Source organism: Dermacentor silvarum, chromosome 9 (genome assembly GCF_013339745.2).
Source record: "Dermacentor silvarum isolate Dsil-2018 chromosome 9, BIME_Dsil_1.4, whole genome shotgun sequence".
NCBI lineage: Eukaryota > Metazoa > Arthropoda > Arachnida > Ixodida > Ixodidae > Dermacentor > Dermacentor silvarum.
Genome location: NC_051162.1, coordinates 11768433 through 11912611, shown reverse-complemented (window position 1 = coordinate 11912611; position 144179 = coordinate 11768433). Strand labels below are relative to the sequence as shown.

The 144179-nt window shown below is 48.1% G+C and overlaps 2 protein-coding genes and 1 pseudogene across 2 annotated transcripts in view; 1 reads left to right on the top strand and 2 right to left on the bottom strand.

Annotated features, from left to right (window-relative positions):
• The window catches only part of LOC119465134 (uncharacterized), a 41129-nt gene extending 6698 nt beyond the window's left edge, over positions 1–34431 (bottom strand). Inside the window, exons 1-2 of the mRNA XM_037725933.2 lie at positions 34284–34431; positions 20977–21756 (exon numbers count right to left, since the gene is read on the bottom strand). Of these exons, the coding sequence (XP_037581861.1) occupies positions 20977–21756; positions 34284–34335 (832 nt within the window). The 5' untranslated portion in view covers positions 34336–34431. The remainder of the gene's footprint in view (positions 1–20976; positions 21757–34283) is intronic.
• Positions 34432–57827: 23396 nt separating this feature from the next.
• Positions 57828–129717, bottom strand: LOC119465133 (putative phospholipase B-like 2). The gene is made up of 7 exons (XM_049655955.1): positions 129616–129717; positions 108939–109099; positions 90150–90245; positions 69766–69840; positions 69016–69168; positions 63076–63238; positions 57828–58134 (listed from the first exon to the last, which is right to left on the bottom strand). The coding sequence occupies exons 3-7, from the start codon at positions 90194–90196 to the stop codon at positions 57925–57927; spliced, it is 648 nt and encodes a 215-aa protein (XP_049511912.1). The 5' UTR covers positions 90197–90245; positions 108939–109099; positions 129616–129717; the 3' UTR covers positions 57828–57924.
• LOC119465132 (uncharacterized) lies at positions 125123–126404 on the top strand (annotated as a pseudogene).
• Positions 129718–144179: the final 14462 nt, after the last annotated feature.

The window sequence follows — 144179 nt, the reverse complement described above, 5'->3', positions numbered from 1 at the left end:
ACTTAAATAAGAGGCGCCTAACGCAGTTAGTGGACTCCACGCTTCCGGTTTCTTTCATCTTCATAGTGCCACTCTACTGCAATACCCCGGGTGCAGCCTAAATTGAGAAGAGAATGGTCACAGCTGAATAGCCAGAACACTAGAGCTGTTACATTCCAGGTTAAGGTGAACCCACTACGAACGTGTTACTGAAATTTACAACCAAGGGAACACCCGAGGCATCGGACACAGCGCTCCTTGTGAAATCAAACATTTTGTAGGAATAATCGTAACTAATTGCAAGATTTCATCGCTTGATCATGGATACTAGCGCCTCGGTCAGTCTGATTAATGATATAGTAGACAAAGAGGACAATTATGCCAAGATTGATGTCAAAGTCTAACGTTACAACAAACATGTCGATCGCTAGCTAAATGAACGGTCGTAAAATATATTTCAGATACCATAAACACACCACGAGGTGCTTTGTCGAGTCAGGAGTTGAAATTGATTATCTGTTATCTAGGCCTGAAGAACATTCTTTGGAATTGTGTTATCGCAACCGACCATTCCAAAGTCATACGCTCCTATGAAGTTTCGTTGAAGTTCCCTGGGCATTGTATATCGGCGCCTATCTACCAGCAACCACAGCAATAGAAGTGTCTTTTGAATTTCGATATAAACGTTCATGTGAAAGAAAGCCTATGGACTCTGGCACGGAAAGAAAATTGACTTAAGAGCTTCTTATTCTTTCTAGGGTTTTACGTGCCAAAACCTCGTAAAACCCTAGAAAGAACAACGTAAAACCATATATAAGAGAGCTAAATGAAGGTTTGATTCAGGCATAAACAAACTGTCGATGCAACTCCCCTCTCCTCCCCCTTCATTTATTAAACCACACATCACCAGTCTGGGCAAAGAAAACCAATTATGTCGCTCACGCATGGAATATAGAATTTTTAAGAGGCAAACCGACTCGTTCCCAATTACAATGCCCTGAATTGACGAAATAAATGTCGAGACCGGTAAATGCAAATGGTTTTCGGGGATAGATTTATGTAAAGAATGTTGGCAGGTAGATTAGTGTCAAAAGATGAGCTGCAGCACCAGTGCCCATGGTTGAACAGGCTCCATTACTGGAGGCAACGACATATACGTCACAGTTTCGCCCGACACGCGAAGCTAATATTAGACAGCTATACGAAGTAAGGTTAGTCGTTTTATGTGCTGCATGAACTGCTGTAATCATTCGCTTACTAACTAAACTGACAAGCACGTTGCTGATTGCTGCTGATTGTTCCTGTAGTTTTCCAATTGCGGCCGCAGGACTTAAAAATTTGGCAGCGAGCGACTGGCCCAGAATTGTCGCTTTTCGAGAAAGGCGACCATTTGCGACTATTAGCGACCAACTTGGCTGCGCGGCCGCTGTGATTCGCCGGTGTGAGTGAGCCTGATTTGCTCCTTAAGGCTGTAATGAAACAGCGACGTAACACATCGGAGAGCTCCCTTGGAGTCATGGGTTTTGAACTATGAATTCCAGAGCCGCATGAAGGGCAGCGAGTTTTGCAGCCAGCAGAGGAAACAGAACCACACGTGTAGACGTGGAGGCGTCCACTGTGTTTCCCACACAGGAAAAGCAGTGTGGGTTGTTGCAGCACCAGAGATGACAACTCGGTTTTATTTTAATGCGTGAACATTAGGAGTGTCGAAGTGGAAAGAAGTTCCATGTGTGTGAAGTGTGTAAAGCAGGTCACGTGGTAGCGATAGAGAGGGCATGGGAGAGCTTAGAAGAGCGTGTACGCATGTGTACGCGTATATATATTTTGCCACATACAAAATACGGCATCTAGAGAAAGACGAAGGTCTCACGCATTGCAGAAGAAAAGATGAGTTCCATGCCTAATGGTTTTTCAGTTTACCCAATTAAAGTTACCTGTCCTGTTTTCCCAGTTCCTGCTGCTGGTGCATCGTGTGGATGTATAAATATACAGGGCGTCCCAACTATCATGCACCAAGATTTAAATATATGCAAAAGCTACGTAGCTGGACCGAACCAAGGTAATGTGTTTGCCATCGCTTGGAGAAACAAAGATTATTTTTTCAATTTCGCGTAATTACATAATTAGTTTCAATTCTTTATTCAATTACGCCTCAAATATTATAATTTGGTGAAAATTGGCAGTGAGAAAATTGTAGAGCCATATGAAATACTCCCGATACAGCTTTCTATGGCTCAATACGTGCTGCATAAAAATTTATTTATTTTTATTTATTTATTTTATTTTACAATACTGCAGGCCCTCCTCGGGCCCATGCAGGAGTGGTTACAAAATGAGATACAGTACAAAAAAAAGGAGAAAAAGAGAAAAGTGAAACCATTGTATCCAAACAAAGAACATAAGCACGCCCAAAAGTGAACATACTCAATAAAAACACACACTTTGCTTAAAGGAGCGGTTCGCGTACAAGCAGGAATAGCAACGTTTTACGATAAGTATGCAGCCACAAGAGGCTGCATATGGAATACAGATAACATCAGTCACTTTATTACCACTCGAATTGCAAATTCTGAATACTGTCAATAAATGCATTGACAGATGAGCAGTTAACAGCCTCAGAGGGTAGCATGTTCCAATGGGAAATGGCGTGTGGGAATAAAGAGTACTTGTGAGTGTTGTTATGACTCGGATGGGGCCGTATTGATTTATTATGATTATTTCGGGCGGAAAGTCTGAATGGTGCTTGAATGTATATTGCTTGTGGTATATGATAGCAACCGTGATAAACTAAGTATAGAAATTTTAACCTAGAAATCATTCTACGTTGAGCTAGTGGTTGAATGTTAGCCTTGATGCGCAGGTTCGCAGTGCTTGCTTGACGCGAATATTGCGAATATATGAATCTTAATGCTAATTTCTGTATGCGTTCTAGCTTGTCGGTTAAATACTTCTGGTGCGGAGCCCAAATTGAGTCAGCACATCCTAAAGCGGGTCTGATGAGGGTTCTGTATGCATTTAATTTAACACTGGGAGGTGTGTTTCTGAGTTTTCTTCTCAAGAAATGCAGCTTACCTAGCGCCTTGTTATGTATGTTATTTATATGAGGTTCCCAATTTAATTTCGTTGTAAGAGTGACCCCAAGATATGTGACTTCATCGCATTTTCTGAGTGGTATGTTATTTATTGTGTACGTAAACTGAAGCGCATTTTTCTTGTGTGTGAAGGAGATACAGGTAGTTCTTGTTGCATTCAGTTTCATCCCCCATATGTCGCACCAATTTTGTATTGCGGCTAACGAATCGTTCAGTTTTACCTGATCCTCCCTGGTATTTACTGTTGTGTAAACTACGCAATCATCGGCGAATAAGCGCATTTGAATATGTGGCTGAACACATGATTGAATATCATTGATGTAGATCAGAAATAGGAGGGGTGCAAGAACCGAGCCTTGTGGTACACCAGAAAAAACGTTGAGGTAATCAGCCATAATATCATTCACAACTACGCATTGCCTTCTGTTTTCGAGATAGTTCTTTATCCATGAAACTGTTTTCCCGTGTATACCAATGGCACTTAGTTTAGTAATAAGAGCTGGATGGGGAACAACATCAAAGGCCTTTGAAAAATCTAAGAAAATGGCATCTATTTGACTTCTGTTATTTATTGCGGTAGCTATGTCATGGGTTATCTCAGCTAACTGAGTAATAGTAGATAAACCTGAACGGTTTACGGAAAAGGGTTTACACAAATTGGAGGATGCTTGAGCTTTGTCTTTGAGAGTAGAACGCGATGGCGTTATCGGGACCCGTTCGCATCGCATCGTTCGCATACGGCAAGTAGGCTTCATTCACTGTAACATTTAACGTGGGAAAGCCAGCTTACAAAGACCAAGCTTACGCCTATGCCCTTAAAGTCGGCTTCACATTTAAGCAGAAATGCATTGCTGGAAAGACGTTTTTCTGGGGGCAAATAAGTAGTCTTATATTAAAGTGTGAAGGCCATAGAACCTTTTTTATTATTTTATTAATTGTTTGCTATTGCCCCGACGCGCGCAGGTCTGGTAGAAATGCTAGAAAATGGGATTGTGTTTGAGTTTCCTCGTAGCGGAATTAGGTTTTCTCCTACATTCAATTACAATCCAACGCCGATTGGCAAGCAATCCCACGGCGAATCCGACACGGAATGGTAAAGTCGTAGTTCACCATTTTTCTGACGGATTTCATTGTGAGAAATTCAATTGTTGTTCACCAAAACTTTGCACCATGTAGAGGGCCTGCGCGGTCGTGGTGGTTGGGGTGGTTGGCGATGATTTTCTCCGCCACCCGCGTCGCACGCCGACGCCAGTTGCCGACGCCGGATTTTCTGCGACACGGGGCCCTTAACGCTTTCAGCGTTATAAAGTGTCTTTCCGAGCGTGAAAGAAGCCGGCGTGTACACGCAAAGTGCCTCGAGTGGCCAGTCGCGCGGCAAATTTTTTTTTATTGCGGGCTTCTTTCAGGCTCGGAAAAACAACTTTGCAAAACTTGACGCTCTTAGCTCTCTACCGCAGCATCAAAAGTGGGTGGAAGTGCTCTCTGGAAGCAGCTGTTCGTCGCCATAACCGACTGCGCACTGCAGCTTCAGGGCATTGCCCTTACTTCGCCCCTCTCAAGAAATCCTGTTGTCTAACTGCGTACAAACAACAACAGATGAATAGATGATAGCTTATTTGTGATAGCATACAGTATGAAAATATCGATGGCTGTATCTACACCTTTCTTGGATATTAGTGGTGCATTTCACAAAGCAGACACAGATCTTGTGGAATGCTATAAAAGAGGAGGGTGTGAATGAAGGTAACAGAGAACCACTAAATGAAATAGACAGGGACTATTAATAAAGTTCAGTTTTCGCGGCAATGTTAAAGTATAAAATTAACAGTAGATATCAACAACAGGCTGGGACAGGGCTGCTCATTGCCCTACCTTTAGTTATTATGTAATTAAAGGAATGCAAAATAACTGTATGTAGAACAATTAGGTTGAAGGACCATTGGTAGAGCAAATCTACGAAGCTTAGTGTATACAGGCGACCCTGACTTATCAGAGAGCAAGAGAGATACTGAACAATTTGCTAATATCTCTGACCTGCATGAGTGAAGTGCTGGGATGTACATTTAATGCAGGAAAACTAGGTCTCATCGTTTTCCATAGCAATATCCGGACACCTCAATATAGAGTAGAGAATTGGCAATTACCTGCAGTAAACAGATATAAACATTTGGGAATGTGGATAAATGAGGGAACAATGTATCGGATAAACCCCAAAAATGTACCTAAATAAAAATTAAAGGATAAGCAGGTATATTAAGCCACAGATCGTTATGGGGGTAAATTAGTACATAGTAAGGGTGACTGTCCAAGGACGTAGAAGTCTCGGTGCTTGTATGATGAAGGGTTCTGACAGACGCAGTAGCGCACCCAGGATGTCTGCCAGGGGGTGTTGACAGTTTGCCAATACCATCTAAACAGCACTAATTTCAATTTATTCGCGGGAAATTGTCAAAGAATGCGCTTTTTGCGATTGTGCAGACGATTGCGCGTCTTACATCTTAGTTGCAGTACTCAAATGATCAAGGAAAAAAAGGGTTTACACAAAAAGGGGAGGGGCTTACGACCCCCCCCCCCCCCCCCGTCGGCGCGCACTGGTCAGACGCTAGCCGCGTCTTTTACATTGGGCGGCCCGCCCGAGCCTGATCAAAACTTTTATGGCGAGACCCGGGCCCGGCCCGGGCCCGGAAATACTCTACGTTACCTGCCCGGCCCGACCCGCCACCCCTTTCCCTTAGGCCCGAGCCCGGCCCGAGCCCGGCTCGAAACCGGCCCGAACCCGACCCGAGACCGAAAAATACATGTTTTTCAGAGTTGAGACGCCCGAGAATAACTCGCTGCACGTTACATGCGCACCACCAGAAAGCCCGAGCCCGGCCCGGGCCCGCGTCAAAAAACCTGAGCCCGGTCCGGGCCCGGGACAAAAGCACACGCCGTGCCCGAGCCCGGCCCGAGCCCGTGAAAAAACTGCTCTACCCGGCCAGGCCCACGGGCCGGGCCGGGCCCGGGCTTTCGGGTAAGCCCGAGCCTGTGCAATGCTCTAATGTATCCTATTACGCACAAGCACCACGTTGGGTGTTTCCACGATGTACGAGCGGGGCTTGGAGGCTGTGCTAAGAACACACGCCGTATCCTTGATGTCTCGGGCCCGCACCATATCTCCTGGCTGCAGCGGAGGAAGTACAGTCGCGGCATGGCGGAGATCGAAGTATTTTTTCTGCTACCCTCTGACCTCTTCGTCTTGGCAGTTGACATCTTCTGGCGCCGGCCGCTTGGGTTCCAGGTGGTCCACTGTCTTGGGAAGCCTGGTTCGCAGGCTGCGACCTAACAGAAGCTGCGCTGGGCTGAACCCTGTGACGCCTGCAGTGTCTCTGTACGACATAATAGCGAGAAAATGATCGTCTGCTTTTGCCAACAATTTTTTGATCCTACGCACCATCCTTTCCACTTCGCCATTTGACTGCGGGTAATTTGGACTTGAGGTGATGTGTTGGAAGCCATAGCGCTTCGCAAAAGCTGCAAAGGCATGTGAAGCAAACTGCGGTCCGTTATCGCTTCGTACTACTGCGGGAATGCTAAAAAGAGCAAAAATGCTTTTGACTGCATTGATGACCGCCTCAGTGTTCGTTCTTCGCATGTAGATGACTTCAGGGTAGCGAGAACGATAATCAACTACTAGTAGGTAGTTGTGTTGCTTGTAACTAAACAAGTCCATTCCTACTTCTTCCCACGGTTGCGCTGGAGTCTTCGTTACCACAAATGGCTCACTTCTTTGCGCTCGTGTGACTGCACACTGTTTGCAGCGAGTGACTCTGTCCCGTGTCTTCTGCGAAAGTCCGTACCACCACAAAGAATCCTGCGCCCTTAGGCGGCATCGGTTAATTCCTTGGTGGCCTTCATGGATAAGTTCGAGTGTATCCTTCTGAAGCGAAGCCGGGATGACAAAGCGATTACCTTTTAACAAGACGCCGTTGCATAAAGAGAGAGCATCTCGATGGCTCCAGTACTTCTTGATATGCTCCGGAAGCCTGTCTCGACGAGGCCAGCCCTGAGTGCAGTATTTGACGAGCTGGTTGCACTCCCAATCCAAATCTTGGTGCCTGCGAACATCATCTACAGTAACCAGCTTCGTGTCTGTGACCTTAGCAACTTGAAAGTCCACAAACTCCTCTACCACATCCACCGGACGGATCGACGGCTTCTCATCCGGAGCCCTTGAAAGAGTATCCGCAGTGGCTAGCTGTTTGCCAGTTACGTAGACCACGCTAAATTGGTAGCGCATAAGTTTGATGCGAAATCTTTGAATACGTGGGGGCATCGTGTCCACGTCAGCGCTACCAAGTAGTGTTACCTGCGGCTGGTGATCACTTTCTACCGTGGAATTTAAGCCACGCACGTATTGGTCAAAACGGTACATGGCCCACGCTACCGCCAGCGTCTCTTTCTCTGTTTGGCTGTAGCGCTGTTCCGCTTCGGTAAGCGACCTGGTTGCGAACGCTACCGCGCGTCGCTCGCCCGATGGTTGTTCCTGCAGAAGAATGGTTCCCAATCCAAATGAGCTCGCGTCGCATGAGCCAATGGTATTACGACTGGGATGATACTTTGCAACGCACAGGTCTGAGGTGAGCATCGCCTTTACTCGATTAAAAGCAGTCTCTTGAAGCGGTCCCCATTGCCATGCATTTTGCTCGCCTAGAAATGCGCGAATAGGAGCGGTTGCCTGCGAAATGTTGGGCAGGAAGCGACCAATATTATTAGCCATGCCGAGGAATCGCCTTACCCCAGCAACGTCCTTGGGTGGTTCCAAGTTGCGCAGCGCTTCGAGTTTGCTCGGACTTGGCGTGATACCGTTGGCGTCGATAATCACACCAAGAAACTGTACCTTATCTTGACCGAAGCAGCATTTTGACTAGTTGAGTTTAACTCTGGCTCTCCTCATACGTTCATGAACCTCCACAAGTCGCTTGTCGTGCTCTTCTCGATCTTTGCCAAAAACCAGCATGTCGTCTATCATATTGACGACGTTCGGTTGCCCCTCCAGAACTCGAGCCTTTTCTCTCTGAAAATACTCCGGTGCTGAAGTCAGGCCAAAAGGTAGACGACAGTAACAGTAGCGTCCAAATGGCGTAATGGATGTTGTATACTCTTGGCATTCTTGGGACAATCGCACTTGGTGAAATCCTGCTGTCGCGTCCAGCTTCGAGAACACTTTGGCGTCGCCCAGTTTCCCGAGCACCCATTCGACCGTTGGAAGCACGTGCCTTTCACGAAGAACTGCTTTGTTGAGCTTTGTTAAGTCCACAGATATTCGGATGCCGCCCGATGCCTTCGGTACTGCAACCAGACCCGCACACCATGTCATCGGCTTCGTAATGCGCCTGATGACACCTTGTTTTCCCCTCTGGTCCATCTCCTGCTTTGCCTGGTTGTACACAGGAATACCAAAATCAAAAAAGGTGGCTGACTAATGCAGTAGCACACGAGGAATAAGGATTATAAACAGGGATAAGGTGCCTCAGAGAGGCTGGCCAACGTTTCGATAGGAGGACCAATCTTCGTCAAAGGCGGCCTCGTCATCCTCGGCGGGTTAGTTTTAAAGGGTTAGTGGAGTGACATCACGTCGATGTCGGCTGTGGCTGGCTGTAAAGGGAGAGACTGAAAAGAAAATGAGTGCTGGCGCTTGGCTCGCTAGGCGCGGTTTCTAAGACGAGGGGACTGGAGCGGGAGAGCCAGAAAGCGGCAAAAAAATTAAAAATACGAAAAAGAAAAAAAAGAAAAAAGATAAGAGGGGGTTGGGGGAGCGAGAGGTGAGTGAGCGTTCCGATGTGTCGTGGGCGGCGTGCGTTTGGGGGCCCTGAAGAGCCGGTAAGTGTGCAAGTAACAATACGAGTTGAAAGCATTACTTGTGTAGCGTAGCATCAAGGCATCGGGTAATTTTGTGGTTGGCAGGTAGCAGCTTGGTCCGTCAAGGGACGTTAGCCTCACTAGTTCGCCGTAGGCGGGACTGTCTCGGTGTGGATCTTGTGTGTGAAAAAAAAAACCCGGCACAGGAGGGTGGCAGTGGAGAAAATATATAATTAGAAATATAAACATGGGGGGGGGGGGGGGAGCCAGTGCGCTCATGTGGTTTATCAATGCGTAAAAGCATGGAGGAGGATAATAAATTGGTTGGTAGGGGATATGCAGGGAAGACCTGGAAATGGAAGAATAGGTGAGGTTGAGAGAGAGAGAAAAAAAACCTGCACAGGAGAGACAGCGGAAGAAATATGATTTGAAACATAAACACGGAGGGAACAGGTGTACCTGGAAAAGCGTTCGTATGGTTGATCAATGAGTAAAAGCATGGAGGAGGATAATAAATTGATTGGTAGGGGAGATGCAGGGAAGAACTGGAAATGGAAGAATAGGTGAGGTTGAGCATCGAGATTAGCTGGAGGTATAACTTGTTTTGCGCTTTTGTTAATGGTGTAACAATTTAAGGTTTATGTTACTGCTTTTAGCGATTCTAAGTTGCCACGTGATAAATTGATCACCATCGGGTGCAGGCATTTAAACTTGTGTATGATGTATGATTCTGTATATTTTCTCTCGCGAGGTGAACGAAAATTTGTTTGTAGTATATAGAGTCTTGCTTCATCAAATATATGGCCGTGCTCATTGAAGTGGCTGGCTACTGCTTTAGGTAAATTGTGTTTTGTATCTGCGCGATGGCCGTTGAGTCTCGTGTGCATTTCTTGTCCAGTCTCGCCTATGTATTGCTTGTTACAAGCGCCACATTCTAGACAGTAGACTACGTTGCTTGACGTGCAGGTGAAACTCGAAGTTACCTTGTCAATGTAACCTGACGCTGTACTTTTTACTGTATAGTAGTAGATTGAATATGTTTGCATGTGGAACACCTGGAGCGGCCACAGGGACCGGATGTTGGCTTCGTCTTTGTCCTTCCTTAGTTTGGCGTGTACAAGAATGTCCTTGAAATTACTGTTCCGTCTGTAGGCTACTCTGGGCGGGTCGGGAAAGATCTTATTAAGTTTCTGGTTGCTGGTGAGAATTCGGTGGTATTTACTGAGGATATTGTACACGTTGGGGAGTGCGTTTGAGAATTTAGTAGTAAGAAGAGGCGTTGTTGTCCTTGTGATCTTAGGGCGGGGTTTGAGGACCTCGGCTCGATCAAGCTTGGTTGCAGTGGTGTAGGCTTTCTGAAGGGCAGTGTTCGGGTAGTTCCTGCTTGATAGGGTTTCCTTAAGGTGATCGAGTCTGTCTATGTAGTCATGGTTTTCAGCACAAATTCGACGAAGTCGTGTGGCTTGGCCTTTAAAGATACCTTGTTTGCAATGTCTGGGATGGTGGCTTGTATATTCTAGGTACTGTTGTTTATCAAAAGGTTTTCTATACAGCGTTGTCTTTAGTGTCCCATTATCAATATATATTGTTGTGTCCAGAAAGTTTATGCGCTCATTTGAAGATTCCGATGTGAATTTTATTGTTGTTTGAAAAGAATTTAGGAAAGTTACAAGTTTATCTAAGCTTTCCTGACCATGTTCCCATATTATGAATATGTCGTCTATGTATCGTAGGTATGTGTGGGGCTTGTGGGTGCAACGAGATAGGAAATCCGTTTCTAAAGTACCCATAAATATGTTCGCGTAGGTTGGTGCAAAAGGTGTGCCCATACTTGTCCCATGTATTTGTAGATAGTAGTTTTCCTCAAATTCGAAGTAATGATATGTCAGAACTAGTTCAAGAAGAGACAAGTATACTTCAATAGAGTGTTGTGCATTGTGTTTGGACAGCGTTTCTTTTATCGAGTTTAAACCATCAGGGATTGGAATGTTGGTGTACAGGGCCGTGACGTCTAGTGGTGCGAGAATTATGTTTTGCGCTAGTGCGCCTTTTGTATTAATGTAATCCCTGTTTATAATCCTTATTCCTCGTGTGCTACTCCATTAGTCAGCCACCTTTTTTGATTTTGGATTTCCAGACGAGCTGCCAATGACGGAACAGGGTAAGTGCCCCTTGTTATCCTTTGCACATGTAGCGATCCTTGCAGATAGCCAGTACAAGTACCTGAAGGAACACTTTCCACCCGGACCACCCGCGCCGTACATAAGACATTTGAGCTGGGCGCAAACATCAGATATTCTTCCATTAGTTTGTGACACGCCAGTGGACACCACACACTTCATCATCAATGTAGGCACTAACAACCTCAACACGCACAACGCCACGGAAACGATCGAGTCCATGAACGACGTAATACGCACCATACAAACAGCTCGCCCAAACGCACACATAACCGTGACAACGGTTGCTCCCCGCCTACAAAAGAAACACCGACCACTAATCCACCAAACTAACAGGCTCATGAAACACAATGAGGAAATCAACAAACTCAACTCGTTAATCTTTAACTTGAAACGCGTCCACAAGAACGTCGACACAATGCACCACGCAGAAATACACGAAGCACCGCATGAACACTTAGCTTGGGATGGCTTCCATCTAAACTGCAGAGGAATACATCTAGCTTCCGAACACATCAAATTCTTTATTAAGGACAAATACAGAAAAACACTCTGTAAATCTAACCCAGAAACCACATCCACCGACTCTACCGACAGTGCCACCCCGCACAACATAACTGCAACAGTCACCTCGGGCACACAGACAACTCATTGTGAAACGAGCCACCGGGCACACGTTATTCCAAAGACGAAATCAACGGCAGTGCAAACAGACACAACTGTTACAGACAACACAAAATCCATAACCGAAGCATTCACGCAGACACCGACACGCTCGCCTGCACACGCAACGGCAGTACAAACAGACACAACTGTCACAGACAACACAAAATCCATAACCGAAGCATTCACACAGACACCGGCACGCTCGCCTGCACACGCAACGGCAGTACAAACAGACACAACTGTCACATACAACACAAAATCCATAACCGAAGCGTTCACACAGATACCGGCACGCTCGCCTGCACACGCAACGGCAGTACAAACAGACACAACTGTCACAGACAACACAAAATCTATAACCGAAGCATTCACGCAGACACCGACACGCTCGCCTGCACACGCGCGGCAGTACAAACAGACACAACTGTCACAGACAACACAAAATCCATAACCGAAGCATTCACACAGACACCGGCACGCTCGCCTGCACACGCAACGGCAGTACAAACAGACACAACTGTCACATACAACACAAAATCCATAACCGAAACATTCACAAAGACTAGAGCACTGCACGGGCTCGGGCTTACCCGAAAGCCCGGGCCCGGCCCGGCCCATGGGCCGGGCCGGGCCGGGTAGAGCAGTTTTTTTCACGGGCTCGGGCCGGGCTCGGGCACGGCGTGTGCTTTTGTCCCGGGCTCGGGCCGGGCTCAGGTTTTTTGACGCGGGCCAGGGCCGGGCTCGGGCTTTCTGGTGGTGCGCATGTAACGTGCAGCGAGTTATTCTCGGGCGTCTCAACTCTGAAAAACATGTATTTTTCGGTCTCGGGTCACGTTCGGACCGGTTTCGAGCCGGGCTCGGGCCGGGCTCGGGCCTAAGGTAAAGGAGTGGTGGGTCGGGCCGGGCGGGTAACGTAGATTATTTCCGGGCCCGGGCCGGGCCCGGGTCTCGCCATAAAAGTTTTGATCGGGCTCGGGCGGGCCGCCCAATGTAAAAACGGGCCCGGGCCGGGCCCGGGCCGCAAAAATCGGCCCGTGCAGTGCTCTAACACAGACACCCACACGTTCGCCTGCACACGCAAAGACTCAAACAGAAACAGAGGTGGAACTAAGTGAGGCATGCGGAAACAAACCTGCCAAACAGAAGAAAACGACACGCAGATCTACCCGCCAAAAGGCAAATAAATGACAGTCATTGCAAGTTAATAACCACTCTCAACGACGCAGTACAGAATTTCTGCAGGCTAGAAAATTTACCAAGAAACGTGTGAGTTACACTATCCATCTGAAAACGTACACAGACTGCACACAGAGCAATATAATCCCCAAAGGACTAACCCTGAAGGCTATACCAGCTCTAGGAACAATCCCACCCCATCATCGTGCAAATTGGCAGACAACATTAAACAATGCCTCCTTCTCACTTTTGAATATACTCACGGAACACTGCGAAGAACAACTGGAAAGTTTTAGCCATAGGCTTCAGAACATAGCTCTGACACCGGATGAGACGAAATATTGAGAACAGTACCACGAAGCACAGTCTCGAAAACTGGTTCAAAAACAGAGGAAGAAAGCGAACTTCAACCAGAAAACAACCTTCCAGGCAAACGGCTACCTCACGCCAACAAAAGGGAGCTCGAATCTACAAATACCAGACGTGGCGGAAGTCTCCCCAAAATGAAATCAGTCTAATGTTGTAGAGATTTCAAAAACATTAAGTAGGGAAGAAATAGGCGTACCTAGCAAGGGCCTAAACTTTTGTCCCACGAACAACACAATAAATGAATTTGAGTTTCACAAAGGGGATCTTCCGGAATTTTCCCGACGAATGCGGATAAAACAATTTTTCGCCGACAACGCACCAGACACCGGGACGACCCCACTTAGAGCCCAATCTACTTGGACTCCTGAACCAGAACAAGCCGTAGAACTCGACCTATACCTTAAAACTGTCACTACAGAAATTATAAGCCAATCCAAGACAGCTAAGCGACCTAAAAACATAACTTTATCAGATAGTCTTATCATTTCAAATCTTAGTTGGCGGAACGACATTGTCATTAAGGAAGCAGATAAGGGTGGAGGTATAGTTCTTTGGCCGATAGATAAGTACAAGCATGAGGCTTACAGACAGCTAAACAACCCTGAACATTACCGTAAGCTAGACAACGATCCGACGTTACCATACACACTGAAAATTACTGACAGGCTGAAATCACTTTTGGATGATGAATTGATAACACCGTCAGAATTCAAATTTCTTAAACCAAGCAACAATGCTGCAGGACGCTTCTACCTCCTTCCGAAAATTCATAAAATTCCACCCACTGAACCCACACCGCTAATATCCCAGGGCGTCCGATAGTATCGAACAACAACACCCCGACAGAAAGCTTCTCCACATTTCTTAACTACTTCCTTGGTGACTTTCCGAAAACACTTGCGTCATTTTTACAAGATACCCCCCCCCCCATCTACTCAGAATTATAGAGGACATTAATACAAAAGGCGCACTAGCGCAAAACATAATTCTCGCAACACGAGAGGTCACGGCCCTGTACACCAACATTCCAATCCCTGATGGTTTAAACTCGATAAAAGAAACGCTGTCCAAACACAATGCACAACAATCTATTGAAGTATACTTGTCTCTTCTTGAACTAGTTCTGACATATAATGACTTCGAATTTCAGGAAAATTACTATCTACAAATACATGGGACAAGTATGGGCACACCTTTTGCACCAACCTACGCGAACATATTTATGGGTACTCTAGAAACGGATTTCCTATCTCGTTGCACCCACAAGCCCCACACATACCTACGATACATAGACAACATATTCATAATATGGGAACATGGTCAGGAAAGCTTAGATAAACTTGTAACTTTCCTAAATTCTTTTCAAACAACAATAAAATTCACATCGGAATTTTCAAATGAGCGCATAAACTTTCTGGACACAACAATATATATTGATAATGGGACACTAAAGACAACGCTGTATAGAAAACCTTTTGATAAACAACAGTACCTAGAATATACAAGCCACCATCCCAGACATAGCAAACAAGGTATCTTTAAAGGCCAAGCCACAAGACTTCGTCGCATTTGCGTTGAAAACCATGACTACATAGACAGACTCGATCACCTTTAGGAAACCCTATCAAGCAGGAACTACCCGAACACTTCAGAAAGCCTACACCGCTGCAACCAAGCTTGATCGAGCCGAGGTCCTCAAACCCCGCCCTAAGATCACAAGGACAACAACCCCTCTTCTTACTACTAAATTCTCAAACGCACTCCCCAACGTGAACAATATCCTCAGTAAATACCACCGAATTCTCACCAGCAACCAGAAACTTAATAAGATCTTTCCCGACCCGCCCAGAGTAGCCTACAGACGGAACAGTAATTTCAAGGACATTCCTGTACACGCCAAACTAAAGACAAAGACGAAGCCAACATCCGGTCCCTGTGGCCGCTCCAGGTGTTCCACATGCAAACATATTCAATCTACTACTATACAGTAAAAAGTACAGTGTCAGATTACATTCACAAGGTAACTTCGAGTTTCACCTGCACGTCAAGCAACGTAGTCTACTGTCTAGAATGTGGCGCTTGTAACAAGCAATACATAGGCGAGACTGGACAAGAAATGCACACGAGACTCAACGGCCATCGCGCAGATACAAAACACAATTTACCTAAAGCAGTAGCCAGCCACTTCAATGAGCACAGCCATATATTTGATGAAGCAAGACTATATATACTACAAACAAATTTTCGTTCACCTGGCGAGAGCAAATATACAGAATCATACATCATACACAAGTTTAAATGCCTGCACCCGACGGGGATCAATTTATCACGTGGTAACTTAGAATCGCTAAAAGCAATAACATAAACCTTAAACTGTTATAGCATTCACAAAGGCGCAAAACAAGTTAAACCTCCAGCTAATCTCGATGCTCAACCTCACCTATTCTTCCATTTCCAGTTCTTCCCTGCATCTCCCCTACCAATCAATTTAATATCCTCCTCCATGCTTTTACTCATTGATCAACCATACGAACGCTTTTCCAGGTACACCTGTTCCCTCCGTGTTTATGTTTCAAATCATATTTCTTCCGCTGTCACTCTCCTGTGCCGTTTTTTTTTCTTTCTCTCTCTCTCAACCTCACCTATTCTTCCATTTCCAGTTCTTCCCTGCATCTCCGCTACCAACCAATTTATTATCCTCTTCCATGATTTTACACATTGATAAACCATACGAGCGCTTTTCCTGGTACACCTGTCTCTCCCCCCCCCCCCCCCCGATGTTTATATTTCTAATTATATTTTTGTCCCCTGCCACCCTCCTGTGCTGGTTTTTTTTTCACCACACAAGATCCACACCGAGACAGTCCAAAATCCCAGACGCCAGGATACCTTTTTCGGCACCTTGACCACACAGGGTCTCGCCAATTCTGTATACCGCCGCGTCGACGCCTATGGCGAACTAGTGAGGCTAACGTCCCTTGACGGACCAAGCTGCTCCCTGTCAACTACAAAATTACCCGATGCCTTGATGCTACGCTACTCAAGTCATGCTTTCAACTCGTATTGTTACTTGTACACTGAGCGGCTCTTCAGGGACCCCAAACGCACGCCGCCCACGACACCTCGGAACGTTCTCTCGCCTCTCGCTCCCCCAACCCCCTCTTATGTTTTTCCTTTTATTGCGATAGCAATTATATGGACACTTCAACCGGATTTCTGCCGTCGGCGTCGCCGTCGCCGTGAGGTTCCGTATAGGTAAAATCTTCGCCGCGCGCCGTATGCCCGAGCGGAAGCGTGCGGGGACGCGCGCTATCACGCAGAGCGAACGCACTCAATCTCCCACGCGCAAGCAAGGAAGCGGGAAGCCAGCGCCGGAGGGAGCGGGGCTCTTCTACTCTGCCAACAACCGTGCTCGTCGCTCGCCCGCACCGTATCTTATCTCTCCCACGCGCAAGCAAGGAAGCGGGAAGCCAGCACCGGGAGGGAGGGGGGGGGGCGCACTTCTACTCTGCCAACAACCGCGCTCGTCGCTCGCCCGCACCGTCTCTTATCTCCACACGGCTCTGACCTTTATGCACTGTGCATTCGCCGCTCAGTTTCTGTTGAAGCGATAGACCGCACGTACCTTCGCCCGCTGCAGCGTATGCGCTTGCTGCCAGCGTTTTGACAGTCGTTGTCTGCAGTCATTCAGTGTGATCTATTCATGTTTGTGCGCGCTCACACCACGCTTGTTCATTCAGTTAGTAATAGTCGGGCCACATTTTCCAACCCACGCTACACATGTAATGCTGCCCGGATCGGCAATGCAGCGCTACAAGTGTGTCCCTTCGCACGCGCTGACCACGGGAAGCGCTTCTCATCAACACCACCGTTTCACACGCGCCTTCTCGTGGTCATCGAGTCTCTCTTCATGTCGGTCTACTTACGCCGCAGCACACCTGCTTACTTAATCAGCTCATGTTTACTGCAATTCATATTGCTACCAAAGCCGCTCACCTTACTTCGTATGACATTGCTGTGTTGCTATCGCATTCATTGCTTCGCCCTTAGGGCGAAACTGTGACTTTTTTTCTTTTTATTATTTTTATTTTTTTTTTCGTTTTCTGGCTCTCCCACTCTTGTTCCCTCGTCTTAGAAACCGCGCCTAGCCAGCCAAGCGCTAGCGCTAATTTTCTTTTCAGTCTCTCCCTTTACAGCCAGCCACAGCCGACATCGACGTGACGTCACTCCACTAACTCTTTAAAACTAACCCGCCGAGGTTGACGAGGCCGCCTTTGACGAAGATAGGTACTCCTATCGAAACGTTGGCCAGCCTTTCTGAGGCACCTTATCCCTGTTTATAATCCTTATTAGTCGTGTACAGAGGAATAGGAATTCTGCGAGGTACACTGAGAGCAAATGGCCTGGCATTTGGCTTGACTCAAATAGTGTACTCCTCCCATACGGTACTGTGACGGAGTAGCATATTTTCGAGAGTTCGAGTGGTTTTTGAGGCCAATTAACGGCCGCCAAAAACGTGGTGCACTCACTATGCGGCGTATAAATTCGATTAGCGACTGTCACGAAGCGACATATTTTTGAGAGTGGTTTTGACGCTGCTTAGCGACACGCCGAATTACGGGCGTCAAAAACGTGGGGTCTTCACTATGCGGCGCATAATTTCGATTATCGACACGCCGAATTAAGGGCGTGAAAAGCGTCGTGGCCTCACGGGGTGACATCTCGATTCGAGACGCGACACGCGGATTACGTACCCAGAAGTGTGCGTGTACGTCCGCATGGTATGCCGGGCTCGACCTTGGCCCTTGACCTTGGGAGAGAGGAGAATCGGCCGTTTTTCGTCCATGGTGAAAAGGGCGCGGCCAAGACTTTTGGGAGCTAGGAGCCGTGAATTAATTAGGAGAACTCTGCATACCGGCAGTTTCCCTACATAGGAAACTAGGGAAAGGAGAGGCTATTTAAGCGCAGGTTTCGGGCCCTGCTGATGAGTCTAGAAGCTGAACCCATGCGCTGCTGAGAAACCGTCGGGGGGGGGGGGGGGGGGGGCTAGTGCCTTCCAGTATCGCCTGGGCTGCGTGGCCACGTCGGAGCTCCGAGGAACTTGTTGACGTACGAGACGACAAACCAGCGTCTGCAACGAAGCTCGCGGTAGTTCACCTCAAGTTAGCTCAACCTGCTTGAGGGAAGTCGTCAGATCTAGACTCCCTGGAAACCCAGCTCAGCAATTCGCATCCACCTCGACAAGATCGGACCGCCAGCGTTCTTCGGGAAAGCTTTGTGCACCGACTTCACGGTTTATGGACTTGCTGCTGCTGCCCGGCCATGCGTATGACACCATTTGTTTCATTGGAACTTCGATTCCTTTTGAACTTTGTTTTAGTGAAATGCTGTTAAGTGTATTATTGTGTATTTGATCCTCGCACCATCTCATTTGTATATCTACTGTTAATTGCTCGTATTTATTTGTCTTCGTCATTGTGTTAGATTAAGTTCAGGTGTGTTAGTCTGTCTTGTGTTTTTTATTATTGTATTTTATTATTCTGTGTGTATTTATCAGCCGATAAATACCTTGTTTTTTGTTTACTCCCGACTCTGACTCTTTTCACTGTGCTCGCTTGCGTACGGAATGACGAACCGGCTTGTCTACCCCGTTGATCGACTTCGCGCCGCCGACAAATCGGGGACAGCTGTGACAAGTACCAAGCCCTTCGAAGATGTCTTGGCCAGGTGTTGCGTCACTTGCAGAGCTGGCATGCTTTTCAGGTCGCTGTGCGGCGTCCATGAACTTCACGCCTCCCAATGCGAGGATAGCAGGGTAGCCTAGTAGAGGTGTAGACTACGAAGGCATGACGTACTGACTGTACGCAGGTGCGGCTCTTCCACTCCAACGTAGCTGTGAATTGACCTGTTACTTTAAAAGGATAATTTCCTGGACCGGTGAGATGACTCTCTGGTTTGTGGAGTCGCGACGGTACTCCCGAAAAAGTGCTTGGAACGACGGTAACTTCCGCTCCTGAGTCAACCTTGAACTTGAGTGGGACTCCATTCACGTGGACCAAAACAAACTTAGCTTTTGCCTCATTGGTCTTGACTGCATTCATCTCAATTGTATCTGACGGTCGGCTTTGCGAGCGTTGTTTAGCTAAACAAATGGCTTCGAAGTGTTCTTTCTTTTTGCAAAACTTCCAAACAGCTTTGTTTTGCAGGACAAAATTTCCGCTCATGCTCTTCTCGTCCGCAGAAGTGACGCGATCTGTGCACGCCGGCGAGGAGCGTTTCTCGTGACCCCGACGCTTGATTACGCGACTGCATTCTCGCCGTCGATGGCCTGCGTTTCGCTGCATCAACAGCGACTGGCCCAGATAACTGGCTTTCTCGTTCACGTTTTTCTCGATCGACATCTTCGTGCAGCCTGCGTGCAGGAGCGCTTTCTCAAGCGTCAAGTCGGAAGTACGGCAGAGTTGTTCCGATAACGTGCTGTCCAACAAACCAACGATAAATCGGTCTCGAACGAGCCTGTCCTCGACGGACGCTGAGCCGTAGTTGCATCTTTTAAACATGTTTCGCAACGCAGAATAAAAAGCATCGACGCTTTCGTCTCCTTGCTGCGTCCGCTTGTGAAAACGATAACTCTCGTGAACTTGCCACGTAATGCGAGGTGAACTTGCTTTTAACAACGCTATATGACTGAATTTATTCGGCCGACAAGTTGAAAGGCGCCAGCACGCGTCGAGCTTGAACACCCATGCAATAAAGAAGCGTTCGGACCCGAACCTCGTCGGTAGCTTGGTGCAATCCTGTAGCGTACGCATAGTCTTCGAACTGCTCAATCCAGGTAGACCATGTACTACTTGCGTCGGCGAAGTCGAAGCTCGATGGCTGTTGGAGTCCAGGTACTCCGGCAAACGTAGCGTCCGACTTGTTCGCCATTAGAGATAGCGAACGGCGGCCACTTATGACACCATGTACGATGAAGGGTTCTGACAGACGCTAGCCGCGTCTACCCAAGTGACTCGGAGCCTAGTTGACCGAACGAATGCAACACCTTTATTCGGGAATACCATATATATAGAACGCATGGCGCGTAGCGCCCTCTATAGTGCTTAGGCTCGAAAATGCGCTGCTATTTTTAGGTTAGGCTCAGTAATAGAATCAAAGCTCTGGAAGAAAAATTACGAGATAGCAGTAACTATATTAAAATAAGGAACCCATGCAAGAAATGCAAATGAAGCATTGCAAATTATAAATAGGCCACTATCTTAACGTGACGTTGCACGAACACGTATTAGCAATTAAAGACGTTGAATATTCAGGCTTTTCCGCACATTGCCGACATCAAAAGGGGAGAAACATGACTGTGCGATATTCTTTTTAGTATTTATCTTCGAATTTAGATCATTTTTGGCAGCTGCAATAGAGGGGGAGAGAGAGAGGGAAATCACGGACTTCGAAAGTAGAAAAAAATGAGAACAGCAGAACATTTTGGCTTAGGTAGACAAAAATAAGGTGCAATCAGTTCTGGCCAACTACAAGCCACAAAAGCCGGTTCGCGAGGACACCCGGAATATTCACAATGGTCCCGGTGGTTGAAGCGCAGCTGCTGTTTAAAGCAAATTCAAATCCACATAGCTATCATCCGCAGTTTGTAATTGCAAGAAATATACTTTGCCTACCTGCTCTGTCCACCGTGATGTCGATGGTCTGCATGTAACCATCTTCCCACCAGAAAAACTTCGCGATGTACACCGTCTGCAGCAGAGCCGTGGATGCCACACACCAGTTCCAGCCGGTCGCCTCGATTTGAGCCTTCCAGCCGACCAACACCAGCAGCTGCCACATCATCATCCCGAAGCGGCAGTTCGTCCACTGTTTGATGTCCAGTCGCTCTCCGATGCGAGGATAGAGCTCCAGGCCCCAGTAGAAGTCGAATACTACACTTCCCGTTGTGCCGTGCTCTCCTGGCGAGGGACACACTCTCCCCTTCACGTACAGAAGCAGCGGAATCGCGAAGGCGAACAGTGCTAGAGCAGCGGCCAATCCGGGCATACACCTGTACGCGGCCTGGCAAGGAGCGTCGGCAACTATCAGAACGTAAGCGGCTATACTCATGGTGATGACATAATAGGTGAAGCCACTCTTCCGGTACACAGGCCTGTGCCCCGACGACGTTGGTGGGCCGTGATAAGTACTACCAGGGATCAGTACTAGAGAGAGACCACTGTAAGCAGTAAATGCGACAATAAACGCCCACGTTTCCAGAGTTGCAACGCCCTGGCTTATCCACGATCCGAGCCAGAACTTCATGAGCCCGAAATCGAGGGCCTTGGCCGTGGACGAGCTGTGAGAAACTACGAAGGAGACGGTGCACACGACGACGTTTGGTACGAGCAGCATGATAAGCAAAGGAAACAGCGTGTGCGAGAGAAAAGGAGGGGCCTCCTGTCCTGGCATGCCTGCGTCGAGAGAAGAAATTGATTAAATTGTTGTGCGAGAGCACAAAAGGAAAACATGATCAAGACGCTGAATAACATGGTGCCTGCTTCTGATGCAAGTCGGCATGCGCACCGTATGAAGCAGAGAAATCACACAAACGCGTTCACAAATGAGCGTAATTGTCGCGACACAGTAGATTTGCAATTCCCCCCCCCCCCCCCCCCCCCCCACGTTCTCAGAAATGAAAAAAAAATGAAGCAAAAATTAGTTTGCACCAACCTATTAGGCACATAAATTACGCTCAATATCTTGGATTATGAAGTAGAACTGCAGCAGGAGTAAAGGAAAGAAATCTGTAAAGTGCGGCAGACTTTCTGCACAGCTTCGTCAAACGAACCGAAGGCTGTTCGCGATTAAAAACTACCTGTGCATCTGATTTTGAATCGGTGCTCGCCTATTTTCAACGATAATGTCATGGCAATTGGAGGTAGGAAGTTGCAACTATTCATTAATGTTTCGTCATTGAGTAATGAAGCAAGATGCCCTTTTAAGTGTTACAATTGTGTTACAAGGGACACGTATACTGACGGGTAGTGCTGATAATGCATGTCAGCCAAAATTACCATAGCAATAAAAACAAGTGCCGCCGTTTCGCAGACGGTACGCGTTTGAGGCGGAAAAAACACGGCATACAGCGTATGCCATCGCGATGCGCCTAAAGCCACGTCGATCGTTACAGCAGCATCTAGCACCAATGTCGCAACAATATAGAGGGCCAGACTAAGTGGCCCGTACTCAGAAATGAAAAAAAAAATGAAGCAAAAATTAGTTTGCACTAATCTTTAGGCACATAAAGATACGATATAAACCACATCAATGAATACAGTGAGCACAAACGTGTTTCGGGGATGTAGAGGATGTTCTGTACTTCATTTGTGAAGCCCAGTTTACAATTTTATGTCGAGCAAAGTAAAACAGGGCTTTAAGTGCCCTTTATAAAAAATGTAAACCATGACAACGGTGCATCGAAATCGCCATTGGAAATAATCGAACAAATAGAATCAGGTAACCCTGTTTGCCCATTGCAAATCAGCAGTAAATACTTTTCTCTCACGCTGTTTAATTGAAGTTCCCACAGGTCAAGCTTCTGATGACACAAGTACGCATATTGAGCTTGCCCTTTATTTGCAACTTGCTAACTTCATCAGCAGGTGCAGATTCTGGACATAAGGCGTAAGTTATTTCCCCAACTTTTTGCGCTAATTATAACGTATGCTGTAAATTTCACTTGCAAAAACACGGCAAACAGAAACCCTTGCAACCATAACTTTAGCTGTCTTCATCGGACATCGCCAATCCCAAATGCAAGCAGAAAACACGAGGACCAGACAAGAATACGGCTGGTTCTTCAGGTAGTTTCTTGTGCACGATTTCTGCCTATTTTATTATTGGAATGAAAACAAAATCGGAGTATTATTAAACCTAAATGGATGATGATAGTGCTGATACTTCTGACGATTCATTTGATTACATTAAATGAAAGTCCTAAAACTCTAAACGCCAGAAAATATAGTGACGAGCCTCAGATCACCGTTATTATTATATTAGCTTTCCGACAGCTAGCCCTACTTTGTTTTCCCAGGAGGATACTGTGTCGGTAGGTCACGACACAGTATCCTCCTGGGGAAATCTTGAGGTGTTTGTTCGCTAAGGTACATCGATATCAACATCGCAGATTTCTGGAGTCTTGCACGCACCTGAGGATGTGTCACGCAAGATGCCCAGACACAGATGTTATCGTTATAGATTGACAACTTCACCAAAAGTACATTTTCACTGAACATAGCCTATACTAAGTAAGTATTATATTGAACTGTGGAGAACGCAGTGCAAGAAGACATGGAAAAAAGACACCGCACACTTAGATTCCTTCGTTTTAGGGTTTTATATATTTTGAAATTCGGGGGGTAAAAATCGGGTGCTATTTTTGAAGATCACCCGGCAGAAATCGGGGGTTTTGGTGCTGGGTGCCGAGCAGTCAAAAGGTTGGGATTTTCTAGCGTTAGCTACACTGGCCTAGCCAAGCCCGTTTCGCGCGGCAGATCAAGAGCCGTGCTGCGCATGCGCAAGGATCAGTGATGTCACACGGCTTGCGCACCGGAGCCACCGGAGCCGGCACCTCTCGCGCACTCCGCCGCCGCCGCGCGCGACTCACCGCCGCCGGTCTGCGCATTCCAGAGGAGTGACGTCGTAGCCGTGGTAGACGCACTGGCGCCGGCGCGCGGTCACTGTGCACTCGCCGTCTGACACTGCGCTGGAGCCGCTGCGCTTCTGACTGGCGTTTGCCAGTGTGGTATAGCCATGGAGAAGGAGAGCGCAAATGCTGCTCAACAGCGCAGAAGAACGGAGAAGCTTGACTCATAAGAATAATCTTATCTTAAGAATAATCTTAAGAATAAGCTAAGAATAATCAGCTGAACCTTTGCTAACGCTACGTATATCCTGGCATAGCCGAGCTAAGCCACTGCAACTTTTTTTACATTAAGCTTTAAAAATAATTAGCACAAGCAATGGTGTCCTTTTGGACACACGTTCTATTTAAATGAGCGAAATCACTCAAACGAAGATGTAATGGCAATGAGAGCTGCTCCCTAAATCTATGACGAATCATTTCTACAAATCCTGCTTGTCTGGCATTATTAAGCTTATTAAAGCAGCCACATTGACAGAAACATCAAAGAGACATGGGATTGGGGATCCGTGATTTACATTGGTGTCTGCACGTTTTTACCAGAGAAAGACACTACAAAAATAGTGCACGATGGCATGATTCACATAAAGTGTTATACCTTCCCTTATATTACAAGCGTTTGTTGAGATGGATATATCAAATGCATGGGGTGCATTTCTGTGTCCATCCTAGAGGACCTGACGAGCTTTTTGTCATCTGTTGTCGTCCAGTTTCATCATCATCATCATCATTAGCAGCTGCAGCAGCATATTATTGCGATAGCAATTATATGGACACTTCTACCGAATTTCTGCCGTCGCCGTCGTCGTCGCCGTCTCCGTGAGGTTCCCTATAGATAAAATCTTCGCCGCTCGCCGTATGCCCGAGCGGAAGCGTGCGGGGGCGCGCGCTATCACGGAGAGCGAACGCACTCAATCACCCACGCGCAAGCAAGGAAGCGGGAAGCCAGCGCCCGAGGGAGCGCGGGGGGGGGGGGGGGGCGCACTTCTACGCTGCTAACAACCGTGCTCGTCGCTCGTCCGCACCGTCTCTTATCTCCACACGGCTCTGACCTTTATGCGCCGTGCATTCGCCGCTCAGTTTCCGTTGAAGCGATAGACCGCACGTACCTTCGCCCGCTGCTTGCTGCCAGCGTTTTGACAGTCGTTGTCTGCAGTCATTCAGTGTGATCTATTCATGTTTGTTTGTGCGCGCTCACACCACGCTTGTTCAATCAGTTAGTAATAGTCGGGCCACATTTTCCAACGCACGCTACACATGCAATGCTGCCCGGGTCGGCAGTGCAGCGCTACAGGTGTGTCCCTTCGCACGCGCTGCCCACGGGAAGCGCTTCTCATCAACACCACCGTTTCACACGCGCCTCCTCGTGGTCATCGAGTCTCTCTTCAAGTCGGTCTACTTACGCCGCAGCACACCTGCTTACTTAATCAGCTCATGTTTACTACAATTCATATTGCTACCAAAGCCGCTCACCTTACTTCGTATGACATTGCTGTGTTGCTATCGCATTCATTGCCTCGCCCTTAGGGCGAAACTGTGACATTTTTTTTATGTCTACTACAGGACGAAGGCCTCTCCCTGCGATCTACAATTGGCCCTGTCTTGCGGTAGTTGATTCCAATTTCCACCTGCAAATTTCTTCATTTCATCACCCAACCTAGTTTTCTGCCGTCCTCGACTGCGCTTCCCTTCTCTTGGCACCCATTCTGTAACTAATGGTTCATCTGTTATCTACCCTACGCATTACATGGTCTGCCCAGCTCCATTTTTTTATTGCGATAGCAATTGTATGGACACTCCAAAGCAGATTTCTGCCGTCGGCGTCGCCGTCGTCGTCGCCGTGAGGTTCCGTATGACGTCAATGGAGATGAAATCGTCGCCGCGCGCTGCCGAACGCTGTATGTGCGAGTGAAAGGGCGCGAGGGACGCGCGCTTTCACGGGGAGTGAACGCACGGCGGAGAACAAACGCGCGTTCTGCGCCGTCCTCCCTTGAGGGCTGCAGAAGTAGGCGTCTCTTTCCTCCTTTACAATCACCATATATGTAGAGCAAACGCGCCTTCTTCTGACGCACGAAAGGCCGTGGGGGGGGGGGGGGGGAGGGAAGGGAGGGGACGTTTAGCTGCGGCACCAAGTGCCTATTTATATGAGAGGCTCCGGCAACAGTCACCAACGCCGCACGCATTTTGTGCGAACGCGGGCAAAACGCCGACGGCGTCGACAACAGTTGTGCGTGTGGCCGGTGCTGCTGCATGTCCAAGTTTATACAGCTGATAAAGCTACTATCATTACTCCGCATAGCTCTCTACAAATTTGCTATCGCAATTGATGCTTCGCCTTTCAGGTGAAACTGCGACAACTTTTTTCTTTTGATGTCAGTTAGAATATCGGCTATCCTCGTTTGCTCTCTGATCCACACCGCTCTGTTCCTGTCTTTCAAAGTTAGGCCTAACATGTTCCATTCCATCGCTCTTTGTGCGGTCCTTTATTTGTTCTTGAGCTTCTTTGTTGACCATCAAGTTTCTGCCCCATATGTTAGCACCGGTAGAATGCAATGATTGTACACTTTTCATTTCAACATCAGTGGTAAGCGTCTAGTCAGAATTTGGCAATGTCATTTTTATTCTTCTGTAAATTTCCTTCTTATGATCAAGGTCTCATGTGAATAATTCACCTACATAAATGTACTGCTTTATAGACTCTAGAGGCTGACTGGCGATCCTGAATTCTTGTTCTCTTGCCAGGCAGTTGAACATTATCTTTGTCTTCTCCATATTAATGTTCAGCCCCACTCTTCCACTTTCTTAGGGTCCTCAATATTTGTTGTAAGTCATCCCCAATCTTGCTGAATGAGACAATGTCATCAGCAAACCGAAGGTTGCTGAGATATTCATCCGTTGATCCTCACTCCTAAGCCTTCTTAGTCTAACAGCTTGAATACTTCTTCTAAGCATGCAGTGAATAGCGTGAGAGAGATTGTGTCTCCTTGCCTGACCCCTTTCTTGATAGGTCATTTTCTACTTTTCTTGTGGAGAACCAAGGTAGCTGTGGAATCTTTGTAGATATTTGCCAAGATATTCACGTATGCCACCTGTACTCCTTCATTGTACAATGACTCTATGACTGCTGGTATCTCTACTGAATCAAATGACCTTTCATAATCTATGAAAGCCATATAGAGAGGTTTATTGTACTCCGCAGATTTCTCGATTACCTGATTCATGACATGAATGTGATCCATCGTAGAATATCCCTTCCTGAAGCCAGCTTGTTCTCTTGGTTGGCTGAAGTGTTGCCCTGATTCCATTGGTAATTATCTTGATGAGTCTTTTACATAATGCTGAAAGCAAGCTAATGGGTCTATAATTCTTCAATTCTTTCATTTCTCGCTTCTTATGGATTAGCTCTACCTGACCTTGGTTCAGAAAGGCTCTTTCTGCAATTTGCTCTCTCTCAGAAAGCATCTCTCTGCAATTTGCTGAGCTTCAATTATCTCGGCTATTGTGCTGTGGAGCCCTAGCTTCATTAATTTATCATCCGGTGTGTTAACCGGCAATCCCACTGTTGTTTTGACAAACCTTTTAATTAATCTGTTCAATCGTGGTGGTGAGAATATAACAGGTGCTTTTTTTACTGCCCTAAATTTTTAAATATTGCCTATGACAGAACGCACAATTGAATGCCGGCATGCTTTCAACTATTCCTTGACCATTCTCGATGAAGCAGCCATTACTTCAACGAGAAATAAAAATGTTTATTTGAATAATTAACATATTTACACTATTTGCCTTTCTAATTATTTACTTTACGGCACATATTTCAATTTACAAGTTGTAGCCGGTTTGTTCGCAAGGCCTTGGAACAACTTCTGAGGAGCATACCACTTTAGAGATATGTTTCAAAGTGTCGAACGAAATGCATGACGTTGAAGTTACTTTTATCCTTCAGTGCGTTTGCTTGTTTGCTTAAAAAAGTAAGTGAGACAACAGTGCACCCCCCGCGGTGGCTCAGTCAGCTAAGGCGCTGCGCTGCTGAGCCCGAGGTCGCGGGATCGAATCCCGGCCGCGGCGGCCGCATTTCGATGGAGGCGAAATGCAAAAACGTCCGTATGTATGCGTTGTAGTGCAGGTTAAAAAAACGTCAGTTGGTCAAAATTTGTTCGGAGCCCTCCACGACGGCGTGCCTCATTATCAGAACTGGTTTTGGCACGTAAAACCTCAGAAAGAAGACGAAACAACAGTGCATTATTCTGGCCGCAAGTTTGACGACACGTATCTCCAAAATAGTGCCATGCTCAGAATTTCTTCCAAATCAAAACGCCTTGCATAGTCACTAGAGACAATTTCATAAATTTAAATATGTGCCTTAACATAATTAACGTATAACTTAAAGTTATACGTTAATTAGTGAATTTAAGTAATTATTCAACTAATCATTTTGATTTCTCATAGAAGTAATGGACGTCTCCGAGTAATTCAGCTCAAGGATTAGAATTGTGCTATCTGCCACAGGTTGTTTTAAAAATATTAGTGAAGCTAAGAAAGAACACCCTATAATCTATACCTTTATACCATATATGCAAGTTTCTGCTTGAGTGTTTACCGAGAACTAGGATACCATATCCATTTGTTAATAATAATGAATCAATCAATCATTTATCAATCAATGAATAATTTATTTATCGTGCCCAGGAACAACCGTGAGGTCTAGGTACTGGCACACGTATACATAGAAAAAAATACAGCAGGGGAATATCAGGAAAAAAATTAATAAAAAATAACCTTGAAAAGAAAAGTGTACATACATGTAACCGAAGGCGCAAAATGCATACATAATAAAAAGGAGGAGAAGGGAAGTTGAAGAATATGTGAAACTAAGACACAACAGCGGAAAGCTCAGAGCAGAACAAAGACAGGGAGTTGTGAAAAATATCAAGGTCATGAAAGTGAGCGTTATAAAGACTCTGTATTCTGTGGACGGTTGAGTGTTGGTTGTGACAGGCAGCAACATGGAAAGGTCTGTGTTATCTGGTGATCCTGCGCGGAATACGAAACTTCATACAACTGAAAATCGAGTTCGGGGCACATGAGGATACCGTGAAGGAGTTTGAAAAGGAAAAGCTAGTCAGCGCGAATACGTCGGCAGCGAAGTAAGGGCAATGGCAATAATCCAACACTGCTAGAGCAGGGCCCAGAGTCCTGTGTTAGCAAAGCGGTGATGATATATGCTTAGTAACTTTTTCTGGACCCGATCTATAATGTCACTGTTGGATCTAGAAATGCCGTTCCAGACGACCGACGCGTATTCAAGTTGAGGAAGACGTATTGTTGTGTATACCTTGCGGAACGGTGTAAGATAATTGAATTCTCTCAACAGTCTGCAAACAGAGCCAAGAGTGCGCATGCGCCGCATTGTAACACGTTAACTGTGAGCTGAAAAGCGTAAAATTGTATCAAAAAGTACACCGAGAGCATTGATCTCGCGGACCTTACACAATGGTACAGAATCTACTGAATAAGAAAACGAAATGCTTGCTGTATTGCGGGTGAAAGTCACGACTTTGGTCTTAGCAACATTCAAGGTGAGGTTATTACCTGTGCACCATTTAGAAAAAGGAATCAGGTCAGACTGCCGGATGCGGCAGTCATCAACAGTGTGAATTGCCTTAAAAATCTTTATGTCATCGGTATATAAAAGGAATGAAGAATGTCGAATGGCGGAAAGAATGTCTTTAATAAAAATTAGAAAAGGAGTGGTCCTAACACTGATCCTTGAGGAACGCCGCTGGTTACCATGTACGAAGAAGATGTTTGGCCGTTGACGTTAACAAAACATGATCTACCAATAAGATAACTCCGCAAGAGATTTACAATTGACGAGTCAACACCAAAGTGCGGAAGCTTGATGAGAAACAGTGAGTGGCTTACCACATCAAAAGCTTTACTGAGGTCGCAATATATGGCGTCTACTTGCCTCCTTTGAAGTACCGGCGCGGAGATATCTGTCATGAAGCTTGCGAGATTTGTGATAGTGGAGTGGCCGGTGAGGAATCCAAGTTGATTCGGAATCAATGTGTTCTTCACAGTACAAGACAATACGTTGTGAAGAGCACGCTCAAAAACCTTAGACGTGGTACAGAGAAGAGAAATCGGGTGATAATTTGAGACATCGGTTTTACAGCCAGACTTAAATACAGGAAAAACACGAGCAGTTTTCCACATGCGAGGGAAAGTTGAAGTATTCAGGGAGCAATTAAATATCGATGTTAATACTGGGGCAAATATACCGCCGTACGCTTTTAAGATTGCGGAAGGGATGCCATCAGGACCGCAAGAAAGGGAAAGCTTCAAGCGCTTAAGGCATTGGATGATCAGCTCTGCATCAAACAAAACAGGACTAGATGTAGGAGCCGTTGTGTGCTGCTGACTGACACCAGCGTTGAAACCTGAAGGTTTATATAAGGAGGAGAAATGGGCAGCAAAACAATCCGCGACTGCTTGAGCTTCTACTCCACTAGAGTCGAGCAGGCGAAAACACTCTCCGCATTACTAGTACGCTTGCGAATATACTTCCAAAATTCCAACGGCCGGTCGGAGGCGCTCTTCTCCAAGAATGCGACATATGAGTCATGATCCTGCTTATAGAGGCGTTCGTAGATAGTTCGAAAAAGGCGGAATTCTTCTCTCCACTCATTAGGCCAAGGACCTAAGACAATCTCGTCAGACATTGGTATTTTAGTCACTCGCTGAATAGTTGAAATGAGGCTCTGCCGTTCTCGCGCGTACGCTGGGCATGAGCAAAATATGTGCTCAAGTGTTTCTGGCACTGGGCAGTGATCGCAGTTGGGACCAGTGTCATTGCAGCCGATGATATGTGTATAACGCCTCGTGAGTGCAACACCAAGACGAATCCGGTGTAGCAGACTTGTTATGCTCCTCTTCAGTTTATGAGGCATGCGGAACTTCATTTCTGGGTCCCATTTGTGCAGTATCTTGTGTCGTCGATCAGGATTGGTCCAGTACTCAAGTGTAGAGTTCCGCATAACGCACCGAAGCAGGACATTCGTGTCTGTTCGTGAGAACGCGATGCTTACTTCTGGCGCATTATTTACAGCTATTTTAGCTTCAGCGTCTGCTTGTTCATTTCCTATCACGCCACAGTGTGCAGGTATCCACTGAAAGATGACGTGGTGGCCGCATTTGGTCGCAATGTCGAGAAGCTCTGCGATTTCTAGAGCTAAAATATAATAAGGGCCTTGTCTCATAACGCACTCAATGGCTTGAAGAGCGGGTTTGGCGTCGCAAATAAAGTCCATATGCGAGGAGGCTGCTCTTGCAAGGAATCGTATTGCCTCGCGGATAGCAACAAGTTCTGCAGCAGTTGAAGTGGACTTGTGGTCTAATTTAAACCGTCGAGCGATGGACATTTGCGGGATGACAAAGGCTGCGGCGGAGGCACATGGGGTAACAGAGCCATCGGTATACACGTGAGAAGTAACACTGTATGCTGTAAAAATGTGCGATAGGGTACGTTGCTTAAGGCCAATGGATGGAACACAGGACTTCCTCGTAATCCCAGGGATTTGAAGTTTAACAAGCGGTGTAGGTAGGACCCACGGAGGTGCACTAGGAACGCATGGGGAAGAGAATCTAAACGGCAGAGTGTTCTCATGACGCAATATAGTTCTTGAAAAACTGCAGTTTGGGTGTGTGGCAGGGAGTGCTGATAGGGGATGTTGCCTATGTCGGGTCAACAAGCGTAGGTGCACTCGAAGAGGTTCGCAGAGCATATATACGTTTATGGGACAAGCCCGAGCTTCCGCAATGGTTCCATTCGTTGAGGTGCAGCGTGGTAGGCCCAAGCACGTGCGCAAACCTTGAGCTTGTATGCTCTCTAACGTCCGCACACAGCTGGGTCTCATGTTCGAGAGCACCGGCATGCTGTATCTTATATAGCCTACGAACAGGGCTTGGTACAATTGAAGAAGAGATGATTCCGACGGGCCCCATCTTGCTCCTGCCACAACCCGAAGCACAAGGACAAAACTCTTCCGTTTTGACTTCAGTGCAGTGGCGTGCCTTGACCAGGATAGTTCACGGTCGATGGTTACACCAAGGAACTTGTGGTGTGTTACGTAAGGTATCGATGTTCCTTTAACGACTATCGGATATTTAGTCATTTGTTTGCGCGTGAAGGCAAGCACTGCACATTTTTCAGTTGAAAGTGTGAGGCCTTGACGTCGTAAGTACGTGGCTGTAATAGTCACTGCACGTTGCAAACGCGCACGCAGTTGCGGACGCGTAGCTCCAGATGCCCATATGCATATGTCGTCGGCATACGCGCTAATCTTTACTGTGTTGGGAAGCTCAGACGCAAGTCCAATCAATGTCACATTGAAGAGAGTCAGACTGAAAACTCCTCCTTGGGGAACACCGCGGTGAATATTATAGTGACCGGTGTCTCCATCGCTTGTCGACATATATACGGTACGGTCATTGAGATAACTAACGATCCAATTATATAGTCGGCCACCAATGCTTAAATCGTCAAGCGCATCAAGGATCGCGTAATGCAGAACATTGTCATAGGCGCCCTTAATGTCAAGGAATACTGCCCCGACTAATCTGCGTCGACTTCTTTCTTGTTCAACATCGGAGATCAAGTTGACCACACCGTCAATGGCAGATCGGCCTCTTCTGAATCCATGCATAAATTGGGGAAAGCAGTTATTGCTTTCTAAGAACCACTCTAATCTAGACAGTACCATCCTTTCCATTACTTTGCCGACGCAGCTGGCTAAGGCGATCGGCCTGTAGGATGAAAGTTCATTAGGGCACTTCCCTGGTTTGAGCAGTGCAATGATGCAGCTGCATTTCCAATTGGCAGGAACATTTCCTGATTCCCACGAGATGTTATAATAGGACAACAGGATTTGTCGTGCTTCTGTGCCAAGATGACGGAGTGCAGCGTACGTGATTCCGTCTGGACCTGGAGCCGATGAGCGTCGGGAGACTGAAATTGCAGCGTCAAGTTCTTGCATCGTAAAAGGCACCTCGAGACGCTCATCAGGTGACGGGGGCGTTATGGTGGTAAGAGCTTCAATTTCGGTATTAGAGGTAGCCACCACAAGTTTACAGTAGTCATTGGCCACCTCCAGTTCGCTCCGGCCTTGATGTAGAGCCAACATAATCATACAAGGCAACATAATCACCCCGCTTGTAAGCAAAGCGAGAAGATTCATTAATGCCAGTGGAGAAGCTCTGCCTCAAGGCTGACACAGAGGCAGTTGTCTTAAGTGGGGGCTGAAACTTATCGGGACGGACAAGGGAAATGTCAGAACGGGAGACATCTATAGCTTGAGCATTCGAGAGGCAAATGTCTAAAACGTTGCCACAGGAATTGGCGATCAAGTTGTGCTGCTGAAGAGAACAGAAGGACAGAAAGTCTAACAACAGGCAGCATTTGTTCTCTATGTAGTGATTACAATGAGAATATGAGGATATGCAAGCGTGTTCCAATAATAATAATAATAATATTAATAAGAAGAAGAAGAACAACAACAACAATAATAATAATAATAATAATAATATAATAATAATAATAATAATAATAATAATAATATGATACATCTTGACCACCCCTATTAGTTTTGTAACACCTCCGTGTATTAGGTTTTACAAAAAGGCAAAGCTAGGGGAGAAATCGGGTCTTCCCCGATTTTTATGAATTTTGTTTTGGGTTCAAAATTGAGAATTATTGAAGAACCGAGCATTCGGTGCGCAATGCGAAGGTCCCTAAGTACACTGGACAAGCGCTGTTTTTGTCTTCATTGTCCCTGTCTTTATAGCGCTGCGTTCTCTTTAGTTCACTACGAACCAACCTGCCCAGATCAAAGTCTTGCTTGAGAACATTGTATTCACTCTTCGTAGTATCCACGTGTAATTGCTCATTCTAACCGCCGTTCCTCAACGCGTGACCTTTCAAAATTAGGCGTCGAGTTAACAGTTGTCTTACCATACACTCGAGAGGAAGATCTTACGGAAGAGATAATAAACTGCCTTGGTTCACTTACGTGTTCAGTAACTAATAAATGGTTCACAAATCCGCTCTCCGAAACTCATCTTAGCGTTGTGAATAAAGCAAAAATATTTGCCATATCGCCTTTCGTTTGAGCCAGAAAGGAGCGGCTTGGCTGTCCTTCAGTTAGACTGCACCTTATATTTCATAGCCCCCCCCCCCCCCCCCCCCCCCCTCCGCCGAGCACCAAAATATGCAATGAGAAATATAGCGGCACTTACCTGATGACTGCTGAAACTTTGCTCTCTCGACATTTTTGGTATCCGTAGGCATATTGCGGTGTGGTGCCCTATTCCTGCGCGCACTGCGTGATCACCACTCCATTTGACGTTGTGTTGAGGAATGCCAACCAACTGAATTAGAAAGCAGCGAACGCACGATGCACGCGGAATTCCGTGCAGTCAAGTGCTGCCAGCGGTGAGCGGGAAAGTCGGCAGCGCCCGGTTCTGGGACCTTGGAAGCACGTGCGCTGTTTTTCCAAGATAAGAGCCGCCGATAACACGTACACGAGAGAAACGGGCCGCCGCTCTTGCTGCTTCTGAAGCACGCAGAGCTTCTAATAGAATGAATTCTGTTTTCGTAATTCTCACTATATATATTTTTTTAACTTGTGGTCTCTGCTTTATCTTTTCCGCCTTTTCACTTCCTTACATTTACCCTCGTGTAGGGTGTAGCAAATTAGCTGCTCATCTTCCGGTTGACGTCCCCGTAATTTCTGTCTCATCGCTTATTCGCTTTTTCTCCTTTTTGTTTGCATAGCATTCCATTTTATAATTCGATGGACCGGCTTCTCTCTATCAGAAATCCTGCTTTAGAAATTTTTTTTCTGAAGGCCCCTTTCAGATGCTTTGGTTCTGTGTACGAAAAACAGGATAGTCCAAATATAAGTGCTAACAGTATGCTCCTCGAGAGATAACTAAAAAAAATACGCACATACAACGTACACGTTGGAATCTATCTGAAATCAATCTTAGCTAAAGCGAGCTCTCTATATTAGCTCTGAAGCTAGCTCTCTACATTAAATGCTTCACAAGAAACTTCTATGCGTGCACTTAAAAATAAGTGTAAAGAACAAAGCAGAAGGGAAATTTCTTTTTACTACACAAAATTTCTTAACTGGAAGAAATGGACAAATTTTATTTTAAAAATGACCTTTTTCTGTTTATGATCAAATACAAAATTCCTTGATTTTATGAGAATTGGTTCTCATACGGTAAAGTGAAAAATTTCTCAGCAACAGCGTGCGCGAATTCAGATTTGTTCGCCAGCTTTACTGTCCTCAATTCAAATTTCTGTGCAGCTTCACCAGCCACGCAAATATATGGGCAAACAAATACCTTATGCGCGAGCCGATTGGTTTAACTTTCTGGTTAAGTCAGAATTGCAATCAGGACCTTATAAAGCCAACAGATAATGAAGACAAGGAAAGCACAGGGGACGAGCTTTGTATTTTTATTTCAAGTGTACAAATGACCAATTCAAGGGAAATAAAAGTGGACAAAAAAACAACTTGCCGGTGGGGGTCGAACGCACAACCAAATGGGTAAGTCAGTCAGTCAGTCAGTCATGCAGTCATGGCTATGTGAACTTGTAGAGTGGAAATTTGGATGGTGTCGCGTAAGCCGGGTGTTTTGGCGCCAAATGTCTTGTCAATGGTCCCATCTCATGTTCTACGTAGCGCGCTTATCTGTACATGTATGATTTGTTCTGTTACAACCACACCCCACCATATGACTCTTTCGCACTGCATGGAAGCTGCAGTAAAGGGGAGATGATAAGTTACTTCCTTAATGGAATAAACTATATATTATTTTTTCTGTCACAATATGGAAAAAACAATTATGATGTTTTACGTGCCCGAACCACATTCTGATAATGAGGCACGCCGTAGGGGGGGACTTTGAAATAATGTAGACCACCTGGGATTTTTTAACGTGCACCTAAATCTAAGTAGACGGGTGTTTTCTCATTTCACCCAAAGCGAAATGCGGCCACCGTGGCCGGGATTTGATCCCGCGACCTTGTACTTAGCAGCCCAACACCATAGCCCCTAAGCAACCACGGTGGGTCAAAATATGCAAATGCAATAACGAGATTATTTGGGGGAAACCACCTAAAAGCAAGCTAATAGAAAACAGAAAAGATCAGAAAAAATATGTTATAAAAATTGTCATACTTTTCAGTTTTCTTTTCATAAGAACAATTTAAAAGTGTACAAACTTGTTTGCTTACATCCTATGCAACGTCTGATTTCATGAAATGGTTTTATTTATCCACCAGAAAGGTAACAACTTTATTGTCATGTAATTTTTATGCTTATGGACTGCATCGTTTCATAAGCTATGCCGAAATGCAAATTCCACTCAGCTGCATGTAAATTGTGAGACGTATGTGCGCAGCCATCTCACATGGACTAAGGCGATGTAGGCGGGAAGAATTATTACAACAGGAATACGCGCAGGGAAGTAAGACAAGTAAGAAGCCCAATTTAAGGATTCTGTACCCCTTGTGTCACTGTAGGACATACCGATTCTGGAAGACCGGCCAAGTACGCGAACTCCCCCAGTGGCACGCCCTGTATGGCTGCATTGAAGGAAGTAAAGCAAATAAGCTGTCAAATGTAAATCACCATTACATTAGCAAATCAGTGCGATTTTATAGATATCTGTAAGCTGGCATTATATGTTCAAATTGTATCTAGGAATCGTAATGGAACATGCCCATTTTGGAGAATTGGACAAGAACAGACACACACCCAGTGGCACACACTTTAAGGCTACATGAAAAAAAAGCAAAAATAAATTAAATTATCTGTAAAATAGAATTAACCATTCCGTTAACAGACCGGTGTTCCTTATAGGTGCCTGTGAGCCGACATTATATGTTCAGATTTTACGTACGAAGGTATTTTTTTTCTTACGCAGAAGAGAGGCACGAACACTTCGCCAGCATATAAGCAGACAGGTCACTTCAGGCGCACTTTCATATAAGGTTTTTATATATATCTACAAATATATCAGTCGTGATAGCTACCGACCAAACAGCCAGACAGCCGAGTGAGCCCGGGAAAGCAGGCAAAGGAAGCATCACTTTAAAACGACGCAAACACAAATAACTCGGCCGTGTGAGCTCGATGACAGAAGCAAAATGACAGACATTATTGCTTGTATAAAAGGTCGCACGACCCGCTGGACAAAGAGATGACTTCTATGGAAGCTAGGTGAAAGCTTCAATGTCTGTGGTGATAAATCTTCCTTTGCTTTTGCCTGCTCCACTGGTTCACATGATTCCCACCGACGCTAATGACCTCTCACCCAATCGAACACCTGCCAGATTTGCCACCTGTTGTGCGCGCCTATGCTTCACCAGGAAAGTGGAACAGAGAAGACATTCAACTAAAACCCTGATTTGTAGTAGTTAGTTTAGTTCATACTTGGTCAGAAGTGAGTGTGACTGAGACAGAGACAAAGGTTCGTGTGTTTTCGTGTTATTTACGTGTTACACCACGTAAAACTTAACCAAGATAGGCATTCTGAACTATACGCTTACTTAGTGCACTCACTGCTACTTAAGGGGGAATGTCATGAACCGTCCCTGATACATGAGCAAAAAAAGGTAAATTAAATGGAAGGCTTCAGACGAAGTGCCTCCAGAGTCCAGTTCAACCATTTTGTCTAATGGTGCTAGCGAGACTACAACGCAATTCATTTTGTATTTTGAAATCACGTTAACCTTTTGCTGTTGCACTTAGTTGAAACCTCGTGAAAATTATTTTCTGTGCAAAAATATTACGAATACATCATTATACTCCGCATTACTCGGTAAATTTACGATTAGAACAGATGTGCGGACACCATTAACATGCTTTACGAAGACTACATTGCAAGCCGTCACCATATCAATGATTGCCGTGGGGGTTTCTCTTGCGCCATTTTCTTGCGATTTCTCGTTTTTATTATTGCGATAGCAATTATATGGACACTTCAACCGGATTACCGCTGTCGTCGTCGCCGTCGTCGTCGCCGTCGCCATGAGGTTCCGTATAAAGCCCAAGGGCGATAAAATCACCGCCGTGCGCTGTATGCGCGAGCGAAAGCGCGCGGGGGACGCGCGCTATCACGGAGAGCGAACGCACGGCGGAAAGTAAACGCTACCGTCGCGCGGATGCCTCTAGCGGCGGGGGAAATGCTGCGAGCGCGGAGCAAGCGGACGCGCCTCACACCGGCTCCGGCAATTTCCCTCCGGTTTACCGAAAATTCCAAGGGACCCCGTGAAATTTTGCGTCTACTAGACGGATAACATCACCCGGCGCCTGAAGATACCACTCTGGACCAGGTGGGCCAATTTTCGGGCCTTTTAGGCCCATTTTTGTCTTCGCCACTTCACCCAGCTGGGCCTAACACCCCGGAGCCGGTCTCCATCGTTCTCCGCGGCCGCCATGGCGGCCTCTGCTTGGCGCGGGTACGATCCCGAGACGATGAAATGGTCAGAAATCGTCGCAGAAACCCCGTCTTCGCTTGAAACTTCCACTCCGAAAGAGGAGATAGTGGATGAAGGCCTTTTCTCGTTGGTGGCACTTCGTAAACGCCAGCAACGCCCGAACGCCTCAGCGGTCAACGGACTCTCCATAAGTGCCGGTGTTTCTGTGCCTCCGAATACTCCAAGGTCCAACCCTCAGCTCTCGCAAGCAGCTGGGTCGAAGAAATGGCGGCCCACCGCTATGCCTCGACTCCGCAAAGAAGATTTCACGATCGTCATCAAGCCCAGAGTGACGATCTCCCTCAAGACGGCCCTGCAGAACGGTGAGCTTCGTGCTTTGCTCTCTGCCTATGTAAATCCATCTTCGGCGGACATTCTTAGTGTCTGGCCCATCTGGGACCAGAATATCTTCATTGCCACCACTCAAGACGTCAGCGCGGCGAACGCGCTCGCTCGTGAATTTACACTTAATGCTTCCAAAGGCCCCATCCCGGCGGTCGGACACGCCAGTCAACGGTGAAGTCTGCAGGGGGATTATTACGGTCCATGAGCAGGAAACTTCTACCACCTTGAAATCTAAAGTCCAGTGGCGCGGAGGAGAGATAGCCTTCATCCGCAAGCTGGGGAAGTCGACGATTGCCCTGCTCACCTTCGTGGGGCACAGAGTACCGCGTTACGTGCACTATAATAGTGTGGTGACTGTGGTGCGCGAATATAAGCGGACTATTCCCGCGTGTTTCCGATGCGGCACCATCGGTGACCGTCCGGACTTATGCCCGAATCCTCAAGACAATCGCTGTGGACACTGCGGCGAAACAGTCGCAGTCCTCGAAGACAGCAACATGGCGCCCCACGAGTGCACTCCTTCCTGCATTGTGTGCGGTGGCGGTCATCTTACGGGCTTGCAAGACTGCAAAGCCAAATTCCGACGGTTGCAACAACCGGGCAACCCGACCGGTCAACGAACCCAACCTCGGACTGCAGTGCCCTCGGGTCCTGTCACCACTTCAAAAGCTCCCACGCCTAGCAACAAGACGACGAAAGGCACAACCGGACCAGCGCCACTAGCGAGCACCTTGCCTGGACGTGCCCCCAAGTCTCCTCGGTCAACTAACCCGAAAGCGTCACGGGATCCAGACGTCCCTACATTCCAAGACGGGGATTCCCGGCTCTCCAGGGCCCTCCGTCTGGCGCACCAAAGAATACGTCTCAGCAAAAGGTAGGCAGCCGAGACGGGCCTCCTCCGCCTCCCCGCACTCCTCTACCTTCTCCCCCACCAAAGCTTCCTCCTCATCCACCCCTGAATTCTGACGTCGCGGACCTCCGCCGCGAGCTCGAGACTCTCCGGGCACAAAATGCTCAACTTAACGCCAAAATTCACGCGCTAGAAACGGCTCGGTCCTCCCCGCCCCCTGCACAGGTAGCTCCGGAACCGATGCAAGTGGTGCCGGCGGACCCGACACCCTCTAGCTCCGACTTGCGTTTCACCGCCCTCGAAAACGCCCTTGCCGAGTTGACGACTCAGATATCAAATTTTGGCCAAATCCAAGACAGCCTTCTCAAGGCAGTCACAGCCACGGTTACGGCTGCCGTGACGACCAACATTAAGACATGGCTAGAGTCAAACCCCCGGCTTCTACGCCGAACGGGACGCCTCAAAGACGCGAGCCGCCCATCAAAATTCACCCGACCCATCGATCTAGCCGAACTCTCGGAGAAGCCGGAATCGCTCCCGCTGCAGGTGATGGAACCTGGTCCGGCTCTCCAAGGCAATCTCCCTTCAAATCAACATGGCTGCGCCCCCTCCCAACTAACCCCCTAGAGGGCGGCGCCCCCCGCAAAGACAGCAAGCTCTCTCTCTTGTACAGTGGAATTGTCGGGGTTTCAAAGACAGGACGAAACGCGCCCACTTAAGGGCGTACATTGACAATCTCGAACACCCCGCCGCATTCCTTGCGCTGCAAGAAACCGGAGCTGCGGTTAAGCTCTCGGGCTTTAACGCTTTTCAGCGAGACCCGTCCACCTGTCTCCTATTCAATAAAGGCTACACAGCGCAGGAGGTAGATCTCGACCTAAATCTGGAATATTCGTACGTGATGGTCTCTGTCCTTCCCTGCGGCGAACAGATAGTCCCGTACACATACTTAATATATACTGCCCCCCGAAACTAAAAAAACGTCACTTTTTCTAACATCTTTAGCGCAGCGCTAAGGATCGCGGGGCGCGATCCCCTGATGATAGTGGGTGATTTTAACGCCCCCTGTCCCATGTGGGGCTATGGCAAGGAAGAGCCGCGTGGACGTAAGTTGGCGGGACTTATATCTACGCTGGGCATCACTCTTCTAACCGACCCGGTCCACCCAACACGTGTAGGGAATTCCGTCACTCGGGACACCTGCCCCGACCTTACCCTCACGAAACACATCCGACACGCAGACTGGATCAACACCGAGGACACCCTCGGTAGCGACCACTGCATATACTGAACACTGTCATTTACACTCGACCCTTACATCGCGCCTTTGCACAAGCCAAACTTCCCGACTGGAATGATTTCCGCCAGGCCCTCCCCGTAACTTCTCTCTTGGAACAAGACTACTCCATTTGGGCACACGGACTCGTGCAAACACTCCGTTCACACGAAAAGCCGATACGGCTTACGGAACGTGCACCGGACGTAGATAACCACCTGATGCACCTCTGGGAAGCTCGCCGCAGCCTAACAAAACGATGGCTGCGGCAGAAACACAATCGTAAACTCCGCGCTCGCATCTCTGACCTTACTCAGCAAGCAGCCGAGTACGCTGCCCAGCTCGCAGACACTAACTGGGTAGATAGATGTAACAGCGCAGCAAGACAGATGTCGAGCCGCAACACTTGGCGGCTCTTCAGGAGTCTCACAGACCCTACACAAACACGATCGGAAACCCAGAAACACCTCACTCGCGCACTACACAACTTTCAAGGAAACACGGAGCAGCTAGCGAACGCTTTGCGCTCACAATACCTCAATCAGGATCGAGACCCGCGAGGGATGGATTATTCGTATGCAGGCTGCGATAATCCGGAAATGGATAAGCCTTTCCAGCTTCACGACCTTCGCGCGGCTCTTGCACAAATGCGCAGGGGGACGGCGCCTGGGAGAGATAATGTAACAGTCAAACTATTGGCAAACCTTTCAGATCGGGCATACGGAACCCTACTCGAATACATCAACGCCATTTGGACCGGGGACACTTCGTTGCCAGCCGATTGGAAGACATGATTGGCAACCTTTATCCCGAAGGCGGGGAAATCGGTAAACATAGACAACCTCCAGCCCATTTCCCTCCCTTCATGTGTAGGGAAACTCGTGGAAACGATGGTCCGTGACCGCCTCTCGGAATATCTCGAGAGCAAGAACACCTTCGCCGACACCATGTTCGGTTTCCGACCTCAAAAGTCGGCACAAGACATCCTTTTACAGCTTCATCACGAGATCCTCGAACCCACCGACCACCCACATAACGACAAGATAGTCCTGGCACTCGATCTCAAGGGTGCTTTTGATAATGTTAAGCACGCCGTCATACTAAAGCACCTTAGCGAGGCCAACTGCGGCGCTCGTACGTTCAACTATATCAAACATTTCTTAACGGACCGCTTGGCCTTTATACGCCTACAAGAGACCGAGTACGGCCCGTTTGAGATGGGAACACGGGGCACACCACAAGGCGCTGTGTTGTCCCCGCTTCTCTTTAACATTGCCATGACACATCTCCCGGCACAGTTGGCGGGTGTCGATGGTGTTCAGCATGCGCTGTACGCCGATGACATCTCCATCTGGGCCACTACGGGAAACATAGGAGTGATGGAGGAATGCCTGCAAGCAGCGGCGAGCATAGTAGACCACTATGCTACGTACTGCGGCCTCAAATGCTCCCCGTCCAAGTCTCAATTTGTGCATATTCGACCTTCCCCGAAATGCAAAATCTCAGTTCAGCTTTCTCTCGCCAGTGGCCCCATCCGAGAAGTGGAGGAGATTCGAATACTCGGTCCCTTCATTAATCAACATCGCAAGGCAGACACAACTCTTGCCAAACTCCGCAAGGTCGGCGACCAGGTGGGCCGGATGGTTCGCCGCGTTTCCAACAAGCGAGGAGGGTTGCGAAGTAAGGATGCAGTACATGCCTTCGTGACTAGTAGAGTACTGTACTCGACTCCATACCTACGCTTACGGAAACATGACGAAGATTGCTTGGAGGTTGTACTCCGCAAAATGCTCAAGAGAGCCCTCGACCTCCCGATCTCCACTTCCAACGCGCGTCTTCTCGCGTTGGGGGTGTTGAACACCTATCGGGAACTTCGCGAGGCGCATCTTGTTAACCAATACACGCGTCTCGCCCAGACCGTGTCCGGTCGCCGCCTCTTGGACCGGTTACGTATTAAACATGACCACCATACGATGGAAAGGGTTCGAGTGCCCGAACTGTGGAGACGCGCCCTCTACGTTCGACCCCTTCCAACTAAGATGAACAAGGAGGACCACAATGGCCGGCGCCAGGCGCGGGCGGATGCCCTGCACCGCCACTATGGCTCTAAGAAACACGTATTCTACGTCGATATTGCAGGCCCAAACCACACCAGGGGGGGATGGTACACGGCTGCAATCATACACGAGGAAAGACAAGTGGACGGCATCTCGTTCAAAGCACCCAGCTCAACACACGCGGAGGAGGTGGCGATCGCCCTCGCAGCCTCCCATCCCGACTCTAAATTCATCCTCACAGACTCCCGCGGAGCCTGTCGTAACTTTCAATTCGGATGGATCGCTCCTCTCGCTGACAAAATCTTTCGCCGCAGTATTCGCGAATGCGACCCAACTCATCACTCAATCATATGGGTCCCCGGCCACCAAAGCATGCCAGGTAACGAAGCCGCCCATGAGGCAGCCCGCGCACTCACTTACCGGGCACCAGGCATCACTTGGGAGGACCTTGACCCAGATCACAACCCTCTTCTTTCTTTTAAAGATATTACTGAGCACTATCGTGCCGAACACCGGCGTTACCCGGTTCCTATGAAGAGGCTGGGTAAAGCTGGCGAACGAACTCTCCTTAGGCTCTTTACAAACACTCTGCTGTGCCCGGCGGTTCTCAAGCACTTTAATCCTTCTTTTGACGGCCGCTGCTCATTCTGTGGGGAGGTGGCCGACACCTTCCACATGGTTTCGGCATGCCGGCAAAATCCTTCTCTCCCCCCATCACCCCTTCCCCTACCCGAGAGGACTGGGAGGCGGCCCTGCTCGGCTGCCAGGAACTATCGGCCCAACAGGCCCTAGTTCGGCGGACCTGGGCAGACCAACGGTTGGTCAAGACCAACGGGGTCCCGGAAAGAGGGACTCCGCCCAGTATTGCAACGGGCACGACCCACTAGAGGCCTCTCCCCCAGCACCTCTCTGTATAGATAGACCAATAAATGCTTTTCACCACCACCACCACCGTCGCGCGAAAGGCCATGGGGGTATGGGGGGGGAGGAAAGCGGGGCGACGCTGTGCTCCGGCACCAAAGGCGTATCTTGCAACCGGGCGTAAGGGGAACTTGCCACTCAATCTCTCACGCGAAAGCAAGAAAGCGGGAAGGCAGCGCGGGAGGGAGGGGGGGCGCACCTTCTACTCTGGCAACAACTGCGTTCGTACTTCGCCCGCGGCTGTGGCGGTCGCCCGCACTGTCTGTTATCTCCACATGGCTCTGACCTTTGCATGCGATGTGCATTCGCCGCTCAGTTTCCGTTGAACCGATAGACCGCACGAACCTTCGCCCGCTGCGGCGGCTGCGCTTGCTGCCATCGTTTTGACAGTCGTTGTCTGCGGTCCTTCAGTGTGATTTACATGTTTGCTTGTGCGAGCGGACACCACGCTTGTTAATTCAGTTAGTAAGCGAATGTGTTCAAGTTTATGCAGCCGATAAAACTACTATCCCTACTCCGAATAGCTCTCTACTAATTTGCTATCGCAATTGATCATGCTTCGCCTTTCGGGCGAAACTGCGATATTTTTTTCCTAAAAATATCCAAGGACAGTTTGATGTTGGCTTGACCCAAAACACACCCACTTCACTATGCCCAAACAGGGAAACAGGATGCACAATGACCCCGTCTCCGACACGGACGTGGCAGTTTGGGCCCGGCGATATTCCAGAAGGGCGTCTTTCTGGTTCGCTCCTTCTCACCCCGAGAATACGGGGCAAATACATAGGCACCCAGGTCCTCGGCGGGAAAGAAAGGCACCCCGAGGTCACGTGAAGGAATGTCCGCTTAAAAATTGGCAGAACCCGTACTGGCGATGTCCAACTGGCTGCCTCGAATCATCGCAGCTGAAGATGGCTCTGCCATGGGCGTCAGCTCGTTTACCATTGTCTCGTTCTTCGTGAGCTTGTGGTCTCGCGGGATAAATGCCCGATTACAACAAGGGGTAGGATACCTCTCAAAGAGCCGTTCACACAATAAACGCCGAGTACACGACAAAACTGTAAACCGCAACCGGACTTAATAGTACACATTACACCAACGCAGTACACGTGAGTTCAGGGGGACTACGCGTGCCCCGGAGCATAAGAGCAAACTGCGAGGGTGAGCGACGAGGAAGAGCTAGGGTCGCGAGGAGAAGGGGGGACCGGGCGTCAATGAATGCCGCTTCGAGTAGTTTTAAATGCGTAAGCATTTCTATGCTTACCCAATCAGAAAACCGTCAGTCCGTCATAAGACGATCTCTTTCAAGATAGAGCCCGCAGCACCGAGAAGATTTACCTTCGTGCTGCCTGTCGCTTCAACGCGAACGAAGTGTTGAGAACACAGCGCTCAGCACAGGCCGCACTCTGCCCGTTTTGCAGATCGCTTTCAGGAGGAGGAGGAAATAAACTTTATTGAAGACAAGGGGAGGGGGAGGGGGGAGTCGAGGTCAGGCAGAGGGGGCTAGAGTGGCGTCCAGCTGGCCGCGACCTTCGCCACCCAGTCCGCCAGCCCGGCTTGGGTTTGAGGATTAGTAGATTTTAGTACGGAGTCCTACGCCTCCTGTGAGGGAGCTTGCCGCAGCAGATTTCTTGGGGGAGAATTATTCCTGCAACCCCATAGAATATGATGCTGATCAGCTGGATCTGTGTCGCAATATTTACATTTTGAATGTTTTTTTGGGAAGGGGGGGATGATAATTTTATTCCTAATGCTGTTGGGAATACGAATTCTATCCGTTATGCCGGCAACGGGGCGGAGATTCATGGCTTCTAGAATTTTGTGTCCTTGGGCAGAACATGAGAGGCGCCACAATTGAGCAGCCTTATGTGCTTCAATTATTTCTTCTATAGCGTTATGCACTCCGAGGTCTAGGAGACGCAGGCTACTTGTGCCTTTAGGGATTCCCAATGCCGTTTTGTAGTCGGTCCTGATCATGGTATTGAGTATTTTTAAGTCAGATTTTCGGAGGTAGAGATATGGGCACGTGTAGGCCAGCCTTCCAATGAAGAAGGCTTGGACTAGTCTTCATGCCTCACTTTCTTTCACTCCCTGATTCCGATTTTTCACCCTTCTGAGCATATTACTGAGCTGTTGGACTGTAGTTCGTAGCTTGCTTAAGGTCACTGAATTCTGGGCCTTTTCTTGGATGTCCAAACCGAGTACTCGAATGGTTGGTACAATTTGTACCTGCGCGCCGTTGATTAGAATTTTATACTTGTCTATAGAGTTAGGGAGCTTCTGCACATTAAGAAGAGTTCCGACTTTGCCGGAGAGCACTCGAGCCCGTTCTTACGAGCATGTCGTTGGACTTCATCTGCAGCCCTCTGCAGCGCTTCCACCACCTCATCTGAAGATCCAGTACGCGTCCATATGGTCACGTCATCCGCATAGATAGCGTGTCTTATGTGCGGGATTGCCAATAATCTTCTTGCAAGTGGATACATTGCAACGTTAAATAGAAAGGAAGAATAGACAGCCCCTTGAAGGGTACCGCAAGTCTCTAGGGAGATCTTGTCGCTGCAGGCAGTGCCAAAATGAAGTGTTGCGGTTCGGTTGCGCATAAAAGCCTTTATATTGAATTGGGTTCTGTCGCCAACCCCTAGAGCTGAGGGACCCCTCGAGAATAGCTCGATGCGCCACATTATCAAAGGCTTTCTTACTGTCGAGTCCCAAAATTGTTCTGGTTACTCCAGGAATCCCTGGATCTAAAATATCTCACTGCAGTTGCCATAAAATATCCTGGGCTGAGACGTTGGGGCGGAGTCCGACCATGGTCGCGGGGAAGAGCTGCTTCGTCTCCGTGAACTCGACAAGTCGACTCAAGACCACATGTTCAATCGCTTTTCCCAGGCATGATGTGATTGAAATAGGGCGAAGGTTTTCTAATTTAAGAGGTTTGTCGGGCTTGGGTATAAAGATTACTTTTGCGTCTTTCCATTCAGGAGCAATGGAACCATCGTGCCAATAATCATGAAACAGTTTGGTGATGGCGTCAATAGAAACTCCATCCAAATTCCGGAGCATTTTATTGGTTACTCTATCGTTTCCTGCCGCCGATGTGGAGCGTAGGCTGGCCAGGGCCGCACGAACCTCTGCTGCAGTAAAATCTTGATCCAGATCGGCATTGGGAGCGCCTTTATACGGTTCATAAGAGTCACTATCCACTTTGGTGTTTAGGTAAGTGGAGCAGAGAAGGTCCATCATTGGCTTTTCCCCACCTGGAAAGGAGTGTAAGATCTTAAGCATTTTCTCTTGAGATGCGCCCTTTGATCGGTGTGGATCGAGTAGGTGTTTTAGCAATTTCCATGGGTTTTTGCTACCCAGCTGTCCATTAATCCTATCACAGATTTGATACCACTGCGATGAACTAAGGAGTGTCGAGTAGCCCTGAATCTCTTGGTCGAGTCCCGCCAGACGAAGTATAAGCTGACGGTTATGCTTGTTCTTCAACCATTCTGCTTGTAGCGTTTGCTGTTGTTCCCAGAGGTTAATTAACTTGGAATCTGGTTTAGGGTCGTTTTCCTCGAAAGGAATCTCCGTTGTATGTTTATCGGCATCCCCTATCAGTTCCCTGACCCATCGACCTAGGTCCGTGATGCTAGAAGGGGCTTTTCTATTACGTTCGAATCTGAAGAGATCCCACTTTGTGTGTTTCGTGACGAATTTCTTCTTTTTGAGGTGCCCTTTGGCCGGGATGTCAATAGTGAGCATGTAGTGGTCACTGCCGAGGTTTAGCTCTGTATTATACCATCTAGCACCGTCCGCATTTTTGACAAAGTAGAGATCTGGACTGGTATTCCGAGAGATGCTATTGCCGATGCGAGTGGGTTGTTCCAAATCGGTGATGAGTGAGAACTGTTGGTGGCATTCATAATCGTGAGGATTTCTGGAGTTACGATCATATCCCCACGCCATATGCGCAGCGTTAGATCTCCCAGGACGACTATTTGCGACTTTCCTGCCTCCCTACAAATCTTCCTCAGGAGGGTTATCAACCTCCTGTACGAAATTATTAAGGAATTCCTCAAGTTTATAAATACGTGAGAGTGGTAGGACCGGGGGTGTCGGGGGCTGCCATTGAGGTAGGCTCTACTAACTACCTCTTGGGGTTTCTCCCTTCAACAACCTCAATATCCTGGGAGTCATCCTTCCCAACGCAAGCCAAGATCTCTCGCGTGGCGATCGTGGTAGTTGTAATTTTAGTTTGTTTGGATTTTAGAAATTTAATTTCTTCATGAGCTGCTGCAAGTTTATCATTTGTTATAGCGAGTTGCTTTTTGAGATTACGGATCTCTGCGGCAAGCTCCCTCACCTTGTGTGTCCTCTGGTCTTCTTCCTCTTTCGGCGTCGTCCGGTGTTGACGGCTGCCTCAGCACTGATTTTCCAGGTTCCTGGTCTTTCTCTGTCATCGAGGCAGGTAGTTGTCTATTGTCACCACGGGGCCTGCTATTGCCGCGGTGTCTGTGGCATAATCGTTCCTGTGTTATCGTGTTTAGTTCTTGTCATGCCACGGCCACTGATGCGGTGCTCTGCGCATGCGTGGCATGCACACACGTGTATATATACTACAGACCAATAAAGGAAGGGGGTCATTCCCGTTCGTGTTCAAGGCGGTGTCGTTCGTCGCGGAAACACGACAGTGTCTACTGCCACTACGGTGGTGCGCGCTGTTGGTGCGTGCCCCCGATGCTCCCTGGTTGATGTTACGGGTGACGGGACGGCTGCGACACAGAGCATCCCTGTATGCTGTGTTCCCATCCTCAGTATTTGATACTTCCATGAAGGGCGTCTCTGTTGGTTCTTTCCATTTCCTTGTAGCCTCCATGTTTCTAGTTGTGCTTTTTCCCTGGAATTGCTCATAAAAGCGCTACCGACCGGTACGAGCCCCGGTTGGACGGCCTCCGTGGCACACGATGCAACGGGCCCAGCATGTGGCAGGTGTGCCCGGGGGAGGCGTTTCATGTTCCTCAGATCCACATCTGCGGCATCGCACCCTTCTTGGGAGAGGGCATACGTCCGTGCGATGCCCTGTCTTCCGACAGTTGAAGCAGGCTTCTACTCTTTCTCTGAAGGGGTAGACGTCGTGTGTGTCTTCAAAGTAGCGGACGTAAGCTGGCAGTGTCGTTTCTGCTACGGTGATGAGTACATGTCTAGATGAACCCAGTCTCCTGGCTCCGGCCAGTTTCAGCTCCGGATTGCGTTCTTGTAGCTCCTTGTATATCTTGGCGTCCCCTTCGCCAGACCACGCGTGGTAGAACACCCCCCGCGTTGAGTTATCCGGTGCCGGTACGTAGGTTAACATACGGTAATCTTGTCCGTCAAATTTGAGGCTGTTGATGTCCTTGTAGGCCTGTGCTCTAGCTAACGACGGCGTGCTGATGATGACCGTATTATTGATGCGGTGCACCCTGATCTGGTCGTTCTTAAAACGCCTTGCGTCGGCGTATATTGCGGCGCAAACGGCTTGGAGGACGGCAGCCGAGCCGCAATCTCGCATACGCCCCTGTGGGCGTATAACAACCTTAAGGCCTCATTCACACAGCCGTCAAACGCTCCTTCACGTCACCGTCACGGCATCGGTTTTCGTCAGGGGAGAGGGTTTGCGAGAGGGTTTCCGTCACCGTGCTGGCGACGGAAACGTAGAGCACCGCTCTTCGTCGCCGCCGAGCCGTTTTTGAGGGGAAAACGACTCGGAAACCCTCTCCCCTGACGAAAACGGATGCCGTGACGGTGACGTGACGGAGCGTTTTACGGCTTTGTGAATGAGGCCTAAGATGCTCCTCAGGCAACTTTGGGAGGGGTCTACGTCTTGGCAGCGTTGGCTGTCGCGCTCGATAGCGGGGTGGCTTCTTCGCGGTCTCCTCCGGGGAGGCTCCTTCAGTGCAGTTCGCAGATGGAGTGGTGAGTGCTGAGGTATTTCGCCTAGAAAATTTCCTCTGCGCTTCGAACGCCGTCCAGCTGCCATCATTTAACTCGTCTTCGGTAATGGCATCTCCCTCGACCGTGATCTCCATCACGTGGGGCTTGAGCATCGTCGGGCGACGCGAACGCTTCAGCTGTGGAGCCCGACGCCGCCGGCGTTAGGCCTAGCGTTGCAGCTCAGCCACTGTGACTTCAGGGGCGCACAGGAAGAAAAACTCGGACTTGCCCGCCAAGAAGCTATCCTCAGCGGTCCGGATGTCCTTCCGATGGCGTCCAGCAGTCCAGCAAACTCGGATGAACTCGGATGAAAACTCGGATGAAACCGCCGCATTCAGGTCGGCAACGCCATTCCCAGGCGACGTCCCAATTTCACCTCTAGATACGTGCCCGCGCGTCTCTTTTTAGCGCTAGTAAGCGGCGAAAACACAGCGCGCCTATCTATCAGTATTTATTTATTTATTTCACCCTCAGGGTTTGCACATTACAGAGGAGAGGGGCATATTACAGACCAAAATTGGAAAAAAAAAAAACAGTTGATACAATAACAATCAGCAAATTATACAAAAATGAAACAGCTGCAACTAAGATAAAGCAGAATAATTTGAACATCTAAAACTAAAACAAGCTAAAAACCAAAGAACAAATTAAATAAAAATAATTAATGTTATTCAAAAAACCCCTGAAGCGCGATGTATCCCTGATAGCTGTAGCTGCTTCTGGCAGCTGATTTCATCGGTCAATTCTAGATGAAATGAAAGCAGGGGATTCAATGAACTGATCATGGAGATGATTGGAGAGCGAGCCGGGCTATTTTACGCCGAATTGTCAGTTCTGGAAGGTTAATCAGTGACTTCATCATGGTAACACTGGCTGTGCGGTCATAATTGGATAAGATGAAACGAACGGAACGATTCTGCACTGTTTGAAGATCGTTTATCAGTGCCGTACCACCGGGATCCCAGATAGATGATGCGTGTTCAAGTGACGGACGAATGTATGTCATGTAGAGAAGCTTTTTAAGTTATGGGGGTGCCCTATAGAAGCTTCTTCGAAAGTACCCAAGTGATCAGTTAACTTTGGCGATGATCTACCTCATATGATTGTTCCATGATAGGTTACTACAAATATGAACACCGATATATTTGTAAGATGAATCAGACTCAAGAGGCGTATTATCAAAACGATAGTGTGGTAATGCTAATGAGGTGCGAAATACGCGCATTGATTTGCATTTCGAAATGTTCAATTCCATGTTCCAGGCTTGACACCAGGAAAGTATGGTATTTAAGTCGGTCTGGAGTACGGCAACATCGTCTTGCTTAGTTATTTTCTGATAAATTACACACTCATCAACAAATAGGCAAACCTTCGATGAAATGGTATCGGGATAGGTCATTCATGAAAATTAAACACAGTAAGGGTCCCTGGGGAACACCTGATAGCACTGGCTGGACTGGGGAATCGACAGTATTTGCAAAAACAAACTGTTTATTGTTAGAAAGGAAAGCTCGAGTCCAGTTAACAACATTAAGATCTATATTTTATTGGCCGAGCTTAAAAAGTAGTAAGTGATGACTAACCTTGTCGAATGCTTTAGAATAATCTAAAAAATACAGTCTATGGTGAATCTGGAATCATATAAATAATGCAGGTCGTTAGTGAAGAGCAGAAGCTGTGTTTCGCAAGAAAAATTCTTGCGGAATCCATGTTGTGAGGGTGTAAAAATTGGTTCGACTAAAGAAAATTAACAAAGTGAGTGAAAATAATGTCAGTCAGTCAAATAACTTTATTGAAAGGCCCTGCGAGTTTGTGGGACGGGCAAATGGTCCCGCTTATTTGATGACCAGGAGTCCTTGAGAGTTGAGTCCTGGCGGCTTCCTCGGCCCGCTGGACAGCCCAAAGTTGATCGTCAAGGGCAGAGCTGAGCAACACAGTCTCCCAGCGCACGCGTAGGCGATCGCGAGAGGCGGCATCCCCATCGTTGATTGTTATGCCTCGACATTCCCATAGCATATGTTCCAGATTGGCTCTAGAACCACAGTTTTTCCAGTTATCTGTCTTGCACATATGTCTGGGTTAACGAGGTGTTAGATCGCCGGGTTCGGATAAGTTCTGGTCTGTAATTGCCGCCATTCGACAGACTGCTTTTTGCTGAACTTTTGGTGACGTGGTGTGAAAACGCACCTTTGAAATTTGTAGTGTTGTGTGATGTCATTTAATCTGGTCATACTATCCTCCCATTCCCACTCCTATCCATCCTCGTTCTCGAGAGACGCTAAGGTGCCGGCCTTATTATCGGCCGTGACTCGGTCCGTAAGCCCTCGAGCCACGTCATGCGCCGCCTTATTATTATTGCTGTCTCCTGGCGAGGTGGAGGTGTGAGTGGCTGTCCATATTAAATATTCTTTTCTTGACTTTTGTTACCAGCCATCAGGACTCGTAGTGCTGCAGGAGAGATTCGGCCATTAGCGAAATTTCGTACTGCCGTCTGAGAGTCACTGACTATTACGTCCGCTTCTGTCTGTGATAGTCCTAGCGCAATAGCTATCGCCTCCGCAGTCTCGATGTTTACTGTGCTTGCCGTAACGCATGTTTTGCACTTCTTTTCGTGATCAATTACTACGGCTGTAAAGCCGCGCCTGTGCTTGTATCTAGCAGCGTCTACAAATACTGCGTCTTTACTATTCCCAAATTTCTTTTGTATGACCGTTGCTCTGCTTTCTCTTCTGCCTTTATGGTACGCGGGATGCATGTTCTTTGGTAATGTGGAACTGTTATCGTATCCCTGACACCATTCGGGATGTCCGCTTTGGTTCCGTGTTCCGAGTATGGTACCCAATACCTAGTCTTTCTAGTATATGTCTTCCTGTCTTGGTCTTGGAAAGGAGTTCGTACTGCGCTATCCGCTGCGCCTCTATGAGCTCGTCTATTGTGTTGTGCAGGCCTGTCGGTACCAGTACTGATTGGTAGTCCTACGGTTTGTTTATAAATTTTCCTAAATAGGCATTCTAATTTAATCTTTTCTGTAGCGTACAATATAAGGTAGGGTACGACGTATACGATCCTGCTGATAACGAACGCCTGTACCAGTCTGATCATGCTTCCTTCCTTCATTCCACTGTGTCTATTGGCTATCCTTTTGATCAACCTCATAACTTGAGATACTGTCCCTTCCAACTTCCTAATGGTTTCTCCGTTGTTGCCTTTTGCTTCAATGAGCAGTCCCAAAACTCTGATTTCCTCAACCTTAGGTATGGGTTCATCATCGGCAGTTTTCAATTGTATGTTCGTTTCTAGATTATCTGCCCCCTGTAGCTGTTTGGTTTACGGCTCCTGCGAGTCGGCCTGTACAGCAACAATTCTGATTTTTCCGCCGTACATACCAATCGGTTTCCCTTACGTATTGTTCGACTGTTTCTATCGCGCTTTGGAGTGTCTGTTCTATCTGCCCATCATTACCCTGCTCTACGCATAGGGTAATGTCATCGGCATATATAGTGTGGTTAAGGCCCTCAATTTCTTGTAGTTTCGCTGGTAATCCGATTAATGCCAGATTAAACAGCATCGGCGATATCACTGACCCCTGTGGTGTGCCGGCGCTACCAATCTCAATCTCTTCCGAGACGAGGTCTCCCACGGTGATCTTTGCCTTTCTGCCGGCTAGGAAGTCACGAACTTAATTGTATGTTCTCCTTCCTAATCCTAGCTCTTCAAGGCTGCTGAATATTGTCTGATGTGTTAAAGTATCAAAAGCTTTAATTCTAAGCCGAGGATGGCTCTAGTCGATCTGCCTGGATTGTCTCTGATTTGGCGTCTAAGCTGGAGCATCGCATCCTGCGTGGAAAGATTATTTCTGAAACCCAGCATCGTGGAAGGAAGCAAATGAAAATAATGTGTTCAAAAACTTTACCTAGAACAGATGTGGGTGAAACTGAAGGGAAATTTGATGGATTGTGTGTTACCCCAGACTTGTGAACTGGCACAACCTTACCTATCAGCCAGTCTTCCGGAAGGCTAGATAGCTGCAGGGACTGTGAAAAAATGCATGCCAGAATGTTACAAGAGTATTCCATAGTATTTTCCAAGAATTTCGTACTGATGCTGTCAACGCCACATGACGTGTTTTTCAGTTTCTTAATGACTGCACGAATACCTTCAGAAGTAATAAACATGGCGTCCATGGGTAAGTAATGACGTAATGACAAGGTATGTTGTGCATTGGTAACTACTGGGCGAGAAAAAGCATTTACAAATGTGTCATTTAAGTCAGACGCGAATTCTACGTCAGGCACGGGATGTACTTCCGTCGTTAGCAAAGTTATTGCACTGCGCGTACGACACTCCAAAACTGTCTAGAGTTACTTTTTAGCATATCTGGAAGGGTACGATTAAAAAAGAACAAAATTAGATCGTTTCATTTCAGATAAGTAAGTTGTGGTGGCAGATTTATAGGCTGACCAACGTTTATCCGACCGAGATTTGATAGCAGCGCGATAGAGCCTTTTCTTACGGTTAGAAAGACGGTTTATGTATCTGTTGTACTACGGGGCACTCGTATTCGAAAAAGCTTGACAGGAACGTATTTAAAGGTTAGTTCTGAAATTTTCGTTTTAAATAAGTCTCAGTTGCTTTGCACAGATCATTAAGGTAATCGGACAAGAACTCATCTAAAAAGGAGCACAATTCATTGTTAATTGCGTCGAAATCTGCTTTTTTTGTAGTCGCGTATTGTTTTGAGATGCTTTCGCGCCCATGAGAATGGCAGTGAAATCTTTCCTTGAATAATTTCATGATCACTGATAGCAGGCGTATTAGACATACAATTTCCGGCGATGATGTCAAAACAAGGTCAAGAATTGAAGATGTATTACTTGTAACGCGTGTAGGAAATTGACCCAGTTGTGTCAAACCGAAATTAAAACAGATGTGAAGGAAACCGTCCGCTTCAGCTGAATTACGCGATGAATATGAGTACGAATTTCACCATACAATGTTAGGAAAGTTGAAATCACCTAACAGAATGAGTGGCGCTCTGGAAAACAAAATGTTCGCGTGATTCAGCCAATCATGAAGGTCGTCACAAAAATTGTAACACCCAGAAAGAGGTCGATGGCATACAGCAGTGTCAATTTTTTAAAAAGCCGCACTCTCTATCGGCATCGTGGATCGCTTTCAAGATACGGTCTGCGCGGCCGTGCAATGTGCAGCCGCCGGCGGAGTACGTTTGCTCACGGTTCACAATGGTTCAAAGGGTTCAACATGTCACCTATCTTCGCGCTGATGTGTCCAGAACAGTAGGTAAGCTACACAGGTTACGTTTCATGCTACCATCATGGTTTAAACGACAGCTTTACTACTCCATGGTATTCTCGCATTTGCACTAATGTATTTTAGTCAGGGGAACCACCACTCAGGGTAATTTAAATCACCTTCAAGTATTACAGAAGTGTATTCGATTCGTTGAAAATTTATCATGGCAACAACACTCACTACCAACACTAATACCAACAACACTACCAACACTCACAACCAACTACTATTTTGGTTAAGGCGCCGAAGGGTGATAACGGCTTATAACGACAAACGTGTCGCATGCCTTTGAAGAGGTCATGCGCCACTTTTCAACATCATCATTATCAGCAGCAGCAGCCTATATTTTATGTCCACTGCAGGACGAAGGCCTCTCCCTACGATCTCCAATTACCCCTGTCTTGCGCTAGCTGATTCCAACTTGCACCTGCAAATTTCCTAACTTCGTCACCTCACCTAGTTCTCTGCCGTCCTCGACTGCACTTCCCTTCTCTTGGTATCCATTCTGTAAATCTAATGGTCCACCCATCCATCCTACGCATTACATGGCCTGCCCAGCTCCATTTTTTTCTCCTAATGTCAATTTGAATATCTGCTATCCCCATTTGCTCTCTGATCCACACCCCTATCTTCGTGTCCCTTAACGTTAGGCCTAACATTTTTGATTCTATAGCTCTTTGTGCGGTCCTTAACTTGTTCTCGAGCTTCTTGTTAACCTCCACGTTTCTGCCCCATATGTTAGTACCGGTAGGGTGCAATGAGTGTACACTTTTCATTTCAACGTCAGTGGTAAGCGTCTAGTCATAATTTGGCAATGCCATTTTTATTCTTCTGTAAAATTCCTTCTCATGATCAAGGTCCCATGTGAGTAATTGACCTACATAAATGTACTGCTGTATAGACTCTAGAGGCTGACTGGCGGTCCTGAATTATCGTTCTCTTGCCATGCTGTTGAACATTATCTTTGTCTTCTCCATATTAATCTTCAGCCGCACATTCCCACTTTCTTGGTTAAGGTCCTGAATATTTATTGTAATTCATCCCCAATTATTGCTGAATGGGACAATGTCATCAGCAAACCGAAGGTTGCAGAGATATTCGCCGTTGATCCTCACTCCTAAGCCTTCTTAGTCTAAGAGCTTGAAAACTTCTTCTAAGCACGCAATGAATATCATGGGAGAGATTGTGTCTCCTTGCCTGACCCCTTTCTTGATAGGCCGTTTTCTACTTTTCTTGTGGCGAACGTAGGTAGGTGTGCAATCTTTGTAGATATTTGCCAAGATATTCACGTACGCCTCCTGTACTACTTCATTGTGCAATGGCTCTATGACTGCTGGTATGTCTACTGAATCAAATACCATTTCATAATCTATGAAAGCCATATAGAGAGGTTGATTGTACTCCACAGATTTCTCGATGCCCTGATTGATTACATGGATGTGACTCATCGTACAATATCCCTTGCTGAAGCCAGCCTGTTCTCTTGGTTGACTGAAGTCAAGTGTTGCCCTGATTCTATTCGAAATTAGCTTCGTGAATTTTTTATGCAATGCTGAAACTAAGCTAATGGGCCTATAATTCTACAATTATTTAACGTCTTGCTTCTTATGGATTAGTATAATGTTGGCATTCTTTCAGTTCTCTGGTACACTTGAAGTCATGAGGCATTGCGTATAAAAGGTGGCAAGCTTTTCAAGCATGCTATCTCCTCCATGTTTGAATAAATCCACTCTTATTCCATCTTCGTTTGCCGCTTTTTCCCGGGGCATGTCTTGCAAGGCCCTTATAACTTCATCGCTAGTTATAGAAGGAGCCTCTGTATCCTGTTCATAAATACGAATGAAGGTAGCGTGGTTGCTCTGGGAAGTACAGGTCACAGTAGAATTATTCTGCTGATTTTACTATATCATCTAAATTGCTGATGGTTTTACCCTGTCCACCTTTCAGTGCCTACATCTTGCCTTGTCCTGTGAGATGTTTTGTTCTCTCAGATTTCATGCTGCGTCCATATTTTACGGCTTCCTCAAGCTTTCTCACGTTATAATTTCGAATATCCCTCACTTTCTTCTCAGTTTCGATAGTACACTTTTCATATTAATCATCACATAAAACATAATCACCAGTTACACACCCATCATAAGGTAGATTGATATTGGCATTAAAGTCACTTATCTCCAAAAGAGAAACGCACCGCAATTTTTTGCGTAGGCTTTGGTCAAAGAAAAGTCACCGAGATAAAAGTAATTGTGTGGCTTACTTCGAGCAATACTGGGCCTTCCAGGATCAGCATAATCAAACGCTTTTCCTATAAATGTTTTTCTTCCGCCTCTGTGCACCATACAGAACCTGAGAGTGGTGACGTCTGTACATGGTTTTCTGAGGCCACAGGAGGCTCTACTCCAGCGAACGAAGGCGACATTGTGGACATCAGGACATGGCCTTTGAGACCGGGCGACGCAGGCTCGCGCAGCCTCATTTCAGGAAGAGGTTATTCTTTAACAGATGACAGCGTCCGGTGTTGGTGCTGTCGACGTAAGCTCATAGTCAAAGGAATCCTTCAGGTTTGCAGGTTGTTTTATTTATCATTACAAAATTTATCATTCGCCAAGTAGTGAACCAAAGAAAATTATACAAATTCTGTGATGGCAGGCTCACAGCTTTCATAGGAAGGAGGGTAACTCTGTGGTGTTCAACGTCACGTGATCGGGCCACTCTTTAAGGGCAGGTGGAAAGCGCCAGTCGTCCGGCTGTCCAACATGCGGCACAGACGCGAATGGTGATGCGCTCCAGGAGAAGGATTGTTTCTCGTACCAGGTTGGGCCGCACTGGGTCCACAGGCTGTGGTGAGCCATCATCGTCGAATTGACTACCTGCGCTAGGACAGTCTCAGCATGAGAAGTTTCCCAGGCGAAGATGATAAAATATTCTGTTCCGAAAATCGTGTCTGGCTATAAATAAATGCCCAAATATCAATTTCATTGTGGGTACAGTGAGCCCATTTACATTTTCGCGGAGCGGCGCCTCCAGCGGAGTATTGGAATTGCATTGGAATTCCAATTCTTTCAATATTTGGAACGCTGCCAACGTCGATTCTATAGGCACAACGAGATGAGGTAGGAGCTGAGCGACACAATTTACTCGCAGTTATTGCAGGTATTTTGGCAAGCGATAAAGAAGCCATTGTCTTCAGATAGCGCAAGGTAGTAGCAGTTTTGGGACATTTTGTCCCACTACCCCTTCACCATCCTTGCGCGCCAACGTTTCTGTGAGCGGAGAACCAGAAAACTCGAATAGTGAAAAATCGTGACGTATGCAGTGTAGACGACCGACAGATGGTGCTACACGCCCCGTCTTTTGCGCTGCCTGATTCCCTCCAATAGAGGCAACAACCAGCCCAGTTCAGCGCAATCCTGTAGACCTGACTCTGCGAACCATAGAAAAGTTACCGTACAACGGGAGCTGCACTAAACTGCTTAAATGGGAGCTGTACAGACGGCTGTGCGGCCTGCACATAGCGGGATTGTCCGGTGATATTGTAAAGAGCTGTAGCGCATGTGAGCTCAGGCACCTGTCACGTTCTTAATTTGAGCTTTAAGGCACGTTCAGACTACGTACGTAATGTGCAGATATTTCGCAAGAAACGGAAACGCAAACTCAAAAAGCGCAACTGAAGTGTTCAGACTACAATCGTATGAAGCGTTAAGAGCGCAACAGTCGTCACGCACGCGAGCGTAATTGTTGGAAGGCCCGCTATTTTTACGTTTCATACGGATACGACAGTTACCGCGTGGCCAGTAAGCGCCGCAGTTTGTTTTAAATTTCCGATGACGCGACTACCGGCATTCCCAGTTAGAGCAACGGCCCAACGGACGTGGCTGTGTGTGCGTAGTAGCTTGTGTGCGTAGGTCGAGTAGTGTGCGTAGTTGTGTGCGTAGTCTGTTTACAGGCGCCATGTTGAAATCCACTGAGACGCAAGTGTCAATGTGAACGACCAGCATTGTTAACGATCTTAGCGCTCGTAACACGCAATACGGTCTTTATGACAGATGCGCACTTTGCTAACGTTACGACCGCAGTCTGAACATACCTTTATAAAGCTGTTATTTTATTTTGGTTTCATGCGTGCGAAAATTCACCAGATATCCCGATGAGGAGTGGCCATTCGGCCACGATGTCACATAAAGACCACGGAGGTGTGTGCTGTGGGCTTTGCAGCGTCTTTCGCTCTCTGCAATTGGCGCAAAAAAGTGTCGAAATATTTTCTTCATCATCATCATCATCATCATCCTATATTTTATGTCCACTGCAGGACAACCCAATTCCCCTGTCTTGCGCTAGCGTATTCCAACTTGCGCCTGCAAATTTCCTAATTTCATCACCCTATCTGGTTTTCTGCCGACCTCGACTGCGCTTACCTTCTCTTGGTATCCATTCTGTAACCCTAATGGTCCATCGGTTATCCATTCTACGCATTACATGGCCTGCCCAGCTCCATTTCTTCCGCTTAATGTCAACTAGAATATCGGCTATCCCCGTTTGTTGTTGTTGTTGTTACCTCAAAACATGGCTCGTAAAATCTCTGATCCACACCGCTCTCTTCCTTTTCTTTCTTTTCTTACCAGCGGCCTAATAATACACGACTGTCTATTTACCGTTTTTTAAAGGAGTTAACCAAGTGTCGACGCTAAATAAGACAAAGTGCATGATAAAAATAATTTGACGATTACGTGTTGATTATATCTTTCTATTCTGTCAATTTCTGTATCCTTTCATGTTCATTATTCACTTATGTTGCATCTTATTCATATCGTATTTCACTAGCAATTACGTTGACCTTGTCTTTTTTAGCGTCGACACTTGGTTGACACTTCTTTTTTTCTTGACCAAGAGGCCATGTGGGCCAATGCCAGAGATAGTCCATTCTACCATGCATTGATGTGTGCATTTTCGACTACACTGGCGCTAATTACGACCGTAACGTTAAGCCTACCTACTCTGCCCCTAACAGGAAAGAAGACGAGAAAGTTGTACGGCACGCGCCGAGTGTTTGAAAGCGCTGGCGGACTTTGGAACGAGAGATGTGTGCATGCGATCGTGGCCTAATGGTAGAGAACCAGGTTACTGTAGTCGAATGCACAGGCTCGATTTCACCATCAGTCCCAAATTATTTTCTATTTATTAAAGCGAGGCAAAACCGGAATCTACCTACGGGTACCGCAAATTGCCATGAATGAGGCAAAGAATACTTCGCATTAAAAACGGCTCTGTGGACTTCACTGCGGTGACCGCACAGTGGCCATAATATTCTAGTTTGTGAAGTGTTCTGTGCTTGTTTTCACAAGACCAGTCATTCTGCAGTTTCCAGCTTCCCTTGTTTTAAAAGGCCCTTACAGACGTGTTCAGGAGGGCTCCCGCGCGCAGTGCTTCATTTGAGCGCCGGTAGCCAAATGTGACCAGCGCGGTGTTACCCTTCAGAGCACGTCAGTGCGCTACCGTATGCCCTCACGCCCAATACTTGATGGGAATATCGATGGTGAGAACGGCTGTGAAGTATTCGAAATAGTATTATTCGACTCGCTTCTGGTTATTTGTCTATTCGCTTTCAATTCGATCACGATAATTACAATTTGCACACCCCTATTTGCAACGGTATTGCGTGCCCTATTCTTCTTTTCGCGTGTCCCCTGTGCCTCTTGAGAAGACATGCCGTAACACACAGAACAAATATAGCCATCATCCTATTTGTTTCGGCCACGCTGCATAGGCGAACGTTACTAGACTAGCTTCAGTTGTAAAACTCTCCGCCCGTGCGCTTACCGCCGCTGTTGCCACTCCTTGTGCAGCCGCCAGATGACGGCGCCGTTCCATCGCGCTCCACTGCAGACGCCTCGTCGCAGCCTTGAGCTCATGCGGACGGGCAGCTTGCGCGTGTTTCACGCTCACTGGCGTTCTTATAGTTCGAATTAGTGAAACCATGCGAAATCGGTATCCAGCTACAGCGATAAGATATATCGAGCTAGTTGGTTCATTCTGAAAGAAGGGTAAACTGCACGACAGGAAGAAACGCATACGACGAAGCGCAGAAGCTGCGTTTTTAAGTGTCGTGTGTTTCTTCCTACCACCTAAACCTTTCACGCAGTTTACTTTCCCCATACAGCAGCTTGACACGTTTTCTCGCTGCTTTTACTTGCTGAACACTTTGATCTGCAGACCATGGGGCTGTTATACGCCAGCTAGCGAGACCAAATTTGTTATCCACAAAAATAACAGCACAACTTTCTTGTAAACCAATGAATGCTTTATTAAAGGAAACGAAGTAAAAACAACTATATGCACCTATATATAGCGAAGACTTAAACTGTCAGAAGGGACATAATCTAGGCAAATGACTTGGGCCTACGTGGACACAAACTCCACCTACAGCAGCTTGGCACGTTTCCTCGATGCTTTACTTCAAGGCTGGATCCCCGCCGCTGCTCCAGGAACCTTGCCTAAGAATGCATTTTTATGCAAGGTTCCTGCAAGCTACGCGTGTATGCATGCGCGTGACTAAATAAAAATGCATTGCAAATGCACATAAGTGCATGCAATGCACAAGTGGCGCAAGGCTAAAGAAACAGCGGAGACGATCGGCACCTAGCTGGTCCTGGCCTTACGGGTTATGCTTTTCCGGAATTTATTGATTATTGATCGATTATCGATTACCTATTAATTGGCTATCGCAACGTATTGGCCACGTATTTGGGCTAGGCTAATCCCTACCAAGTCATCCCGAGCATTTTCCGGAATTTCTAAATTATTGATCGATTTTTGATTAGCAATTGATTGGCTGTCGCAAGGCATTGGCCACGGATTTGGGCTCGACACTAACAAGCACTACCAAGACATCCCTAACATTTTCTGGTATTTATTGTTTATTGATCGATTATCGATTAGCTATTGGTTGGCTATCGCAAGGTGATGCGAGGCGCAGCTGTGCGCAGTGACGTCATCGCTAGGCGAGTTTTTGCGAACACTACGCGGGGAACCGAAAAGCTTAAGCAGGTCCGCCGTTAAAAATTTAATGATGCGTGCACTCAGTTACTGAAAGCGCAAGGGGCACCCAACAGGACTCAGCGTATTCACTGACAGCACATCTAAGATGGCCCAGAACAGGTCTCCAAACATCTCTCTTCGTTTGCGTTTTTTTTTCCGGTTGGTTCGACAGATACGAGGGAAGGTTCGGGAACACTTTTGGCAGCGGACCCTCGGCAAGTGTCCACTTGTCTCATGGCACCTCAACCATCTGTTCATTGATAATATGCACGTAACACTTTAAGATGTCCTGCTCATGAAAGTGTTAATCAAACACCATAGATTTCGCAGAGAGTTCCCGGTCGGCACGAGGAATCGCTCTGTTCAACGCCGAGCGAAGTGTCGCATTGCTAGGAGCACACAAGTGGCGCGCTGAACTGTCGACATCGTTTGATAGCCGCTTGTTACAGTCAGGAACGCAGCACGACGGCATCGTCTGCTAATATCCTTCACAAACGCGGCGAAAGCTACAGTTTTGCGGATGACATGCTTCCTGAAATCCGCCGTCAACAACCAACCACAAAATACACCAACACTGCACCGCGTGTTTCGTTAGGCCAGTTCACGTAGGCGGCAACTGGGAAGTGAAGCTGGGTGCGACACCAGCGCCATGAAGGCGTGGGCGGGTGGCGGTTCCGCGCAACGCCGCCGAGTTTTACAACTGAAGCTAGTCTAGTAACGTTGGGCTAAGCTACAAATAATGTCGCTGGACAACGAACGTGCCATCTTTTCCTCACCTTAGCGTCGGTGCCTCCGTGCGGCCGCAGGCCCATCTCGAAGAACGGGTACCGACCCACCGATGGGTTCAGATCACTCCGTGCAGACAGGGCGTTCTCGGCATTGTACTTGGGACTGCACGCGGCACACACGGCCAGCGGGTCGTTCTCGTAGTTGTTGTACCTGCGGCGGAAAGAACGATAACCTCTCATGCGGGGAAAATTAAATGAACTTTGGTTGTAATGCTCCCAATACAGCTACAATATAGTATCTCTCGCTGTAATCATATGGTCAATGTAAATATCATGAACATAGCTTTCAGCAGCGTTCTACCGTCGCTCGCAAAAAAAGTAATAATTGTGTACGTCTTACTAAAAAAATGTCACAGTTTCGCCCTAAGGGCGAAACAATGAATGCGATAGAAAACCAGAGGTATGATTTCATTACTAATTAAAATAAAAAAAAGTTCACAGTTTCGCCCTAAGGGCGAAGCAATGAATGCGATAGCAACACAGCAATGCCATACGAAGTAAGGTGAGCGGCTTTGGTAGCAATATGAATTGTAGTAAACATGAGCTGATTAAGTAAGCAGGTGTGCTGCGCCGTAAGTAGACCGACATGAAGAGAGACTCGATGACCACGAGAAGGCGCCTGTGAAACGGTGGTGTTGCTGAGAAGTGCTTCCCGTGGGCAGCGCATGCGAAGGGACACACCTGTAGCGCTGCACTGCCGATCCGGGCAGCATTGCATGTGTAGCGTGCGTTGTAAAATGTGGCCCGACTATTACTAACTGAATGAACAAGCGTGGTGTGAGCGCGCACAAACAAACACAAATAGATCACACTGAATGACTGCAGACAACGAGTGTCAAAACGCTGGCAGCAAGCATACGCCGCAGCGGGCGAAGGTACGTGCGGTCTATCGCTGCAACGAAACTGAGCGGCGAATGCACGGCGCATAAAGGTCAGAGCCGTGGGGAGATAAGAGACGGTGCGAGCGAGCGACGAGCGCGGTTGCTGGCAGAGTAGAAGTGCGCCCCCCCCCCCCCCCAGCTCCCTCCGGCGCTGGCTTCACGCTTTCTCCGTCGCGCGAATGCTGTGGGGGGGGGGGGGGGACGGGAGGGAGGGAGGGAGGGGAGGCGATGTTTATCTGCAGCACCAAATACGTATTTATATAAAAACTCCGCGCGCGTTCGGTGCGAACGCGGGCAAAACGCCGACGGCGTCGACAACAGTTCTGCGCGTTACTGGTGCTGCTGCATGTCCAAGTTTGTACAGCTGATAAAACTACTATCCTTACTCCGTATAGCTCTAATAATTTGCTATCGCAATTGGTGCTTCGCCTTTCGGGTGAAACTGCGACAACATTTTGGTATGCCCGATAAAAATGAGACTTGGCAAGCAACCGAAGAGGCAGTCATTAATTTACTCTCTAGTACTATTGACTCGGAGCTTGACGCGAATGTGATAGAAAGAGCCCATCGTCTAGGTGGTCCATACGTAAATGAAAGATGTCGCCCTGTCATAGTTAAATTTTCAACATTTAAAATAAAAGAACTTCTTATGGCGGGGCGATCGAGGCTGAGAAGCCATAACGTCTCGGTATCGGAGGACTACTGCCAGGCGACAAGAACTGCACGCAAGATGCTACTTAATTATGCCAAATCGTTGCCCGGTAGACCTTCTTTTCAGCTCCGTAACGACAAGCTTGTTAACCACAAGAAATTTGCCTATGACGCCAGCAAGGATGAAGTTTGCGAAACTACTGCGCATGTTCGCACCGATGGCAGCCGAGCTCGCAACAGAGATAGGACGCACTTTTTCTCTGGTCACAACCACGACCATCAAGCATGTTCATCTTCTAATTCTGCACCTCTGTCACATGCGCACACTTCTACTGCTACTTCTTAACAATCAGTGAAGGGAAGTGGCAGCGGAAAAGCATTGCGTCCTATCTCTGTGCGGTGTACCAACATTCGTAGCATCATGAAGAAGCGTGACGCTTTCGAAGGTCTTCGAAATTCATGTGAAGCCGACGCGATTGCTGTAACCTAGACATGGTTGAATTCTAATGTTCGCGACAGTGAAATTTTTACAATTTCGAAATCGGCGCAAATTTATCGCTGCGATCGAGATGGAAGACAGGGCACGGTGGCACTTTGCTTGCTATTTCAAAACGTCTCAAGAATTTCCTCATTAACCTGACATCTACGTTGGAAGTGATATGGTGTGGGCTAGTTGCTAACAATAAGACGCATGTCTTTGGTGTCTGTTACTGTCCCCCGGATACGGACATTAGCTTTGCTCATGAGTTTCACGATAACATAATGCAATTATAATGCGGTACCCATCGGTGTCAATAACTATTCTAGGCGATTTTAATTATCCTTCCATAGAGCGGACGTCATCATTACCACAAGTCGTACCATTTTCTTCTCACAGCCAATGCTTCCTTGATACCTGCAACCTTTTTATTTAACGCAGATGGTGACTATTCCAACTCGTGTTACCAGTACTTCATCGCACATTCTTGACTTGATCTTGACATCAATGCCTGAGACTTTTTATTCACTATCTTCCTTTCCTGGTCTTAGCAATCACTGCATGTTACACTTTTACATAAACAGCAGCACGCCTGCTGCTACTAAGGAACGCAAGGTAATCTACGCCTGCAATGCCGCAAACTTCGAAGCAATTGATCACGAACTGTCTCTCTTTTTTGACACTTACTTACATGATTTTGATCACGGAACCGTACAGGAAAACTGGGATTTGTTTAACAAAATTTATGAACTTACTCGAATTTTTATTCCTCAGAAGTTTATACCTATGAGCAGCTCCGCACCCTGGTATAACACATACTTGAAGCGTCTCTCTAATAAACAAATTGCCTCCACCTCCCCAAAGGGAATGGTGAGGAAATGCGAATGCATTTCTTGCGCCGAGAGTACACGGCGTAGTAATTTTAATGGCGTAAATTAATGACGAGACGAGGATTTGTACCGTAACCATTTATTTACACATTCATCAGCACCTTTTTGTGTTGTCATTGTACCTGACGGTCATAATCGCAGCCTTGTGGTCGCTAAAGTGTACAGTCAAAGGGTCTTTGAGAAGCATGCGCACGTCAATTTCGGATAAAGGCGAGATCAATGCAACTTCCGTGAATGGTAGTCGGACACTTGTCGGACTCGGCTTCGCAGCCTTGTCTTCCGCTTCTTCTCCTCCGGTTTATGATGACGTTGAAGCTACTGCAGTGACGTCACCTCCAGCGAGAGGTGTAATGCTCGGGTTGGATTGTATTACAATTCTTGCTAGGGGTGCCGTTGCCGTCAGACATTCGTCTTCACCGACTTCTGCCATCGCCTTGAGAGGCGCCCAGCCAGCGAACGGTCGAGAGTGAGGCGCGCGCTACACTCCATTTATATATACGTGCGAGCGAGCGAACGGGAGAGTGCGGCGCAGGGAGGAGAGAGAGCGAACGGCGAGAGAAGGAGCGGTGAAACTCTGCACCTACCCTCTCCTACGCTCTCTCCACACACGCGGGAGCTCCGCCGAGTTCCCGCGACGCGAGCGCCCTCACACGCCAGAGCGCGCTCCTCCTCTCCACTCACTCTCCGCTACTCCGCCCGCACCACTGCTCCGGGTTATAGGGGCGAGGATAAGCGCGCGCGCCCGCAGCTGTTGCTATGGGAGAGGGAGTGAGAGCGGAGAAATAACACCTGCCGGCGCGCGGACACCGACAGACGCCTGACATGCCTTGACTAAGAAATGCATTCGCATTTAAAAGAAACGGTTGTTTCGCAGGGCGAAATTGCAAGGCACAGACGAACGCTGGCGTGCCTACGAATCTGCTACACAATCATATTCTTTGGGAGTTTCAGACGCTAAAGCTAACTTTCTATCAAACACCCTACCTGCAATGCTTGTCAATAACCCGAGGAAGTTTTAGAAAACTGTAACAAATACTAACAGTGAAATTGTACTTGTTGACACTGATGGCCTTCCCGTACCTGCTGGGAAGTGTGCAACACTTTTGAATGAAAACATTGCTCGCAATTTTTCAGTATCGGTCACTAGCACGTCTGTTTCTTTGTCAATGCGCAATTATTTACCTATGTCTCCAACAGAGATCGAAGTGCCTGGCATTGTGAATGTGATTGAATCCCTCGGAATGGTCCTCTGCTTGCGGTGTTGACAATATTAATTCGAGATTTCTTAAAGAAACAAAACTGTGCTCATCTCTCTTCTTGAGTAAAATATTTCAACAATCCTTGTATCAAGGTGTGCTACCTCGTGCTTGGAGAGAGGCGAAGGTGGTTCCCCTACATAAATCTGGATGCAAACAATCTGTGATTAATTACCGACCTATTTCTCTCAATTCTATACCATGTAAGATATTGGAGCACATAAACTTCTCTAATCTGGTCACTTTCCTAGAATCGAACTCATTCTTTAGCAAGTCACAGCATGGATTTAGGAAATCATACTCATGTGAAACACAGTTGCTCTGCTTTACCCATTCCTTACACGTCATTCTAGAACGTGGTCCCAGGGTCGATTGTATCTTCTTGGACTTTTCCAAGGCCTTTGACAAGATTAACCACCACCTATTACTCTACAAGCTTAGCAGCCTAAACTTTGACAGCAGAATTCTTATTTGGATTTAATTTTTTTAAGCAATCGCTCACAGTACGTTGTTGCCAATAATTCCACCTCACCGTCGTCTCCTGTTACCTCTGGCGAGCCCCAAGGCTCTGTATTGGGCCTTTACTTTTCCTCATCTATATAAATGACTTACCCGACTGTATGAGCTCCTCAATTCACCTCTTCGCAGATGACTGTGTTCTTTACCGCGAAATTTCAAGTAACCTAGACGTTATTTCACTTCAAAACGATATTTTTAACATTGCTCATTGGTGCAGAACTTGGCACATGGAACTTAACACTAACAAATGCAAAGTTTTACGTGTTTCACGCACTAACGGACCCTCTGCTACCTATACCCTAAATAACGTTACTCTAGAATCTGTTAGTTCTTATATATACTAGGGAATTCATATCACAAATGATCTAAGCTGGAAACAACACATTAACTACGTTATTAACAATGGTAACCGTATGCTAGGGTACCTACGACGTAACTTTAGTAGAGCTCCTGTAAGTGTGAAACTAACAATGTATAAAACACTAGTGCGTTAAAAACTTGAATACGCATGCTCCATGTGGGACCCCTTTCAATCGCACTTAACTTATTCACTTGAAATGATACAGAATAACGCATCACGTTTTACATTATCCAACTACAATCGCACTAGCAGTATCACGTCGATGAAACGCACCCTTTCCTTGCAGTCACTTGTTTCACGTCGCAAAGCATGTCGTCTTACACTTTTCCATAAGATATACCATCATCCAGTTCTAAAAGCCCAGTTCGTCACAACCCCATCTTATCGTTCAGCACGCTTAGATCACCACCGTAAGGTACACGTTATTACTTGCTGCACTAACACTTTTTTTTATTCTTTCGTCCCACGCACGTCCAGTGACTGGAACCACCTTCCTTCAGATGTTGTTTCCATTTCGGACCATGATCTATTTTGTGCAACCATTTACAGTCACTTATTTGATGACGCATGAAGTGTTTTTTTTTTTCGTAAAGCGGTTCTTCGCATTGTATCTTCATTCATACTTTTGTTGTATTAGCCTAACATTGTTTCTTCCTGTGTATTGTATATGTCGTTAGAATTGTACATATTATTATATTTTCTATTTTGTTTACTATTTATATACCCCACTCCCCTCTGTAAAGCTCTGTGCACTTGAGGGTAAAAGAAATGAATAAATAAATAAATAAATAAATACTGGGCAGCTGCTGAATAGAATAGCAGAGAAATGCCCCCGCGTAGTAGCATGGGGGCGACGGTGACGAAGCAAGGAAGCAAGGTTACAATTGCCCACCTGACAAAGTCCAAAACTCGTTCTATGTCACTCGGGTCCTTGAAGCCTCTCTTGAACATCAGCGCACGCGGACACCTGTCGTAGGTGAACCAGTCGCCGTACTCGGCGGCCAGGCTTGCCATACCGCTTGCGTTGAAGATGGTAGGGAAGAACCTGCGCATATCCAAGTTGCGTGCTCTGCATTTTGTAGCCAGCAAAACAATAAGTTTGTACTCCCACACAATCGCACAAATATTGCCAGTGAGCCGGATAGCAAACATAGAATACTCTTGGTAGGCCGTTCTAGATAGTGAAAAAAAGTTTGGCTTACATATTTCTCAGAAATAAAACTAAAAGTAAACCATATGTTATACGGCTGGAGGGGGGGGGGGGGGGGAGGTATAAGTTATGCAGCCAGGGTGTGACGCAACAGCCGCTGCGTAATACACGCAAATTAAGATGACATTTTGCAGTCGGATATCTAGGAACACAGACATGCTCGTACGATTTCTCACATACAGCGCGCGGCGACGGTTTTATCACCCTTGGACTTTATTTACAAGGAACCTCACGGTGACGGCGACGGCAGAAATGCGCCTAGAATATGAAAGTAAGCTATGACTTGAACAAAATCTGCCTGATTATTATGTGACCGTTCTAGAATAGTGATTCTGGAAGCGTCTATTCTGTGACCCTCCCAGAAACGTGCGGCAGTAAGGATATGCGGGAACTCTTCACCACTGCACAGATGGATGTTAACAATGTACTTACGGAATATTGTACGACGCCCAATAGCCCTGGTTGTCCACTACAGAAGTGACGTCAGCCGACACGGAGTACCCTCTGCTGAAACAAAGGAGGAAACGGAACATTTACAGTTTGGTGTAAGTATGCATGTCTGGGGAGGGCTATGTATTTAATTGTTGCAGTAGTAATATAAAATATCAACTGGAGACATTATGCAAAGAAGGAAATATACCGCACTTGTGATGGATGTTTCATGAACAGAGGTACCAGAAGGTTTCAAAAAACGCTGACGAAAATTACTAGAAGTCAATGTGGAAAGAAAGCAGCATTTTCTGCATTGCTTCCATCAACCAGTTTTCTTGTTTTTCTCCGGGCATCACCCGAATGATGACAATTTGATTCCTACTGCATAGTAATGCGAAGCAGTAACACAAAACAGGTCATTTGAACCGCACGCTTACAGACATGCTATTCAGCCGACCACCGTGACTGGGACCGGGCTCTACCTTACATTACCTTTGCGTACAACTCTTCCCATCTCGAAACTGCTGGCGTTTCCCCGTTTTACCTCTTGTATGGCCGAGAACCGACGCTACCACTAGACACTGTGCTTCCGTCCCCCACAGCTTCAACTAGCGATTATGCCCGTGATGCAATCGTCCGTCCTGACCATGCTCGCCAACTTGCGCGTGCTCGTCTGCAAGTGTCTCAAGAAAAACAGAAACAACACTACGATCTCCGTCACCGTGATGTGCATTTTGCACCCGGCACCCTCGTGTTGCTTTGGTCACCAACGCGTAAAGTTGGCCTTTGTGAAAAACTGCTCTCCTGTTACGCTGGTCCATATCGCGTGATCCGCCAAGTGACCGATGTCACCTACAAAATCGTTCTAGCCACGCCCACTACGTCCTCCACTGTGACCAGCAGTGATATTGTCCACGTCGCCCGACTCAAACCCTACAACTCTCCAAGCGCCTTGGATATTTAACAGCAGCGTGACGGCGCTTTTGCCGCCGGGAGTGTAGTATTACGATAGCATCGAAAGATGTTGAAGAGACGAGCCGCCGCGAGAAAGACGATGAAGTGTGTCTGTGCTCTTGGTGCGAGCGAGTGTGGGCCTGGCTGTCTGGCTCCATTGTATATAGCCTGTAAATAGCCTCTTTCGTCTGTGTCCTTCCACACGTCACAATATCACTGGCTATAGGCACCAGGCGCGGGATGAATTTGGACTGGTGGCGCCTTCATGCGGCGGCGCCACGAATGCAACGGCATGTGGCAGCCGGGCTGCGCGCAGCAGGCGCTGCCGTGAAAGCAAGTCTAATCAAACATGTTGCGTTTTTGATTTCTGCCGTCGCCGTCGCCGTGAGGTTCCCTATAGATAAAATCTTCGCCGCGCGCCGTATGCCCGAGCGGAAGCGTGCGGGGACGCGCGCTATCACGGAGAGCGAACGCACTCAATCACCCACGCGCAAGCAAGGAAGCGGGAAGCCAGCGCCGGAGGGAGCGCGGGGGGGGGGGGGGGGGCGCACTTCTACTCTGCCAACAACCGCGCTCGTCGCTCGTCCGCACCGTCTCTTATCTCCACACGGCTCTGACCTTTATGCGCCGTGCATTCGCCGCTCAGTTTCCGTTGAAGCGATAGACCGCACGTACCTTCGCCTGCTGTGGCGTATGGGCTCGCTGCCAGCGTTTTGACAGTCGTTGTCTGCAGTCATTCAGTGTGATCTATTCATGTTTGTTTGTGCGCGCTCACACTACGCTTGTTCATTCAGTTAGTAATAGTTGGACCACATTTTCCAACGCACGCTACACATGCAATGCTGCCCGGATCGGCAGTGCAGCACTACAGATGTGTCCTTTCCCTATTGAAAAATCCATATGCCCCATAACCCCCCTATCCAATAATCCGATATGAAACATATAGGAAAAACAGGTTTTTGTATAGGATCCTATATGTCATATGATGTTATTGGATATAGGAGTTATGAGGAATACGGGGGTTTTTCAGTAGGGTTCGCACGCGCTGCCCACGGGAAGCGCTTCTTATCAACACCACCATTTCAAACGCGCCTTCTCGTGGTCATCGAGCCTCTCTTCATGTCGGTCTACTTACGCCGCAGCACACCTGCTTACTTAATCAGCTCATGTTTACTACAATTCATATTGCTACCAAAGCCGCTCACCTTACTTCGTATGACATTGCTGTGTTGCTATCGCATTCATTGCTTCGCCCTTAGGGCGAAACTGTGACATTTTTTTGGGTGCACCAACAGTTACTGAAACATGACTGAAGCTGGTTAGGACATTCAATTCAATCGTTGTTCATCGCGGCATCGCGTTTTCAGGCGGAGAGTCTGTATATGTGCGGTCTGTAGGCAACAGCGCGTACAGTGCTCGGCAATTGAAACGCGATACTCGAATCGCCTGGTCGCCAGCGGTTTTTGCACTGACTGTAAGCGATGGGGACACCAAACGGATGCGTTGTGGTGTAGAGTGAAAGCGGAAACCTTCGTAACGCATTATGACTGCATTTGGTCCCACGGCGCTCACCTGTGGCGCGAAAAGAAAAAAAAACGGCGGCAGCCGCGCGCTGCCAGTGCTTCAATCGCTGGGCACTGTACATTTCCGACGCTGATTTGCTATGGTCTAGTTGTTCTAACGTTAATAAAAAAGCCGTTCATACGCAAGAGCTTCGTGTCCCACTTGCCTGTCTTCGCCTCCGCAGTGTAACGGCTCCGGAGCTTGGGCATCGAAGGCGAACACTCAGATTTGTAGTCATTTTGCCGCCTTATCAGTGTATCAGTCTTCCTTTTAATGTACATTTTCCTTCCTAGCAATTCCCAACTCTGGTTGCGTCCGGCACATGTCTATGCTGTGCATCGACCGCGAACGCCAACGTAGTGGGGTGTTCACACTCGCCGCCATCGACGGCTCCCGTCGCGCTAAGCTATATAAAATGGTCCGTGCCTGAAGATTTAGCTATAATTTATAAGCAATTAAGAATGGGGAAGCATTGCGAAGATAAAAGAACTGCAACGGACAGATAACGGGAACTTACTGACACATGTGCGATCGGCGAAGCAGCTCAAGAAGCAGAATAAGGAAGATGTATGTCTCCTTTTTTTTCTCTCCATAATTTTTGTGTTCTTCACCTATTTACATGATTAAATACGCGAGAATCTTAACGCGCACAACAAAATAACATCTGGAATATAATTTCTGGTGTTTCATGCCGTAACTTGCCGCGGTTAGCTCCGTTCGCGTGGTGCATTAGCAGCGCAATTTGCGCTCGTTTTCTGCTTTATATACTACCTGATGCAACGAATGTGATCTGCCTCGTACAAGTGACGACCTTTCTCAAAGGCAGACACACGAAAATGCGTTTTCCGGTGCGTCAGCCCTTAAAACCCGCAGTGTCAAATCACTGGAAGCACCGAGCGCCTTTGTCCCGTCGTCTGCTTCACATGCATGCCAGTGCTCTGACAGCTGCCGTTCGCGGCGCTGTTCGCCAGCCGGCGCGCCGCTGGCGCCTTACGACGGTCGCCCGGTGCCTATAGTAATCACTAGGGGCCGGATTTTTAGGCATCAAAAAAGCGCGTTTTAGGCGCCAAAAATAGGCAAGCAAAACAACGTTTTAGGCCTCCAACGTCGTAAATAAAATAATTTCAAACGAAGACGTTCGCTACCTTTATCTACGACAGGAAAACAAAAATATGTTATTGTTTATGGTCGCACAAAGGCGCCAACAGTTGAACATAGCCGTGCAATTGTCTCATAAAAATGCTGCACTAATGACGATCAACTGGCTTAATTGAACAAGCACGCTGCTCATATTCATGTTCAATGACCACTGTACTCGAGCGTCGCAAATAGTGAAACAGGCATGCAAAAGAATACTTGAAAGCTGGGAATACTGATTTAAAAAAGCGCTACTTTATGTCTGCCTGACGCCAATAAATTAACACACAACAAAAACAGGCAAAAAATACATGCAAGAGAGACGACGATTTATTAAGAAATTAACATGTTCTTACGTGAGGACTGTTAGGTGCAACTCTGGAAATTTTTCATATACAATGACAGTATCCGAATTGTACAGGCAAGACGTCCGAACACTTCCAAATACATTTCCACCCATTTGAAGGTCACATGTTTCAAGAAATCTGTCTGGAGAGTACGCGAAACAGTCTAAGAATCAGTGGGAAAATTGTGGAAACAACAGCAAACGACCACCGTCTCCAGATTTTTGGATTAAAAATTGTACCTCTTGTCACTGAGAATGAGCTTGTACGCTGAGAAGGAACGCTCGACGTCGACAGATGTTGTTGGAGCATAGTTGTACTTACGAACATTCGATGGCTTAATCGACACTGGGATCCTAGAGTGCTCACCAGCCAGGAGTCCTGAAACTTCTTTAAGGACAGAAAATCCCTCGTTCTTGTCCAAGACCGATTGTAACTTTGCACGTACCTTTTCGGCTACTGGGCCTTCAGGAATAGCGGCGATTATTTTCTGTGCATGGAGAATAAGTGCAATGTTCTCAATTAGAGTTTCTCCCGAACTTCCAAGTTTCTTGATAGTGTCTGATAGTTGGCGCACAAGTAGGCGAGCTCTTCTTGGATGCCATCCACAAAGAGGACGCCTTGACCCTTTCTGACTGCAGCACTCTCGTCACCTGTAAAGCTGTTATTGACGACCTTGATGTCCGAAAGGTAGCAGTTGCAATACTCAGCAGCTTCTAGCCATGTTCCCCAACGTGTGTAGATGGGCTCTGGTGGAAAGGTTACGTCCAACAACTTCTCCTTGATAGAGCGCAGGTGAGAGAGTTCGTTCAGGAACACGGCCTTGGCTGAAGCAATAAGCTCGTTGACGTCAATGAAGTGCTTCCTCAAGTCTTCACAAACACGGTGAAGCGCATGCGCTAGGCATGTGATATGCACCACCTACAGGTAGAAGATGTTCAGTAGATGCGCTGCCTTGTGCATGTATACGCTGCGGAGTCTGTGTAGAGCAACATAACCTTGGTGTCATCGACTCCTGCAGGGTACAGAACCTTCAGGGATTTGTTTACAAAGTATGCTAAAGTCTCCCCATTTGTTCTCTCCAAAGGCTTAGAATACACAAGGAAAGCCCTTGTCTTCTCGTGTGCTGCAAGCCTCCCAGCTAGAAATTGAGCGACGAAGCGCCCCTTGACGTCTGTTGTTTCTTCTAGGGGAATCCAAATGCAGGAGTCGCCAAGCTCTTCTCTGATTCTCCTTAACGTTTCTTCATACAAAGGCGGGAAATAGGCCTTCCGCAACGCATACTCAACGGCACGTTGTGGTTGCAATATTTCTGTAGGGATTGTTTCAGCACGGGATTTTCAATATTGACCCAAGGAATATTTGTAGCCATTAGGGCCTCGTACAAATCAACGTTGAAAGCGTTCGTCCTGTCGTGCTTGAAGGCTGTTGTCAAAAACGACTGTTTCGATGTTGAGGGCTTGTCGTGCTTAACTTTTGCCAAGAGCACATTCCGTCTTCTCACGCTGTGCCAGATGGTATTTTTCTCGCAAGGAATCTGCGCAAATGCCTTAGGATTTCTTAAATACGAAGCGTATGTTCAATATCAGAACATCAATAAATATCGTGACAGGCTCACACAAGGTAAATAAATACTATAAGCACCAATAAACATTCTAACTTCCACAGCGAAGTGCTCGAACCACCCTGCCGCGTCCTATTTGATGGTCTAAAGAGCTGCACTTTATCAAAGGGCCGCCACGCGCCTCATACGACCACAACGTACTTGAAGCGTAAGGAGAAGCTCAGCTTCCACGGACGTAATATTCATTTAACTCGGCGCACGCACGGTGTGCGACGTCAATCCGCTGAATTCCACCGTGGCAACTATTAAAGCACCGCGGCAGCAGATAAGGCACTAGAATTCAATCGGGAGCTAACTTGGCGTGGCCTACCTCGGTAATTCTTGCTGGCATCCCCGTGTATTTAGCCGTGCCAGGTGGACCTTGCTTTAACGAATGTTTAGTGCGCTGCATAAAAAAACATGCTCCGTGCATCAGCGCTATCTTTTTGAAACATCGTCTTTGAGTATCGATCGATCAATCGGTCCTTCGATAAACAAATGTTCCAATGTTCACTTATCGCAGCATACAGGGAGGGTACATAGAATTATGACTCGCTACCACAAAGTTTCAAACACATTTCGTCCCAATAACATCAATGGTATTGAATGTTTATAACTTTATTTAGAAAGTCAGCATGCAAAATAAGCAACGTTTGAATAAAAGCAGATTAAGACTTAGAGATTGACTCCAACCAAATAAGGAAATTTACTAGCCCGACGTTTCGGAACCAATTCGGCTCCTTCTGTAGGGGTATTCTTCGGAGGTGGCAGTGTGCCGCTTTTAAAAGGTCCGTCGTAACAAAGGAGAGGAAGGGGGAGAGAGCGAAAGGCGCGGAGACACTTGGCAGGGCACCTGCTCTAGACAGACAAAATAGATGGTGGGGGTGGGGTGGGGGACTCCGGCGTCGTTGGTCGGCTGGGTTGACCGATGCTGGGAGCCCGTTAGTCGCGGGAATGCGTTCACAAGCGACAGGGGGGGGGGGGGGGGGGGACGAGTTGTTTTGGTGTTACTGACCTAGAGCGGGGGGTCTTTTCTTCCCTTCGTCGCGTCTGCAAGGCCATGAACATACAAAGAAGGAAGAATGCCCTTCACGCGGTTTATATTACCCGCCGTGTTCTCAATGTGCCAAGACTCGAGTAGTAGCCTTTTTCGCCAGGTTGTCTCTGTTTGAAGGATTTGGGTTTCTTGGAAAGAAATCTTGTGGTCGGCGTCTTCGGAATGTTCGGCGACTGCGCTGCGTATTCGGTTGAATGTTCTGACGCCGTTTTCATGTTGTCTGATTCTTTCTTTTAGATTTTTGGTTTCCCCGATGCACGACGCCGGACAGTCGGCACAGCTGATTTTATAGATGACGCCTTGAGCTTTTAGGGGCGAAGCTCCTTATAGCGGCACCCGTTCCGTCCCCGTCGTCGTAGTAGTAGTGTGTAACCAGTAGTGTGTAACCAGTCTGAGAAAAATGAGAAAAAAAATTCCGAAGTTGTGTCCGTAGCGCGGAATCGAACCAGGGACCCCTCGCTTCCGAGCGCGCGGCGTTAGCCCACTACGCCACGAAGCGGACATGGACACACGCACCACGATGGCAATAAATACCCAACATTAACGAAAGGCCGCGTTTCTAGCGCGTTTCTAACGCGTTTGTGCTAGCGCGTTACGGCCCGTGTAAGACGCTGGTGTAAGACGCTGTGGCCTCTCCGCCTTACCGTCAACGCGTTTCGAACGCGCTGCCCAAAGCGGTGGCAAGTCAAGTTCAAGTCGAGGAGCGTTTATGAATACGGGGGGTATGCTCTCTCGGCAGTCATGTGATGGCGTCGGCAAACGCGGTGCACGTTCCGGCATGTGTAAATGGCTGCGTAAGACGCTGTGGCCGCTCTCCCTTACTAGAGAGAACTGCACGTTTCTAACGCGTTTGTGCTAGCGTGCCCTTAAGCGGGAGATCCGATGATTCCCTCCGGAACTTCGCCCACTCATCATCATTCACCCCGTGGATATGCTGTGATTTTGAGCGGGGGGGGGGGGGGGGGGGCGCACTTATACGCTGCCAACAACCGCGCTCGTCGTTCGTTCGACCGCACCGTCTCTTATCTCCACACGGCTCTGACCTTTATGCGCATTCGCCGCTCAGTTTCCGTTGAAGCGATAGACCGCACGTACCTTCGCCCGCTGCCAGCGTTTTGACAGTCGTTGGCTGCAGTCATTCAGTGTGATCTATTCATGTTTGTGCGCGCTCACACCACGCTTGTTCATTCAGTTAGTAATAGTCGGGCCACATTTTCCAACGCACGCTACACATGCAATGCTGCCCAGATCGGCAGTGCAGCACTACAGGTGTGTCCCTTCGCACGCGCTGCCCACGGTAAGCGCTTCTCATCAACACCACCATTTCACACGCGCCTTCTCGTTGTCATCGAGTCTCTCTTCATGTCGGTCCACTTACGCCGCAGCACACCTGCTTACTTAATCCAGCTCATGTTTACTACAATTCATATAGCTACCAAAGCCGCTTTTTTCTTTTGGTGGACAGTCTTTTGGTTTAGGAATGAGGATATTCAAAGTGTTCATCGGTTTATGCGCGACTTTGAGGCCTTCTTTTTTCAATATTCGGCTGAGAGCTTCGCTGGTACCTTTGACGTATGGGATGGACACTCGTTTCTGTGGTCGAAGGGGAGTCAACGGTTGTAGGTCTCGTAGTTTGTTTTTTCTTTTTTGTTGTCGGGTTGTTTTTCGAATGAATTCCGTTGTATAGCCGTTCCTTTTGAGTTCGTTGAGAACCGTTCTCCTTTCTTTCTTTTGATCTGATTCCAATGTGCAATGAGTTTCGACTCTTTTCAATAAAGAATTTACGACAGATGCCTTGTGGTTTGCCGGATGGTTGGATGCGAAGTGTAGGTAGCGGCCTGTGTGGGTTGGTTTTCGGTAGACTGAGAATTTTAGATTGCCGTTGGTTCGTGTAACTTGTACATCTAGGAATGATAACGATCCGTTTTGTTCGCGCTCCGACGTGAACTGTATATCCGGGTCTATGGAATTTAAATGGCTCTGCAGGTTTTCGACTTGCGACTCCTTCACGATACAGAAGCAATCATCCATGTACCTGAGGAAAACTTTCGGCTTCGGGGAAAAAGTACTCAGAGCTCTGTCTTCGATATTTTCCATAGTTAGGTTAGCCATGGTGACGGAAATTGAGGCCCCCATGGGAGTTCCTTTCACCTGCTTGTAGTAGCTGCCTCGGAAGGTGAAGTAGGTATTTGATAGCCATAGCTCGAGAAGGCGGCAGATCTCGTCTACACTCAAGGGGGTTCTCTCGTCGAGTGTGTCGTCGCATTTCAGCAACACCAAAACAACTCGTCCCCCCCCCCCCTGTCTCTCGTCAACGCATTCCCGCGACTAAAGGGCGCCCAGCATCGGTCAACCCAGCCGACCAGCGACGCGGAAGCCCCCCACCCCACCCCCACCACCTATTTTGTCTGTCTAGAGCAGGTGCCCTGCCAAGTGTCTCCGCACCTTACGCTCTCTCCCCCTTCCTCTCCTTTGTTACGACGGACCTTTTAAAAGCGGCACACCGCCACCTCCGAAGAATACCCCCTGAAGAAGGAGCCGAATTGGTTCCGAAACGTCGGCCTAGTAAATTTCCTTATTTGGTTGGAGTCAATCTCTAAGTCTTAATCAATTTTCCCAACCAGACAGGTAATTCTGTCGAAATGTTTAGCTTCAAGAATAAAAGCAGGCACCCAAAGGAGCGCTGTCTGCACTTTTCGAAACAATGCTGGTCCCTCCTTCCTTTTCTTAGCGAAAGGGACAATCTAGAGGACTAGGTTGAACCCCATAGGGTTACCAACAGTGAATGTTGCCGTGTAAAATTAATAACGGTCTCAAACTGCACTCGAAAGCTAAACTTGAGGCTAAATAGTGTTCATATAGGCGCCGATATTGAAAATAGGCATTTGTAGGCATTTATAGGCATTTAGGCACAAACGCCAAAATAGGCATTTACAGGCACTATAAAAATACTATAAAAGCCCTTTTTTAACCCCTAATTCATGCTCATGTATCAAAGTGGCGTGATAGGAGCGCAAGGAACAAAATAGGCATTTGCCTTAAATCCAGTCTCTAGTAATCACTGGTAGACAGGACGCGTTTATGAGAGTTAAGCACGTAATACAATAAACAGGCACGGGTACTACTTAGCATCTTTTCTCAAGTTCCAGCAACACAACAGAGCAGTGGCGCACCGCCGGGGGGGGGGGGGGGGGTCGGGTGTTGTACTCCCCCCCCCCACACGTCCAGCCCCCCCACCAGTCCAGCGTGTACCTTCAGTGCTCTGTCCACATTGACATTACAATTCAGGTGGTGGCTTGAGGTTGAATTTTCCTGATTAACAAGAACCCTCTATCACGGTCTTGTATTCATTCAGTCACTCTTACATTACACTGAGTAAAATGCTGAAGAGATAAACATTGGCATCATCTGTGGTAACATTATATTATTATTATAATCATTAGGCATTTTGTTTGCTGTTGGATGCCTCTGACTAATACAAGGAAATTGCATATTATGGAAAGTGCTTGCTTCCCCCCCCCCCCCCCCCCCCTATGGCAGGAATCCTGGATGCGCTTCTGCAACAGAGGTTTTCGCCTCATGCGGCGTCTTGTAGTTTGCAGCACAGAGTGATTTTCGGTCATTCGAAAAGGTTACCTTTCCGCAGAGCTCGTCACTGCCTGTTCTCTCTTTCCCCTGGCAGTGCACTGTCCACAACCCGCCACTGCGTATTCTGCCGATGGCGCAGGAAAGCATATCTAACGAGACAAGCAGGAATGCTTATATTACCATGGCTGCCAATTTTTCTCCGCGCCGGCACATTTCACAATTATCTTATAAGGAAGGTACCGCTCATAAACAATTTGTATTCTGCTTATTCCCTATATTTCAGCGTTGTCTTTTGAATAAAACGTACTTTGTTTACCCGCCGCGGCAGCTCAGTTAGCTAAGGCGTTACGCAGCTGAGCACGAGATCGCGGGATCGAATCCCGGCCGCGGCGGCCGCATTTCGATGGAGGCGAAATGCAAAAACGCCCGTGTGCTTGCGTTGTAGTGCACGTTAAAGAACCCAGGTGGTCAGAATTAATCCGGAGCCCTCCACTACGGCGTGCGTCATAATCAGAACTGGTTTTGGCACGTAAAACCCCACAATGAAGAAGAACGTCTTTGTTAGGTGAGGTAAGACGGATTTGGCGAATATAGGATCTGGGTGCATGTGAAGAGCGTAAACTAGCTGCCCAAAATAGGATGTATTAATTATTTGTAGTGCTCAAAGATTTGAGCCTCCATGTACTAATTGTAGGGTTGGAAACTGTCTAAAAATGTACGCAAGTGGGCCACAAAATTTTAACAGCGTAGCTGTTAAGCCGACCGTCAGTCCGTAACGCGTTAACGAAAGAATATCTCCTTGCTTGGATGCAAGTGACGTCGAAAGGCGATAGTCTTCTGCCGCCCCTGATGCGTAATAGCCTCTCTTCTCCATATTTCCACCCCTCACGCTCTTCTTCTTCCCTCTCACTCCTCCCATGATGGATGCAATGGAGGTTCTGATGAATTCAATTCAAATTTCCTGCGTTCGCCCTACTCTGGCGCCATCTATTGGGACCTTTTATTGCTGTTGGCTTAAAGCCAGCTACTGAGCCGCGGCTTCAGTCGGCATGTTTTTAACGCGCAGCGTCTCTTCGACACCATTTCTAACACGTTGATTTTTCATTTACTGACGTAAAAGCCCGTCTAATGTGCATTCTTAATTAAATGAACGATGCGGATCACGGTTGTCTACATATATTTAGCCTTAAATAGGCCTGAGATTTCCTCTGCGCTGTATAATGTTGACGTGTATGACCCCGTGCCACCAGTGCTAGTAGCTTGGTTAGTTTTGGCCGGGCGGCTGAATTGGTTTTGGCTTTGCGGTTGAATCGAGTGACAGACAGATAGACGGACAGATAGACAAAGTTTTTCACGTTTAGGCAGCCCAAGAAAGACTATCGTTTTTAAAAACCTCGGTGAACGATGACGTCACCGCACTCACGGAGCGGCGTGTGCTTCGCCTCCTCTCCGTGTCATGCATGGGAGGTTAAGGAGAGGGAAGTAGAGCATGCGTGCGGCACGCGCTATGCTTGAGGGAGAGAAAGAGAAAATGAGAGCATGGGAGACAGAGAAAGAAATTGTACCAGCACCAACGAGGCAACGCGCAGAGCTGCTGCCGACGCCGTCCGCGTTTCCCCTTTTCCCCGCGTTCGCGCTGAACGCGCGCGGTGTCCGTCACTGCGGCAGGCGCCTCTGGCGGCGGTGCGGCAGGTTTCGACCAGCCACGCCCCGGCAAGTGTGGAGGTGCAGCTTATCGGGAAGTCACCGGGGACATAAAGCTCTGAGCCACGGCCACGGTGGCAGAACTCTCGTTGACTCTGTGGCGAGTACATGTAGCCTTGACATGGGACGGCCAAAGAAGATCCGGACACCCGAAGAAGAAGCCGCTCAGCTTGAAGCGTGTCACGCGGCCAAGCAAGAATCCGCGCATCGGCGGCGAGCCGATTCGGAATCCGTGCCTAGCAGAGATTGAATTTCCTAGCAAACCTTAGCCGAGCCTAGTAAAACCAGGCAGAAGCAAGGTCGATCATCAGCTCCGCTGTTTACTCCAACCTTGCATCACTAGCACAAGCTGCCCACGTTCTTGTAGCGAGAGCTACATTGGCCGCATTGTCGCCGTTTCGCTGTGACCGGTGGCCGCACCGCGTTTTGAGCCGTTGTCTAGCAACCGCCGCAGCTGGCAGCGCCGCTCGCCGTGCCATCTGGCGTCGTCTTCTCGAGTTACCACGGCGCGGCGACATGCCACCGCCGCAGTTGTGTTGCAAGTGTTCCCCGCTTGCATCTGGCATGACATTCCCTTATCCTCCCACCTAACCGACCATCGGGCCGTCTTTGTGGCAATTCAGAAACAAGATGAAGATTTTCAAAATAAATGCATTACACTTTACAAATGTATAGTCTTTAATATAACCGTAACTTAACGATACCCTTTATAACCCTTTACAATAAACCCTTTACAGAGGGTTTATTGTAAAGGGTTACAAACACTCAGACGCACGAAGCTAAACGATAAAGATGGAACCGTAGAGAGAACCAAGCTAAACAATAAGATTAACCGTACCTCTCGCTACGCACACCCAGGCACAACTGAGTTGAGCCACAGCCAATCTTTCTTTTGTGTCAGTACTCGCTTAATGTATTTCTCATCACATTGCTTGATTTTAAAAGAGAGTAATGATTTTGATGCGCAGTTTGCTTTGCGCTGTTTTGTTTTAACTCGTGCAGAGTACCGGAACCCCGTGAGCCTGCAAATCCCTGTGTAAGCAGTTGCATCTTTCCCTGGGGTGGCACGAAGAAGGAAGTTCCGTACCCATGATCTCATCCACGAACTTTCTGCATGGGAGTCCCGGTTGTCAGTAGAAGATAGCAACAAAGTATTCCAAGGTGAAAAATCAAGAATTTCTGGTTAGGAGAAATGGTGGGCCTTCTAATCAGACCTGGTTCCAGGGCCCACAACGACCTATTCCTGGTAGGCAAGCCACAGTTTAGTGGTAATTCCAATTTGTAACTTTTGAAAGCACCACAAATCATATTTGTGTGTGTGTCTATTGTGAACATGGTATTGTTTTTTGCAGCCATGATTTAGGCAAAAATAGATTTATTAAAGCATTGCTTACTGGAAAGATTTATTCAAGAGAGCATTGTGAATGCACCTTTGCTGCCTTTTTAAGCTTACAGTTGAGTCCAAGCCTGTTCTTTCTGTGTGCCGTTTGCTTTATTACAGCGTAAGCTGTTATGGGCTCATTCCAATAGTCATTTCTGGTCGCGATGATGCCGCCGCCGCCCCGTAGCCGCTATCGCCGGAAATGCGAAGAAAAAGTACCCGCTCTCCACCGGGATCGAACCCAGGCCCGCTGCGTGGGAGTCGGATATTTCACCACTGAGCCACGCAAGCGCTTGCTATCACGCAGAAGAAAAATTCCCTTTATACGCGCCCTGCGCCTCTGCGCCTGCGCGCATAGGCAGGCGCGCAGGCGCAGACAACCCCAGCCTCCGCGAGTATGGTGGCGCCATCTAGTTAAGGTGCGTTCAACCGCCGCGTGGGACGAGATGCGATTTAGACGCGATGCGATTCAGACGAGGCACGCTACCAACGCTATCATGATATTAGATGTCCACCACGTATTCTGGGTACCTCTTCAGTACACGCTATGGCGTCTCCTCGCAAAGTACGAACCACTGCTGAAGAAGCGAATCGTAGAGCTACGTGCGCGGCTACAACAAGGCATCATCGGGCTCAGCAGACTGCTGTGCAGAGAGCATTAGAAGCCGCAGCTCTCCGCCGACGCCGGGCGGACAGTTCAGATCGTTCTCGTCAAAATCAAGGCGAAAACACTTTGCCGCTAAGACCTTGTTATGCGTGGTGCCGAAATTGGAGCTACTCTTGCGCCTCTCAACCAGCTTATGCTGTGACTGTGCTGCGTGTGCCGCGCAGGCCTGTGACTTTTTTTGAAAATCAAGTGTACTACATTTAGTGTTGCTCTCAAAGAAAGCTAATTAGTCTCTGTACCCGTTTCATCAACATTTTAATTACCAGTTTAACTCTTTAGCATCAATGAGCCATTTAACTTAAGCATCAATGAATCATGGAATGTTGTATCTGTGCAGAGATAGGAAACAGCCTTTCTGCATGCTGTTTCATCTTGCTTAATATGCACTCTCCCCACACTTGCACTCAGTTCTGCTGCCATTAGTGCTGCATACAACCGTTTAGAGTGCAGTTTACCTGAGGTGATAGTGGTATTAACAGCGGAGTTGTTTAAGCTTTTCGTTTCCCCGCGTAGCGTCCGCAAAAACTCGCCTAGCGAGACGTCTCTGCTCACAGCTGCGCCTCGCTTCGCCTAGCTCCTCCGCCGCCGCGCTAGCGATGACGTCACTGCGCACAGCTGCGCCTCGCTTCACCTTGCGATAGTCAATCGATAGCCAATCAATAGCTTATCGATAATCCAACAGTAATCAATAATTTCCGAAAAAATGCTGGGAATGACTTGGTAGTGATTAGCCTAGCCCAAATATGTGGTGAATACTTTGCGATAGCCAATCGATAGCCAATCAATAGCTAAGAAATAATCAATCAAAAGTAATGCGTAGGTAAGTGCGCATTACCTTTGTTACCTGCGCATACCTTACCAAACCATGCAATGCACTTACCTGCGCATTGCAAGGTTTGCTTGGCCGGCACATGTGAGCCACTACTGCGTGACATTAAGATAATTGGCAAGAGTGGTGACACGTTAGCTAGAGAACTTTTGGAGGCCTATCACATAAAAGAGAGAGGCACGAGTTGTATTAGTGATACGTCTGTTTTTCTGTTTGGCAACGAGATGCAGCTGCTATAAACGTCACTGTAATCGCCTTAGACGACACTGACATGCGCATGCGCATTTGTTCACTCCCTCTTGCTCTGCTGTATGAATAAATCAGTTGAAGTTCAGCGCCTGACCTAACGTTTCCTACTTTTCTTACCAAGTCTTTCTTTTCTGTTCGCGCAACCATGCTTTCCTCAGATGTCAACCAACTCCCCAGCAACAAGTTCTACTCAACTACATAAAGATAGGCTGGTGATTCAAACGCAGCTGACTGAGCTATTAGCGTTTACGCCTTGTCTGCAACGCATTTGCCAGATTTGCAAGAGCCGCCTGTTATTGGCACTTTTGTATGGGAGAGGTGCAAAAGAAAGATTGGATCAAGGAAATGTGCAGGCGTACGCGTGCTAATTAGGTGAAGTATGAAGTGGCAAAGGATAACAGACATGGAACAAGCATTGATAGAATAGCGGCACATAGGAAGAAAAAAATACGTAGCTTCGAGTGCATTACATATGAACAGGTAGTGATAGCAGAGCTAAATATAAAGAATTCATTAACTGCATTATAAGAGGTATTAATGAGTTCTAGAAATCGGGCCAAGTGATATTAGTAGGAGATATGAGTGCGCACATGGAGAATTCGATGGATGCACTGATTACAACGGTTCTCTAGTAATCGATCTGTGCGATGAACAGAACCTTATAGTAGTTCACAGGGAGAATAAGTGTCATGGACAGGTAACAGGGCAATGCGGAAACAGAGTCATGTACCGACTACACCTTAGTTTAACAAATGGTCTACAAACAACAAGACCAAGTGATAATAGACCAACATGAAAAAGATAGACTGGGTAGCGACCATAAACGTTTAACCTTAACATTTGGGAGAGATACTAACGCAGAATACGAACTAATTGCATCATAACTCCTAAACATGAATGAAAAGCAAATATCAGAGATCGCAAAAAGAACATAGGAAAGAAAGTGGAGGGGCTTCCTACACCAATCTGGTAATATAACTGGCAGACGTTATGCAGCAGAAGACAGACACGGCAAAAGAACTTGGATTGAAAGAGCAAACCACGCAAGTGATGGAACAAGGAAATAAAGCAAGCTGTAGAAGAGCGTAAGCAGTCTTCTAGGGATCATCGAGAAGCCAAAAGTTGGGAATACACGAAGAAGAGGTACGAAGGGGGAATACCGAGAAAAGAAAACTACGGGGGAACCTGATTAATTCTTATGATGTGTAAATGCGAGATCATTACTTGTCGCTGACTGGGTCGCCGAGTTATATCGCTGAGTTTAGTGATGCGCCGAATTTTTGTTGAGTTTAGTGCTACTGCGTTATGTTTCCGAGTGTAATGTTGCTGCATATGAGGTCGCAACAATTCAAGACTACAAACCGGCCATATTGCGATCTCTCAGCTGAGTTTTATTTGCGGAGTTCTCCGCAAAGTAATGTTTCACGCACATTGCGTTGAGCGTCCTGTCTCGATGACGCAACTATTCAGCACGTTCACTCCACTTTGCTGAGCGATGACAGTACTTTTCCCCGCCGCGCCATGGTGTTGACACTGCATATCTTCATCGGAATCGTAGGCGAACTCCACCTCATACTTTGGGGGCGATGTCCTAGTCGTCGTCCGACGGTTATCAGAAGCGCGCGGCATCTTTATTCGCGCTGCAGCCACTGCAGCTCGCCGTGCTCGCTCCGCAGCTCTGCCTTTCTCGTTGTCGGGGACTTGGGTGGCGAATGTTGTTTCGCTGCAGCAGCTCGCTTCGCACGTTTCGCTGCGTTGCGATGGTCTCGTACTTCGTCGGCAGGTAACTGCCGCCTCCTGGCCAAGGCTTGCTGTCTCGCCTGATAATGTTGACGCGGTAGATTCAACTTCGGACGATGAAGACTCCATAGCGGCGACAGTGGCACCACTCCTATAATGCGCCATCTAGTGAATCGCCCGCCAGGCAGAGCCCAACCACGTGCGTAGCCTCGAAAATATTCCTGACTGTTGCCTGTTGCAACGGTGGCGCAATGATTAGCGCGCTCGGCTACGTAGCGGTAGCAGTGGCGGTTGGGCAGTGGATCAGATCCTCGCCGTGACCACTTTTCTTTCAGTTAGAAAAACTTGTGGGCTGTTTTTCTTCCACTGCCTTCTGCCACGGCTTTCTGGTGACGGCGGGGTCGCACAATAAGCCAAGTATGGTTCTCGCATTAAAATGTGTGGCGACTGAGCTACTGCAACAAAAAATGAAATGCGCAAGTAAACGTTGGGGGCATACCGTTCGCTAAAGGGGCAAAGGCGCACCGAAAATATTCTCGAACCATGTGAGAGCACTCGGAGCTCCAACTAAAAATTCGCAAATGGCTATTAGGGATGACGACGGTAACATCATCGAAGGAGACTATGCGCTGCGGTACATCAGAGATGTTATTAGGGATAACGTCAGAACGCAAGAAAGCCTAGTTCAGAATCAAACAGATCCAGCAACACCAGAGAAGCCTGAGAGATCAAACTTTAGCATATAAATTTTTGTAGAAAAAAAATCTGAAAATGATGTCCCCAATGACACCGCCGCCAGACCTGATAAAATCACGATAAACCAAATCAAAAACCTGGGTGCAAAGAACAAGGCAATTCGGACTATTGCCATAAAGCAAGCAATTAAAACGAAGAATTCCGGTGGGATGACGTGAAAGCAAGACGAACGTCATCTCCAAAGGCAAAGGCGATAAGGATAACACGAATTCATGCAGGCCAGTCACAGTAACGTTGGTGATATATAGATATGTGATATGCAAGTCACAAAATTTTACTTTCTAAGTGGGTGGAGAAAAATGATATACTGGGGAAACTACACAATGTATTCAAACCATGCAGACGCTTAGAAGATGTTTGTACTAACTTAATGCATGAGATTTGGGTAGCTTGGAATATACGTTCATGGGTAGCATTTCTAGATATTAAGAGAGCGTACGAAAACGTACGCAGATAATCGTTATGGGATTTTTTCAAGTACGATGGCGTATATTACGATTTCGTGGCACTGCAGAATGACATATACTGAGACAACCAAGTACAAATTGTTTGAGATGGCAGAAAATGTAATGAAGGGCTGGAAATTCATCAAAGACTGAAGCAAGGATCCCGTCTGTCTCCATTGCCTTTCGCGATTAAAGTTAAGGGCATAGAAAGACGACTGGAAAATAGTGAATTAGGCTTTGGTTTATCCTACATTTCCAATGGGCAAAGGCTGCAACAGAAGGTCCCTGTACTGATGTGCGCGCAAGATATAGTGCTATTAGCGGAAAATGCAAGAGTTACAGAAACTTGCGAATATGCGTGGCAACTAGTGATAAATTGCCTTTTTTTACTCTAGTTTTGACTATAGTAATTGACTATAGTTTTTTTAAACTATCAATAGTGTAAAAAGACTATCGCTAATATTACTATCGATGAACTATCGATGGTATTAGTGATAGTTATATTGATAGTGCAACTGGCTTTACTATCGATAGCACCATCGATTTCTGCCTTCATTTGCTTGCTTTGCTAATCCGTGGACAGATCTAGTGGATCTAAAACTCCATAAGAAGTTAACAAAGAAATATCGGCGGCGCGGGTTACATGATGTTGTAGCTAGTACTAGGCAGCGATAGCGCTGCCTGACAAGGCAGCGATAGCGCTGCCTTGTCAGTATTAACGATTTTCACGCGGTGCCGCCGTCGAGCCAAGATGGCGATCGTAAGAAGGACTCTGTCTATGATCAGCCTGGGCACGATTACAAGTTTCCTTTATTGCACGATTAAATCGGATTGTTTCATTGAAGGTGAGCATTTTGTTTTAGCTGTCTTCCTGCCAGTCGGGAAAGTCAGAAAAATGCGAGCTTGTCTCGCGTATAATGCTGCATTGTTACAGGTGAGCAAGGCATTGCGAAATCATTGCATAACGCTGAAGGCTAAAATGGTTCGCGGTGGTCTCGCTTTCGACCGTCGTCAACCTGGATTTCGATTCGGCAAGCTGAACACCCGTACCATTTACGTGTGGCCTTCGCTTCAGTCGAGCAAGCAACGTCCTTGTATGTACGTATGTGCTATCGACCAAGAGATCTGCCAAGAGATCTGCCATAAAATCAACAGCCTCATAGGCATAGAAAGTGCCATTTCCAAGAAAATTCTGAGGTTCCTGATCAATAATAACATTGAATTTTCTTGATTATTGTTATGTGTTCTTATATCGTTTAGCGTGTGTCAATACCAGGAATATACTATATGCTTTGTTGTATATCTAAGCATACGTTCTGATTTCTCTTTCTGTACTTCGTCCATATGTCCTTGTTTTGCTTTATCTGGGAGTGATGAGCAATCACATTTAGTGTATTGTCAAGATATTTCAATATTACAAGTGCGGTATTATGCTTATATGTGTATATCTAATGACGCTTCTGTTTTATATACGTTACATTACTCTGTATACGTAATTTTCTTTTCTTCCTTCCTTTTCTCGTATATATTATGGCCTGCGTGCCGCACTGTATTGGAGGAAAGGCCTTTTGTCAGGCTACAAGCCTTTTGCTTTTGTTCAATTTTCTGTCCTTTGTGCAGAAAGAAAGAAACAAAAGAATGAATGAATAACGTTCGAGAAACTTCCGATACATGCAGGCGCGTCCTGTGCCCAGCGATAACGTTTAAAATTTGTGAGCCGGTGAAAAGCGGGAACCGGTGAAAGATAAACATGTATACATGGCAATACTATATATATATATATATATATATATATATATAGTACACGCCTCTAACCCGCACCCGCGATCAGGGGTGCTATTCTGGATATTGTCAAGGTCGCCATCTTGCGAGCTCTTATTTGTCAAAAGGTGCGGGTTAGAGGCGTATATATATATATATATATATATATATATATATATATATATGTGTGTGTGTGTGTGTGTGTGTGTATGTATGTATAAACACGCCTCTAACCCGCACCCACGATCAGGGGTGCTATTCTGGATATTGTCAAGTTCGCCGTCTTGCGAGCTCTTATTTGTCAAAGGGCTCGTATGGCGTGTCTGACTGGCTTAAAAAGCCACCATTACAGAAGTTTGCAATATGGCCGAAATATCCAGAATAGAACGGCGGACGCGCGGTAATCTTTTAGGGACATTATGCGCCGCCTAACGCGTAGATAAGCGGGTCATCTCACGGACCTCTTCATGGTGAACAAGGAACCCGTAGCGGCTTCGAAACGTCAATTATACGTTTGTTTTCTTTCAACCTTAGGCGAGTACTTTTATTTTTACTATATCGAAACACACACCAGCATAAGGACAAGTTCTTTTAAGTGCACTCACGGTAGCTCTTCGTGATACCACACAAAGTCTTGCGGTAGTTTCTTCATTTTTCGCTTGAATAAGTTGTAGTCGATTACGGTCCATTGGCTGTTCCCACTGAGAAAAAAGAAAGAAAAAGTTGCAGTGGCTTAGCTCGGCTATGCCAGGATATACGTAGCGTTAGCAAAGGTTCAGCTGATTATTCTTAGCTTATTCTTAAGATTATTCTTAAGATAAGATTATTCTTATGAGTCAAGCTTCTCCGTTCTTCTGCGCTGTTGAGCAGCATTTGCGCTCTCCTTCTCCATGGCTATACCACACTGGCAAACGCCAGTCAGAAGCGCAGCGGCTCCAGCGCAGTGTCAGACGGCGACTGCACAGCGAGCGCGCGCCGGCGCCAGTGCGTCTACCACGGCTACGACGTCACTCCTCTGGAATGCGCAGACCAGCGCCGGTGATCCGCGCGCGGCGGCGGCGGAGTGCGCGAGAGGTGCCGGCTCCGGTGGCTCCGGTGCGCATGCCGTGTGACATCACTGACCCTTGCGCATGCGCAGCACGGCTCTTGATGTGCCGCGCGAAACGGGCTTGGCTAGGCCAGTGTAGCTAACGCTACAAAATGAGAAGCGACCCTCATCCTTGGCTTAGGTGTCTGCTAGTAGCACTCGAACCTTGGCGCTGGTGTACCCTGATGTATTCTTTGGGTTAACCTTGTATTTTCCTTGTGTACACAACACTTGGCCCAGTGTCTTCGTTGTCTACTTCCATGGCGAACGGAACGGGCGGGAAACCGAACTTGGAGGAGCGAGCGAACGTAAATGGCGGGAAACCACCACGCATAGAGGAACGGCTGAGGGAGCGAAGGAGGGCGCGTTGCCTAGCCACCTAGCGGACGGCGCACAATCGAAGCGCACCTTAAGCGCCACTCCGCCGCTGACGGGAGGGCATGTAACGAGCGCCGGTCAGCGTCGGAGCAGGTGCGCGCCGAGACAGGAGAGGCGAGATAGGGAGTGACGTCACCCCTCCGCTATGTGAAGCAGGCGTTCACTCTGTGTCAGGTGGTGTGTAGCCCTAATTTGCTTGTTTTATTGCGATAGCAATTATATTGTCACGTAGTAGTGACGCTGAAGAAAACAGTCGTAAAACTGTGTACAACGAAACTGGTTGTTTATTGGGCGAACCTGTGCCCACAAAAGGAAGGTACACTCAAAGCACAACGATAGCGGCGAACACAGTCGGCGATCGTCGAAAATCTGATCAGCGGCGAAACGCGTCGGCTTTTATACCTGAGTCATCGAAGGTTCTAGATTAATCCCTGATGCCCGCGTGTCTTCCAGAAAGTTCTAGACAATTCGCGTCAGTCATGCAATCAGATAACATAAGCGTCGGTGAAAACAGGCAATGGAAAGAAGCATCGATAACGTTCTAGAAACTTCCGATACAGGCGCGGCCTGTGCCGAGCGATAACGTTTAACATTTGTTAGCCGGTGGAAAGCGGCCACCGGTGAAAGATAAACATGTATACGTGTCAATACCCTCCCCTTAAAAAGCATCGTCCCGATGCTACAAACAAATGTGAAAGCGAAAACAAAACCACGCGTAATAAAGAAAGAGAAAAAAAAATAAAGTAACAAAGTACCTAAGTTCGTCAGCGGGCGTAGAAAGGCTTAAGACGCACCACATGGATGACTTCGGGTCGTGCGCGGCGCCGCTGTGATTGCGAAATGCCGTCTGGCACGACCTCGTAGTCCAGTGCGCCAATACGTCGGATGATCTTATATGGTCCGAAATAGCGACGTAAGAGTTTTTCGCTAAGTCCTCGTCGGCGTATCGGAGTCCAGACCCAAACACGGTCTCCGGGCTGGTACTCGACGTAGCGTCGTCGAAGATTGTAGTGTCGGCTGTCGGTCCTCTGCTGGTTCTTGATGCGCAGGCGGGCGAGCTGTCGACCTTCTTCAGCACGCTGCAAATAGGTGGCAACGTCTAGATTTTCCTCATCGGTGACGTCCGGTAGCATGGCGTCAAGCGTCGTTGCCGGGTTCCTTCCGTAGACCAGGTTGAACGGCGCCATGTGCGTCGTTTCTTGCACGGCCGTGTTGTATGCGAAGGTCACGTACGGAAGGATGGCATCCCACGTCTTGTGTTCGACGTCGACGTACATTGCCAGCATGTCGGCGATGGTCTTATTTAGGCGCTCGGTGAGGCCATTCGTCTGCGGGTGGTAGGCGGTGGTCCGGCGATGGCTTGTCTGGCTGTATCGCAGGATGGCTTGAGTTAGTTCTGCCGTAAAGGCCGTGCCTCTGTCGGTGATGAGGACTTCTGGAGCACCGTGACGCAGGAGAATGTTCTCAACGAAGAATCGGGCTACCTCGGCGGCACTGCCTTTGGGCAAGGCTTTTGTTTCAGCGTAGCGGGTGAGGTAGTCCGTAGCTACGACGATCCATTTATTCCCGGACGTCGACGTCGGAAAAGGCCCAAGTAAGTCCATCCCGATCTGCTGGAATGGTCGGCGAGGTGGTTCGATCGGCTGTAGAAGTCCGGCTGGCCTTGTCGGCGGTGTTTTGCGTCGCTGACAGTCTCGGCATGTCCTTACGTAATGGGCGACGTCGGCAGAGAGGCGAGGCCAGTAGTATTTTTCTTGTATCCTCGCGAGCGTGCGGGAAAAACCGAGGTGTCCAGCCGTTGGGTCGTCATGGAGAGCTTGCAGAACCTCTGGACGCAACGCTGAGGGCACCACGAGGAGGTAGTTGGCTCGGAGAGGCGAAAAGTTCTTCTTTAGGAGAATGTCGTTTTGCAAGAAAAACGACGCCAATCCTCGCCTGAACACCTTCGGCACAGTGACGGTCTTGCCTTCTAGGTAGTCTACAAGGCTCCTTAGTTCCGGGTCGGCTCGCTGTTGTTCAGCGAATTCGTCGGCACTGATGGGTCCCAAGAAAGTGTCGTCATCCTGGTCGTCCTGTGGCGGCGGTTCGACGGGGGCGCGAGACAAGCAGTCGGCGTCAGAATGCTTTCGGCCGGACTTGTAGACGACGGTGATGTCGAATGCTTGAAGTCTCAGACTCCATCGTGCGAGGCGACCTGAAGGATCCTTCAAGTTAGCTAGCCAACACAAGGCGTGGTGGTCGCTTACAACTTTGAAGGGCCTGCCATAGAGGTAGGGGCGAAACTTTGATGTAGCCCAGATGATGGCGAGGCACTCCTTTTCTGTTGTGGAATAATTTGATTCCGCCTTCGATAGCGACCGGCTAGCGTAACTTACAACCCTTTCTATTCCGTCAGTCCTCTGCACAAGCACGGCGCCGAGTCCTACGCTGCTTGCGTCGGTGTGGACTTCGGTATCGGCGTTTTCGTCGAAATGCGCAAGAATGGGCGGCGATTGCAGGCGTCGCTTCAGTTCTTCAAATGCTTCGATTTGCGGCGTCTCCCACTTGAACTCGACGTCGGCCTTCGTGAGGTATGTCAGTGGCTCGGCGATGCGTGAAAAGTCCTTGACGAAGCGCCTGTAATAGGCGCACAGGCCAAGAAATCTACGCACTGCCTTCTTGTCGGCGGGCGGAGGAAAGTCAGTGATGGCCGCCGTTTTCTGTGGGTCAGGGCACACTCCAGACTTGTTGATGACATGGCCCAAAAACAAGAGCTCCTCGTATGCGAAGCGGCACTTTTCTGGCTTCAACGTGAGTCCGGAGGTCTTGATAGCTTGAAGAACTGTTTCAAGGCGCCGGAGGTGTTCCTCGAAGCTTGAGGCAAACACAACGACGTCGTCCAAATAGACGAGGCAAGTCTGCCACTTCAAGCCTGCCAGTACTGTATCCATGACCCGTTGGAAAGTTGCAGGTGCCGAACAAAGACCAAACGGCATGACCTTGAACTCGAACAGTCCGTCTGGTGTTATAAAGGCAGTCTTCTCCCGGTCTCTCTCGTCGACTTCGATTTGCCAGTAGCCGGTTTTGAGGTCCATCGACGAAAAATACTTTGCGTTGTAGAGTCGATCCAAGGCGTCGTCAATCCGTGGGAGAGGGTATACGTCCTTCTTCGTGATCTTGTTGAGGCGACGATAATCGACGCAGAAACGTAGGGTTCCATCCTTCTTCTTCACTAACACCACGGGGGACGCCCACGGACTCTTGGACGGCTGGACGATGTCGTCGCGTAGCATTTCGTCGACTTGTTGCCTTATGGCCTCGCGTTCGCGCGCCGAAACTCGGTACGGGCTCTGACGGAGTGGGCGGACATATTCGTCGGTTATGATGCGGTGCTTGGCGACCGGGGTTTGTCGAACTTTTGACGACGACGAGAAGCAGTCCTTGTATTGCAGGAGCAGAGCTTTTAGCTGCTCTTTCTTGTGCCAAGGAAGGTTCTGATTGATGTCGAAAGTTGGTTCGAGTACTACAGTCTTCGTTGCAGGTGCACTAGAATCCGTGAAGGCAAAAGCACTGCCGGCTTGTACTATTTCGTCGATGTAGGCGACCGTTGTGCCTTTGTTAATGTGCTTGTATTCGTCGCTGAAGTTCGTGAGCATCACTCTTGCTTTCCCTTCACGTAGCTTAGCTATGCCTCTAGCGACGCAAATTTCACGATCGAGCAGTAAGTGATGATCGCCCTCGATGACGCCCTCCATATCTGCAGGCACTTCGGCACCGACGAAAATCATTACACTGGAGCGAGGCGGAACGGTGACTTGTTCTTCTAGCACATTCAAGGCATGGTAACTGATGTCTGTATCCGGTGGTATCGCGTTGTGCGTTGAAAGCGTTATTGACTTGGACCTTAAATCGATGACTGCACCATGTTGGTTTAGAAAGTCCATGCCTAGGATGACGTCCCTGGAGCAGTGCTGCATGATTACGAAGCTCGCCGGGTAAGTGCGATTGTTAACCGTGACTCGCGCTGTGCAGATTCCAGCCGGCGTTATTAGGTGGCCTCCCGCTGTCCGGATATCAGGTCCTTGCCAGGCCGTCCTCACCTTCTTCAACTTGGCGGCGAACGGGCCACTGAAGACGGAATAGTCAGCTCCAGTGTCGACGAGAGCGGTGACGCTATGACCATCGATTACCACGTCTAAGTCGGTAGACCGTCGTCTGGCGTTGCGGTTAAGTCGTGGCGTCGGATCACGGCTACGTCGGCTTGCTTCGCTGCTGCTACGTCGCGTCGGTAGGTCTTCTTTCGGCGGCGAAGTGTTGTCGTCAAGGCTCTTGCTAGGCGGTGTGCTGGTACCTCGTTGTGATGATGCGTGAGTTGTCGTCGTCGGTGGCGGCGGAGGATCTTCGGTATTGCGTCGTACAGCAACCGCACCTCCATCGGTTGCTGCCTTTAGTTTCCCGGATAGGGGCTCACGGACCGGCCCCGCGCTGGGCCAGTGTATGGTCGGCACTGCGGCGACAGGTAGCGTCCTGGTGACGGCGAGCGTGAGGGTCGTCGTGGCTGCCACTGGGCTCCGGCGAGGTAGTCAGCGATGTCGCGTGGTCGCTCGCCAAGCTGTGGACATGGCGCGTTGACGGCGAACCCTCGTAGGCCCATCTCGCGGTATGGGCATCGGCGGTAGACATGGCCGACTTCCCCGCAGTGATAGCAGAGCGGGCGGTGGTCGGGGGCGCGCCAAATGTCCGTCTTCCGCTGGTAGCTGCGCTGGGCGACGGGCGGGCGTGCTGGCGGCGGTGGCGGTGGACGACGGAACTGCGGCGTTACGGGGCCCTGGCGCGAGCGCGGAGGGGGGCCTTGACGACGGGCGACGGCGGCGTAGGTCATCGCTTGCGGCTGTAGTTGAGGCGATGCCGGAACTTCTGGCACTTCCAGAGATCGCTGAACCTCTTCTTTAACTATGTCGGTGATTGAAGTCACCTGAGGCTGCGACCTTGGGAATAATTTCTGTAGTTCTTCCCGTACAACAGCTCTGATCGTCTCGTGCAGGTCGTCGGCGCCTAGAGCTTGAGCTTCGGCGTAGTTTGTCAGCGCACGGCGGTTGTATTGTCTGGCTCGCATTTCAAGCGTCTTCTCGATCGTTGTCGCCTCCGAAACAAATTCTGCCACAGTCTTGGGCGGGTTGCGCATCAATCCAGTGAATAGATGCTCTTTGACGCCCCGCATCAAGAACCTAACTTTCTTTTCTTCAGACATGTCGGGGTCGGCGTGGCGGAAGAGGCGAGTCATCTCCTCCGTGAAGATCGCGATGTTCTCGTTCGGCAATTGAACTCTGGTTTCCAGGAGAACTTCAGCCCTTTCTTTTCGTACGACACTCGTGAAGGTCCTCACGAAGTTCTCGCGAAATAGGTCCCAAGTCACCAGGGTGGTCTCCCTGTTCTCAAACCATGTCCGAGCAGCGTCATCCAACGAAAAATAGACATGGCGCAGCTTGTCATCGTCGCTCCATTTGTTGAATGTCGCGGTCCTCTCGTACGTCTCCAGCCATGTTTCAGGGTCTTCAGCTGATGATCCACGGAAGGTCGGTGGCTCCCGAGGTTGCTGCAGCAGGATGGGGGACGCTGGGGCTGCCATTGAGGTCGTTGACTTGGCCTTGATCGCTGTGGTCTTCTCGGGAAGAAGTCCGTATTCTGGCAAAAGACCTTGCTGCCTACGGCTAGCTCGCTGGTCCTTGGCGACGTTGGTCTCGTCCTCCGGTTTCGGGCTTGGGTCGCGGCTTTGCGGGGGCGTCCGCTGCATGGACACAAAAGCACCTCCACCAGATGTCACGTAGTAGTGACGCTGAAGAAAACAGTCGTAAAACTGTGTACAACGAAACTGGTTGTTTATTGGGCGAACCTGTGCCCACAAAAGGAAGGTACACTCAAAGCACAACGATAGCGGCGAACACAGTCGGCGATCGTCGAAAATCTGATCAGCGGCGAAACGCGTCGGCTTTTATACCTGAGTCATCGAAGGTTCTAGATTAATCCCTGATGCCCGCGTGTCTTCCAGAAAGTTCTAGACAATTCGCGTCAGTCATGCAATCAGATAACATAAGCGTCGGTGAAAACAGGCAATGGAAAGAAGCATCGATAACGTTCTAGAAACTTCCGATACAGGCGCGGCCTGTGCCGAGCGATAACGTTTAACATTTGTTAGCCGGTGGAAAGCGGCCACCGGTGAAAGATAAACATGTATACGTGTCAATATGGACACTTCAACCGGATTTCTGCCGTCGGCGTGGCCGTCGTCGTCGCCGTCGCCGTCAGGTTCCCTATAGATAAAATCTTTGCCGCGCGCCGTATGCCCGAGCGGAAGCGTGCGGGGACGCGCGCTATGACGGAGAGCGAACGCACTCAATCTCCCACGCGCAAGCAAGGAAGCGGGAAGCCAGCGCCGGAGGGAGCGCCGGGGGGGGGGGGGGCACTTCTACTCTGCCAGCAACCGCGCTCGTCGCTCCGCCCGCATCGTCGCTTATCTCCACACGGCTCTGACCCTTATGCGCCATGCATTCGCCGCTCAGTTTCCGTTGATGCGATAGACCGCACGTACCTTCGCCCGCTGCTTGCTGCCAGCGTTTTGACAGTCGTTGTCTGCAATCATTCAGTGTGATATATTCATGTTTGTTTGTGCGCGCTCACACCACGCTTGTTCATTCAGTTAGTAATAGTCGGGCCACATTTTCCAACGCACGCTACACATGCAATGCTGCCCGGATCGGCAGTGCAGCGCTACAGGCGTGTCCCTTCGCACGCGCTGCCCACGGGAAGCGCTTCTCATGAACACCACCGTTTCACAGGCGCCTTCTCGTGGTCATCGAGTCTCTCTTCATGTCTGTCTACTTACAGCGCAGCACACCTGCTTACTTAATCAGCTCATGTTTACTACAATTCATATTGCTACCAAAGCCGCTCACCTTACTTCGTATGGCATTGCTGTGTTGCTATCGCATTCATTGCTTCGCCCTTAGGGCGAAACTGTGAACTTTTTTTATTTTAATTAGTAATGAAATGATACCTCTGGTTTAAGTCTGACGTCACTGATGACGTCACTTCTGGTCTTGGACTTTCACGGGAACGTCTACTGATGCGGTGGGTATCTAAAGTGTACAATTTTGTGCTTTGGTGTATGGCAATTATACTTTCCTTAATTGTTTCTCATTAGCTATTTACTGTACTAAACCTGTGGTCTGATGTCATATCTATCACCAAGCATAAGTAGAACCATCCATATCTACCTGTTTTTATTTTTCTGTGGTTTATTTTTATTTCGTCCCACCTCTGTGACAAAGCGAAAGCCGCTCCCTAACCGGAAATTGCTACGCAAGAAACAAAGAGTGTCACTCGGTGCTCGTGATACTAAAGTAAAGATAAAAAATCTACCGTATCCACCCTGTTCCAATGCTTGACACTCATACATTGTTCATCTTTTATTGCGATAGCAATTATATGGACACTCAAAAGCAGATTTCTGCCGTCGCCGTCGCCGTCGCCGTCGCCGTGAGGTTCCGTATGACGTCATTTGGAGATGAAATCGTCGCCGCGCGCCGAACGCTGTATGTGCGAGTGAAAGGGCGCGAGGGGCGCGTCTTTCACGGGGAGTGAACGCACGGCGGAGAACTAACGCGCGTTCTGCGCCGTGCTCGCTTAAGGGCTGCAGAATTAGGCGTCTCGTTTCTCCTTTACAATCACCATATATGTAGAGCAAACGCGCCTTCTTCAGACGCGCGAGAGGCCGTGGGGGAGGGGGAAGGAAGGAACGCGACGTTTAGCTGCGGCACCAAGTGCCTATTTATATGAGAGGCTCCAGCAACAGTCACCAACGCCACACGCATTTTGAGCTAACGCGGGCAAAACGCCGATGGCGTCGACAACACTTCTGCGTGTTGTTGCTACCAAAGCCGCTCACCTTACTTCGTATGACATTGTTGTGTTGCTATCGCATTCATTGCTTCGCCCTTAGGGCGAAACTGTGACATTTTTTATTGCGATAGCAATTATATGGACACTTCAACCGGATTTCTGCCGTTGTCGTCGCCGTCGCCGTCGTCGTCGCCGTGACCGTGAGGTTCCCTATAGATGAAATCTTCGCCGCGCGCCGTATTCCCGAGCGGAAGCGTGCGGGGACGCGCGCTATCACGGATAGCGAACGCACTCAATCTCCCATGCGCAAGCAAGGAAGCGGGAAGCCAGCGCCGGAGGGAGCGGAGGGGGGGGGGGGGGCGCACTTCATCTCTGCCAACAACCGCGCTCGTCGCTCGCTCGCACCGTCGCTTATCTCCACACGGCTCTGACCTTTATGCGCCGTGCATTCGCCGCTCAGTTTCCGTTGAAGCGATAGACCGCACGTACCTTCGCCTGTTGGTGCGGCGTATGCGCTTGCTGCCAGCGTTTTGACAGTCGTTGTCTGCAGTCATTCAGTGTGATCTATTCATGTTTGTTTGTGCGCGCTCACACCACGCTTGTTCAATCAGTTAGTAATAGTCGGGCCACATTTTCCAACGCACGCTACACATGCAATGCTGCCGGGGTCGGCAGTGCAGCGCTACAGGTGTGTCCCTTCGCACGCGCTGCCCACGGGAAGCGCTTCTCATCAACAGCACCGTTTCACACGCGCCTTCTCGTGGTCATCGAGTCTCTCTTCATGTCGGTCTACTTACGCCGCAGCACACCTGCTTACTTAATCAGCTCATGTTTACTACAATTCATATTGCTACCAAAGCCGCTCACCTTACTTCGTATGACATTGCTGTGTTGCTATCGCATTCATTGCTTCGCCCTTAGGGCGAAACTGTGACGTATCCACCCTGTTCCAATGCTTGACACTCATACATTGTTCATCTTTTTCAGGTAACTGTGTTTCACCGGCTAACCACTGTTTCACCAGCTAACCACCCTTTACTATATCAGATTTTGACGACCAACGTCTGTGCTCGGCGCTAACGTTGTTCTCTGAGCATTGCTCGTTTTTTATGGCAGAAGAGCGTCCAATCAACGGCTTTGGCAGTGTATTATTCCTCACGCGTCTAGACAACGTGACAATATAATAGCACACCTGTGATACCGTTCGCCGTTTTATTGCGGTAGCAATTATATGGACACTTCAAGCTTAATTCTGCCGTCGCCGTCGCCGTGAGGTTCCGTATAAAGTCCAAGGGCGATAAAATCATCGCCGCGCGCCGTCCGTGCGAGTGAAAGCGCGCGTGGGACGCACGCTATCACGGAGAGCGAACTCACGGCGGAGAGCAAACGCGACTTCCGACGCGCGAACGGCCGTGGGGGTATGGGAGGGAGGGAGGGAGGGGGGCGACGCTGTGCTGCGGCACCAAATGCGTATCTTGCAACCGGGCGCAAGGGGAACTGGCGACTCAGTCTCACACGCGGAAGAAGGAAAGCGGAAAGGCAGCGCGGGAGGGAGGGGGGGGGGCAGCTTCTACTCTGCCAGCAACTGCGCTTGTACTTTGCCCGGCTACGGCGGTCGCCCGCACCGTATATTCTAACTGATCTCCGCACGGCTCTGACCTTCGTATGCACTGTGCATTCGCCGCTCAGTTTCCGTTGAAGAGATAGACCGCACTAACCTTCGCTCGCTGTGGCGGCTGCGCTTGCTGCCAGCGTTTTGACAGTGGTTATGTGCCGTCATCGAGTGTGATCTATTCACATTTGCTTGTGCGCGCTGACACCACGCTTGTTAATTCAGTTAGTAAGCGAATGTGTCCAAGTTTATGCAGCCGATAAAACTACTATCCCTACTCCGAATAGCTCTCCACTAATTTGCTATCGCAATTGATGCTTCGCCTTTCGAGCGAAACTGCGAAATTTTTTGATAAAAACCAGTAGTGGCCAAAGCAACAAAATGAAGGTGGCTCACGGATTACCGTTTTCAGGCTCTTCACTAACCACGTAGACCATTACTGCTCTTGAAGTTCGTACGTACGCCAACGAAGCAAGATTTGGGGAACTGCCTCTTGGTATCAGGTATAATGGGCGGTTTTACATTACACTTGCTGATAAAGTGAGCGATGTTTGAGCAAGTGTGTCAGCAATACAGGTGTTAACGGCAACCTAGAAAGGCTCTGTATGCCTTTTGTTTTCTGTGTCGTCTTCCAACATTGGACCGACATAACAATTGCGCATGAGCCAGGGCTGGTGTACGTGCGCAGATGGCAAATTTCGGGGCGTATCGATATAACGAGTCCCGCGCTTCGCTACTATGAATAATCTAAAACACATACCTCTGTGCAGCGCGTTTTATTTCGATAGAAATTATATGAACACTCCAAGCGCATTTATGCCGTCGCCGTGGTCGTGGGTGTGGACTATCCTGTGTGGTTCCGTATAAATTCCAAATACGGTAACATCAACGCAGCGCGCCGTACGCTGTACGTGCGAGTGAAAGCTTGCGAGGGTCAGCCAAAAATTGCGGCTCAATCTTGCAGGCGCGAGGGAGAGGTGTGGGGCGGACAGGCGATTTTTTTTGTCGCGCGCAAGGCGCGGGGGGGGGGGGACGACACAGGGGGGGGGGGAGGCGTTCTACTCTGGCGGCTGCTGCTTACGGTGCGGCCGCGCGGGCGGCGTATCTTGAAAGCCATCTGAGACGTGGAAAAAGTGCGTGCCTGCGCGGGCCTCATCTTTAAAGCGATCTGCGATGTGGACAAAGTGCACCTAGTGCCGGTAGCTTCGTATGCGCTATGCTTTGGACGTTCGCATTCAAGCGAGAGACGGCATGTAGATCAATTCACTCGCTGCTGCAGCCGCGCATCCTCACTCCAGCGTTTTTACAGCGAGTTTCCGCGGTCATCGAGCGAGATGTGTTCATGTTTGCTTGTGCGCACGTGACACCATGATTGTTTATTTCGTTAATAAGCGAATGTTTGCAAGTTTATAGGCCGATAAAACCAATATCCTTACTTCTTACAGCTGTCTGCTAATTTGCTATCGCAATCGCTTCGCCTTTCAGGTGAAACTGTGACATTTTTTCTGGTCTTTTCCTTTGTTATAAGCGTTTTCATTTGTGCTCTAAGAATAAGTATTTCTTTTAAGGTACCTCATTGCACCCGATTTCCAGCCAATCGCTGTTGTGGGTACCTGCCATAAATGTGAATCATCACCATCATTATCATAATTTTGGCACCAGAGCCCCATTGGACAACATAGGGCTCTTTTTTAGGTGCAAGAAAACAATTACCGGGCTTTTTTTTTCTTTTTTTAGATTAACCGTGACAACAAATGCCAGGATAAATAGGTGGAATTTGGTAACGTGTCTAGTTACACAGAGTGGGTAAATAATTTTTTCTAAAAACACTATTTGTGCACCAGTATTTGCGTGACATTGACAAGCAAATACACTTGTTTATGGCCCATTTTGCTTATGAAGAACATAAGATTACATATTCAACGGCAATATTTCGCATTACTGATACCTATGGGCTGTGTGTAATTGATAGTTGTTATCCTCTTAGCCCATTGAACACAGTTACTATCATATAAAACGAAGCTAAACAAATTTACAGAAACTGTTCTGTTATTCCTAAGACGACTTGAAGGCGAAAGTCAAAGTAACGATGCATTATTCAGCCAGTTTAAGTTGCCACTAAGTCATCAACTTTATTCGCTTTGTCATACCTCTTGATTCGCTTTTACTCCTCTTAATTCACTTATCATCCTTCTTAATTCGCTCTAATTCCAATTCATTTGCGCCGTCCTGCTTCTTATTTCAGTTTGATTATTTATTTATTTATTTATTTATTTATTTTATTTAATACATACTGTGGACACTAAGTCCATGCAGGCTGGGTAAAATACAATATTAGAACACAAGTAAAACAATGTCAACACAACAAAATGCTGCAACAATACGGCAATAATGCTGATACGAAAAGTAAGCAATCGTGATACAAGTTTTATAAAGGCAATTCATTCCAGTCATTAATGGTGCGTGGAAAGAAAGAGTATTTAAATAGGTTGGTTAGGGCAGAATAGGGGGTTAGAGCACTTTGGTGATGTTGGCGAGTAGGTCTTGTTACTAGCGGACTTACATACAATGCCGGGTCGAGTGCCAATTTGGTATTAAGTAACTGAGAAAGAAAGTCAAGCCGTAATTTTTTTCGACGCGATTCAAGTGTAGGAATATTATTAGACCTCATTAGTTCAGTTGGCGAGTCAAATGTGGAAAATTTGTTGTAAACAAACCGGATAGGCTGTCTTTGAATTCGTTCAAGTTTCTTTGTTACATTGAGTGTAGGGATCCCAGATAATACAGGCGTACTCGAGCTTCGGTCGAATTAAATAGTAATAAGCGAGCAGTTTAACAGAGGATGGAGCGTGTTTAAGCTTGTATTTGGGAAAGCACAGTTTACAGAAAGCAGAGAAAGACATATTTTGCACGTGAAGGTTCCAGGGCAGGTTGCTGCAAAGGGTGACACCTAAATATTTATAGTTAGAAACCTGTTTAAATAATTAGTGATTATCCTAATTATTAATTCGTATTTATCCTAATTCTCTCCGTAATCCACATTAGTTCGCTTTGATTACTTGCAATTCACTTTGATTCCTCTTAATTCAGCTTGATTTCACTTAAGTCGCATTGATTTATCTTGATTTAGTTTGATTCCTCTTAAATCGCTTTGTCCTCCATCCTTATTCGCTTTGATACTTATTAATTTGCTTTAATTACACTTAATTCATTTTTATTCCTCTTGACTACCTTTGTCATCCTTCTTAATTCGCTTTGTCATCCCTCTCAATTTGCTTAGTCATCCACTTAATTCGCTTTATCATCCATGTTAATTCGCTTTATCATCCTGAGCCATTGATGACGATACTTTTTGCACCATTCGTGTAGTCGACGCGTTTTCGCTCAAGGACGTTGAAGGTCGACTGAACTATGAGACATATAAGGCTTTCGCCTTAAGAACAGTTCATTTTTAAGCAAAATGTAGTGTATTACAATTTTCAGTTACGGAGGGCAGCTAGGCCCAAATAAATATTCAAGTGCAATATGCATGCAGGCGTTTCTCCATTAAAAAATGGGGGTTTTACCAGGGTCCTTCGATACTTTAGAAAAGTATTGAAGTACCCTGGTTTTACTTGCCAAAACCATGTTTTAGTTATGACGCAGGCCACACTGGAGGGCTCCGGGTTAATTTTGACCGACACGGAATTCTTTAACCTGCCTCCAATGCAAGGTACGTACATCAGCGATTTTGCATTCCGTCGCCATCGGAACGCGGCCGCCGCGGCTGGGATCGAACTCGCGACCTCTAGCTTAGCAGCGCAACGCCATAGCCACATGTCGTAGCATAGCAGCGTCGTCGTAGAACATAGGCCAGGGCCGGTATTTTGGAGTGATGCGTTATGCTCTATTCTATACTAGTCTTATTATCCACCGCTCACGGCCGGCTGATCCCGTTGATAACGTGAGCGGACCGTCGCTCTGACCGCTGACCAAGCGCGAGAAGCGCGAAAAGGCATTAGCATCGCTACAAAAGACCAGCCTAGTGCGCCCATATACCAGGAATCGAAAGCTCAATGAGGCCACCCAGCGCGGCTTTCGTGACTGCCACATGGCGACTCGCATCAACACCGTGGCCAGAAGAGCGCCATTAGTATCATCCCTCGTCCTTTTAGCTCTATAGGAGTGCCGATTCTTGAGCGTAAGCTCTAACAATTTTTACAGACCTAAAGCTGTTGTCCCATGTATACATCCTTATCTTTACAGTTATACAAAAAAGTCGCAGTTTTGCCCGAAAGGCGAAGCATCGAGTGCGATAGCAGAGAGAGAGAGAGTTAAATGAGATGCGAAAGGCAGGGAGGTTAACCGCAAGTTAACTATCCAGTTTGCTACCCTACACTCGGGAAGGGGGAAGGGCAGACAGAAAGATAAAGAAAACTGCACACACTTAGAGAGGGAGATTAAAAAAGTGTCACAGTTTCGCCCTAAGGGCGAAGCAATGAATGCGATAGCAACACAGCAATGTCATACGAAGTAAGGTGAGCGGCTTTGGTAGCAATATGAATTGTAGTAAACATGAGCTGATTAAGTAAGCAGGTGTGCTGCGGCGTAAGTAGACCGACATGAAGAGAGACTCGATGACCACGAGAAGGCGTGTGCGAAACGGTGGTGTTGATGAGAAGCGCTTCCCGTGGGCAGCGCGTGCGAAGGGACACACCTGTAGCGCTGCACTGCCGATCCGGGCAGCATTGCATGTGTAGCGTGCGTTGGAAAATGTGGCCCGACTATTACTAACTGAATGAACAAGCGTGGTGTGAGCGCGCACAAACAAACAGGAATAGATCACACTGAACGACTGCAGACAACGACTGTCAAAACGCTGGCAGCGAGCGTATATACGCCGCAACGGGCGAAGGTACGTGCGGTCTATCACTTCAACGGAAACTGAGCGGCGAATACACGGCGCATAAAAGTCAGAGCCGTGTGGAGATAAGAGACGGTGCGGACGAGCGACGAGCGTGGTTGTTGGCAGCCTAGAAGTGCGCCTCCCCCCCCCCCCCCCCGCACTCCCTCCGGCGCTGGCTTCCCGCTTCCTTGCTTGCGCGTGGGTGATTGAGTGCGTTCGCTCTCCGTGAAGCGCGTGCGCGCACGCTTCCGCTCGGGCATACGGCACGCGGCGAAGATTTTATCTATAGGCAACCTCACGGCGACGACGACGACGACGGCAGAAATCCGGTAGAAGTGTCCATATAATTGCTATCGCAATAAAACAAAGAAACACACACGCACACGCACACGCACACACACACACGCACACGCACACACACACACACACACACACACACACACACACACACACACACACACACACACACACACACACACACACACACACACACACACACACACACACAGGAGCTCAGGAGCGTCACAGTCGTTCAAACAGGTCGCTTGACCGGAGGAACTTCAGTAACGCCCTCGTCGCCTTCTGCTGCGAAGACCGTATCAGCCGGCATTCTAAAATCGTCTGCTCAGAAAGCGGCCGGTCGTCGAGGCGCGCCAACTCCGTTACGAGAGACTGTCTCTGGGAACTGTAGCGGGGACATTGACACAGGATATGTTGGACTGTTTCCTCGCTGCCGCAAGTATCGCAGGCAGCATTGTCAGCCATTCCGATGCGACAAGCAAAAGCATTCGTAAAGGATACTCCAAGCCACCGTCGGCAGAGAGCAGTTATCTCGATTCGAGGAAGTCCAGATGAAATGCGTAGGCGGAGGGATGGGTCCAGGCGGTGCAGTCGAGTACGTTGGAAACCAGGTGTGTTCCACATGGCTCGTGTGGAATCACGCGCGATTATGCGAAGCTTTGTTGCTGCATCGGCTCTTGATAGCGGGATGGGTTCCTTCACAGCATTTTCGTGAGCCCTCCTCGCAGCTTCATCGGCCTGTTCATTGCCCATGATGCCGCAGTGGCCTGGGAGCCACTGAAAAGTGATGTCATGTCCTTTTTCTGCTAGTTGGTGACAAAGGTACCTTATTTCCAGCACAAGTTGGTCTTTTCCACGACGTAGAGCGGATAGCAGACAATGCAGGGCGGCCTTCGAATCTGTAAATATGCTCCATCTTCGTGGTAAGTCTTCGTGAATCATGTGAAGTGCGCAGCGAAGTGCAGCAAGCTCTGCCGCAGTGGACGTTGTCCGGTGATAAGTTTGAAACTGAAGGGTCACAGCTTTTACGGGGAAGATCACAGCCCCTGTACATCCGTCAAGAGTTGTCGAGCCATCAGTGTAAATGTGGAAATGGTCCTTGTATGTCTCGTGCAGCATGAGGAGAGATAGCAGCTTGAGAGCTGGGGACGAGAGTCCTGCTTTCGTTCGAATCCCTGGTACTGAGAGTCGAACTTGTGGACGAGCCAAACACCAAGGAGGTGATAGCAGTCTCTCGGCAGGCGTATAATCTCAAGGGAGGCAGTCACGGTACGCCGATATCGCCTGGCAAAAGGAGGCATTGGGTCGGTCATTCGACAGAGTGGCGAAGTTATGGAAAGGGGAGCGGGCAATGTGCCTGATGTGTGCTCTGAGCACTTCCAATGTCATATGAGTTGTCACGGGGTAATCTTGAGCTATTGCAATTATTTCCGCTGTCGATGTGCATCGTGGCAATGCAAGACAAACTCTTAGTGCCTGCGCCTGACCACTTTCGCAGGTATTGCTCAGTACAGGTAAGCTGTATCTCAGATATACGAGAAACAGTGCCCTGTATAGTTGTAACATTGCGTGTACTGACGCTCCTCACGTTTTCCCTCCAAGAAATCTGAAAACGTGTGAAATGGCCATTAGGCGTTTCTTCAGGTAGGTCACATGGGGACTCCAGCTGAGGTCTCGATCAATGATCACCCCTAAGAATGTATGCGTCCTGGCGTAACAGATGTTTTGCCCATTGAGGGATATGGCGTAAGACGTCATTGACTTCCGCGTAAACGCGACCAGCGCACCCTTGTTCGCTGAGATACGCCGAAATTGATGTCGCAGATTTTTGAAGTCTCGCGCGCACCTGAGGACGTGTTACACCTGACGTCCACACGCAGATGTCATTGGCATACATTGACATATGAACAGCATTTGGTATGCGTTCCACGAGACCGACAAGAACAAGGTTGAATAGCGTGGGGCTCAGAACGCCACCTTGGGGAACACCACGGTATGTGCAGTGTTGAGACGTCGGACCGTACTCGGTCTGCACAAAGAATGACCTCATGTGTAAGTAGTTGCGGGTCCACCGGTACACGCGGCCACCAAGGCCAACCGATTCCAGAGCATCAAGTATGGCATCATGAGCAACATTGTCATAAGCTCCTTTTACGTGCAGAAACATAGCGACCGATAATTGTTTACATCTCTTTTGATGCTGGACGTAAGTGACCAGATCGATGGCATTATTGATGAAGCAGCGGAGACGTCGAAAGCCGGCCATAGCATTTGGATAAACTTGGTAGCGTTCCAGGTACCACTCCAATATGGCAAGGATCATGCGTTCCATCACCTTCCCTACGCAACTTGCCAGCGCGATTGGGCGGTATGACGCGAGCTCTAGTGGTGACTTGCCAGGTTTGAGGAGTGGCACCAGGCGATAGCAAATTAGTAGACAGGTATACGAAGTAAGGATAGTAGTTTTATCGGCGGCAGTATGAAGTTGTAAATATTCGCTTACTAACTAAACAAGCACGGCGTCACGTGCGCACAGGTAAACATGAACACATCTCGCTCGATGACCGCGGGAGCTGGTCAAAATGCTGGAGTGAGAAAGTGTGCCAGCGGCAGCGAGCAAATTCACCTTCGCGCTGCCTCTCGCTTCAACGCGAAGTAAACGTCGAAAGCCCAGCGCATACAAAGCTACCGGCACTCGTCGCATGCCCTTTGTAGCCATCGCAGTTCGCTTCGAAGATGAGGCGGGCGCACACTTCGGCCGCGTCGCAGATCGCTTTCAAGATATCTCCGTGAGCAGCAGCCGCGTAAGCAGAACGGCGACGGCGACGGCAAAAATGCGCTTGGAGTGTCCATATAATTGCTATAGCAAAAAAATTATTGAACGTGACAGTGAACTCAAACTACACGTGCGATGAGAAAAAGTGTAGTCGTAAATAGATTACTTATGCTCACTACCTAGTGCGCAAGAAAATATATGACACGAGAATTTGACAGCGAAAGCTGAGAAACTTATCTAATACACTTTTCGTGCCGTCTGCCACAGCTGCTATAATATTTAGTTCCTACAAAATGTCGCCAAACAGGGATATAACTTCATTTATCCCCACCAGTGATTCGGTCATACGCCTTAAACGTGAGTGTGTTGGCTATCGGACAACCAAGCAACCTTTATACAACCATAAAGGTGTTGAAAGGTTTAGTATCTATATCGACAAAGTGTTCTCTGCGTTAACGGTGCAATTGGCGGGACGTACGTTCCTGCGCTGCTTCTGGAGTACGTGTGGATCCACTCCTTGGCGCTCCTCGCGAGTCTAGAGGCCGCCAGGCTGCGGAAGGCCGAGGGTACGCTGTTGTTGGGAGTCAGCCGGCTCCACAAGTGGCTGTTTTGGTTACGGACGCCTGTGCCTAGCACCGCCTGCAACAGACAGCGCTGGTGTTACGTTGACAGAAATAGGCTGATGACGCTAAAAACGTCTCATGACTTCCCAGAAACTGATATGGTGCGCACTTCAGCGTACGAGAGAAACATATAGATTACAAATATAAACAGAAGCCAGACGATGGAAGAAAGTAGGAACGCGAAAAGCGAAACGAACCAAGCAGGCTTTCTTCAAGGTGGATGGCTTAAACGCTGTGCGCATGCCGCCCTACAGAAAAAAAAAACGAGTTTAAGCCTAAATGCTTCAAGGTAGATTGGCGAGGATGGCAGAAGCAAACCAGTAAGTAAAGGGAATGGAAGATGGTTTCCTTGTTAATATTGAAAAAAAAAACACAGCAGACCTACCGAGTTGGAATATACATACAGATTAGTGTCAATTCCGCTTTGTGTGAGTCCATAATGAGTCCAAACACGAGTTTGTGCTTACCTAATGTCAGCACAAAGTGATGCGGAAGGCTTTGTTCAAACATTGTAGAGAGGTTCATGCAATGCCGCCGCGGATGCGCGAAGGCGAGCTTTCCGGTTCATTTTTTTATTTGCTCTGCTCGGCTGCCGCTGCCGAGGCGATGATGATCAGTCGATGACTTAAAGGCCTCCCCTTTGAAACGGGGCGGGGACAAATGGTCACCTAGCCTGCTTGATTTAATCAGGTATGCTGTGATCCAGCATTTTTGTATACATTTCATTAATCTTTTTTCCCCTGAATATCTCCCTTGTACCTCTAACTATGACTAAGATATCAAATCCAGTCGTATCAATCTCTTCCCTGCTTTTTTTCCCACCATTACTCAAACGTCTCTTGCTTATATCGACTGCTGACCGGTTGATCCTTCCGTCCACTTCAAACCCAAACACTTCTGGAAGGTGTAGGCTGCCTACGGTTCTCACTCGGTGAATCCCTTCGCGTTCCATTAGGATGTGCTGAGTGGTCTCCTGATCTTTTTGATTTGATTTGATTTACTTTATTTGTCTTTTCAAGAAAGAAAGGAGCAGTCACAAAAAGCTACTGCAATGAGTAGCTTGACGGGGTGACAGCCCCCTCAGAATGACAGCAACGGACAGTGTGTACGACAAAAAATAAAAAATGATTAAGATCGGAGAAAATGAAGCACAATACATACACAGGAATAATTATACATGTTGGTAGAAAATTGTTAAACATTAGGATAACAGGAACCTGATGTAAACAGTTTTAGCTATTGTATACATTAAACAAATTATGAAATAAGGCAACACAGAGAAAAAGCGGGAACATTGGAAGCATTGGTGCAAATACACAGTCGAATGAACTCAAGTAATGTTATAGAACATTTATAAGAACAAGTCACGAAGCTCTTGCCATGTTATGTTCGTTAATTCGACACCATTTTTTTGTTGTTACCGGTTCAACAGTGAAGGTAGCTGGTATCGAAGCATCTGTTTTCCATAGTTAGTACGATTTCGTGCTACCTCTCACTGTTCCGGATTACGTGTGTTATATGCAACTGCGTTGATCGTAAGATAGGCTATGTTTTGCAAAGCGTTGTCCTGTTTTTTTGTGCATAATTTGTAGTGGCGGGAAAGCCTGTATTCGTAAAGTGATGGAACCCTTATTATGCGTAATTTCGCATACAATTCAGCTGAATGGGACAAGTAGGACATCTTACAAGTTAATCTAATAATTCGCTATAGCAGTAAAAACAATTTCATAATATTAGCATTTGTGGTTGTGCCCCACACAAGAGCACCATAGTTCAGAGTGGAAGAGAATAGCGCGTTATAAAGAAGTAGATTTGTGTTAACCGGAAACACTGAACAATTTCGCTGCAGGAATCCAATAGTGCGTGAGAGTTTTTTTGACCAGGAAATCAACGTGTGCATCCCATGACATGGTGGCAGAAAAAAGACGCCTAGAGTTTTGAAGGACTCAACGTATTCAAGCGATATACCATTTATAAATAGCGGGTGCATGGGGCACACCTTATGACGCGGATGAAACATCAGAGCTTTCGTTTTTGCGACATTTAAACCCAGGTGGTTTTGTAGGGACCATTCGTGAATTGATTCAAGAGCCATGTTTGCATGATTTACTAAATCAACAGCGGAGCGACCAGAGAAGAAAATGGTCGTGTCGTCAGCGTAGATAATGTACTTTACCGTCTCATCAACGCTGACGATGTCGTTGATGTATAAAAGAAATAAAAATGAGCCCAGTATGCTGCCTTGAGGTACACCTAAATTAATCTGTCTTGAGAAAGATGCGTGCCCGTTAATTTCTACATATTGTGAGCGGTATCGTAGGTACGATGATACTAAGGCATACGCGTGCCTCATCTAGTTCCGAATATTTGCTCCGGTATGTTTTGGTCCTTAGGCAACCGGCTCGAGCCTCAAATAGCAAGGCACGGTCCTTTGTGTTATCGTACAGATTCTACTAATTTCTTTCTTCTGATTCTTGTAATCCTCCATTGTCCTTTTTCATTCCATTATTTGCATCCAATTCACTGTCTCTATTTCTCTCACTTTCCTTCTAATGACTCCTGGTTGTCTATTTACAGTTTCCACTATCCTGTACTTGGGTTACAACTTCCTTGACCTCTTCCTCCATTCTGTGTCCACGCTTGTCATGTACCGATACTTGTGCACTTTAGCCGCCCATTTATTTTCATCCATGTTCCTGAGTCTTCCTTCAAAACTAATTTTGCTATGTGTTTCTGTGACCTCAAAAGAGGTCCAACCCATCTCACCTTGCACTGCCTCATTTTTTGTTTTACCGTGGGCTTCCAAAGCCAACCGGCCTATCGACTTTTGGTTAACTTCCAAGTTCCAGTGTTGCCAGGTTTGGCTATATATAGCCAAATTGGGCTACATAATTTTTTTTTACTGGCGTCGACTTGGGTAATTTGGCTATGTGTTTATATTTGGGCTACCGAAAATCTGCGACATGACTTTGTTTGGGCTACAAGTGGCGCCCTAATCCACGCTCCAGAGGTGGCTCTCATCGAGTAGAAACAAATCTCGAAGGCTATGTTTTAGCTGGCTGCAAGCGCCAAAAGCAATTGCGGAGCCGGAAACACGCCATAGGCGCGAAGTTGCCGAACACTGCACATAGCCGACAAAGAAACGTGTACATCTACGCGACAACATATTTATACCTAAAAATTTGCTCTTTCTTTCACCACAACGACCCGGGGACTGCCGCCGAAACAGCCCGCGGCCGAAACATCGCGCGCGCTCAGGCGCGTTTTGTGCGTACGTATACCCACAGTTATCCAAACCATGGTACACCGAAGGACGGTGTATGTGGCTGCTTTAGGCAAGGAAGCCGGCAGCACTGCTGGGCGTGTGTGCGTGTGCGAAATTCCTCCCTCCTCTCTGCGCCGTTGTCTGAGCTGGTGGCTTTGATCTTTAACGGACTTAAAGTTACACCGCGCTTCACCGTGTGACCATTTGCGCCAGCAACATCGTCTCATCTTCGTGTTATTGGTTTCAGTCATCAAACGCCCGATCCCCGGGCATCGGGGTGAGCCTGGAAGTAGAAGGTACGCATCACACTGCACTATGCTCAGAATGGGAGAGCAATAAAATATGGACAATAGGGTCGGGCGATCGTGGCGCCGACATGAAAGAAGGGACGCACGGGTAGATGACACGCTGCAGGGTCTTCATGATGCCATGGCTTCTGGGTGAAGTATCGCGCCGGGCACAGCTTTCGACCGGCTACACGTTTTGCACGGTAAGCTTTACTGCCATTTTCCTTTTCCCTCGAGATCAATTTTTGTTCCTGCTTACATTGGAGACTAATTTCAGTAGGTTGCACTTAAGATCAGATCCTCCTCTGAGGGGAGACTCCAAAAATGGGGAAGGGGGCCAAGAATGCGAGAAAGTCTAAAAAAGAATGAGAACAAGACCCCGAGCTCAAAGGTTGGTCCTGGTGCTTTTATTCATAGATGGTTTATCATGTTCTTGGCCTGCTAGAGACCTAAGACGGCGGCCAGGTTGATGTGAATGGAAACTATTTAGAGTATGTCCTAGCTAACCCGGGCCAAGCTAACTGAAAAAAAAAAGAGATAACACGACAGGACGAAGAGACAAAGTGTGTCGTGCGCAAACTGGTGTACTTTTCGGTCACCATTACGTACGTAGGTCAGGTTTCTCATGTGAAACACAGCTCGTAGAATTTACCCATGATATTTCCGCTTCCTTAAACTCTGCCGGTCAGGTAGATTGTATTTTTCTAGATTTTCGAAAAGCTTTCGATTTAGTTGCTCACGACCTATTACTGCAGAAGCTTTCACTTTTGAATATTCCTACTACACTCCTAACCTGGATTGAAGCGGTCTGAATTGCGGTCTGAATACCTCATGGAAAGAAAACAGTGCGTAGTTTGTGACGGTATCAGTTCAGTAAGTGTGGGTGTGACCTCTGATGTTCCGCAAGGGTCGCTTCTAGGCCCTTGCTTCTAGACCCTTGCTTTTTTGATATTTATAAACGATCTTAGTGACTACATTTCAAGTACCGTTCGACTTTACGCTGAAGACTGCTGTGTCTACCGCGCCATATCCTCTGAAGCAGATGCAGTTACACTACAGCATGACCTCAACTCCGTGTACTCTTGGTGCCAAAAATGTAATATGGCGCTGAATCTCTCGAAATGTAATCTGGTCCGGTTTACGAAAAAGAAACAATTCCTTCAAGCAGACTACTTCCTTGGTAGCACAGAAATATCTGCTGTCTCAACTTATAAGTACTTAGGAGTCTTTTTTTTCCACTGATTTCTCTTGGAATACACACGTCAACAATATCGCCGCGAAAGCCAGCTGCACATTAAACTTCCTCCGACGTAACTTTAAGGATGCTCCCGTTAAGCTAACGGAAGCTTTATATATTTAAAGTGTTCGTCCTATTACTCGAGTACGCTTGCGCCGCCTGGGAACCGCATACAAAGCTCAATGTTGAAGAACTGGAGCGCGTCCAAAAACGGGCTGCCAGATTCGTATCTGGCGACTATAATTTTCAACAGAGCTCTTCTGGTTTGCGCGACAAGTTGGGATGGCCGTTACTTGAAAACAGGTGAAAATACCTCAGACTCTCTTTCTTTTATAATGTTCTAAACAATAACACTGGCATTCAAAAAGAGAAATACATAAAGGAGCCCAGCTACATTTCCGCCCGCACTGACCACCCACTAAAGGCACGCGAATACAGTTGCCGAATAAACGCATTCAAATACAGCTTTTTTCCACGAACCGTGCACGACTGGAACGGTCTACCTGCGCAAATTGTTACTGCCCCTCCCACAAACTTTATAATGGCGTTACAAAACCACGTGTTAATATAAGTGCAATATTGCTTGTCATTGTATGTTTTATCCCTTTTGTTGATTATTCCCAACGATGTTAGCCGAGATCACTATATTTAGATGTTCTTCTTTTGTGTGTGCGTGACATGCTTGTTCACCTTTGTATATTAGTTTTTGTTTTTGCTTTGTTCTGAAATAGTGCATAAATATTTAGATGCGTTATATGCTGCATCATTTGCCTAACCTATAGTATATGACTCTTGTTATTTATTTCTGATGTTTACCCTAAAATAATGCCCTAGAGGGCACTGTAGGTATTGTATATAAATAAATAAAAAAGTAAGTCGAGAAAATGACATTACTAATTACTTGCGAAATTGTCCAAGATTTCACGTCAGGTTGTGCATCACATTCGAAAGCATCATGCCCAATTGTTTCGAATTCGCTGCGTCTTAAGTTTTCCGCTTTCCAATGATATAGCACAGAGCGCGAACAAGGGTGCGAAATGATCGCGCGAAAGCAGCGTTCCCGACAGGTGTAAAAAAAACTTATTCTCAATGCACTATATGGCGACGGCGATAAAGTGACAAGACAGCGATAAATGTTAGATACTGCTATGAACAAGCATCCGCACGACGCTGTATTGACAGCCATGCGCCTGAGGGTGACCCGTGGCATCCGCGATCACGCCACGGGCGCGAAACGGGCGTATACGTGAAGGTGACGGACGAAGTACTTAGAAGCCTCTATTGAGGGTGCGCCTCATGCGCGCGGGCACTTCGCTTAGTGCGCTTTTTTTTTCTGTCGGAACATCTAAACGCGGAAAAAATAACTAGGTGAGATGTGTAGCGAGCTGGAAACAAGTACACGTGATGCACCGCCATCTTAGGTCTCTAGCATGCCAAGAACATGATAAACCATCTATGAATAAAAGCACCAAGACCCACCTTTGAGCTCGGGGTCTCGCTCCCATTTTTTTTACAGCGTAAGCTGTTATGGGCTCATTCTAATAGCCGTTTCGGTTCCCGTCGCTGTCCGCCACCGCCGCGTAACCGCTATCCCCCGAAATACGAAAAAAATTACCCGGCCTCCGCCGGGATCGAGCGCAGGCCTGTTGCGTGGGAGTCGGATACTTTACCACTGAGCCACGCATGCACTTGCTATCAGCGTCAGAAAAAGGCCCTATCAACGCGCCCTAGGCAGGCGCGCAGGCGCAGACGACCCGAGCCTCCGCCAGTGTGGTGGCGCCATCTAGTTGAGGCGCCTGCAAAAGCCGCGTGCACAGGCACAGACGACGAGATGCGAATCAAACGAGGCGCGCAATAAACGCGATCCCGATGTGAGATGTGCGCCACGTATTCTCGGTACCTCTTCGGTACACGTTATAGCGTCTCCGCGCAAGGCACGAACCGCTGCTGAAGATGCGAATCGTAGAGCTACGTGCGCGGCCACAAACAAGCATAATCGGGCTCAGCAGACTGCTGTGCAGAGATCATTACAAACCGCAGCTCGCTGTCGACGCCGGGTGGATAGTTGAGATCGCTCTCGTGAAAACGAGGCGAAGAGACTGCCGCGAAGACCCTGTTGTGCGTGGTGTCGAAAGTGCTACTCTTAAGCCGCTCCACCAGCTTACGCTATGACTGTGCTGCGTGTGCCGCGCAGGCCTTTGACATTCTTTAGACTTTCTCGCATTCTTGGCCCCCTTCCCCATTTTTGGAGTCTCCTCTCAGAGGAGGATCTGATCTTAAGTGCAACCTACTGAAATTAGTCTCCAATGTAAGCAGGAACAAAAATTTATCTCGAGGGAAAAGGAAAATGGCAGTAAAGCTTACCGTGCGAAACGTGTAGCCGGTCGAAAGCTGTGCCCGGCGCGATACTTCACCCAGAAGCCATGGCATCATGAAGACACTGCAGCGTGTCATCTACCCGTGCGTCCCTTCTTTCATGTCGGCGCCACGATCGCCTGACCCTATTGTCCATATTTTATTGCTCTCCCATTCTGAGCATAGTGCAGTGTGATGCGTACCTTCTACTTCCAGGCTCACACCGATGCCCGGGGATCGGGCGTTTGATGACTGAAACCAATAACACGAAGATGAGACGATGTTGCTGGCGCAAATGGTCACACGGTGAAGCGCGGTGTAACTTTAAGTGCGTTAAAGATCAAAGCCACCAGCTCAGACAACGGCGCAGAGAGGAGGGAGGAATTTCGCACACGCACACACGCCCAGCAGTGCTGCCGGCTTCCTTGCCTAAAGCAGCCACATACACCGTCCTTCGGTGTACCATGGTTTGGATAACTGTGGGTATACGTACGCACAAAACGCGCCTGAGCGCGCGCGATGTTTCGGCCGCGGGCTGTTTCGGCGGCCGTCCCCGGGTCGTTGTGGTGGGAGAAAGAGCAAATTTTTAGGTATAAATATATTGTCGCGTAGATGTACACGTTTCTTTGTCGGCTAGGTGCAGTGTTCGGCAACTTCGCGCCTATGGCGTGTTTCCGGCTCCGCAATTGCTTTTGGCACTTGCAGCCAGCTAAATCATAGCCTTCGAGATTTGTTTCTACTCGATGAGAGCCACCTCTGGAGCGTGGATTAGGGCGCCACTTGTAGCCCAAACAAAGTCATGTCGCAGATTTTCGGTAGCCTAAATATAACCACATAGCCAAATTACCCAAGTCGATGCCAGTAAAAAAAAATTATGTAGCCCAATTTGGCTATATATACCAAACCTGGCAACACTGGTGAGATGGCGTACTGCAAAGTCTGCAAGTGCGCGCCGGCGGCACGGACATTTTGTTACGACGGGTTGTGTAAAAAAAGGATTGCCGTAGTCGAATCTGAAAATGTATATAGAAATAAAACTGCAAATAGAAATGGCTATATTTGCTACACATTTTAAAATTCTTTTTTGTGTTTGGCTACATTTGGGCTACAACTTCTCTAGCTTTGAGCTACGTTGTCTCGTCCGACCTGGCAACATGCACTGCTTCCAATCCCGATAAGATATCCGATTTTAAGCATAGAATGACATTTGCGAACGTTAGCGCTTACCATTACTGCTTTCCAGATTCCACGCACCACCTCATACTTTTTGTGGCTAGACAGTCCTCTGTTTCATTATTCCTGCATTCCACTTCCCCTTTATTTTCAGATTATCTTGGTGGGTGCTTGAGTAAGTTTATCCCTCATGTACGCGTATACGCCAAGGTACTTATATTACTTAACTATGGGTATGACTTGTTGAATTGACACCACGTAATTACTCGTCTATTCAGTAAACATCATAATTCTTGATTTCTCTGTGCTAAACTTAAGACCTAGATTTGTCGCTGCGTTGCCACAAAGGATGCGCGGAGGTGAGCGCCATCTAGTGGTGGTGCAAGGAATCCAGCAGCGATGTCGCGCGAGTCCTCCATTGTGATTGGTTGGCCTATTCGGCTAGAGAACAGCCACGCAGCACCCACGCTCAGGAAATCGCGGCGATGTTCGCAAGGAAATGCTTCACTTTTAAAAGAAGAGCACATGACTAATAATATACAGGATATTGTATGTCACCTTCTACTCCATGTCGACCGGTGTTCTCTGCGCCGTCACTACATTGTTCCTTACTAACTGCGACAAAATGGGAAGTTTGGTTAACGAAGCACCCTCCATCACAAAATTGTAGTTAAGAAAGTGAAAACATGACCAAAATGTAACCACAAAACAGTGGCGCACCGACGGGGGGAGGGGGGTTTGGGGGTTGTAACCCCCTCCTGAGGCCGACTTAACCACCCCTTTTGTTTAACTCCTTTTCTTTCCTTGCGCATTTGAGTACTGCAACTAAGATGTAAAACGCGCAATCGTCTGCACACTTGCAAAAAGCGCATTTTCTGACAATGTCCCGAGAAGAAATTGGAATCAGCTGCTGTTTAGATGGTATTGGCAAACTGTCAACCCCCCCCCCCCCTGGCAGAGATCCTGGGTGCGCTACTGCTACAAAACCAGAGACCAAACGTTTCACAGCTGTCTAGAAAAGAAACCCACAGTACTCACTAACAGCCATGAGACGAAACCCGACACCTATAACATCATGCTTAAGGCAGAGCGAGCGCATGACCGGTGACAGACATGAGTAGTCCAGCTGAAATGTTGGTGTCGCAGCAAAGCGCATAAAACGTGAGGAATGCTGAAAAGTCATCGTCGCATTAAACTCAGATAAAAATTACGCCGATCGCACGCGCTGTGAGAATAAGGTTAAGTGAATACAGTTAACCATTGATATAACGAACTTCAATATAAAAAAATTATCTATATAGCTAAGCATATAACATTTCATAACCCCTTGTCCATAGAACACCACGTATTTAGAACCTCAATATAACGAAGTGTGTTTATACGCAATTTCAATATAACGAAATTTCACTACCACTGCGAAGGAATACCGAGACAATTAATTGAAACTTCCGCGGACGCAGATGGTCAAATGATTGAATGATAAGCGGCTCCTTGCGAATGCACCTCTAAAATCACGCGCCGCGCGACAAGAGGGACCGCCGAAGTGGAGCAGCGTTGTATTCCGTGTAAAGACAGAGTGCGATAAGATCCTATCACGCCCCGCGCGCTGCGTGCTTTAGGTGCGGGTGAAAACGCGCGAGGGTGACAAGAAAAATGGTTGCTTCACGAGTGTCGCCTTCCCGCGCGAGCAAAGGGCAAGAGGGACTGGGGAGTGAGCTCGCGGTAACGCGAATAAGCGCGCGCGAGGGGGTAAGTTGGCGTGCGCCTCGATTACTGGCGCGCGTCTTGGCCGTACGTGGTTGCGCATGGCTGTAAGCGCGGCTGAGCGCACACGCAGCCGCACACTCTTCTTTAGAGGCATGGAGGAAGGAAATAAACTAGGAGGGAGCATCACGTGACAATCTTGAAGCCTAGTCAAAAAATCTTTAGAGGAATGGGATGATGGGAAATAGGCCCTCACGTGATGGGTGCGACTGCTTTCACAGCAAATCCGTGCAGGGGCGAGGCCTCGCCTCGATTACGTATCACCATTTTTTTTTTTCAACGAAGACGACGACACTCGAACGCAATCATGTGGTTCGCATGAATACATGCTCCGGAAGCGGTGATAGAAGAAGAAGAAGCCTAGTGGAACGGCTGTGCTCGGAATGCTCTCTGCTGGAAACAGCGTATCGGCCTCAGGCCGAGGATCGTCGACTCCGTTTTTGAATGAAGATGCAAGCTACAAAGATGTCCTCCCGCGTCTACCAACCGGTAAAGATGTGCTGAATTCCATTTTTCTTCATGCGGACTTGAGTGGCAGACCATACCGTGCTCCTGACTTCCGAGACGCTCTGCTTGAAGTAGTGGATACTGCAGATATTATAGGTGTAAGACAGTATCAGATGAGCCATGTATGGATGGTTACCTGCGCTAGTAGTGCGGCGAAACATAAACTCATCGCCTGTGGTGAGCTCCGTGTCAAAGGACTGAAGTGCATGGTGATACATCCGGAGACTAAAAATATCAAGCTCAAGTTACTCTGGCTTCCGCCTCACCTTGAAGCTCGACGTGTTGAAGAGGCGTTCCAGGCGTACGGTCAGGTGAAGTCTGTCGAGAGAGAGATGTGGAGATGCACTGGTATGGAACAGTGGGTGATGACAAACCGGGAGGTTTCCTTGGTGCTCAAGGATACTGTCACCGTAAGCTCGATACACCACACATTATGTCCATTTATGGACACCAGTGCCTGGTACTTATCCCCGGCAGGCCTCCGCTGTGCCTTCATTGCAAGCGTGTGGGACATCTCCGTCGACAATGCAGAACGGCGAGGTGCTTGCAGTGCCACCGATTTGGTCACTCGGTGGACGCCTGTGTATCGACCTATGCCAATAAGCTTCGTTCTGGGCAACACCGCGCAGAAGAGCCACAACTGGACCATCTCATGGATGCTACAGAGATAGTCGATGCTACCGGAGAAGCCACAGGCGGCATCAGGGACGAAGAACAGGAATCTCCAGAGCCAATGCCGAGCAGCCACAGCATCCCAAGCGAAGCTACTGGCAATAACTCGGTTTGCACACATGACCTAGAAAACCTTAAAGAACCCCCCCCCCCCCCCGATGGCAAAAAGGAAGAAGAGGTGATGGACTGCAGTCAAGCAAGGAAGCGTCCGGCACCGTGCAACGATGAAACAACGGGGCGTGCAGTACAGGCACCCGAGAGTGTGCCTTCTAGTGCTCAACGGGTTCCGTCCCCTGGTGATGGTGTGCCGCGGCGGTTTTGTCAGCGAAGTAAGGAGAGTGCTATAAAGAAGTGCAAAGGGAGCAAGACCACAGATTTACCTGTGGCCAAGGGTGATGCAGAACAAAAGCTTTAGGTGAGCAAAATGGCTACCGCCTTCACCCTCCCATTATGTGTAGCGACACTCAACGTGCGTGGGCTGCGGAGTATAAGGCGTCAGCAACAGTCACTCCACGTGCTTAGGCAGCATGAAATTGATGTTGGTGCAGTGCAAGAGACCAAGATTTCTTCTGCTACCGATGCTAACCTTGCGCTGCAAATTTTTCAACCAGATTATGAGGTGTGTGTTAGCCAAGCGTGTGGTGCTTCCGCTGGATGCTTTTTGTTAGTTAGAAAGCAGTTGAATCACGCTTCATTGTCGCTACGTGTTGATGGGGAAGGCCGCTTTCTATGTTGTGACCTCTCTTTTCGTTCCCGTAATTGGCGGTTTATTTGTGTCTATGCTCCCCTAAAAGTGAGCGACAGGAAGGCTTTCTTTCTGTCTCTTGCTCCGTTCCTAGACACTGACAGAGACTTGGTGGTTTTGGGAGACTTTAACTGTGTTTGTGATTATAGAGACCATTCATACCTAACACAGCGTTATGATGCAAGTGCAACTTTGCTTCAGCAATTACTGGAAGACCACAATCTAATATTAAGACGTGGGAGCCTACACGCCTTCTTGCGTGCGGTTCACGCACTTTCATGGCGTCTCTGATGCTCGACTTGATCGTGTGTATGTTTCGACGGATCTCTGGTCTCACATTCACAACTACGCCGTGAAGCCTATATTTTTCACAGACCATTGTTTAGTGGCTGTTTCATGGGGTCCCAGAAAGTTTCGCAAGTTTACTCCAAATTGGGAATTGTGGAAACTTAACACAGAACTTTTACGAGAGGAAAAATTTGTAAACAAAGTGAAAGAATTATTTCTACAGATAGCGCAATGTCGACAGCTCCCACTATTTGCTCAATGGGAAATGTTCAAACACAGAGTAAAAAATGAAGCGATTGCTATTTCATGTGAGCTGTCTCAATGAAAAAATGCAGAAAAACGTCACCTTAATAATCTACTTCATAAGCTGCACGCTTTCGAAAACCAGGAGCCAGGGTTGTATAGCGACGAGATAAATACAGTTCGAGCAGAGTTACAGAAATATGAGACGCAAGCGTACAGAGGAGCAGTGGTGCGTTCACGCACAACTCGTTTCACAGATGAGGAGCCCACAAAAAGGGCTCTTGGTGATGAAAAGCGATACGCGCTTTCAAAGCAAATATTACAAATTGAATCTGGTGGTTCCATATATACAGAAACGTCGCAGATAATCACCATATTTGAAGATCACTATAAAAAAAAGTTGCAGTGGCATAGCTCGGCTATGCCACTGCAACTTTTTGCTGTTGAGCAGCATTTGCGCTCTCCTTCTCCATGGCTATACCACACTGGCAAATGCCAGTCAGGAGCGCAGCGGCTCCAGCGCAGTGTCAGACGGCGACTGCACAGCGAGCGCGCGCCGGCGCCAGTGCGTCTACCACGGCTACGACGTCACTCCTCTGGAATGCGCAGACCGGCGCCGGTGATCCGCGCGCGGCGGCGGCGGAGTGCGCGAGAGGTGCCGGCTCCGGTGGCTCCGGTGCGCATGCCGTGTGACATCACTGACCCTTGCGCATGCGCAGCACGGCTCTTGATGTGCCGCGCGAAACGGGCTTGGCTAGGCCAGTGTAGCTAACGCTACAAAAACACCGCATATCCACGGGGTGAATGATGATGAGTGGGCGAAGCTCCGGAGGGAATCATCGGTAAACCGTGAATCTTCCGTCTAATTCGCCCAGTCTCGCCGCACTAAATCGAACGATTGACTTCCACCAATGTCACGCGCCATATGTGACGTCATTCCTATTTTCTAACAGCGCCCTTCATTATAATTGCACCATTTCCCGCTTAAGGGGACGCTAGCACAAACGCGTTAGAAACGTGCAGTACTCTCTAGTAAGGGGGAGAGGTCACAGCGTCTTACGCCGCCGTTTACACATGCCGGAACGTGCACCGCGTTTGCCGACGCCATCAGCGTTTATGAATACGGGGGTAAGGCGGAGAGGCCACAGCGTCTTACACCAGCTTCTTACACGGGCCGTAACGTGCTAGCACAAACGCGTTAGAAACGCGCAGTCTTTTGTTAATGTTGGGTAATTATTGCCATCGTGGTGCGTGTGTCCATGTGCGCTTCGTGGCGTAGTGGTTAGCGCCGCGCGTTCGGAAGCGAGGGGTCCCTGGTTCGATTCCGCTACGGACACAACTTTCAGAATTTTTTTTCTCATAAAAGTAGACGTGGCTACCTACTACGACGACGACGAATACTACTACATACTACAGAGGAGGGACAGACCCACACCCTAAGGACCTTCGCCCCTAAAAATGTCACAGTTTTGCCCTAAGGGCGAAGCAATGAATGGGATAGCAACACAGCAATGTCATACGAAGTAAGGTGAGCGGCTTTGGTAGCAATATACTTTGTAGTAAACATGAGCTGATTAAGTAAGCAGGTGTGCTGCGGCGTAAGTAGACCGACATGAAGAGAGACTGGACGACCAAGAGAAGGCGCGTGTGAAACGGTGGTGTTGATGAGAAGCGCTGCCCGTGGGCAGCGCGTGCGAAGGGACACACCTGTAGCGCTGCACTGCCGATCCGAGCAGCATTGCATGTGAAGCGTGCGTTGGAAAATGTGGCCCGACTATTACTAACTGTGGTGTGAGCGCGCACAAACAAACATGAATAGATCACACTGAATGACTGCAGACAACGACTGTCAAAACGCTGGCAGCAAGCGCATACACGCCGCAGCGGGCGAAGGTACGTGCGGTGTATCGCTTCAACGGAAACTGACCGGCGAATGCACATCGCATAAAGGTCAGAGCCGTGTGGAGATAAGAGACGGTGCGGGCCAGCGACGCGCGCGGTTGTTGGCAGAGTAGAAGTGCGCCCCCTCCCCCCCGCTCCCTCCGGCGCTCGCTTCCCGCTTCCTTGCTTGCGCGTGGGAGATTGAGTGCGTTCGCTCTCCGTGACAGCGTGCGTGCCCGCACGCTTCCGCTCGGGCATACGGCGCGCGGCGAAGATTTTATCTGTGCGGAACCTCACGGCGACGGCGACGACGACGGCGACGGCAGAAATCCGGTGGTAGTGTCCATGTAATTGCTATCGCAATAAAAAATCTTTTCACTGCAGTTACGCTTCAGCAGGGTTACGAAGAAAAAGCCGATAAATTTATTTCTCTTATGCCACAATTACAAGATGATGATCGAGTCAGCGTTGACGAGCCAATAACTCGAGAAGAAATTAAGCATGCTGTTGAAACTCGGCAGAAAAACAAAACGCCTGGACGCCTGGCCCTGATGGCCTTAGTGCCGAGTTTTATTTAAAATTCCAGGAATTCCTGAGTCCCTTTCTTGAGCAGGTTTTCAAAGACGCTTATAAACATGGTGAGCTTCCTCCGACTTTCTATCAGGGCCATACGACCCTAATCCTAAAGAGCACTGATAATGAAGTATTAAAGACTGTAAACCGATATAGGCCGATATCATTATGTAACGTCGATTATAAAATATTTGCAAAATTACTTACAAATAGGTTGCAGACAGTCATTGCTAAATTAGTTGGTGACCATCAAACATGTGGAATTGGAGGACGCTCTATACAAACAAATATTCATATTGCACGTTCAGTCCTTGAGTGCTTAGAAGGTAGCATGGATCAAGTAGCTCTTCTTCAGATTGACCTAGCCAAAGCCTTTGATAAGGTTCAGCAAAGTTTTTTGTTCCGATTACTACGACATCTGCAGTTAGGTGATGCATTATATAATGGTATAGCACTTTGTTATAAAGAGTGCACTACAAAGTTAATTGTGAACCGTACCCTCTCAGGTGTAATACAGGTACAGTCATCCGTCCGTCAGGGTTGTCCGCTCTCGCCTTTACTTTTCGTAATATACTTGGAACCTCTTTGCTTAAGTGTGCTTTATAACTCAAGCACTAAGGGATACAGGTATGCAGATGAAGAAATTAAAGTTCTAGCTTCCACCCGCCGGGGTGGCTCAGTCAGCTAAGGCGTTGCGCTGCTGAGCACAAGGTTGCGGGATCGAATCCCGGTCCCGGCGGCCGCATTTAGATGGAGGCGAAATGCAAAAACGCCCGTGTGCTTGCGTTGTAGTGCACGTTAAAGAACCCCAGGTGGTCAAAATTAACCCGGAGCCCTCCACTACGGCGTGCCTCATAATCAGAACTGGTTTTGGCACGTAAAACCCAAGAAAGAAGAAGAAGAAGAAAGTTCTAGCTTATGCGGATCACATTGCCTTCTTTTGCATTGATAAGCCCAGTATTACTGAGACAATAAACACTACCTTGCGTTTCTGTGAAATGGCAGGAGCTAGTGTAAATTTTCATAAAAGTAGGGGGTTTTGGCTAGGCATGTGGGCTCTAACTCCCTCTGTGTTCTCGAATATTCATTGGAATCAGTCTTCGCTGCCATATCTTGGTGTGCCTCTCGATAACTTCCGTAATAGTGGACCTCATTGGACATACGCGATAACCACAATCCGTCGAAAGGTGACAACCTGGCAGGGACGCGACTTCTCCATTTTCGCAAGAGCTAAGGCGTGCAATATATTCCTTGCTTCTAAGCTTCTTTATGTTCTGCAGGTCTTGCACTGCTCTCGCATCCATGTTCAGGCATTGCACAGAATATTTGCATGTTTTATATGGCAGTCATCATGGGAAGCCATGAGAAGGGATAATCTTTTTTTTCCACTTGAGAAGGGAGGTCTCAGTCTTGTGCATTTGTTTGTGAGACAATTGGTCATGCGATTATAATACCTTAAAAATGTCCGTCATCCTTTCCTCCTTGCAGTTAATAGAACACGTCTTGCTTCACACCTCCCTTTTATTTTTGTCATGACCAACTCTGCTCAAGAACTGCCGTTATGGGGCTTCCTAAAAGAACTCGTGGATACTATCTCATTTTTAAAAGCCAGATTCACGTTAGAATATTTATTTAGCGTTGATCGAACACCGCTAAATATAGCACTTGTAAATAACCTTTTCCCTGCACCTATGTATCGAAAACCATATCTGTCTCTATTTGGTCAAGATGTTCTTTGCCGTGTTCGTCGAATGTGTATAACGCCAGCAGCGAAAACATTTTTCTTTAAGCTGCACACTTCCACCCTGCCAGTTAAACCATGGATTCATGAGAAAGGATTATATGTACCGTGGAATACAAATTGTAGACTGTGCAGCCAACCTGAGACAATAGAACATTGCTTTATTCTTTGTCGTGATGCATTTTATTTTTGGGACATTTTACAAAGAACTATCAAAAAAGAATTTCCTCTAACACTTTATGGTATCCGGTTCCTTCCTATCAAAAAGACAATCAGTAATGCACCATATGATTTGTTTATGTTATTAGGAATGTATTCATTATGGAGAAGCCGAATGATCGACAGACATGCCGAGCCACCCCGCTCGACAAGGTCTGTCTTTCGAGAAGAGGCTGCTCAAGTGCGGAGTGTGGTTGCAACCTTTGACCCCGTTCCTGAATGGATTTCGTATCTGGACGCTTGTGTTTGTTTACCCGATTTTTGAACTTTCATTGGACTGCCTAGCGTGTGTGAATTTGTTTTTCATGTATGTATATATGTAACACAACTAATTTTCGCATATAACTACTAATATTTCCATGCAATAAAGAAAAAAATGTTTCTGTATAGCCTAGTGGTTACGACGCTCGCTTTGGGATGGAGGGGTACGCTGGTTCGAATCCCGCCTCGGCAAGTACTTTTCTTTCTTCGTATGACCATTTTCTTCTTTTTTTACTTTCTGTTTGGCGGCTCGGTCGGTTGTGCCCCGGTGCCGCGGCGGGAGCCGCGGTGCCGGGCGCCGACTCGAAGCGGCGGTCGTTGTGGTGTTGCTACGCGCACCCCAAATAAAAAAAATACCACTCCAGTCAGGTAGACTGCTCCCACCGTGATAGTGAGATTATATTTGGATCATCAAAACAGTGATGCGTTTATTTAGGAATACCATCGATCCCTCAACAGCAGCCACAGTTGTGCCTAGTCACCACCAGCCCAGCATGTTCTTCGTTCCAACACCGCCAAACAGAGAGGAAGAAAAAAAAGGTGATACGTCATCGAGGCGAGGCCCCGCCCCTGCACGGATTTGTTGTGAAAACAGTCGCACCCTCACTTGACAGGCAAGCGGTAAATTTTACTCGGCTCGCTTCGGTGGCTTCGGTTTCGTCTGCTGCGGGGGTTTCGGAATATGCGCGCACATGGCAAACGCGCACCGAGGTTAGTGAAGAAATTCGAGTGTGTGAAGCCGTTGAATCTCACCGCTTAATTAGCAGACAGGCGCCAAGGCTGTTGCGAACGAAGGCGTCGGTTAACCGGCATTGCGCCCAACAACCCGGGAGGACCACCTCAAGGATGACTGGTTGGTTTTCGGTCTGGTTTCAGGGAAACGAGGGAACTTTTCGCCCTGCAAACGTGTGAAGGCAACCAAGCCGCCGTTCCAACGACGATTCGTTGCATTTGACGACGTCTTCTGGGAAACAATGATGCCTTTCGCCCCCGCAAAAATGTGCAGGCGATTAAGCGAGCGCACAGAGTCTGAAGCGACTGTTTTCCCACGGGAAAAAAATTCGTCCCGTCTTGTGTCCAGGGATGGACTGGCGAGCCGGAGACTCCAAACATATTTACGGCCATGCCGGCCTGTAGTTAAGGTAGCGCAGTGGACACTGTTGCTCTGCTGAAAGTCTTCGACCTCTTAGCTAGCAGACCGGCGAGAACTCCCGTCAGGAGTTGGCGCACATGCGTGAAGCGTTGTGTGCCAGGATGCCCTAATCGAACAGAAAATCGGCGCGATGGTCTGTCCTTCCATAGGTAAGCACAATGAACGTTTCTTTTATTTATGGAAATGGAACTGCACTATTCGCTAGTGACGACGTGCTCGTGTGAATTATAACTGACGAAATAGTGGTGCAATTATGTTAAGGCACACATTTTTCAGGCACATATTTCAATCTACAAATTTTAGCTAGTGAGTATGGAAGGCTTATGGGCATAGAACGAATTCTGAGGATGGCCCCGCTTTTGAGATATGGGCCATAAAGCTGGCGATAAAACTGCAATATTATTTAATTCACTTTTTTAAAGAAAACTCTGTTTTATGCATCGAAATACAAAATTAACTGGAACGTCAAAGCATTTCGTCGGATATTTTGAAAGAAGTCGCCGTTTCGCCTGAAAGGCGAAGCATCAATTGCCTAAGCAAATTTATTAGTAGAGTATACGGAGTAAGGATAGTAGTGTTATGGGCTGCATAAACTTGGACACATTCGCTTACTAACTGAATTAACAAGCATGGTATCAGCGCGCTCAAGCACAAATCAATCGATCACACTCGATGACCGCCGACAAGTACTGTCAAAACGTTGGCGTGAGCAAGCACGGCAGGAGCAGTGAGCGAAGGTTCGTCGGTCTGTCGCTTCAACGGAAATTGAGCGGCGAATGCACAGCGCTTACAAAGGTCAGAGCCGTGTGGAGATCGCTTCCAAGATACGGTGCGTGCGACAGCCCTCAACTGCGCTAAGTACGCAGTTCCTGGCAGAGTAGAAGCCGCGCACTCTCCCTCCCGCGCTGAATTTCCGCTTTCCTCCTTTCGTGTGGGAGGTTGAGTCGCCAGTTCCCTTTGCGCCCGGTCGCAAAATAGGCATTTAGTGCCGCAGCTAAACGTCGCCTCCCCTCCCTCCCTCCCATCCCCCCACGGCCTTTCGCACGACCGGAGAGGTCGTGTTTCCTTTCCGCTGTGCGGTCGGTCTCCGTGGTCTCCGTGAAAGCGCGTGTCCCTCGCGCGCTTTTACTCGCACATACAGCATACGGCACGCGCCGGCGAGTTTATCGCCGTCGGACTTTTTACGGAACCTCACGGCGACTACGATGGCGCCGGCAGGAATGCGCTTAGAGTATTCATATAATTTCTATCTCAATAAAATGAATATCCCGAAACTGGCGTAGTACCGAGAAGTCGTTGCAATTGGTTATGCCTTGCGATTCGTAAATTGAAGTGTGCGTAAAGTAAGTAATTAAAAAGATAATTAGTGTAACCATGTTAATCATTCAGATAGGTATTTTGATTTCTCTCAGAAGTGGAAGGCAAGCCCGCCGTGGTTGCTCAGTGGCTATGGTGTTGGGCTGCTGAGCATGAGGTCGCGGGATCAAATCCCGGCCACGGCGGCCGCATTTCGATGGGGGCGAAATGCGAAAACACCCGTGTACTTAAATTTAGGTGCACGTTAAAGAACCGCAAGTGGTCCAAATTTCCGGAGTCCTCCACTACGGCGTGCCTCATAATCAGATCGGGGTTTTGGCACGTAAAACCCTATAATTTAATTTTAATTTAATGGTAAGCAATATAATGAAGTAATTTAGGTCAAGGGTAGAATTGTGCTATCTGCCACCGGCAATTGTTTAAATTTCGTGCAGCTCCAAATGCACCCTGCATGTACCAGGTGTTCAAAATTAATCTTTACGGATTTTTAAAAATCGCCTGTGGCCGGTAGCATAATTTGTATCGTTCAGCTGGGTTATTCGAAGAGGCAGACATAAGTAGCACGAGAAATCATATTCACCTAATTAAGAAAAATTGACTAATGACCTTCTTAGTTAATACCTTTACGACACGCAAGAACAGTAAGACGCAGCGGCCCATCGTGTTGTGTGCGTTCTAATGTGTACGATGTTTCCTCATTATCTGGCAATCAACCAGCAAGCGCAGCTAAACATCTTCACAAGACACTATATATATATATATATATATATATATATATGCATTTAAGCTGGGAACATAGTAACTGGGGATGCTAGCTTTCCGCTACGATGATCTGATCATCCATCACTTGCCAAGTTGGTGCTGGTGAGGAAGAAGTCATCGCCAGAGGACACGCCACCTGGATAGCCCGAGAACGTGATCACGGCGGCGGGAACAGGCTGACCTGCGAAGGTGAGTAGATGTTTCCTTGATTTTTTCGGGACAGTTATATGCGTTCTTTTCACTGCACAAAGTAGTAATGACCCAGGTAAACGAATTGAAGCAATATCGTAAGGTCACGACTAGTGTACACTGTCATACGCAGGCAAAGAACTCCAAGCTGTCGTCACGAAAATTAGCCTCCTTTTGTAACTGCAGCGCCGCCGAAATCGCTTGGACCGTCACCAGTTTATTTGAGGGTTCTGTGGCAGAACATGACTCCGAGGAGAAATGAAGATGACGGTGCCTGGGTTGCGTCCGCACCGCTTCGTAGCTCGCCTTGTTCTCTGCCGCGTGTGCCGCCTCGAGGTGGTCGTAGTGCGGCTGCCATATAACAAAGCGCCAACGCGAAAGGGACGTAATCAAAGACCTGCGCTACTCTTAAATATCGAGCATTTAATTAAGCAAATCGTAGAAGCATATAAAAAAGAAGCACAACCGCGCCATCCGCTGACACAACATCTACAGGTGCTACAGAGATAACAAAAGTACAGAACCCGTGACAGTTAATAACGTGCCTTCAATAAAATTAGTTTCTTTTGATGTCAATTTGAGACAGAAGTGCAGATAACTTATTTATCAGCTGTTGTGATGCTGTCATAAGCTTAGATTACGTTTGGCGCAGCTCGATGCTTGTGGCGAAAGGATTTGTGCCTATAAAGTTTGAGGCGCATTAATATTTGTCACAGTCATGAGCGAGGTCGTCCTCATTTTTATTGAGATAGCAAATATACGGACACTCCAGGCCATTCCCGGCGTTGGCGTCAGCGTCACCGTGATGTTCCCTATAAATTCCAAGTGCGATAAGATTGTGGCCGCACCCGCCGTGGTGTCGTAGTTGCTGTGGCGTTGCGCACACACGGCATCTAATGCCGGCGGCCGCATTTACATGAGGGGTCGAAATTCAAAAAAAGGCCGTGTACTGTGCGTTGAGTGCACGTTGAAGAACCCCTGGTGGCGAAAATTATTCCGGAGTCCCTCACTACGGCGTGCCTCATAATCAAATCGGCATTTTGGCACATAAAACCCCAGAATTTAATTTTAATTTTAACTGCGATCGCGAGCCGTATGCTGTAGGTGCGAGGGTAATCATGCGAGGGTGAACCCAGAAAAATGTTGGCTTGGTGCGGTGGTGTCTTCTGAAGTGCGCAAGGGAGGAAAGCGTTGAGAGTGCGCGCGCTAGGAGTGGGGGAGGGAAGAGTAGCGCGCGTCTCCGCTTTTACTCCTGCCGTGGCTGCGCATGGCGTGGCCGCGCGCGTCCTATCTCAGAGGTAATCGGCGGTGTGTGCGAAGGCTAGCTGACAAATAGTAGGTTATCATACCAAATCAACTTTTATTTTCGAGAAACATTTGGAATAATACTTGGGCTAAAAGCTGCCATCAGCAGCCTGACAAAGGCCCCTGAGCTATGGTACATAACAGCAGCAATAAAAAAAAGCATTGCGTTTGAAAGAATTTCCAGATAAGCTACACACTCAAAAAAATGTCACAGTTTTGCCCTAAGGGCGAAGCAATGAATGCGATAGCAACACAGCAATGTCATACGAAGTAAGGTGAGCGGCTTTGGTATCAATATGAATTGTAGGAAACATGAGCTGATTAAGTAAGCAGTTGTGCTGCGGCGTAAGTAGACCGACATGAAGAGAGACTGGATGACCACGAGAAGGCGCGTGTGAAACGGTGGTGTTGATGAGAAGCGCTGCCCGTGGGCAGCGCGTGCGAAGGGACACACCTGTAGCGCTGCACTGCCGATCTGGGCAGCATTGCATGTGTAGCGTGCGTTGGAAAATGTGGCCCGACTATTACTAACTGTGGTGTGAGCGCGCACAAACAAACATGAATAGATCACACTGAATGACTGCAGACAACAACTGTCAAAACGCTGGCAGCAAGCGCATATACGCCACAGCGGGCGAAGGTACGTGCGGTCTATCGCTTCAACGGAAACTGAGCGGCGAATGCGCAGCGCATAAAGGTCAGAGCCGTGTGGAGATAAGAGACGGTGCGGGCCACCGACGCGCGCGGTTGTTGGCAGAGTAGAAGTGCGCCCCCCCCGCTCCCTCCGGCGCTCGCTTCCCGCTTCCTTGCTTGCGCGTGGGAAATTGAGTGCGTTCACTCTCTGTGACAGCGTGCGTGCCCGCGCGCTTCCGCTCAGGCATACGGCGCGCGGCGAAGATTTTATCTATACGGAACCTCACGGCGACGGCGACGCCGACGGCAGAAATCCGGTGGAAGTGTCCATATAATTGCTATCGCAATAAAATGTCACAGTTTCGCCCTGAGGGCGAAGCAATGAATGCGATAGCAACACAGCAATGTCATACGAAGTAAGGTGAGCGGCTTTGGTAGCAATATGAATTGTAGGAAACATGAGCTGATTAAGTAAGCAGGTGTGCTGCGGCGTAAGTAGACCGACATGAAGAGGGACTCGTTGACCACGAGAAGGCGCGTGTGAAACGGTGGTGTTGATGAGAAGCGCTTCCCGTGGGCAGCGCGTGCGAAGGGACACACCTGTAGCGCTGCACTGCCGATCTGGGCAGCATCGCATGTGTTCCGTGCGTTGGAAAATGTTGCCCGACTATTACTAACTGAATGAACAAGCGTGGTGCGAGCGCGCACAAACAAACATGAATAGATCACACTGAATGACTGCAGACAACGACTGTCAAAACGCTGGCAGCAAGATCATACGCCGCAGCGGGCGAGGTACGTGCGGTCTATCGCGTCAACGGAAACTGAGCGGCGAATGCAGAGCGCGGCGAATGCACAGCGCATACTGTGTGGAGATAAGAGACGGTGCGAGCGAACGACGAGCGCGGTTGTTGGCAGAGTAGAAGTGCGCCCCCCCCCCCCCCCCCCACGCTACCTACGGCGCTGGCTTCCCGCTTCCTTGCTTGCCCGTGGGAGATTGAGTGCGGTCGCGCTCCGTGATAGCGCGCGCCCCGCACGCTTCCGCTTGGGCATACGGCGCGCGGCGCAGATTTTATCTATACGGAACCTCACGGCGACGGCGACGACGACGGCGACGGCAGAAATCCGGTTGAAGTGTCCATATAATTGCTATCGCAATAAAACAAATTAGCGGAATATGTATACACAATGATTAACCAAGTAACAATAAAAAATGGAAAAAGCATCACTTTGATTCACTAGTTAAAAAAATCAACGGTAACAGACAAAACAAACTAGTTAGAAAAGAAAATTACATCTATGGCTCTATGTGCGCTGTGTTGTAGCACGCCTAATTTCCTTGAAACGAGAGGCAGCACGAAGGGGAATGCGCTCTCTGCTGTGGCCGCTCCTTATCACGCCAGCGTTCTGACAGCGAGTGCTCGCGGTCTCCGAGTGAGATGTCTTCATGTTTGCCTATGCGCACATGACGCAGTGCTAGTAAACTTAGTGAGTGAATGTTTACAACATTTTATACAGCTGATAAAACTACTAACCTTATTGCACATGGCTGCCTAATAACTGGTTATCGCAATCAATATTTCCCCATTCGGGCGCAACAACGACACTTTTTCACATTATTGGCGTATTCAGTGAGCCTTATATTCAGACACACACCAGTCTGTGCCACATAATAATAATAATAATAATAATAATAATAATAATAATAATATAACAGTTTCGCCCTAAGGGCGAACCAATGAATGCGGTAGCAACACAGCAATGTCATACGAAGTAAGGTGAGCGGCTTTGGTAGCAATATGAATTGTAGTAAACATGAGCTGATTAAGTAAGCAGGTGTGCTGCGGCGTAAGTAGACCGACATGAAGAGAGACTCGATGACCACGAGAAGGCGCGTGTGAAACGGTGGTGTTGATGAGAAGCGCTTCCCGTGGGCAGCGCGTGCGAAGGGACACACCTGTAGCGCTGCACTGCCGACCCGGGCAGCATTGCATGTGTAGCGTGCGTTGGAAAATGTGGCCCGACTATTACTAACTGAATGAACAAGCGAGGTGTGAGCGCGCACAAACAAACATGAATAGATCACACTGAATGACTGCAGACAACGACCGCCAAAAACTCTGGCAGCAAGCGGATACGCCGGAGCGGCGAAGGTACGTGCGGTCTATCGCTTCAACGGAAACTGAGCGGCGAATGCACGGCGCATAAAGGTCAGAGCCGTGTGGAGATAAGAGACGGTGCGAGCGAGCGACGAGCGCGGTTGTTGGCAGAGTGGAAGTGTGCCCCCCCCCCCCCCCCACTCCCTCCGGCGCTGGCTTCCCGCTTGCTTGCTTGCGCGTGAGAGATTGAGTGCGTTCGCTCTCCGTGATAGCGCGCGTCCCCGCACGCTTCCGCTCGGGCACACGGCACGCGGCGAAGATTTTATCTATAGAGAACCTCACGGCGACGACGACGGCGACGCCAACGGCAGAAATCCGGTTGAAGTGTCCATATAATTGCTATCGCAATAATACTTTATTGATAGCGTGAGTATAATGCAATGCAAGAATCGGGCCTGCTAAAGCCGCAGTAGGCTTGAATGGCAGTGCCTGGCAGACAGCGACAGAGCCATCAGTAACACTTGTAGACAACAGCGAAAAATAAGAAAACATGACTGGCTTCCCATCACGCATAAATGCGTCTAAGAGCCTCCCTGAGACCTCATTTCGTCTTCAAACCCGCCACGATGGCTCAGTCAGCTAGGGCGTTGCGCTGCTGAGTACGAGATCGCGGGATCGAATCCCGGCCGCGGCGGCCGTATTTCGATGGAGGCGAAATGCAAAAACGCCCGTGTGCTTGAGTTGTAGTGCACGCTAAAGAACTCCAGGTGATCAAAAGTAATCCGGAGCCATCCACTACGGCGTGCCTCATAATCAGAACTGGTTTTGGCACGTAAAACCCCAGAAAGAAGAAGAAAAGAAAGAAGAACATTCAGCCTTCACGTTTTGTATGCATTGGGGAAGTAAATTAAGCATTGCGGGGACATAATAGTTGCGGAGTCTTCGACTGTAAGACGAGATAGTCTTACAGCGGGGTGTAACATAAGGATTCTTTGGTCTCAGGCAACCAACAGGCACATAAGGAATTTTATACTGGCTTAACCAAAAATGCTTTAAGACAACAGTTTCTAGCAGCAAAGAATTGAAATCAGGTAAAGACAAAGTTTTCCAGACATCAGATTTGGGGGAGACATCCTATGCAACATTCTTCAGAATACTACGAAGGATGGAATTGATCCGGTTTACAAAATGTTGACCGCCATGACCATATGTAGATATCCCTACCGGATTACACTGTAGCATAAGGCATGTACTACAAGCTTTCGGACAGACAATGGCGTGTAAAATTTAATATTATACAAAACACAAGACGTGACGAGACGAAACACAAGACACAGCGACCACATAAAATTTGAACGGATTAAACGACAGCTGATTTATGCATACGTACAAGCTATGTCCCAAAATGTAGCGAAGCATGTCTAAAAATTATTCGGCCCTTCCCCTACCGGGAACAGAGGGGCACGCGAAGCTTGTCGTATCCTCAAAATTGGGTGTTGCGTTCCCTGGCCTCGGGGTTCGCTGCCCTTCGGTAAGACGGGCTTTTAACGTGGGATCCGCTGCCTGCCGCTGTAACCGAGCCTGGGCTTGGGCTGCCTTGAACGCAGGATCCGCACGGCGAACGCGAGCTGATCCCGGTGACGTTGACGGCGTTTCTCGTGGAAAGCGGCCTGTTCCGCCGCCGACCGAACAACGCGAGTCCTTCCCACCGTTTGCCGAGCGTGCACTGAAAAGGAGACCCGACGCAATGCGCGCGAGGTCATTTCCTTCCCCTGCCCTTCCCCCTGCGCGTGCCCGCTTCTGATTGGGTGCTGCCGTCACGTGTTACGGGCACGCGCCTCACGTGTTTCACCAGCGGTCTATTCTTAACCTTAAACGCCGTTTTCCTTCGCTTGCGCGAGACGGGTTTTTGCCGTCAGACCTAGAGCACTGCACGGGCCGATTTTTTCAGCCCGGCCCGGGCCCGTTTTTACGTTGGGCTGCCTGCCCGAGCCTGACCAAAAGTTTTATAGCGAGACCCCGGCCCGGCACAGGCCCGGAAATTATCTACGTTACCCGCCCGGCCCGGCCCGCCACCTCTTTACCTTAGGCCCGGCCCGAGCCCGGCTCGAAACAAGCCCGAACCCAGCCCGAGACAGAAAAAAATCTTTCTGGTGCGACTTTCTGGTGCGAGCCCAGGCCGGGCTAACACCTGAAAGTCCGAGCCCGGCCCGGGCCCGCGTCAAAAAACCCGAGCCCGGCCCGGGCCCGAATCACAAAGCACGTGCCGTGCCTGAGCCCGGCCCGAGCCCATGAAAAAACTGCCCTATTCGGCCCGGCCCGGGCTTTCGGGTAAGCCCGAACCCGTGCAGTCCTCTAGTCAGACCTACAACGGCACCGACACTTGAGCGCCAATACAAGCTTCGCTTGAAAAAGTTTCAATACGACACTAGCTGACGGTACGAGTCGGTGGGCAGAAAACCTGCCATTCCTATTTATTTTAAGGAAGCGCTTGCGTTTTTATTCTTGCCTTCATATTTTTGTGCCACAGCACGACTTATTATTACCATGAACGGAATCAAACTATCACGAAAAGCCGTTATTTTACTCTATAACACTACGTGCTCACTAACGCAACTGCTGCTTACGATACAAGCTCATTTATTTTAAATAAAAATATATTTATTTAACTAAGCATTACTGCAATAATTCGAATAAGCACAAACCAGCGGCATTAGTATTCCCCAATAAATTTCCCAGTTGAACGCGCCATTCTTCCGCCAGTGATTCCTGCCCAATTAATCTGGGTGGTCGCGAAATGCCGCTTGGTTCCCCAATTCTGGTAACGTTTTTTGCTCTGTGATCATCTCTAACGTCCCGGGCGCTCAACTATGACTAAAACATAGTCCTTATAAATTAAAACGAGCGCGTGGCCTTCATTTGGCGCAATGACCTGCGTCGTCATGTCACCAGGGGTGCCGCAGTAATGGCACTAATTTCACAAATGTCGTGCCTTGCGTACGCTATACACGTGAAGAGGTTTATTGGCGGTGAGAGCAGCCAAACGCAGCGATCAAGTAGCAGCAAGAGACCCAACACGTGGGGCGAACTCCGTGCCTAGCGCTGGTGAAGATTGGCCCGCGTTCGTGGTCTTCACTACAAAGACCCCGGGATCAAAAAGGAGCCGCCCTGGCCACCTAAGAGTTCACCACGATTAGCGGGTCGTAGTATGTCTTCAGGAGCTGCACATGGACATCTCATTCCCGGCGACGCAAGTCCGAAGGCGGCGTGACTAGTTCAATGGTTCAGAGTGCGCATGGAAGTACTGCAGTGATGCAGCCGCCTCAATCGCCATTCTGCTTTATCGTACAGGCTTTGATAACTGTTACCACGTGGATCCAGCAAAGCAGCGCAGGAACCGAGCTACCATCTCCTCGATGTGACGCCGTGTTCCCCCTTGAACTGCCAGCAACACCTTTTGCCTGTTGCGATGAGCGCGCTTCATTCCCTCGCGAGTACCAGCCTGTACTCGCCGTAACCTGGTCTTCCACATCGCCGTATGCATCGCAAGAGGGCTTCTTAAGCAGCTGGCCTCCTCCGCCCCCGCTCAGTGGGCATGGAAGTACTGCAGTGATGCAGCCGCCTCAATCGCCATTCTGCTTTATCGTGCAGGCTTTGATAACTGTTACCACGTGGATCCAGCAAAGCAGCGCAGGAACCGAGCTACCGTCTCCTCGATGTGACGCCGTGTTCCCCCTTGAACTGCCAGCAACACCTTTTGCCTGTTGCGATGAGCCCGCTTCATTCCCTCGCGAGTACCAGCCTGTACTCGCCGTAACCTGGTCTTCCACATCGCCGTATGCATCGCAAGAGGGCTTCTTAAGCAGCTGGCCTCCTCCGCCCCCGCTCAGTGGGCACGGAAGTACTGCAGTGATGCAGCCGCCTCAATCGCCATTCTGCTTTATCGTGCAGGCTTTGATAACTGTTACCACGTGGATCCAGCAAAGCAGCGCAGGAACCGAGCTACCGTCTCCTCGATGTGACGCCGTGTTCCCCCTTGAACTGCCAGCAACACCTTTTGCCTGTTGCGATGAGCCCGCTTCATTCCCTCGCGAGTACCAGCCTGTACTCGCCGTAACCTGGTCTTCCACATCGCCGTATGCATCGCAAGAGGGCTTCTTAAGCAGCTGGCCTCCTCCGCCCCCGCTCAGTGGGCATGGAAGTACTGCAGTGATGCAGCCGCCTCAATCGCCATTCTGCTTTATCGTGCAGGCTTTGATAACTGTTAGCACATGGATCCAGCAAAGCAGCGCAGGAACCGAGCTACCGTCTCCTCGATGTGACGCCGTGTTCCCCCTTGAACTGCCAGCAACACCTTTTGCCTGTTGCGATGAGCCCGCTTCATTCCCTCGCGAGTACCAGCCTGTACTCGCCGTAACCTGGTCTTCCACATCGCCGTATGCATCGCAAGAGGGCTTCTTAAGCAGCTGGCCTCCTCCGCCCCCGCTCAGTGGGCATGGAAGTACTGCAGTGATGCAGCCGCCTCAATCGCCATTCTGCTTTATCGTGCAGGCTTTGATAACTGTTACCACGTGGATCCAGCAAAGCAGCGCAGGAACCGAGCTACCGTCTCCTCGATGTGACGCCGTGTTCCCCCTTGAACTGCCAGCAACACCTTTTGCCTGTTGCGATGAGCCCGCTTCATTCCCTCGCGAGTACCAGCCTGTACTCGCCGTAACCTGGTCTTCCACATCGCCGTATGCATCGCAAGAGGGCTTCTTAAGCAGCTGGCCTCCTCCGCCCCCGCTCAGTGGGCATGGAAGTACTGCAGTGATGCAGCCGCCTCAATCGCCATTCTGCTTTATCGTGCAGGCTTTGATAACTGTTACCACAGTGGATCCAGCAAAGCAGCGCAGGAACCGAGCTACCGTCTCCTCGATGTGACGCCGTGTTCCCCCTTGAACTGCCAGCAACACCTTTTGCCTGTTGCGATGAGCCCGCTTCATTCCCTCGCGAGTACCAGCCTGTACTCGCCGTAACCTGGTCTTCCACATCGCCGTATGCATCGCAAGAGGGCTTCTTAAGCAGCTGGCCTCCTCCGCCCCCGCTCAGTGGGCATGGAAGTACTGCAGTGATGCAGCCGCCTCAATCGCCATTCTGCTTTATCGTGCAGGCTTTGATAACTGTTACCACGTGGATCCAGCAAAGCAGCGCAGGAACCGAGCTACCGTCTCCTCGATGTGACGCCGTGTTCCCCCTTGAACTGCCAGCAACACCTTTTGCCTGTTGCGATGAGCCCGCTTCATTCCCTCGCGAGTACCAGCCTGTACTCGCCGTAACCTGGTCTTCCACATCGCCGTATGCATCGCAAGAGGGCTTCTTAAGCAGCTGGCCTCCTCCGCCCCCGCTCAGTGGGCATGGAAGTACTGCAGTGATGCAGCCGCCTCAATCGCCATTCTGCTTTATCGTGCAGGCTTTGATAACTGTTACCACATGGATCCAGCAAAGCAGCGCAGGAACCGAGCTACCGTCTCCTCGATGTGACGCCGTGTTCCCCCTTGAACTGCCAGCAACACCTTTTGCCTGTTGCGATCAGCCCGCTTCATTCCCTCGCGAGTACCAGCCTGTACTCGCCGTAACCTGGTCTTCCACATCGCCGTATGCATCGCAAGAGGGCTTCTTAAGCAGCTGGCCTCCTCCGCCCCCGCTCAGTGGGCATGGAAGTACTGCAGTGATGCAGCCGCCTCAATCGCCATTCTGCTTTATCGTGCAGGTGGGTTCTTTTCCTTCGTTGAACTGTAAAAGATCTAGCAATCGTTGTTTGCTAGTACTTCCATGCCCACAAGTGTTATTCTCTCTTGGTTGCGAGTGTGTATATGTAACAAAGTTACTGTTTCTCGCCGGTGATGTGGAGTTAAACCCTGGGCCGCCAAAGGAGGAGCCAAGCAAAGAGCACAAAGAACTTCTTTCCTTGATAAAATCCCTTCACAAGAACGTTGATGCAAAGCACAATGAAGTTATGACATCTCTGAACGCTGTCAAAGAAGCGCAGAACTCGCTTGAGGAAAAAATTTGCGACATTCATAACAGGCTTTCTCTGGTAGAAGACACTATGCGCTTGACTGGAGAAAACGCGTGCTTGGGCGTGTCACCGCAAGTGGCAACTTTAACCGAACGTCTTGACGAGCTTGAAGATCGCTCTCGCCGAGATAATCTAATATTACATGGCATTGAAGACAGTGTTGCAGAAACATGGGCCCAGTGTGAAGAAAAGGTGTGTAAAATCCTTAATACAACGTTGAAGCTTAACCTGGGTACTGATGACGAACGCATATCTCGTGCTCACAGGCTGGGGAAATTCACACCGGGAAAGTGCCGGCCTGTCATAATCAAATTTGCGTCTTCCAAGCTACGCGAGGGCATTCTGGCCGCAAGAGCCAAACTGAGGGCTTGTGACGTGTCGGTTAATGAAGACTTCAGCAAAGCTACAAGAAGTGTGCGCAAAAAGCTTTTTGAATACGGAAAGGCTAGTAAGGAGCAGTTCACGGTACGTTACAACAAATTATATATACAGAAAAAGTGCTTCGTCTACTCGCGAGCAACCGATAGTATTTGTGAACTAGAATCTGACAGCGCCGTAAGTTCAAACAATTTCTCGTCCGCTTCTACGTCTGCAGGTCGTGCCACTTACTTGTCCTAGCACAACAAACGTTTCTCCCTCTGTTCCACGAAGCATATCCTTGCTGCTTTCAAACGTGCGAAGCATAACCAATAAGCGAGACACGTTATCGGCTATCGTTGACTCATGCTCTGCTGACGTTGTGGCGCTTACAGAAACGTGGCTTTCTGCCGAAGTAGCAAGTAGCGAACTATTTGACTGCGATAAAAAATACACCGTCTATCGATGTGATCGTCGCACCGGAAAAGGGGGAGGTGTACTTATAGCAGTAGCCGATAACCTAGCGTCACATATGATACCAGTGAATTCTTCCTTAGAGCTTGTTTGTGCGAACATCCCTTTGCGTCATCAGAGTGCTCTTTTTTGTGTGTGCTACAGGCCGCCCAACGCGACGCCTGATTTTTGTGAATTATTACATGACGCGTTGAACTCCTTAGTTGTACAATTCCCGCATGCTCCTTTGTTTCTGTTAGGAGACTTTAACTTCCCTAAAATTGATTGGTCAGGTACCGGCCCTACAAACACTGAAATGACCGTCGAGAATAAACTATTTGTTAATCTATGTTTAGATTTCAATTTCACTCAACTGGTGACCAAACCAACAAGAGTAGGCCTTACGTCTGCTAACGTGTTGGATTTGATCCTGACCACGACACCAAACTTGGTGCACTCACTGACTTATTTTCCTGGTCTTAGTGACCATTGCTGCCTTGAATTTACCTTAAACGTCGACATTTCACCCCGCACTACTATTGCCAAAACTATAAGAAACTACAAGAAAGGGGACTATGCAGCGATAAATAAGGAACTGGAACAGTTCATCGATAATTATATGCCTGGCTTTTCTGACAGGTCACTCGAGCAGAATTGGAGCCTCTTTAGAGACGAAGTCGCTTCATTGATTGACAGGCACGTACCACTACAAGTTATATCCAAAAAGCAGCGAGCGCCATGGTTTACAACAAACCTAAAAAGGCTTCTTAATAAGAAAAAGCGCCTCTTCCGTTCTGCAAAGCTCGGCAGCAGTGTTTTTCGTTGGCACGCTTATCGCGAAGCTCTTTCCGCATATCGCACTTCTATCAAAAACGCCAGGAGTGACTATCTCAACATTACGCTTCCCTCGCTGTTGTCTACTGACCCATCCAAGTTTTGGAAAAGCGTTAAACCAATGAAAGACACCGTAATAACACTTACTGATTACGATGGGCGTGCACTGCGCAACGAAGAATGCTGTTCCGTTCTTAACAATGTTTTTTCAGAATGTTTTTCTGACTCAAGAGCAATTTCGGTGCCGCAGCTATGCGACCGCGGGTTTTTTCCAATGGATTTTCTCGTGATTGAATTTGAAGGAGTCATTAACCTAATCCGGAAACTTAAGCTGTCGTCTGCCTGCGGCACCGATGAGATAAACGCGAAATTTCTGAAAAACACTGAAGTGTACTCTTCCATAATTTTGTCACACATTTTCATGCAGTCTCTTCAGTGCTCCACTTTGCCACCTGATTGGAAGGTGGGGAAGGTGATTCCCGTCTTTAAATCCGGTAACCAACACTCTGCCTTAAACTACCGACCAATTTCGTTAACAAGTATCCCCTGTAAGATGCTTGAACATGTAATCTATTCTAACCTTATAACATTTCTTGAAACCAACTCATTCTTCAGCAGGTTCCAACACGGCTTTCGTAAGCACCACTCGTGCGAAACTCAGCTTCTGTCTTTTACGCATGATGTCATCTTAGCGCTAGATAATAGAATTCCGGTTGATTGTATGTTTTTAGACTTCGCAAAAGCCTTTGATAAAGTGTCGCACCAACTATTACTACTTAAGCTCAGCACGCTAAACATCGACCCCAATATCCTCAAATGGATAGAATGCTTTCTGACTAACCGCACTCAGTACGTAACAGCTAATGATTGTTCCTCACATCCCTGCGCAGTTAAATCTGGCGTTCCACAAGGATCAGTTTTAGGTCCTTTGCTCTTTTTAATATATATCAATGACCTTCCGCATAACATCAAGTCATCCATAAAACTGTTTGCAGATGACTGTGTCCTGTACCGTAGAATAACTAACGAAAACGATAACTACCTTCTTCAAGCCGACCTTAATCGCGTCTCTGACTGAGAGAGAGACTGGTGTAGTACATGGCTAATGACTCTTAACGTAAATAAATGTAAAAGTATGGCAATTTCGCGTCTTTCTAACACTTCTGAACCTTTTACCTACACCTTGAATGGAACTAAATTGGAGCAGGTTAGTACTTACAAGTACCTTGGTGTTTACATTTCCAATGATTTATCATGGCACTCTCACATTAACTACATTACTAACAATGCTTGTCGTACTCTTGGTTACCTTCGCCGAAACTTTCGCCAAGCACCAGCACACCTTAAACTACAGCTATATCAAACATTAATCCGTCCAAAGCTCGAGTACGCTTCAGCCGTATGGGATCCCGCTCAATCAACGCTAATTGACACCTTAGAATCGGTCCAGAACCGTTCAGCTCGATTTATACTCAATAATTATGCTCGTACTGCCAGTGTCACCTTGATGAAATCCACTCTTCAACTTCCAGACCTGGTAATGAGAAGACGGATTTCCCGTCTCCTGCTTTTTCATAAAATTTTTTTTCATAATCAAGTACTTCGACAGGAATTCATCTCAGAACCTGCCTACTTTTCATCACGTGTTGACCACCCAAATAAAGTAGCCGTTCCTTTGTGCCGCACTAATCTTTTTTTACATTCTTTTCTTCGGAAGACATGTAGAGAGTGGAATCACCTTCCTCCCTCCATCGCTGCCACTGATGACCAAGCATTGTTCAAGTCTGCAGTTACCGAACACTTACTGGTGTAGCTGCAAACTTATGTTGTTGTTGTTTTCCTATGAATTCCTTTTATTGTTTTGTTTTTATTTACATTGTACCCACCCCCTCTGTAACGCCCTCTGGGTCTTGAGGGTATACTAATAAATAAATAAATAAATAAATGACGTCATTCACGGGAGATGTGCTCTCGATGATGCGGTAAGGGCGTTCGTACTTAGTAGTTTCGAAGAGACACCAGCTGTATTGCCAGGAACTAACAGCCACACAACCGTACCAGGAAGGAAAGTGATTTGTGTTGACGGGGCGGCTGCTCTTCTGGCGCTCCTGGTCAGATGAAGTTAAGGCCCGTGCGAGTTCGCGGCACTTCTCACCATGTCTCGCAGCGGCAGAAACGGGTGCACACTCAGATGCATCAGGCCGACACAGGAGAATTTTGTCGATAGTGTGCGACGGATGGTCGGAGGACAATAAGAAGCGTGGCGAAAAACCAGTGGTATTCTGTATCGCGGTGTTGTATGCGTAGGTGACAAAGGATGAGGTCCCAATTTGTTTGGGCGAAGGTGACATAAAGTGCAAGCATGTTGACAAGCGTACTGTTAAAGCGTTCAGTGAATCCGTTGGCTTGAGGGTGATAGGCGGTAGTTGTCCGATGAACAACGAGGCACTGATTGAGGATGGCGTCAACTACTTCGTACGCAAACCGGCGGAGCACACCGGAGCACACGACCGATGGAGGAGGAGGCACCTGCGGGGATGCGTCGTCGGGCATGGTAAATTCAAGCGTTAAAGGTAAACTCATGTAACTACGGCCTTGCAACGTCCGTTGCTGAGTCAGCTATGCACAAGCATCAGAGGCATGGCTGCCACTTCCAAAACTGAACCATGAGTGAACAAAAAGAAAATTAACGTACAGTGGCACTTATCAGGCGGCGATGAGC

What these genes read in the sequence shown, in the direction of transcription:
- LOC119465133 (XM_049655955.1), bottom strand. Translation starts at nt 90,196, where the DNA reads ATGAAGAAACTACCGCAAGACTTTGTGTGGTATCACGAAGAGCTACC. An exon ending in TGGTATCACGAAGAGCTACC is followed by an intron (nt 69,841 to 90,149) that starts GTGAGTGCACTT and finishes CCTTTGTTTCAG; the next exon opens with CAGAGGGTACTCCGTGTCGG. An exon ending in CGAGTTTTGGACTTTGTCAG is followed by an intron (nt 63,239 to 69,015) that starts GTGGGCAATTGT and finishes TTTCCGCCGCAG; the next exon opens with GTACAACAACTACGAGAACG.